General features: G+C 42.2%; 2 protein-coding genes and 1 long non-coding RNA gene across 4 annotated transcripts; all 3 read right to left on the bottom strand.

Annotated features, from left to right (window-relative positions):
• Positions 1-16,108: 16,108 nt before the first annotated feature.
• On the bottom strand, positions 16,109-25,009 carry LOC113013919 (SRSF protein kinase 3). Its single transcript, XM_026155154.2, has 12 exons — positions 24,581-25,009; positions 23,954-24,057; positions 20,734-20,842; positions 20,468-20,555; positions 20,185-20,272; positions 19,905-20,011; positions 18,474-18,636; positions 18,040-18,116; positions 17,359-17,466; positions 17,053-17,122; positions 16,837-16,929; positions 16,109-16,726 (listed from the first exon to the last, which is right to left on the bottom strand). The coding sequence occupies exons 1-12, from the start codon at positions 24,658-24,660 to the stop codon at positions 16,539-16,541; spliced, it is 1,275 nt and encodes a 424-aa protein (XP_026010939.1). The 5' UTR covers positions 24,661-25,009; the 3' UTR covers positions 16,109-16,538.
• Positions 25,010-30,145: 5,136 nt separating this feature from the next.
• plxnb1a (plexin b1a) lies at positions 30,146-117,116 on the bottom strand. 2 transcript variants are annotated; one of them, XM_080294907.1, is made up of 39 exons: positions 116,791-117,116; positions 77,802-77,907; positions 76,319-77,183; positions 75,762-76,001; positions 74,335-74,517; positions 70,641-70,769; positions 68,661-68,761; positions 68,396-68,528; positions 68,067-68,223; positions 67,618-67,726; positions 66,982-67,090; positions 65,921-66,616; positions 64,767-64,865; positions 64,466-64,588; positions 64,016-64,109; positions 63,710-63,879; positions 61,381-61,532; positions 61,191-61,296; positions 47,004-47,140; positions 46,748-46,921; positions 45,855-46,089; positions 45,505-45,747; positions 44,456-44,632; positions 44,186-44,334; positions 43,985-44,085; positions 43,682-43,899; positions 43,221-43,399; positions 43,060-43,126; positions 41,894-42,040; positions 40,762-40,936; positions 39,256-39,359; positions 39,054-39,138; positions 38,521-38,693; positions 36,282-36,442; positions 35,087-35,234; positions 34,134-34,198; positions 33,538-33,613; positions 33,237-33,311; positions 30,146-31,289 (listed from the first exon to the last, which is right to left on the bottom strand). In XM_080294907.1, the coding sequence occupies exons 3-39, from the start codon at positions 77,171-77,173 to the stop codon at positions 31,185-31,187; spliced, it is 6,450 nt and encodes a 2,149-aa protein (XP_080151033.1). In that variant the 5' UTR covers positions 77,174-77,183; positions 77,802-77,907; positions 116,791-117,116; the 3' UTR covers positions 30,146-31,184. The 2 variants fall into 2 exon arrangements, with proteins under 2 accessions (XP_080151033.1, XP_080151035.1); XM_080294909.1 differs by lacking the exon at positions 65,921-66,616.
• A 10,573-nt stretch (positions 117,117-127,689) lies between these two features.
• LOC145423082 (uncharacterized) lies at positions 127,690-129,566 on the bottom strand. Its single transcript, XR_013904196.1, has 2 exons — positions 129,322-129,566; positions 127,690-129,145 (listed from the first exon to the last, which is right to left on the bottom strand). It is a non-coding gene; the product is annotated as an uncharacterized LOC145423082 (long non-coding RNA).
• Between the last annotated feature and the right edge of the window lie 2,486 nt (positions 129,567-132,052).

Below are 132,052 nucleotides of genomic sequence, written 5' to 3'. Positions count from 1 at the left end.
AATAAACAAATGAATAAAAGAAAAAGACTTTAAAGAGTACTAAAACACTTCAGACCATTAAGTCTTAACAGGGCTGTTAGACAGCAAAGATTTAAAACTCTTGTCATTCTGGGAAGGGCTGCATCCAGGATTTTCGTAGTAGAGAGTTTACAATTAAAATCCCACCAAGGCACTTCCTGTTCTTCCATAAAATATTGGCCAAATTCAAACATAACATATGTTTGTCCATGCATCTGAGAAAATATGGAGAGCTTATCTTATGAGAGAAAAAATCATCTACAGTTAAATCTTACTTTGATATGGCAGCAACAATTTAGAACTGGCAAGAAAATCATCAAGATTTCTTAAATAATTCTAATAAATCGTAATTCTGCTAAGCAAAAAAAAGGCTAATTTGTTTTTTTTGAAAAAACAAATATTGAAATTTAAGCATATGTAGGACAGATGTTGCCTTTGCCCTGTTCTCTGAAGTAGAATGATGACTGCTTGAGACAGTAGATCACATTTATAAGATGAAAGCTCCAGTTTTTTGATTTTTTTTATGGATGCTGTGCCCTTCTGTAATAATGGCCCTCACGCAAGGAACTTTTATAGTAGAGTCCCTGTGGTCTCTAAGAAGAATCTGTGCGGGTCCCTGTGGGCAAGTGCAAGACAAGCAAACTAATACCATGTTTGTAAATTTAATAACAAGATGTGTGTTCAGTCTGCTGTCTATAAATGATTCTTGCTGAGGCCCTTTGAGAACAGTCATATTGGGATCAGCAAATTAGTTACAATGTTACAATGATCACTATTCCGAGCTCCACTGTCCAAAAAGAAAGTATTGTCCATGTAACATTGTTACCGTGACGTGTCACCAACCCCACCCTGATTTTGTCCCTCCAACAGAGTAACTTGATGTAGCACTAGACACGCAAGTGTCATTGGTTGTTATCCATGGTGACACATGTATGACAGTGATCATTGCTACACCAGCAACTTAAAAACTATCATGTGTATAGCGATGAATCCTTTGCCAATTTTTGTGATAACCGAGGAAGTCTGTAGTCTCCTGATTTTAAAGACATGAATCTGTTTCATCTGCAAGAGCATTCAGTACTCGGGTTTGAGCTGTTGAGTTGTGACTCACAACTGTACCCGTGTGCGCTGTTATAGCTTCCACAAGCTATAGCCAATTGATTTGTCTGCATCAGTGACACCGATTGTCATGATACCAGCGACAAGTGGGATTCTAGCGTGACAAGCTGCAGTTGCAACGAATGATAAAGCAAGCTGCTGTAATCCAAGGCACCGTGGGGCTCTTATCCCTCTCAGAGCAGCACTTGAGGCTGACATACTGTAAATGAACCTCGTAAAGCCTGGCTCAAGTCACGACAAGAATAGAATTAGCTCTGCACATGGGTAATTGTTTCAGATGAGATATTGGCACGCTTTGCCCTTTTAAGATCATAATGTAAACCCCACGAAGTAACTGATTCTATTTGAGGGAGCAATTCATCCACCACAAGGCCAAAGTACAGCCTAGTGAGGGGCACATTATACTGTATTATAGTTAATTAGAATTCATGTTATGCTCTGTTAGGGATGCATTGCTAACACAATCACTGTGGACCAGTAAAAGAATGCGATTCAAAAATCAGACTATGCCATTACAGCTAAGAATTTTAATTAAACTATCACAATTGTGGAATGAGTTACGGGAAGATGCCCAATATGGGTTTGAGATCAGCTCAATAGGTTATCCTGGGTATGTTATCACTATATAATGAGCAGATAGCTAGACTGTAGTGTTTTTTGTTAGAATGGTAGCTAGCTAACTCTCAGGAAGCTGTGTACACAGTACTGTATTAAAGGCTCAAGTGGAAACGATCAAACACAAGCAAGTCAAATATGCGATTAAAGTCTTTTCATTGATGGACTTAAGATGAGGTCAAAGTTTAAATGACGCATTGCTCAGCTGCATCCCTTGTTAGTAGAGTTTAAAGTAGAATAGTGCCGGTTTTCCAAGCTGGGCCTTTAAGACAATATGACAACAGCCCTTATGCTGATTCTAATGATGCTGTCCACGCAGGCTCTGCACAGACCCTTTGGCCTATATTGATCACCCACCCGGGCTAGAAGTGCTGGGCCCTCATTCAAGAAACGTTTCTTTCACTTTAACCATGAAGTAACTGTACGAGAAAAAGAAAAAAAAAACAATGCAAATGATTGAAAGAGACCTCATTCATTTGGTATAGCAAAACATATATGTTTGCTTTTTATATGTGTGTGATCATTTGAGAGAACCAGAATGCTTTTTTTGTATCTAAAGTTTGCATAAAGCAGGCAGTAATGTCTCTCATGCAGTATATATTGGGATTTAAATATCTCCTATAGCGTGCATCTCTCATTTGGGAATACTTTCACAGGCCCAGGATGTATGTAACGACAAATCTACATAAAGAAAAAGAGCACGGGAAGAAAAAAAAAACCCTGAGGCCTAAATGGTCGAGTCAGGCTTCCAAGCATCATTACCTGCGTGATCAATGGTCTGGTCTCTTCTCCGGATACTCTGTTCCTGAGAACTTGACAATGAACTGAAAATATACCTTAACAAGGAACTGACAATACCTTAACCTTGATGAGCACATATTTGTACCACTTCAGGTGCCTCTAAGAACTCTTGATTTAATTCAGATGTGGTGCAGAACCAGCAAAACAAGTAGTGACACTGTAGTTTTTTCTACTGAAGACTACATACTCAGACTGAGCTCTGAAGTTAGGTGGGTTTTATTGCAGATTTGAGATCAATTCAGTTTCAAGTCAAAGAATTATAGCTAAAATAATATTGGCTAGTTTTCCCCAGTTATTTACCTTGCTTTGGGGAAACATTTTGATATTTAAAAATTTGTTGTTGTTGTTTTTTTGTTTTGTTTGGTTGGTTGGTTTTTTCCAATGTGCGATTGGACTGAATTCACCTCAGTCTTCGATTACATCATCTAAAGACATGAAAAAGAATGAAAAGCTAATAAAAGAGTCAATGACAAGTCATTTCCAATCTCTGGCCACAAATGAAAGCTTTGTGGATTATGTAAATGCCATTTCTATGTCAATGATTTCATTATCTTTTTATCATGTAACATCATGTATAAAGACATCGTGTTTGGGGGTGGGATGGGACAGGGGCAAAGATGAGTAATGTCCAGTGACTTATGTTATGATAATAGTTCTGTTAACTCCTGAAATGCAGATGTTGCCAAAATACCATCAATGATCATGTGTTACCATGAAAATGAAAAAAAAAAAAGAGAAACACTTGATTTTGGTTTTGTATAACAAAAGAATGATATACTGATATTTGTCAAGTATTTCTGAAGAGATCTTTGTTTTATGTGTTAACTACAGACTATTTCCTTTCTGTTATGCTTTACTTTCAGTGTATTTCAGTATGATGTATGATGATTGTTGTTTGGTCACATCAGGCTTAACATCTCAGACTCAGTTTCGTGTTACTAACAGATGACTGCTTGTTGAAATTTCAACACCCAAACATGTACAAAAATCTGTTTATAGGGTTGCTTGATGGTGGCCAAGTGGGCAGACTGTGAAAGAGGCTTGTTGTTTTCTTGGATTATGATGACATGCTGATTTTGATTTAAAAAATTATAATGTTGAATGAATTCCTATTTGTGAATAGTATTCCAACTCACCATGATGACAATTTCTGTTATTGAAACACATTTTGAGAAGGTCGAATAAAAATATTTTACATTCAAAAAATACTGTCCCAGCTGGATCAGTAGACTGTTTTTTAGCGTACGGATGTAAAGCAGAGCAGTAAACACTGTTCTTCCGCATACAGCCTCACACACCTCCCAGACAGAGTCCTGAGGCCTAGATCCATCACTGTGCATAAAGTTCTGGCTGAAATAGGACTATTTATGTAATTAACAGCCACACGCTAGTGCACCCGGCTCTGCTGTAGTGTTCAGGGTGAGTCACACAACCAATAATATCACACAGAGCCACTGCACACAGATGCACACGAAGAGGGTGGCATAGCCTGAGACTGCCTGTGACTGGAGAACCCACAACCTGTCACAGTAAGTACCTGTAATTCATCAGTGGCTTCCTTCTCTGTGTGGTCTGCTTTTAGCAGCTACCACATCGGTCACCCACAGTGTTATGTATTGAATTCTGTGCTGAATGTGTATGCACCCTTGGATACTGCATGGCTCGATCCACTACAATACAGTTATACTTTTAGAAACCTTAAATGTTTCACTGGCATTTAGGACTGCTTGGCTGACTTTTTCAAGAAGATTATTCTCATATGCTCTATAATCTTATACCCCTATATATGTGTGCAGGTGAAAAAAGAAACTAATGTAATGTATCATAGCAAGGTTTTGAACTTCACCATGTCCTGATAAGCTTCAGTCACACAGGCCTAAAGATTGACTTCCTGACAAAATCTGGTTGCTAGGGAGAAATGGGATACACTTTATAATTAAGCTCATGACTAACACCATAATTTGCCTGTAATTAAATTAAATTTCCCTGCAAATACCTTCAGTTAGGTAGAACAATGGGTCTTACTTAAAGTCAGGTTATACTTTAAGTAAATTTAAGTAGTCTGTAAATAATTTTAACTAATGTGCAAGTCATTCATGTCGTGCATGAGTAATTCTAAGCATTCCATAGCTTAGAAACAAGTAGACACAAATTGTTCTGTAAGTAATTTTAATTTAGTTAGTGAGTCAGTGTTTTCCAGACAAAGTTCAGCAGATTCTGGCAACCTGCTAAAGACCAAAGCAATTGCAAGGAGTTTTTTCCTTCCTCTTTGTGTCTAGTTTCACCTGATGACAGAAGGAACTTTCTCCAACCACTCGCCAACCAACCATGGAATTGTTTTTGAGTTCATATAGGTTTAGAAGTGGTGACAAAAACCATGGAACCACACCATTCAGTGACACCTGTGCGTCTTGAAACAGACAACTCACATCAGAATAGAAGTGTTTCCTTATGCTCACTGACAAGAATTGTTTGCAGTAGCTCTTCCTTTTAATTGAATAACTGAACCTGAAAAAATGCTAACATATAGCATATAGCCTCACCTCTGTCAGTGCGCCCCAGGGTGGCTGTGGCTACAATGTAGCTTGCCATCACCAGTGTGTGAATGTGTGCGTGAATGGGTGGATGACTGGATATGTAAAGCGCTTTGGGGTCCTTAGGGACTAGTAAGGCGCTATATAAATGCAGGCCAGGCCATATATACAGTGTAAGCGGGGGGCTCCTCATTATACTAGAAAAACATTTAAGTTTCCTGTAATTTTTCTGTATGATACCATAAACACAGTTTATAGCCACCATGGTAAAGGTAGCATAGCAGCATAGCCTACATGCTCAGCTATCCTAGTTGTGCTAACACTTACAAGCTAAACCGCTGTTTACAACAATGCTAATTTACGCTAAACAAAAGCAAAGTCATTAAAACACGTTGCTCTGGTTGATATTTTTACATTCCATCTGCAAAGCTAAGAAATGGGGATAGCATGTATGTGACTTTAGAACTGCAGTATACATGCTGGGTTCGTTACACACAGACACATACATATATGTATGTATACATACATATATCAAGCTCCCAGGCCTCTGGTAGAGGACCCGAGCTTGAAGGATAAACCGCCCGCAGGGGCGTGCTGGGTTTATATATATATATATATATATATATATATATATATATATATATATATATATATATATATATATATATATATATATATATATATATATATATATATGTTGTACGTATTTTAGGCATTTACGGCTGGAACAGGAGAAAGTAATGAAGAGTGACATGCATCAAAGATGTCAGCCAGACACTATGTAGACAGTGCAGTTCATGGGTGTCATGTTATTCTGTAGGCCAACGAGGTGTCCCATTCTGTGACCCCGAGGTTGCAACTGAATGATGGAGAGCTGGAATACAGATGTTCCTGGAATCCTTTTCAGGAATCGTTAGCTCTTTCACATTGTGTCAACAAAGACCCATCTAACAGAGAGAAATCTCTGAAAACAATTAAGTGATTGATTCAGATGTTGGAAGATTTGTATTGCAGCTAATAGAAAAATTAATATGGCTGTAATCGTGTGTCATTTGGATTTCTGTGTGGTCTTTCTGCCAAGGCTTTGCTTCTGACAGCAGCCTGTGGACTTACCACAGTCCAGATGCAAATACTTCTTCACATACTAGAATCCAACCTACCACAGTCAGCCCCACTTATGCTCAATCTGCTGACCTCAGCCTGCCACACAGTCTGATGGCACGCCAGACACATAAGGAAAAATTATGTCATTCTGAGATCAATGGTTATGTTTCTGCCAAACAATCAGACATCGTGTGCTGTGCATACTGCAGCAAACTGCTCCAAGTTCTTCTAACATTTACTGATCCAATAGTAAATGTACATATAAAGACAACTTACCAATATTTAACTATTACAGTACCATCAAGGATTTAATGCATTGCTTTAAGAAATTATAATAATATTTAATTATTATTATTATATGAATTATAACTATAAATACATAAATATAAAGGTATGTAATTGTTTTTTTTAACAAATCTAATTTGACATTTATAATTATACTGCAAGAAGCCGAGGAACATCAATTAAATGTGTGAATGTGTGTGTGAATGGGTGAATGACTGAATGTAGTGTAAAGCGCTTTGGGGCCCTCAGGGACTAAGTAAAGCGCTTTACAAATGCAGGCCATTTACCATCTAAGATTTAGGGTTTTTGCAGTGTAACCATTTTCCTGACTTCTATCACATTATTATACATTACCAGAAAAGAAAAGTAATAAGAAGAAGAAGTCCAACAGCAATAGTCCAACATAGCTTACACACTCAGTTGTCCTAGTTTGAAATCTTCAATTCTGCACCACTGAAATTGACTGACTGTGATTGGTATTGTTCCTGGTGCCTGCATTGCGCATGCCACCATGCATTGTGCGTGAAACAGAGTTCTTGGTTATTTCACGTGTATTTACTGAATCGTGCTAACATTTGCATCGCCACAGTGATATCTACAGGGAAGAAAATAAAAAGAGCAAACTGCAACCATGCAAAAACTACAGCGCAAAAACATTCAGAGTCAACAAGACACTGAATATGATGAACACAGTAATCAAGAAATGACAGAAGAAACAGGGCAAGGATGTGGAACAGGTTTATGAGTGGGCGGGAAAGATCACCCACTGCAGAGCTAGTGGGTGTGGAAGGGCTGGGCAGAAAAAAAACAACAAGAGCCGAAATCATGACACACAATGACAAATCTGAGTGGCTAAGGTTTGGCTGGTCACATATTTCATGTTTGCCTTCCTATTTGTGATGTAGGAGCATCGTAAAACTTATTGCAATGTTGTCAGTTTTACACATCTTTGGGCATACACAAAATATTGGACATAGTTAAACCTACAGCAGCTGCCATGAAGCTCCTGGCACACAGTTTTGTGCTGATGTTAATGCCTGATGAGGTTTGGAACTGTGCAGTTATGGAGTCAGCAGAGCGTTGGACACTTTTATGTAATACTGTGTGCCTCAGGGCTCTGTGAAACCGCTCTGTAACTGTATGCGGTCTGACATTTTGTGGCTGTGTTGCTTTGGGTTCCTAAACACTTCTGCTTTGTTATAACACCACTTAGAATAGAATAGAATAGAATAGAATAGAATAGAATAGAATAGAATAGAATAGAATTCAACTTTATTGTCATTGCACATGCACAGGTACAGGGCAACGAAATGCAGTTTGCATCCATCCAGAAGTGCTTTAGTGATATAGATATATTACAATATATATTAGCAATAATATAGATATGTAAGTATATTACAGAAATGGGTCTATTATGGTATGTTATAATGTACACGGTATGAAGTATGTTGTGAATATTCTATAACTATAAGTATGTACAGGCTGTAGTGAGTACAAGCTATGTACAGGATATGAACAGGATATAAATATGAAAAACTATACAGAATATGAAATAAATAACTTTACAGAATCTGGGATATACAGCTATACAGAAATGGGAACTATGCAAGTTGTAAACAGTTGTAGGGTTAAAAATTATCGTATGTACAGAATGATTATTTACACAGAACTATACAGTTAAGATAAGTGAGATATGTGGATAATTTCTACAGAGGCTATATACAGTGCTAGTGGTTGCGAGTGGTGGTTCAGTCCATGTTATTATTGTGTGTTTGAGGGTACGGTTGTCCATTGTGTGTGTGTAGGTGGTTGTGGGTGTGTGTATGTCCAGTCCATGAGTTTAGTGTGGGTCAGATGTCAGGAGGCAGAGTCTGACAGCTGTGGGGAAGAAGCTGTTCCGGTACCTGGTGGTCTTAGTCCGGAGACTCCTGTAGCGCCTCCCAGAGGGCAGGAGGGTGAAGAGTCCATGTGATGGGTGACTGGGGTCTTTGATGATTTTCCCAGCCCTTTTCACACACCGCTTCCTGTAGATGTCTTTCATGGCAGGAAGTGGTGCTCCGGCGATGCGCTGGGCAGTTTTCACGACCCTCTGCAACGCCTTCCGGTCCGAGGCAGAGCAGTTCCCGTACCAGACTGTTATACAGTTGGTCTGGATGCTCTCGATGGTGCAGCGATAGAAGTTCACCAGGATGTCTGAGGACAGGTGGTTCTTCCTCAGAGTCCTCAAGAAGAAGAGGCGCTGGTAAGCCTTCTTGACCAGCTTCTAGCAGTTGGTCGTCCAGATGAGATCCTCGGAGATGTGGACTCCCAGGAACTTGAAGCTGCTCACACACGCCACAGCCGTCCCCTTAATGTGGATGGGTGGATGTGGGTCAGCATTCCTCCTGTAGTCCACGATGAGTTCCTTGGTCTTCTCAGTGTTAAGCAGCAGGTTGTTTGTGTCGCACCACTTAGCCAGACGATCCACCTCCTCCCTGTAGGCGGCCTCATCGTTGTCACTGATGAGGCCAATCACCGTGGTGTCATCTGCAAACTTAATGATGGTGTTGGAACCATCAGCCGGTCTGCAGTCGTGGGTGAAGAGGGAGTAGAAGAAAGGGCTCATCACACAGCCTTGTGGTACACCGGTGTTCATCATGATTGTAGATGAACAGTGGTTATCCGGCCGGACATGTTGGGGGCGGTTGGTCAGGAAGTCCAGTAACCATTTGCAGATGAGGGAACTGATGCCCAGGTCTGTCAGTTTCCTGATGAGTTGTGAGGGGTGGATTGTATTGAATGTTGAACTGAAGTCTATAAACAGCATTCTGGCGTAGGTGTTGTTGTTGTCCAGGTGTGAGAGGACAGAGTGCAGTGCGATGGAGACTGCATCCTCTGTGCTCCTGTTCTGACGGTATGCGAATTGGTGGGGGTCCAGGGTAGGGGGGGAGACAGGATTTGAAGTGTGCTAGGACCAGCTGCTCTAAGCACTTAGTGATGATGGGGGTGAGTGCTACTGGGCGGTAGTCATTAAGGCAAGATGGGTTGGAGTTTTTGGGTATCGGGACGATGGAGGTGGATTTGAAGCAGGCCGGTACCACATCGTGGGCCAAGGACAGATTGAATATGTCTGTGAGCACTCCTGCAAGCTCCCCAGAACACGCTCTGAGAACACGCCCGGGGATGCCATCAGGACCTGCAGCCTTGTGGACATTGATCCTGCTTAGCACCGCTCCTACATCGGTGGGGGAGGGAGTCAGAGGTTGGTGGTCTGGCGTCAAGTCTGCTTTGGTTGTGGTTGTGGGGTTCCCTTGCTCAAAACGAGCATAAAGGTTGTTGAGCTCGTTGAGGAAGGAGACATCAGAGGATGCGGGGGAGGGTTTGGTGGTCCTGTAGTCTGTAATGGTCTGGAGTCCTTGCCACATGCGTCGGGGATTGGAGTTGGAGAAGTGTTCTTCTACCTTCTTTTTGTAATGGTGTTTGGCTTTTTTGATGCCCTTCTTTAGATTAGCCCTGGCTGTGCTGTAGGCGTGTGCATCTCCTGACCTAAAGGCAGTGTTGCAGGCCTTCAGGAGGAGACGAGCATCCCGGTTCATCCAAGGCTTCTTGCAGTTTATCGTGGAATACCTAAGGGGGGAGAAATTTTCTCCCGCTGATGCAACAGTGCATCTCATTGCAGTATATCTGGCTAATTGAATGGCACTGGATGAAGAGTGGTGCAGGAGTATTTCAAGAGCTTTTTTAATAGAAATCACCCAGAACTGTCTCCAGTGAAGCAGATAAATTGGTTAGAATGAGGTTGAGCCCTTGTTTACTTCTTCTAAACATTTTTCCGTATAACATATACCTAAAAGCACTGTGTTATCTGTCCAAAAGGATCAAACTGAGTTATGGAGACAGCAAATACAGCTGGACGTGGCTATTTTATACAGAAAAAAAATTACGTACAGGTTCACAGTGATCAAAAGCTTATCCCAGCACCCAGCAATGAACATGTTATTACCCTGAAGTCTGTCCAAAACCAACGTTTTTCTGACTTGTTGCTTTTTTTGCAAATATCTGTGCATGACAAATAGGTCATGGCGAAGGTTAAAGAAATTATGGTTTGGGCAAATTATTTATGGTTCAGGTTTTATGGGAATAAGGCCCAACAAAAAAGTTGGATGTGGTTAGAGAAGTGGTTAAAGTTAAACGCAACACTTTAATTATACATCTGTGGCAGGACTGAAACTATCCTACATGGAATTTAAACAATAAACAATAGTATGTCTATGAGCCAAGCTGACCTCCACTTCAATTTCAACAGTGTATTCAACGCTGGCTATGGACACCAACGAAGATGGACTGTATAATCCAAAATTCATTGGATGCCGCCAACACCTACAACAGGGTTAACATCTCCATTTCACCCTATTGTGGTGTCTCACCAGGCCACAGCTCTCAGAATGTTCCGGTGTGACTAAAGGGGTTTATGTGGAAGCTAGCAGTGGCGCCCTAGGACACCACATGTTCTTTCTAGTCCCTTGATGTTGTAGTTTGTTTTGTTTTTGCCTTCTGTCAGAGCGTGGTGTGTTGACTGGCTATTGGCCCGAGGCTGTCAGGAAGGAAGAAACTGGCCACAAGCTGTCCTTTGGTTGCTCAAACATCCAGCCATATCCATCTGTGTGTGTGTGTGTGTGTCAAATCAACATCAAGGATATGACTCTTTTTCTCTGTTGGTCCATTTTCATACATGACACTCACATATGGCAATTTTCTGATCTTTGCCTTAAATTAAGGGGTCTTTCCCCCAGACATCAGACAGTTTAAGTTATATGTGACATACATTTCTGGCAATACTGCAGTCTTTACATCGCGCTATGTGAACAGCAGCATATGTAAACAATCAAAAGAAGGGGGAAAATGTGCTGTACAAACAATTTGGGGCTACAAACTCATCGTATGGTACTGGCCAGACCTTGGATCCCCAGAGGAAATGCGATTTTTTAAGTCTGTGATTTTTTTTTTTGTCACACGCTTTTTAAAATGTTTCAGAATGCCGTTTTCTCATTATTTGTCCCTTCACACAAGGGGCAACGTCAGCACAAACAGCTGTTTTCTTTTTAATGGTCTCAGCAGGGGTTTTTTTCACTAGTCAGCACCTCCGTGTATCAGGGGGAAAGGAATAAATGGTGAATTGAAATAGATGCTAAATAGGCAGGTTAGGAATGTTTCAGGACCACCGCTGAGCTGATCGACTGTCACGTCAAAACACCGGCCCGTACTTTCACCCATGCAGGCTTAACGCAGCAGCTGATGGCCAAAGGTAATATTTAGGGATGCATGGCTACACAGCCAAACTCTAAACACTCAAACTCTGAAACAAAAGTTGGACAGTGGAAAGAAACCAGGAGACCACAAGATGCTCTTCTTCTCTCTCTCGCTCTCTGTCTCCAGTGGACTTGTGAGACTATAAATATTAGCCAGCATCAACACGGCCACCACAGGGACTTCACTGGACTCCACCAGACAGTCACACAAGATTAAAACGAGTGAAAGCGCCAGTTTAAAACAGGTAATTCTCTTGTTATATTTCACAATGTCACATCCGGTAAATAATGGCTACTCTTCAGTGCTGGTGTTTGCCTTGTGCGTGTCCCTCATCCTTCTGTTGCGCGATGGACGCTCAGAAGCTTCAGTCTACCACAAAAAAGGTAAGAACCACTTCTGTTCCTCCACTGTTCAAGATAATGTATTCACATTACCCTGCGCAGCTCAGGGGCTGCTACTTTCCACATTAATCAACACTTGTGATTTATGGAAGCTGTGGCTGTTAAACCAACACAAACTGGCTGACCGCAAACTCTCTGTCCTTTATAACCCTGACCTTGCATTCATTCCCCTGGGAGCTCTTCACAGTGCATCAGTGCGTTCTTATTGATCCCCTTCTCAAGGTGACAGACAAACCCCATAAGGATAGCTACCCGCAGCCTGCAGGAACGCTGAGGAAACTCACTGCGGATGCCAGATTTAGCCATTAATGTGCCTGACCCCTTGCAGCGGGGCTTTATGTGTTCTGCCCAGAGGACGGACATTTATAGCCTTTGCAAAGTTACGATGTCCTGGGGGGGAAAAAGTGCATTTTTACCCAGCAGTTTCATACCTGCTCACCTAAAGAGAAGAGCTTAGAAATGTAAAGTCAGATGAGATAGATCTGACAGCGTGGCTCTCGTTTCTTTCGCAGGCATCTGCTCCTCCAAAGACAAGAACTACAAAGCAGGAGATTCTTTCCGGAGAGGTTGCGACAAGTGCTTCTGTCACGCGTTTGGTTTCTACTGCTTTGCGTGAGTAGAATTTTTTTTTCCAGTTCAGCTTATTTCAGGCCACTGATTTACAGTGATGGGAATAACAGCGTTACAACTAACCGTGGTACTTTTTCAGTAACGAGTAATCTAACTAATTACTATTCCTATCGTTACAATGCCGTTACCGTTACTAACAAGAAAATGTGGTGCGGTCATGTTACTATTTTTCAACAAACAGACTGTTGAAGCTGTCTTCAGCTTACCGCACCTTATATCAGTTGCATGGAAGTAGCTGTCTATGTAAGTAATCTGGACTAGGGCTGGGTATCGTCACTGATTTCTAGAATTGATTCGATTCCAATTCACAAGGTCCCGAATCAATTCGATCCACGATTTGATTCAATTCAATTCGATTTGAATCTGGGAAATTTTGCTTCAGACAGTCAGAAATATTATAATTCAGATCAGTACATTTACATATTTTTGTATCTATAAAAAGGAAGCTGACACACGCAAGACTTTATCAAAGGTGTGAGCGTCACAGCAGATGCCTTTGTGTCAAAGTAGCTGAAGATAAAACACAGAAAAACATGGAGGTTTTCCTGGCGTGGGATTTTATAAAAATATTCTGCAGTACATCAAAAATGAAAGAAAACCATTAATCAACATATGAACATTACCTCTGAAGTTACAGAGGTTTTATTAGAGACACGGCTAAGCGGTTTGCATTTTGCATAGTTTTAAAAAGTTTACATTTGTTCAGAAGCCTATTGAACAGCAGAAATTAGGTTTTCTTTTCAGAAGTAAGTAAAGGAAAAGGAAAAAAAAAAACCAGCGGCCGACAGCGTCGTAAATAACGGTAGACTTGTGCTTAACAAGCAAGCGAATAATGAAGAAAACAGATTTTTAGACGGGAAACTGTTCTTGAAGTATACAGAGAGAGAGAGGGAGAGAGAGAGAGAGAGAGAGTGTGCATGATTTTATCATGGTAGAAGCAAAACAGCAAAAGTCAGAGGGGATTCATAACTATGTTTATGTGAAGCGTAGTTTGGATCTTCTTTTGCTGCTGGTTCGGTCAATATTGTTCTCCTTTGTAGTGGACAGGAATTATTTTTTTGGAGTGGCACAAATAATTTGTGTGGCATCTTATTGAATGCAGAACACCTGATTATTATCTAAATAGTGTGAAATGGTTATTTAAAAAAGGGGTAAAAGGTAAATGACTGCAAATAACTTTGTTGTTTGCAAAACTTATGCATAGGATTTTAAAATTGACAAATTATATTTGCATTTAAAGTTATGAAATATAATTGAATAAACATGTTTGTGGTTTTTACAGTAAAAAATATCACTTTTTAAACTCGGATTTTATGTTTTTTGTCTGATTTTAGATCAATTGTGTTAATACAGTATGTCAAAATAAAACATAAATTCAGACACGTGAGGTCGTGCTGAAAAGAATGATACTAAACAAGGCAAAGTAAATCGTTTTTAAAGGTAAAATGTGGAGGGAAAATCAAAAGTAGTTAAAAATGGCCAATTATACCCTGGACCCCCGAGGGTTAAACATTTTTTTTAAAGTAACGCAATAGTTACTTTTTGAGTAATTAATTACTTTTAGAATCTTGTAACTCAGTTACTAACTCAGTTACTTTTTTGAAGAAGTAACTAGTAACTATAACTAATTACTTTTTTAAAGTAACTTGCACAACACTGCTGATTTATTAAAATGACTGTAGCCTCATGAAAGCACCTCTCTCTTCCCTGCTTCTCCTTTGCAGCCCGATGAAACCCACCTCGTGGCCCAAGAAGTGTCGCCGGATCAGGATAGAGTGTGGTTATGCGGTCGTTTATAAAGAAAATCCACTGGTGGAGTGTCGAGCCTACAGCTGGATAGGATGAAACACTACAGGAGAACTCACATGAAAAGATAAAATATGTAAAAAACATACACCCTAAAAACGTTGTGCAGTCCTAACACGAGAGTCCTGGTCAGTGCAACTTTGCTGATGTTACTGTGCTTAGTTTTCATGAGGACAAGTCAGATTATTATTTGATGCTCTGGTTACAAGGAATAAGGTCAAGTTATTAGAATGTGTAGCTTTATGTGCCTTTTTTCCCTGTGCTCTCCTTGATGATAATCCAACACTCTGGTTTAGCTTGACAGTCGGATATGATCTTTTCCAGTTATTCCGCTCAACATGAGTGTATTTCAATGACAATCTCTTTCTCTGATCTGTAATTTTCACCCTACAGAGCTTTGCAACAGATGGCATTAACCTTTGACCGTCCCCCAGGTCTGTGTAACCCATCTACTGTCAACTATAGGGTTTGGCTTTCTGAAGGATTTCCATCTATTTTGAACACCAAAAGAGGAAACAAGCTTTTAAGACAAGATTTGAAATCTACCTGAAAATCCACCTGTTTAACATGTGGCAGAAACAAAACCCAGCCCTAACTACAACACTAGATGGGTCACTGATGACCAGGTGAATGCTGAATGAATGCGCCTGTCTCTGAGAACATGTATCGACTCAAAGTGTTTCACATGTGAAGAAGGTCACTAGTGAACTGTACTTGTACTAAATGACTTATTGAAATGGACAGCTGTTTGCAGTGCCAGAAAGTTCTTTTTATACGAAGCTCAACCCCAATAAATGCAGCGTCTGGTACATTAACAGTCACCATCCAAGAAAAATAGCATAGACTGTATATGAAAGATGGGGGCAGCCATGGTGACCTTTTTGGAAGACCCTTTTTTGTGAAGTCCAGCCTCGAAGCGCATCCTGCTTCATTGTTCCTCTGCTCACAAATGCTTGTCATGATTTACAAAATAAATAAGTAAGATGTATTTACTGAGGTCAGGAACCAATGAAGCTGAAGTCGTTTTTTTCTCTCACATATTTCTATAAAACTTTTTTCTTCAGCGAGAGAAACATCCTGCTTCTTTTGAAATACTGTAGAGAGATTCTTTTCTTGAAAATCATTGTCAGGTTAGTCTTTACTTGTCCTTGCTGAAGATTTAAGTATAAGAACCAGTTACGTGTAAACTTTTTACATACGAAAGACAAAATGATCTGACCAAAACTGTCAGATAGCTTGGACTTTTAAATGAACCATACACAGCACTGGTTCTTTTGGCACTTGCACACAGTTCTCAGATTGTTTTGGTTTTGGAATTTTTTTCAGTCTCTTAATGTGATTCTAGGCTGACTCAGTGGTGTGGATGTTGTAATCAGGCTCTGCGGGGGTTATATCTAAACCCATATTTTTCTGGTTTACAAGTCGCTACAGAATTAATTTAGGGTTAATCAGATGATTTGAGCTCATGTAAAACAAACATCAACAACAAAAAAGGCTTGACTTGGATTTGCACTCCTTCTAATGTCACTTTGTTCTTTAAAGTGCTTCACTTTACTGTACAAAACTTAAACTAAACGAGCACATGCACTGTAAAAGATCAACAAATGATTACAGTTTGAGTCATTCTCAGATAGAAAATCATATTCAAAATGACTAAAGAATAAATCCACACTTGGTTGCAGATTGAGAACTTCACACTTATTAGCAGCGTCAGAGCTGAGCTTCTCATGGTTGTTTAAAAAAAAATCACAAGGAAGTTGAAAAAGCTCATTGTGCTTTGCTGGGCTCTTGTAGCGAAGTTCAAATTCTTCTTTTTTGAATGTTGTATAAGAAGCCCATCAGATGCTGTGAAAACACAAAGATGCCCTGAAATCGACAAAGTCTAGCAGCAACTTGAAGCATCTGTCTATAAGGGCTGCAGAGGCCTAACAAGAAGCTAACAGGAAGTCAACCAAGGGTGGCGGAGGCACTGTGCAGCAGTGGCCCTCTTCTCTGGGTGATAATTCAACATGGAAAGTAGGAAGTCAGAGAACCCAGAGGCCTCCTCCAACAGGAAGTGGTATTTCTCCACCAAAACCTCATAGAGGCTCCAGAACCTCAGCAGACCGACACGACGCAGGTCGCCTGGATGAAAACCATAAACTGTTACAACAGACGAGCAGCTCACTGGCAGCAATAACAACACATTAACACAGGAAGAAAGATCTCATCTGGAAGTGAAGGTAGATGCTCACCTCTGCAGCTGAAGTACTCAGCAGAGTATTTACCCGACAAGGCAACAGCGGCCGGGATTTTGCCAAGCAGCTCCGTTATCTGGCCAATATGATCTGAGGTGGATAAACACATACAAGCATGACACAGAATGCATTAGTATCCTAATTACAATGAAGGCATGGTGTAATCTCACTTAATCCCGTGTCAGTGCTCGTCACACAGCCATCTAAACACACCTTCCTCCAGGGAAATGGACTCACTGGCTCTGGGCTCAAACAGTGAGTCTCCAGTGATCAACTCAAAGGCCTGAGAGAATTCAGGAGAACATTTAGTGGTGACACACAGAATAAGTAAGAATGCACAGATAGCTTTTTATCAGAAAGGTTTCACTATAGGTCATTTAGCTACAGGGCAGCATAGCTTTAGCTATGAATTGTGCAAATTACTTTAATTCCCATTTGATGGAATGGTATATAAACATAACATTATGGGATTAAATATTTCAAAGTGTGAACATCACATTAGTTTGGATTGTCTCTCACCATGCATGCGACACTCCAGATGTCAGCAGGTGGGCCATACTCAGATCCCAGTAAAACCTCTAGTGAGCGATACTGTCGGGTCTGGATCTCCTCACAGAAATGTTTGTACTGGTGATGACAGACAGAAGGGTTTAAAGGTGATTTGGTGTGTGTGCGCGTGTGCATGTGACAGAGAGCCAGAAAGATCTATTCCTCTTTATTCCCTTTCTCGTTGTTTTATTTTCTTTGTCACTTGTGTTCTACAGTGTGGCTTCTCAGCAGAGTTGAAGCATCATGTTTACACTTCTTACAATAAACTTAGCCTTTTTCTTCCAAATCTGGCTCGAGTTCTTACTTTGAGTGTGGAGGTACAATACAAAACCTCAGTTCCTCTTTGCTTTGGAGGATTTATAGCGCTTTTTAAGAGAACCTCTTCAATTCTATAGCTATTAAGATAATTAAATGTGATCAAACTACATCCACACAGTACCAAAAGTGAATACAATACTTTTGTCCACTTGGGGGCAGCAGAGAGCATTTTGGAACAGAATGTTGACATATAATATTGTCACCTTTCAGGCTAATGTTGCAAGCTTCTGATGACAAAAACATAAAGTGGCTGACCCTTTATACAATTTAATAATACACTAATAAAATATGTTAAACCAAAAGTTTTATAAGTGTATAAGTGTAAATACTAACCACCCAACAGGAGCTCCCCAAGTCAGCAATCTTCACTGCAATTTCCTTTAAGCTGTACGGGTTTACCCGATTGCTTTCTGGGAGAAAAAAACAAACAAACATTATTATTATTATTATGAATTTGGATTTCCAAGATAAATGTTTTATATTAAAATTAAATAGTACACAGCTGTTTTTGTCCAGCTCTAATAGCTGGGATGGCATGGTTAATGTATTTGCTTGATTATCTGTTGAATTAGTTTCATTATTTTTTTCTTAGCACAAAAACAAACACCACAAATACTGAAGCAAATATTTATTTATGTATTTACAGCTGCATGGTTGCCTATACGGCCCATCAGAAATAAAAAATATCTGGCGCTGAACCTTTTTATTACTGAAACTCTTAAACACTCTCAAGCATCTGTAGCAATGAAGGACAAAATAAAACGTGCCTGGTGAACTGGCTTCCTTCCCAGTCTGTAACGAGGAGGAGCTGCTGCCCCAAGCTGGTGCTTTGTGGGACTGCTCTTCCAGACACACAAGGATGTTTTCTGGCTTGATGTCTGTGTGGATGATTTTACATTGAGAGTGAAGGTAGTCCAGCCCCTGCAGGACCTATAGAAAAATACACAGATCTGATGATGTTTCCTTTCCTTTCCTGCTCCCTCACCGATGATTTTATCAGGAAAAAACATCAGGAATCGGGAATCAGCTCTCGTTGATTCCCCCACCATGTCAGTGTTTTCACAATTTGAGATCTTCCTTTATTAAAGTTTGTTTAAGCAACACTTTTGGGAAAATTCTTTTTATTATTATTATAAATTACTAAGCTATAGCCAGAATGATTAGCCTAGATTAACATTGTGCAGCATGGACTGTTGGTAAATTGCTTAACAATGTAAAATGCCACTAAAATAAATAAAATGCACAACAGTGATACAGTAAAATATAGAAGAGAAAAAAATAAAATCAATAAATCAATAAATTAAATCAGTAATAGTCAATAAAAACAACAACAACAACAACTAAGGCTGTTAAAACCAAAATGTTTAGGTCAACGTGCGTTAAAAGCCAGACCATAAAAATGTGTCTTCAGTAACGATTTAAAAAGTTTGTGCGTTTGTGCAGATCTAACATTAAGACGAAGTCTGGTATAGAGAAGGCTCTGTCACCACGAGATTTAAGTTTAGACCGTGGAATAGTTAAAGTTAGTTTTGACCTGGACCTCGTGGTTCTTTCTGGAGTATAAATAAATAGGAGCTCAGACAGGTGAGAAGGGGCTCGGCCATTTAGTGATTTAAAAAGAAAAAGTAAAATGTTAAGTTGGCTCCTGTAAGGAACAGGAAGCTACTGTAGGGAGGCCAACACTGGGGTGGTATGCTCCTTCTGTTTTGTGCCAGTTAGCAGAAAAGCAGCTGCATTTGGTGACAATAAATAGAGGCCTGGTCCAAACCAAAGTACAGAGAATTACAGAAAACCACTGAAGAGCAGAGCCTTTTAGGCCAGCATAAGATTCCAGCCGTGATAGCAGGATATCATGGTCAGCGTGTCAAAGGCTGCTGTCAGGTCCAACAACAAGAGGGTAGGGCTGCCAGAAACCAAAGTTAAAAGAATATCATTAAAAGCCCCTAAACATGTTGTCTCAGTGCTGTGTAGTGATTAAAACCAGATTGAAACTTTTAGAGATCTCATTAAGATCAAGGTCGCTAACTGTTTGTTCAGAAATGATTACCCCAAATTTCCCCAAATGGGAAACTGTACAAAAACCTATTGGTTAAAAGATTATCCCACAAATTTTGAACAAAGAGGTGAAGTTTAAATTAAACACACCTTATATGAACTTGATTTCTGGTGCCTGGGTTTTCTGGTCTGCTTTGTCTTACCTGGATAAGTATTTGTTTGATCCAAGGCTGCAACAGTCCTGGATTCCCAAAGCAGAGCTGCAAGCATCTCAGGTCAGGCCCCAGCAGCTCCAGCACTAGGCAAATGTCTAACCACCATACATTAAGGTCAGTTTCCCAAACCACTTTGCTGCAAAAACTACATCCACTACAACATGTTCACATTTTAATACTTTGACATTGATTGTTTCAATGATGTAATGGAACAGCTCAAAGGATTCTGGAATATGCGCCCAAGAAATCCCATCTCCAAAAAGGATACGTACCCCATTTACCCCAACCAGCTTAAACTCATCTAGCAGTCGAACGATCCTTTGGCCAAAGGGATGACGGCCCACAGAACCACTGGCCTGTTGAAAGAGAGGAGACGAGAGGATGAAAAAAAGAGGAAGAAGAGCAAGAAGAGATTTTTTTTAAAGAGGGAGGGGATGATTCGTCCTTTATTAAAAGATTGGCAGAGAGTGATGCTCCAAAGATATGACAGAGAAAAATATCTGACAGACAGAGCGCTTAGAGAGGAGATTCACAAGCAGACGGTCACTAACACATCGCAGGAGAGCCAGTTCATCCTCTCCAGCCTGGGTGAAGCCAGCCCCACTCTTCAACACCTTCACAGCAACACGCCGACCTAGCCTGCCAACACAGACACCAGATCAGATGTGCATGCTGGTTACTGGACAAAGTAAAAGACTCAAACTAAATATTTGTTTGATCCAATTTTTAATTATTATAATTATATGATGCCTAATAAGATCAAATTTCTCCACCGCTTCCACCCTGATCATATCACACAGTCTCAAAATGAACCTACTTGAGGTCCTGGCAGAGCCATACAGTGGAGAAATAACCCCAGCCGAGTTTGGACACCACCTGGTATCTTCTGTTGAAGGTGTCCCCTATCTGGATGGGGTGGTACCCACCTTGGGGGGATAAAAGCAGAATGACATGAATGAACAAAGTCCCATTTCTAGTTGAACTGCTTATATGGTTGAATTTATTCTAGGTTTCAGTGATTAGGCACTTCTCTATATGACCTGACATCTGAAACCTTGTTATCATTCGCTAAGGATTTTCCATATGCTGTTTAGAGAGCTTTGAAAGATGACTAAAAATATAGCCGCTAAAGCTATTTCTGGCGTTGCAACTTCCTATAGGCTATAACATGTCTGTTAGTGAGTAATACATTCAGATCTGCTAGTAGGACAGAGAAAAATGGCGAGGCATACGTCTGTATCGCTTCTCTTTCAGCAAGCATGACACACAGTTGTTGGACATTGTCAGCAGTCTTGAAACTGAATTTCTGTGTCTATTAAATTTAAGCATGAGATACACCAGCCTGTGATTTATTACTGTGTCAGGCACCGGTGGTATCACATACGCAGCAGAGGATATATGAGGTACACACAAAGACTTGCACAGCTGGCAGGTAAGAAGCGAGGACCAAGGTCAGACCAGCAAATTGGCAACCAGATACTGCGCATTAAAGCAATGCATAATGAGAGAGGCACACAGGCTTAGTGCAGCTATGAGGCTTATGAGAAGCCACACTTTGGATTTACACAAGCAAAGCACAAGAAAAAATATGCATGGATTCTTATGATCATCTTTGACTTTTTATCCCTCAAAAGCCAAACAGGAGTCCCTCAAAGCTGTTTTCTGAGCTAAGCAGTTTCTGTCATAATTCAGGCTGCTAATAGAATAAAATGACTGTGTTTACATCAGAAGTTACCAAGAGTGGTCAAGAGTGTCTGTTAAATTAGAACTTTATTGTGTCAGAATTTGTCAATAAGGGTACAGTGGAGGTTGTCAAATGTTGTCTTTATGGGGGAAAGGGGTTATATTGGCTCACCTTAAGGTTAAACTTAAATAGATGGTCACGTTATAGTCAACTCACAATACGATAGGTGTGTGATCTTATATTCTCGGTCATTGTGGTTTGCTCTTCTTATACATAGGCTGTCTAGTTCTAATTATGTCTGAACCTGCCTTCTTCTTGACCTGTAAGAAGTTGACCCCAAGTCAAAATCTCCTTTTCAAACTGCTGCATTTCAGTAAATGGAGCCTGAAACGTTAAATCTACACGAAGCACTCCAAGAGCACAAACCTCCACCAAGGCAGCTCTCTCTCCTGGCAGTTTTAAAGCAATAGTGTTTTTGTTGTTGTTGTTGTTGTTGTTGTATATATTCACTTTGCATCAGCTTGGTGGATAAAAGGCACATTTTAATGGATTGTTAACATGACCCCACTATACACCCCTACAAATCTTTTGAGTTGTTGTGTTTGCAGATAGCATTTTCGTGCATGTTCTACCAAAAACAAAACTTCCTTGGTGGAGGTAATTATAGCCGTGACCTTATAAAGATCCAGTGAATATTAGCAAATACAGTACCGGCAACTTCCTGGTCTGAAAATCAAAGCCACTGCTAAACACACTCCAATGTTCACTTGAGACTGACCCAGAAGCAAGTCAATCATAGCAAACCTTCATGTTAAAATATTCAACTGGACGTCATTAAAATGTAGGTTTACTAATACAAAAATGGTTCTTGTGGCCTACCAGGTCTTACCTACACTGCATGAGCTTCAGTCAGTTAGACTTTAGTCTTTTATTAGTCTGTTTCTTAGCACTAATTCACATTTATTTGTGCTTGTATATTGCACCCATGTGGTTTATGAATGAAGCTTAGTGTCTGTGAAGGTTCTCAGTCATCCAGGTCATCGTAGTCTAAGGAGCTGGGTGAGCTCATTGTGGGCCAGGTTTCACAATGAGCTCACCCGAAACCCTGGCTGATTGTGACCCACACCCGCTTTCACACCTTGGCTCATGTGATTAGGTAGAGGATCATCAGGGGGTCCTTTTGTCCCTCTGTGGGGGGTTACTCCCACTAGGTTTAAATCTGGGACTCTCCACCATTTGACCCTTAGAACTGAAGAAGCTTCTCGGATGAGAGGTGAAACGTTTTCAAGCAACTCAAAGAAGTCCAGACGCTTTTCTTTCCAAGCTCCTTAGACAATGAAGCTTAGCTAGCTAGCAATGTTAGCAAAAATGCTAACATTGAGACATCAAACTGAAGAGACCATAATCAAAGGGTTAGGTCTCAGGGGCTATAGCCATCTTTTATATGCATATATCTTTTATATACAGTCATGAATGAGCAATGGAGTGAAGAGAAATGTGCAAGAAGGCCTCAGCTACTTTGGCAAAAGGCCAAATTGTGACGGATTGGTGACTTGGTCAAAAGTATCTGTAAAAGGGCAACTACTGAAGTGAACTGGACTACTGAAGTCGCTGTTTCTTTTATATAATGTGGATGAAGGGTTTGATAGACATGACAGATTACTCAGGGGTTGACTAAGGCTCTCAAATTCCTGAATCTGAGAATCTGTGGGATACATGGAGACCCCACCTCACAATTTAAAAGATGAAAGGATTTGATGATAATGTCCTTGTGTCTGATATCCTTAGGGGATCTTGAGATGTCTCAGAGTGCATGACTCCATGTTCAATGGTGGCACAATGGAGAGTACATGATATCAGGCGTGTGTTTAATATACGAGCGGGTAATATGTGTAGTGAATCTGACAAACCTAAAAGTAGACTTTACTCTGTCCAGTATCTGACATGTTAAGATTTCTTTCAAACAGCTCAGTGTGCAGTTTTGCATTATATTCACAGACTCATCCAATCTTGTTTCCACAAACCAGAATCTGGTAACTGTTTCCTTTTTAAAGCTGTCCAATCCACCGCCCAAGCGCTCCTCTCGTCGTACTTGGACAACTCTTCTGGCAAAAATCCGAAAACTATTTGTAAACTGTAGCAGCAACGCTCAGTGTCTCAAAATGATGCTGCCAACAGGAACTTAGCTTGCAACAGCGGCCCATTCTCATAAACACTGCATCATTTCCAGCTGGAGCGGGCTCTGAATAACAGAGTCAGCATGTTGAAAGAATCTTTAATTACATCCTGGTACAAGCTGCTTTGAGGGTTTCGAGAGGCTCGGGATAAAAGTTAGGATACATGTGTGAGTTACCATAACAGTATTCTTGGGGGTCCTCAGAGACCTGACTGTCCTTGGGATCCAGCTGCTCCTGGCATCCAAGGGCTTTGAAACTGTTAGACACGCCACCCTCACTCCTGCAAACACACACAAACCCAGAAATTCAAACAGTGTATTCATATGTGTGTCAGTTTCTGAGAGCTGAACTACTTTTGGAGATTCCCACAGACTCAGCGTGCCGTGGACGTTTGCCCCACTGCCCAGCTGAGAGTGGACAAGCAGCACCGGAAGTTGCACTATTTCTAACTAGGCTGTAAATCATTTAGAAGCATCTCCGCGCAACCTGATAACTCTGCACGCCAGCTGCTCCCAATACACAGATGGCCCGAGGAGTCGGAGTCACGTCATGTCTGGAAATACTGATCACAGGTCTGTTTTCAGCAGAGGGACATATACAGTAGAGTTTAAGAGCTAGACGCGAATAAATGTGAAAGATTTTAGGGGCAAATTTTAAATAATTATCGATAATGTCAAAAAAAAAGAGTTTAGGAGCTGAGTTGCATTTTCTTGAGGTCACGCAAGAATGCAAGGCTACATAAAAACATGAAAGAAGAAACGAAATAATAATGATGATACTAATGCAGAAAGTTTTATACTCACACACGATGCTGTTCAGCCTCTGTATGAGGCAGGCAGGGGCTCCTCTGCATGGTGCGATTAAGCAGATGTCGCCAGTACATTAAAATTTCCGATTTTTTGGCATAAAGTGAGGAGAGAGTTAGGCGCAGGAAAAAAAGCAAGTAGCCCTGATTACAGTTGCTGCCCTTGAATCTAGTTAAGCAGCTGAGAGGTGGAGGTGGTGGAGGTAGAAGGGGTTGTGGTGGGGGTCTGCTTAGTCTCTCAGGAGGCTGGAATCAGCAGTCAGCAGGGTCTAAACATGGAAATCCCCCCGCAGGGTCTTGGCTCACAGTCTGTCAGGTTTTCACCTGCTCTGCTGCAGGACTTGCATCTTTCAGTCACCAGCCTCAGATTAAACTCTCTCTCTCTGTTCCTCGATGTCTCGTGCATGCTGGGAAAGCTATAAAAGAGAGAAGGCGCCCCTAAAAGATGAGCCGAACGTCACACAAGGCCGAACAGAGTGAGGGAAGAGAGGGAACGACAGCTGCTACAGGGATCACAGACTGCTAAACCTGCCTGCAGCACATTCTTAAGGATTAAAATAAAGTCGTTAGAACAGAGGTTGGCTGAAAGTTCCATTTTTTAAAAACAGATTGCAATTTAAAACCCTCTCTGTATGAGGATTTTACATTTAGATGAGCTCAGCTTTTGAGGAAGAAGTTTAACAGAAGCACCTGGCACAATCTTGACAAATATATTGTACACTTGATCTTACAGCCTCCTTCACATCTCAGTGGCTGAGTCTGCTTTTTCTTGCCAACACCATGCTGTTAACACTCTTACATGGCACCACATTTTATAGTGGATGCCATGGAGCAAAGGAGCTCCTGGCTCGTAAAACAGGGAAGCGTGTTGAAGGCAGAGGAATGAGGGTTGGGTGTGTGTGATGTGAGATATCAAGAGGCCTGTCGACCTCACATGAAGAACTGTTAATAGGCAGATGACACATGATGGCATTGCGTCTCCTTGAAATTTTCCAGCTGCAAAGCACACGAAACTATAGCTGGAGTGTGTTTACTGTACATGACTGCAGACAATCCTAACCTCCAGATGATTTCATCATACTTCAGCCTTTTGTCTCAGCCAGCCTTTCACTGAGACCATTTCTGATGAAGATCTCTCTTTGCTTCTGTCTTTGCTGCATTTTCTTTACTTTTTCTAAAGGGCATAACTTTCAGATACTGTTCATCTGCTGTAGATCATTTTTAGGCCTGCCACTTCTTTGTCCTCCACTTGTCTAGTTTCCTCAATTCTCTTTTTAAGGACAGGCTGCACACGGCAGCACGGTGGTTAGCACTGTTGCCTCACAGTCCTGAGTCCAATTCCACCATCAGGCCAGGGTCTTTCTGTGTGGAGTTTGCATGTTCTCACCATGTACTCTGGATTCCTCCCACAGTCCAAAGACATGCAGTTATTGGGGAAAGGTTAACTGGAAACTCTAAATTATCCATAGGCATGAATGTGAGAGTGAATGGGTGTCTGTGTCTATGTGTTAGCCCTGCGACAGACTGGCAACCTGTCCAGGGTGTACCCTGCCTCTCACCCTAAGACAGCTGGGATAGGCTCCAGCCCCCTCACGACTCTGATAAAGGATAAGCGGAAGCAAATGGATGGAGGCTGCACACCATGCCCATATGGTTTTCAGGTAATAGCTAGTAAGAACAGTTAATGGTATTTTGGGTGCAAAAATCCTATTTTAAGCCTGCCAAGCTGTTATCTTTGGCATTTTTCATAGATTCCAAAGATTGTAACTGAAGAAATGGGAACAAATTATATGTTTTTGCAACAGGCTGCTAGTAAGTGTATAAAGATGTGAATTTAAATGGGGTTTTTTGCTAAGGTGTTTGTTATGTGCTGACACAGTATGTGTCTGTTTAAAAAAATGATGTGAATCAAATGCTAGAGAATAGTAGGTATCACTGTAAAGATTCAAGCCGAAAATCAAAACACGTGTTCGACCAGTTCTGGTCCAAAACAACAAACTCCATCTGCACTGCTTTCCAGCTCAGGCCACCAAACGCTCAGCAGACCATGGAGACCATGTAGAGATTCACAGGTTCAGAATGTAGGATTAAACACAGGCCTTAACCTACTGAGTACTTTTACAAATATAGGCTGTTATACTGATCTCTTGAAAAATATTCCAAGCCTGTTTGGACTGTAGAACAAACAAAGCTCAAGCCAGGGCTTCTTTAAAGTTCTCACTAGGCTGTTTTGTTGCACAGCGTCGGAGCGAGCAGGTGTCCATTCTTGTTTTCCAGCCCATCCTCTCATGTCCTGGTATTACTCTCTAATGTTGGTCCAATCTTAATCCTAAAAGCTTGTGCTGGCTGTTACCATTCTCCAGTTGCACTCAGCTGTAATAACACACTTCCCACAGGAGCAATCGGTGTGTGTGTGTGTGTGTGTGTGTGTGTGTGTGTGTGTGTGTGTGTGTGTGTGTGTGTGTGTTTGTGTGGAGAAATCAAAATAGCACCTGCACAAATTTAGATCATTGGGTTAGTAAGGGATAAATAAATAGATAATGCAACAAACTTCTTCCTTAAAGTATACATGCTAACTCATGCGTTTGATCCCCCCGCCCACTACAGACTGAACTGTGACCTGCACTGTTTTTTGCTATGACCACAGTCAGCCAGCCTGTCTTTGGTTTACAACTTGAAACATATACACAGAACGCACACATTAAATATCTTCAGGGGTGTCTACGTTTCATCGCCCGCCTGCCTCAAGAAAACACATACAAACACCACACTGACTGGCAGCTTATATAGAAATACTTCATATTTTTACTGATAATCTGAGCAGTCATACTTATTGCTGTTATCTCTGTGTGGAGCATGGTGTGGCATTACCAGCTGCATGTGACAGGTGCTCATACTCTTACATTTACAGACGTCTAAATATGGAGTCTCTATCCTGGATTACTGATGACAGGAAGCAGTTAATATACGAGCTGACACTCAGCTACTGCACTAATCGCTATCAAGAACCAGGGACTTGTCACAGTGCTGATGGGATGCTGTTTAAAAACAAACAAAAAACAAAAAACGTGTCCTGCCAATAACACTGGAAATGAAATACATTCTGTATATTGTTGAGTCTATGATAATACTGTGTTTGATACACTCAGCTTCCCAACAAAGGCCTGTGGCTGCCACCTGTTTAACATTTAGACAGAAAAAGTGACCGATCGAACTAATAGCAGTGACAATAACTGGACTGGATCTGTGAGCTGGATCCATCCAGGTTTTAACGCTCTCGTTCTAGAAATAGATCATCTTGCAATGGAAATGGGACTGTGACATGTTGGCTGAGACCTGACTATTTTTTGCTACAATACTGCATGAGTACTAGGGACGGACCCAAGTGTTTACCACAAACTTGGTGAAGACAGTGTGTGGGACTAAAAGTGGAGCTTAACACTGCTAAAACCTGCTGTTTCACCAACAGCCAGTCAGTCCCTGCAGCCTGCTCCATATTAAAATGCCTAACTGGAGTTTACACGTCATAATTGCCAATTAATGTCTTTGTAACAAGTGCATTTCTCTCTATATTTTTCTGTAGCTCATTTCTCTGTATGTTGAGGCTTAGAGGTGTTTGGGGTAGGCCGTTTCATGTAAAAATGCACCAACAGGCGTCTGCAGCATGTATTGCTGACGTTACTTTCACCAAATCAATCTGATAAACTGAACCTGTTGATTGTATTTGTGTTGTTAGTGCCTTTTTTGAGCATTTTATTGGAATTGTCTGATAAATGACAATCCAAGAAGTCAGTGAAATTCTAGTATTTTATTTGTCATGTTAACTAACACTAAACAGCAGATAAAAACTCGTTAACTTCAGCTGTTCTTCAGTAAATATGGCAACTTTTGGTTCCAGAAAAATCAGCATACCTAATGAAGAGTATGTGTTTTAGTGTGATAACCATCTTTTGTCATAGTAAAAAATAAAGAAAAAGAAAAGTGTACCTAGTTAGTTACCCGAGTTACATTTTCCCATTTTTTACCAGTGGCTATATATATATATATATTGTGCTGGCTCACTAGCGTCTGGATAGACGGAGGTGTTCAGTTACAGTGTTTTAATGAGGAGAGAATCACATATATTAAAAAATTTTGAAATGTTTTAGGATCCTTACCTCAAATTATATAAAGGCACTTTGAAGTGAAAATGAACTAGACATGAATTAAACTGAACTGTACAAGTGAACCATATTTGCTCCTGAAAACACATCAAGATCCTCCTTCTTTCAAAAGAAGTCAAAATTAACTCATGTTCCAAAAGATATTTACACACAAATTTAATAATGCAAAAAATGAAACTTCTGTTAACATCTGGACCTGTTTATTGCATCACATTAAACTGTTGTTAGGTTCATCCTATCAGTTGGTTAGAGAATGCTAAAGTCATGATTACTTAGGAAAAGTATGTACAGAACAAACATCAGAACTGAGCTTTGCTTACACAAGCAACACCAATGCGCATGGTAAAAAAAAAAATCCTGTTTGTTTGCTTTTTTAAATTTACAAGATAACTGCCTTGAAACATTTAAAATGGGTCCAAAATGTTCAAAAATAATCAGCATCTGAGAACAACTGGATTTGAGTTTGAAGTTTGAAACTCCTCAAATCCAACTCGATGTACAAAAAAAAAAAAAACAAAAACAAAAAACATCTGAAATTGATGGGAATAAATGTTTCATAGATCTGTAAGGAAAAATCCAACAACATATGCAATAAAATAAATAAACAATAAATTAAACTGGGAAAATAAAAGGATTCTCGCATGAGGCGTGGCAGAGCAACAGGCACCTTTGTTAGGCAATTACAATGTGTGATTATAAGTCTCAGAGATGAGCTTTTCCCCCCTTTTTGTAAAGGAAAAAAAAATTACACATACACTGACACTGCTTCATCAGCGTAACAAGATTCAGCGAAAACATATTTTTCCTGAAACAATGAATTTAAGCAGTGGTCATGTGACCACAGAGAAGAGAAAACAGGTCTTTCTGAAAATATATATAAAGTAGAGCCCGACCAATTTATCAACGGGCTGATGTCATTAGCCAATATTAGCTATTCACAGATCTGTTGGTGTCAGGATTTATAATGGCCAATATATGGAAATTAAAAAGTAAGTAAAACAGAGACGGGAGAAACACCTTTCTACTATTTTATGTGGTGACAGTGTATCGATTGGTGACACGAGGGCACTCTGTAAGGGTTGGCAACGTGTTTGGAACGGCAGACGCAACAATCAGCTGATCTATGCAGGATGGGCCAGAGTGAGAAAGAATACATAAATAATTTTATTTAATTGTGTACTTTAGACAGTGACCCTAGAAAACTTGTGTTAGATTCAACCTGACTTTAAAGGGAAAATGATTTCATCATAGTTCAGTGTACAAATCAAGTATTCATTGAGTTTATTCCACATTTTATTTGTTTTGCTTCTCTAGAACAACCTATGAGACACCTTTAAAATCAAAAGTAAATGTCCCCAGTATTTGACATTTCTAAAAGTGTTCCTCGGTTCTTTTGTGCATTTTATTTTTAATATTTTTGCTAGTTAAGTTCGGGTTTGATCTCGTATGAATTTTGTCTGCATGTAGTTTAACTTGTGTAGAAGATTTGACTTTCGGACGGATTGTTCTTAAGTCAGCTACAAATGTCTTTGTCAAACTGCTTTGCGTCTGCAAATAAAAGCAAAGATTGCAAAATGCAACAAAATTTGTGAAACTTTACTTAAAAAAGAAAATTCCCCAAGCTGTAGGTTATCTTTAAAAAAAAAAAGCAGATTGAGAGCTTTTATAAAACATTAGTCTTGGCTTTAAACTAAATTAGGCAGCAGCTACAAATTATAGTAAAAGAACTGGTAATGACGAGTTTAAAAAATGAAATATACCCAGGGAAACCATCCAATAACAGCTAACTGAACATGACAACAGAGTAAGACTTGGAAGCAGATTCAATACGTGATAACTTAGACCACTGACAGTGTCATTATCAATTTGTAAGACTTTGAGAAAACATGGTAGAAAACTCCAAAGCTGTTGGTGTTTAAGGTCAAATCCTCCTTTTCCCTTTTGTCACTTTATTTTGTCCTCCAGCACAATTAGATTTTCTTTTTTTCTCCAACAAATCTACATTTAAACTCGGGGCAGGAATGTTCTGTGCAGTAACTCTGAAAAATGTCCATCAAGAAAGAGAAACCCCCCCCAAAATGATCTCTTTTGTTTTGTTATTAATTTCCCTTTAGGTGACTTAAACATCAGAAATCCAAGGTTCAGAAGAAATTCTTTTGTTTTGATGTGCATTTTCTCAGTTTTTTTCCCCCTCCTCAGCGATGTGGCGCTCTTTTTGCTCCCAAAATGAGACAAAAGAGGAGTGTAATTGTGCACACCGATTCAGCACAGGAAACACACCTCACTAACAATTAGTCTGTCAAAATGACAGCAGAATCACAGTATGGGACCAAATAGTCCCTTTTCTCAGGGAAAAAAACGTTTTCTTTTTGTTTTGTTTTTTCCAAGGAGATGTCAAAGAAAGTTTCTTTCCACAAATGTCTATCCCAGCCGTGGAAATCATAGGTCTGTAACCTTGTTTTCAACGGCAGCTGCTATCTGTTGGAGCCTGTATCCAAGCTGCATCTTCTGAGCCGTGCAGTCCTCTTCCAGAGCTGTGATAATCTGATAGAAGGCAAAAAGAGTTCAATTAAAATTCTTACTTAACATATTAAAGTTAGAGCAATGAGCTATCTTCCTTGAAATGATTTCACTCCTATAGAAGCTTCTCACGCTTTGGTTGCTAGTAGATTGCTGCAGTCAAGTGTAGTTGAAGACCCCAACTTAAGGATATTCCTGGGTGCACATTTGCAGACAAGATGGCATCTTCCATGCAAACTACAGGCAACTTTGGAAATCTACTAGAATCAAAACAGTTCCAAGCAAGTTTGAATCAACTGGTTGGGAATACACGTTTTCCTTTCAGTGGTTGCCAGATCATTGTGGACTTGTCCCTAAAGCTGTGCGATTTTTGGCCCATTTTGAGCCGATTTTTCAGTCGTGCGACCGTTTTGGTGATCGACCTGATTTTGGCCTTCATCGTGCATCGTGTAGTATATGTGGGGTAACGAGAAGCGATTAACACCTCACGACCAGCTCCTGATCATCAATCGCTTGGTCGGGAGGATTTCAAACCTCCCGTCACCGCAGCTGCTCACACTGCGCACGCGCAAACACATAAACGTCGGTGAAAAAGACGGAGTAGCACGGCAGTACAGTGTGTGATCTGGACACAAGCGATGGAGGCACTTGTAGAACTTTGGAAAGCTCATCCGAGCCTTTTCGATGTGGCATCACAAAATCATCACGACCACAACAACCGTGAAAATAGTTGGATTTACATTGCTGCTCAATCACAGCTGCCTGATCAATGTTTTTCATTAGCAATTTAGCAAAGTTGATGGTGGTGTGCGTGTCTGTGTGAGTGAAAGACAGAGAGGGAGAGCGAGCGACAGATTTTCTGTTATAACCTTCATTTTTATGGACGCACAGTTTGAGCACTCGGGTTGCATCAGAGCATCGGGCCGTATAGTGTGAGACCCTGCATCGTGACCTACCAACTTCTAACCCCTGCAAGTCAATCGTACAGTTTGAGCAGAAGCTGAATAACGCGACTGAAAAAAATCGTACAGTGTCTGCCCAGCTTAAGCCTCTATGACTGGAGCCTTGAGCGTACAGTGTGACACATCTAAAATGGCAGACAAGTTAACAGCACATTGATGCAAAATCTCAGTGAAAGTCTGAGGAAACAGCCATCTGCGCTGACCTTAGTAAACACTTTTCCTGGTGAGTTTATGGGCTCAGTTACTAATTTTGAGCAATACCATATGAAACCTTAAGTCTGCGTTGTGCACTGTGATCATCCTATGTGTCAGGAAAGGAGGACTACATATATATATCAATCTATCCATTCACTTCCGCTTATCCTTCTCAGGGTCGCAGGGGGCGCTGGAGCCTATCCCAGCTGTCATAGGGCGAGAGGCGGGGTACACCCTGGACAGGTTGCCAGTCTGTCGCAGGGCTAACACACAGGGACAGACAACCATTTGCGCTCACATTCACTCCCACATTCACACCTATGGGTAATTTGGATTAATTAATTAACCTATCCCCACAAACTCCACTTTGTGGGGACTATATATATATAAAAAACAAAAACCAGATGACATGACAGATCCTAGTGGTGAACCTGAAATATTGATTTCTGTCTGGAAATAGATTGCAATAAAGAGCGTAAACCCTGCCCACTTCATATTGGCGAATGGGATGTGAGATTCAAATTATAACAAGAACTACAAAAAGCAAATACTGTTTCTGTTGAGTATTTAATGCTGTTTTGTATGAGACAACTGTGGACTTCAGAGATCAGACATCCAAATATTTCAGGGAATTCAATCAGTTTGTCAATCAATAACTTGAGCTACACTCCTGACAGTTCATACATATGCACATAGCCAGCTCTTTAAATAATGATTACATGAAATCCCTGTCAGCTCACAACTAGTAAATCTCTCCCCTGACAGCATACTATGCAATGCAAGCATCATGTTTGCGTAATTTTGTGATACTCACCTGATCGTAGTATTTGTTGATGTACTTGTAAAGTTCATGTAAAGCCACGAGGCAGTTGACCTCAGCAGTGTAATTCTGTTCAGGGAGAGTAAAAAATAGAGAGGCGAAGAAACGTCAGCGGTGGAAAGCTGTTAAAAACTGCATTGGTTGCTATTCATATTTTATTTCAAACTCCACATCCAGCTTGTCATTCTCCCAGCTAAATGGAATCTTCCAGGTCCTAAAAGTATTTATGTGTTCAGCCATTGTGTAAAAAAAAGGTTACTTTGACTAAATGGGAAAACAAGAGTAGGTAACGTACACGGGAGAGTTCTGCTAGGGCCGAGTTCATCTCCTGGTCACTGGCAGAGATGGTCTGACGGATGTCTGCGTAGTACCTGGAGGTACAGGGAATCACAGATTTTTACATTAAATCCACAGAAATTTGAACCCAAATGCAAGAGAGATGTTTACCCCTAAGAGCTCGCCACTCTCTCCACTGATTACTGTCAGTTCATTTTTGACTTGTTTAATTTTAAATAAGAAAATATGACAAATTATGAGTCTCTGGTGTATCAGTGGGGAAAACATGTAGAGAAAGATGAAGTGATCATTTTTAAATGCAGATCAGGCTAATAAGGCTTCGAAAACAAGCACATGTGTTACCTAAAATCTTGTCTAGCAACACTTATTTCAGCAGGGCGACATGCCGAGCTTAATGTGCAGAAGGTAGTAGTAAGTGTAGCAGTCTGCTCTCAGACCATCCATGCATGGAGCCTCGCGGGCTTAGTCTACCCTCTGTCTGGCACTGACAGATCGTCCTGTGCCTCACTGTCTCCTTCCACCCCTCCCTCCTCTCTCTTCCAGAGTGTTTTTTATGCCTGGGGTCAGTGGGACGACCGGCTGCCATATTCTTACCTCTCCACCATCTGCTTGTAGCGGGGGATGTCTCTGGCATACAGCAACTTGTTGATAGGAGAGTCCTGAGTAAGGAAGACAGATGTCACATAAGAGTAACGAGGCATGTAAAACAAGGAGTAATAATGTGCACAAATAATTTTGTTGATGTCAACATGCACTGAGTACAAAACAAGGCTGCAGGGCTCATTAGACTCACATTCCTATTACGCACGAGATGATGTGTAATATCTGATCCTTGCTACATATTATGTGTTAAGTCTTAAGTAGACAAAACCCAGCCCAGACTATTAGATTTGGTTATGTACTGAGGAAAACTATACGATGCTCTTTTATGTTTAATTAGAGTCGGCTGTGAATTAATCAGGTGTGAAACCCTCTGACCTTCACAGTTTGAAAGTGTGGGATTGTATATTGCAGGATTAAGACACAGGATCTTTGGATCTTAGAAAAAAGTATTTTTTACATCTCTAAAGATTTTGAAATGTCCACATTGAGACAGTCTAAGAAAATGCTCCACAGAAAAAGGCGCCCAACAAACAGCACACTAATAACAAGGTGTGTTATCGTCTCTGAGGTAAAAAGAGACCCTGGTTAACTTCTAAGTAATGAAAGGCCTCTCTCACATCTACTATGGGTAGACACTGAAGTGCTATGAAGACAAAAAGTGTGCACAGCAATGCTGCAAGGAGGGTCACAGCAGATGCAATTGCTTCATTCTCTGGAATCTAATTTTGGGACCATCTTAAAATGAAACGTACATAATTAACACAGGGCTCACAAACACAGAAGGACATAAGTTAAAATCTAATTCAAATTCTTTTTTCTTTTTAAAAAAAAGGGACAGTGCATATTAATCTACAAATCAATGTTAATGTGTCAGAATTAGCCAAAAGGCTATTTTTCTTCCCTCTGTAAGTGTCTCATATTTGTCCTTTACAAATGAAGCTCACCCGTCCCAGTTTATGGTCAGCTATGGTGCAAGAATCCATAAAGGTCTGAGCTATGACAGACAGCACAGCATCCACGTGGTCTGATGTCTGCACATCAAAGATGAACTGCGGGTTCTTCAGGATATTGATCCAGAACCGCAGTGGCAAGCTGTTTGGTAAAGCAAGAAAACATTTACACATTTAAGCAGTGATTGTAATGTAAAAGTACAGTTATACATCAGATTTTAAAAAATGCTTCTAATCCCCTCTTATGCAGAAAAAAAGTGCAGGTTCTTTACAGGTGCTTCCATCCCTTTTGTTTGATTCTAACACACTCTGGTGTCCTGGGCCTTTTGGTTTCGTGTATCTGGAATGTGGTGAAAACGCAAAGCTCTCGTGATGTCTAAACGAACTGCTCTGAGGAGGTTTGGTTACGACATGAATCAATGAAGAGCGCCATAACATTTATATGACTGACTAGATAAGCTTTAAAGAAAGAGCACATATAAATAATCACCTCATCCTTGAGTAATCGCATTAACAAGCTTGCACAAAAATACACTTAAAGCCTTTTTAGAGAGTTTAAAATATGAGAAACATGGTAAACACACAGGAATGGTTGTTATCACCAATAAGACAAACATACAAGACACTTCTTTTTGTGTCCTTTGTATATTTATTTGTCATTATTCACAATATGTAAGGTCCACGGTCTGTGAAATCATCACCACTTTTCTGGTGAGCTCTTTACAAGTACATAGAAAACAAATAAGATGCAGCCAAGTGCAGGTGGACCCACTGTCAGTAGCCTAAGTGACAATGGGTTTCCCCGGAAGACCCACATAGCAGTGATGTATACAAAGGTGACAAAATCTAATCTAAGATGTCATATGTTCCTCGTGTATCAACCAAATGCTTCAAAGTAACAAGCAGTTTAATAAGTCTCTGGCAAGGTTCATGAGCCCTGGCAAACCCTGGCAAATCTCTGCTGTTTCCACAAGATCTGCAAGTAAAGTCCTAGTACAGTAACACCATAAAACCAGCTGTTGTCCATATGTTCTGTGTGGGGTGCTTCTTCAATCTCTCGATGGATGAAATTCCCCTCGAAGCATATCTATACTGTGTTTCATATGTCTCACGGCCCATGACCCATTCCTGGCTTCCAACTCTGCCTCTCAACATCCAAACCCAATATAAGCGTCTTTCACCCAGTTACCTGTTGGTTTTCCAGATGTGGATGGTCTCCGGGTCCATGATGTTGTGCTGCTGAGCCTGCTCATCCAACAAGTCGAAAAAGTATTTGACAGCTAGAGGTACAGGACGGCTGGTGCTGAGGATGGCGGTGAATAAATCATCCACAAACTTCTGCAGAGTGCCCTGAGACAGAGCAGAGAAAGTGACAGAGATAAATAAACCATGAAACAAAGAGGGGATGCTCTCTTTGAAGGGGCACTCCACAGATTATGCACATGAAGCTAAGTTAAGGTACATGTGTCATCTAACACAGCGGTCCCCAACCCCCGGGCCTCGGACCGGTACCGGTCCGTGAGTCGTTTGGTACCGGGCCGCGAGAGTTGAGGCTCAGGTGTGAAATGTATGGTTTTCAGGGTTTTTATCGGTTTTCAGCGTTATTTTGTTAGCGTTTTTAGCGTTAACTCGGTTTTCCTGGGTCCTTTCACATGTGTTATGAATAAATCTTCTTTTTTTCGGTACCGGTACTAGTTTTATACTGTTGTATTTATCCGCGACACCTTAAAGGTCGGTCCGTGAAAATATTGTCGGGCATATACCGGTCCGTGGCGCATAAAAGGTTGGGGACCGCTGATCTAACAGTTATGTAGCATTTCCTGAGGCTCTGAACAAGCCCGCGTCTATTTTTTCCCATCCCAATGTCACAGGAGGTTTTCTCAATTTGGATTTAACTCTTTACCCCTTGAAAGCCCAGAGGACTGACCCTTAAGGCACCTGTCTGAACTGAGCGGTTTCTGTCATATTTAATGAATAAGATTCTATATTAATGGTCCATGGGATAATGAACCATGGTGTTTGGTGCAAAAATAAGAAATATGCAAGGCGTTCAATTGATGGAAGTTTCTATTTAATGAAATATGGGGGTTTTTTCACAAAAAAAAAAAAAAAAAGCTACATGCTGTAAACCAGTGAGTTTGATGATGTCACAGGGGCTCTGACCATATTCAGGTTATATTTAATAGTGAAACAGTGAATTGTAGGAAATACAGGAACCCAAGTTTCTTGAGCCTTAAATCTAAAACTGAAAGTGCATCATTTTGACCTCTAATGTACAGAATTTGACAAATAGATTTTTATTTTTGTTTGTTTGGGGACTTTTTAAAGTCTCCCATCATGGATGGGCCAATTTAAATTCTTGAAACAATTCTGCAAGTAAGCAGCACAGGCATACATTGCAACTTATGAAATATACAGTTCATTTATTTTGTCTGGTCATCTTATCCTCACTTAATCATCTATTTTCTTAAACCTTTAATTAGCTCAGGGTCACCAGGAGATCACATGGAGTGAGAGGCGTCAGTCATAAACCCGCGGTGACAGTATCACAGTGATAAGGAAAAAAGAAATCCTTTCTTCTTCCTCTTGTTTTTTGATGCATCAGTGTAGCAGCTCCTCACATGCACATTCAAGGTGTGCAGAGGTCCAAAGCTGGATGCTATTTGTGTAAAAGGGGTGGTTATATGCCAGAGCCGCTGACATGAAACTATGGAAACATGTTCAATTAAATATTAATGTAATAGTAACGGCAAAAACAAGCCAAATATTTATTTGACATTTGTGCATCTTAAATCCACTGTGTTCCCAGTTTATTCATTGTTCATCATTACTACATAACGTCTTGGGTCAACATACATTATAAAGATAAATATTTCATGAGCTCTAAATAATTTAGACTCACGCTGGTTCCTAACTGACAAAGGTTTCTTTGTGAAAACGTGAGCTCAAAATAGCACCACGTCATAGTCACAAAGGCCACCGTGTTCACATACTCAGTGTTGGCTGGCTCATAAGGAAAATATGGAACATGAGCAAATATGTTTTTCAATTATGTAATCTCTAAATGAAAAAACTTGGATTTGTTGGATTGGACCGAGTGTAGCAGGGTTTTGTGGCATCTCTGTTGTGAACATGTATGTCATGTCTCTGCACATCACACCTTCTTGCTGCTGACTCATTTCATATTTGTATATCAACTGTGGAGAATCCACAACAAAACCACTACATTTGGTGTTCCCAGCTGTTTACTCTGCTGCCTGGAGGCAACACAAACCTGAATAACACTCAGTAACACGTTTTGTTTATGAAAAATAAAAAAGAGGTATAAGTACCATCTGATGTCTGTTCAATTTAAATATACAAAACCTATTAAGATATTAGTGAGTGACCACCACCTTGTTTGTCCCCATTCAGACCATGTGTTTTACCTTCATGGAGAGCAGGCGTGTGAGGTAGATCTCGGGGATCGCTTTGGCTCGCTCCCCACCCTTCTCTCTCACACTACCTCTCCTGTGCTTGGGCAGCTCAGACTCCTCGCTGGCTTTTACCAGATGCCACAGTCTCACGCCTCCTTCTTCCCCATCATCCAGCATAGGGGTCTCTGGTAGGAGGGGACAAACAGTTGGATGGGTAGGTGAGAAACAGGTCACTACATTTGAGCTGTTTGTCTTTGTTTCAAGTGTTTGTACGCAGTGAACAACTGATGTTTTTGTTCATTATTACAGCTTTTATTCCCCCCACAAACTCATCTTCACACCTAAGTCACGGCCACTGTAAAATAGGATATGCATAAACAGTCAAACAGCGCCCTCCTCTGGTTATTTAGACTGAGTTCATCTGCTCAGATAAAACGTCTGAATGAAGGTCGCCAACCATTGCCATTAGATGCAGTTGTCTACATACAGACAGCAACGTATAACCATAATACCAACACAGGGGTAACAGATAATAATGAACTTACTCTCTCCTGGCATGTAATCGTGGCTGTCGTGAAGGTGATGTTTGTTGTTTCTGGGAACAAGGGCCACCGTCGCTCCGTCGGGGACCTGATTACACAGTCACATGACAACATTCACAATGTGATTAAAACTGCTTCCAAAACTTTAATGAGTTGAGGTGTGTGTGTGTGTGTGTATCAGTGTTTGTGTGATGTCAGCACTCACCTTGTAGTGCTGCAGTGTATTAAGGCGCTTCCATGAACCTTGCACTACTGATGTCAGGTCTTCATCTGATAGGATTAGGTGACCTGCAACACCTGCACGCCACTCTGAAGGGAGAAATGTTCAGGTAACTTTGAGCTTGTGCTAATAGCTGCAGAATTAAGACAGTAAACTTTGAGGATTGATAAAAACGAAAACCCTCAGGGACCACAGATGTTATTTCCTGGGTTGAATCTGGTAGACCAGCTGGCAGCTTTGCTTGTTTAAAGGTGCACTGTGTAAAATGTCACAACTACACACCAGTGGACTGCAGAATGCAGTCAGCTGAATTTGGCTTTCTTACCCCTCACCAATTCAAATGCATGATCCTACCTACAGTGACTGTAATCTGTCACTGACTGCAGGCAGTGACAGATTACAGATGAACAGCAGACAAACATCTCTGGCCGCCAGTCTCCTGTTTCCCTCAACTGTCAATGTGTCCATGTCTATTTACTCTGGCGCAGGCTGTAAAATTTAAACAGATACGAGTTGATGAGCGAGTGACATTCACCTCTCACTGATGACAGAGATACTGAGAAGTTGCTGAGGGTACCCTGAACGTGTCTGTCAAATGGATCTAACACTGCTGACTTGAGTGTGTGAAAATGACTCAAACTGTTTATCAGATGGAAAGTGTGATTTTCGGGCCACTCGAGCTTAACATTAGCTGGTATAATATTATCCTATAACCAGCTATTGATGCTATTTAGTCGGGTGTCGCAGCTGTTCGGAGACGGGAGGGTCAAATGTCTAATCTGCTGACAATATCAGGAATAAATTAGCATGTTGTTGCACATTTCTGTGTGTTAGAGCCCTGACGTCTGCTCAGGTGATGACATTTTATTAAGATGCCTGTGGCGTTGTCTCTTTCCTTCGGCTTTTCACTCATTTCTCTGATGATGAAACAGGTACGATCCTTCATAGCTTGAGTCCAAAGGTACAAACATTAATGAAAGTGTTTTGACTTCTATGGCACATTAATACCTGCAAGTTCTCTTTTCCTCCACCTTTGATGTACTACGTATGTGGCTGGTCACACGCATGAAATGTGCTCGTTGCAGTGGCGATTTCCATCTCAGCCATTGTATTCAAGTTGGAAGAGCAATACGGCAGCTTCCACTCCTATTCATTTTTATGGATTAATTCTAGGTTCATCACAATGTATGAATTTGTTGGAAGATGTAATTATACACTAGTTTCTATTCTATTTCAGATTTAGAAGTGATATCTTTTCAGCAGATGCGTTTTCACCTTTTACTTTTTCAAACCAGAACCGAGTGTTGTTTAGATGACTGGTGAGGTTGTTTAATGTTTAAATACTGACTCAATGACAGTTGTTTTGTTTTCTCTTATGCACTTCACACAAAAAAAACAAAAACGTCTGCATCTCTATAATTAAAATCCTCACATAAGAGAAGACTGAAACACAAGAAAGAGTTATGCTGTTGTGAAATGAATCTGACTCACCAAGATGTAACGAGTCGATGTGCGGCCGCTGAGAAAAAGATGTTCCCTTCCAGGTTTGTTCCAGAAGTTTCTCTTTTACTTGTGTGATGGTGTCGCAGTCCAGCACCTTAGCGGGAACCGTCTGCGCTGTGGTGCCGCCGCTGGCAGCTGCAGCTGGCATCACCACATTTAGAGTCTGGACACATGTACACAAATGCTGGTTATGGATAAAACACACTGTAACACTGTAGGACACTGTAACACTGATAACACTGTAGGACACACGGCACTTTGGAGGAGTGTTTGAGTGTTCACTTGTGTGCAACCATCCACACTGGTTTGACTTTAAATTGTTTAAGCTTAAATCTTAACAGTTTGACGTTTACATTAATTTTAGTCATCTTTTATTTTAAAGATGTCAAAGTTATGTGAAAAGCACACCCCATTACTCAGTAGCTTGTATAACCACCTTTAGCAACAATAACATAAAATGTCATCAGTTTAAGCATTAAGACACTTTGTCCCACTCTCACATCAGGTCTTTGAGGTTAGTGAACATTTTTCCATGCACCGCTCTCTCTTAAGGCCCCATCACAACTTCAATCAGGTTGATGTCTGGACTTCAACTAGGCTACTGCAACATCTTGATTCTTGTCTTTTTCATCCAATCTGTAGCTGATTTGCTGCTGCGTTTGGGAGCATTGTCCTGTCACATGACCCAATTTGATGTTCTTCTGGCAGGAATTCCAAATAAGCCATACTTATTCATCCTTTTTCTAACTGTACTGTCATCAACTTTAAACTGAGGAGCTCTTGAATTTTGTTCAAGCTTGTCTGACCATTCTTTCCTGATACACCCACTCCTGGTAAGACTGTTGTATTGTTTTTATGCAACCCTGAATGCTCCAGACCAAAGTGACAAAAATCTGCTTTTATAAAGGTTCTCACGTCTTGATGACAAATTAATCATCAACACGTTGATGTGTAGGCATTTGATTAAATCTCTTAATTCCTGTGGAAACAGTAAGGACGTACTTAGCTTATTAGCTTATTCAGTTAAATATCAGCATATGATAATAAACCAAACAGGAAAATATGGGTTTCTCCTTCCAACATTAACAATGCTGCAATCAAAGGATGTGTGAGTTCTAACCAGTGTGCGGTACTCCACGTCCTCTCGCAGGAGTCGGTTGTCGTTAAGTGTGTACTTGGCTTTTCCAGTCACAGCGTCCACAGGTCCCTTATCCACCTGGTGCTTTATTGCTCTGAACAGCATGTAGAAAGATTCCCCTGCTGATTCCTGGCCAGGCATGAAGAATTCATTCATTAAAGTGGTATTCCACTTCTGATCAGTCACACTGTCTTACTGGTGAGCGACATTTGATCTCCACTGACTTTCTGTGAAATGTGCTTTAAATACAGCGCATCTGTTCCTCCTATAATGAAGTGTTTCAATGTTATAATTCAACAACTGACAGCAAATTCATGCAGCGCTGCAGTTAGCACTCCTTCCTGCTTATTTGTAACATTTATTGGAGTATCTAATCATATGAAGATGAGAGTTTTTAGCATCAAGCACTTGTGTGTTCCCATGGTATTATTGGTACTATTTAACGACACTGCTTGTTGAGGAACTGTCAGGCCTCAAACTAGAGATTTAGATGGACTTGTCTTCTTGCTTAGTTTAACACCGGAGCCTCCCATTGCTCTTTAAAAAAAGAAATTAAAGCCAGTTTTAATACTTTAATACTGTGAAGAAAATAGTACACACCATCGTGTGATTTTTTTTTTATTAGTTTATTTTAATCAAATTTTTTGCTTTATTTCTTAGAACAAGAATTATCTTGTCTTTTTTCAGAATCATTTGAACATAAAAGGTTTTCTGATAAAACCCTAACACTGTCTTTTAGAGGAAGAGGAAGGGTAAACTCTACCAACTATACCCCTTAAAGGGTTAAAAAAATTAAGTAAATCAAATTGAATTAATTTTTTTTTTTTTTTTACAAAAAATATAAACTAATGAATGTTTCTGATCATCTTATTGCTAAGACTGTGCTGTGCGTTTCAAAGGGAAGAAATTTTAGCAGTTCTGTACCAAAGTTGTTAAAAATGACCTTGAAAGCACAATTTTAGCAGATTTCCCCCCTTTTCAGGCTCTTAAAACATTTTCCTGACATAAAAACTTCACAGTAAAGAGACAGTAAAAATATTCTTTTTTATAACTTCAAATAACACTATAGTAGTAACTGATGTTCGTCATGTTTCACTGACCGCCAGTGTCTAACCAGCTAATGTCTGGTCAACCTTAAAACAACTTACCCTCAGAAACGTGAAGAGACAAATGGACATCCAGTTTGTCAGCAGCTTCTCAACAACTGATTCAGTTCTGGGGAGGAAAAAAATGAGACACATGTAAATGATCCGTGGATGAAAAACATCTCCTACTCGCCAACTAGGACAGGTTAAAAAAACGGCATCACCTCCTCAGCATCAGTTTGGGGTTCTTGGCCACATACTGTTCCACTAGGTCATTGAGCAACGTCTTCAGGATGTCTGTGAAGTACTCGAGTTTACCGTGCAGAGCTACAGTCAGCAGAGAGGCCACGTAGGCCCGGTCCCTGGGGGAGAAGGTCCGCTGCACCTCAAGAGTGTGAATAAACTAGAAAAACAAAAAAGGTGAGAATATGGAGTTAATTAATCTGTGTGTGAAAAATCCCCCTCGTTTCTGTCGAGACCAGGTAAACCTTGGCAGAATAGCTCTGTATCTCTAGTATGGGAACTCCCCATCCTTCTATTGCATGCACATAAGGCTGACATTGGAGAGTAGTAGCAGCAAAATAGAACCAACAATTCTGTGGGTTGCAAAGGGGCTTGCTTTGCAAATGTAGGCAGCATAAATAAATAAACACAGATTTAATAAAAAGCAGCTGTGGAGGCTTACCTTAGTGAGAAAAAGTTTACTGTTCAGCAGATTGGACAACTGAATCAGCCCTTGCTCAACCGTCTGCCTTCGACTCTCTGGGACATCCAGATCTCGTCTCAGTGGGGACTCCTGGTGCCCCGGGAAGAAAATACGCTCAGCATACGTTCGGTAATCCAGGAAGGGAATCCCAGAGCCCACCAAATCACTGGACATGTCCATCATCTCTGTCATCAAGTCTAAAAAAAAGAATAAAGGTCTTGGTTTAGTCTAACTTTAAGGACATGTATTCTCTAAAAGTCCCGAAGAAAAAGAGGAAGTTACCTGTGAACTCCTTCTTACAGCGGTCTCTGACACTGGTCTCCAGGTTCTCCAGCTGGATCTGGACTTTCTTATAGTCCCTCATGGCCTGTTTGCTCTTTCTCCTGACCCACAAGCCATGATGAAAAGGCAATATTACAGCCAAAACCAACCAATATGTTGATCAAAGGAGAAACTGATGCTCAGTGAATTGAACATGTTTACCTGTATATGAGCACTATGATGAGCACAATGAGAGCCACTATGGATGCTCCAACACCGACTCCCACCTGAGCCTCTAGAGGAAATGTAGACTGTGTCTGGCTGTCGTACTCTACTCTGCCCAGAGAAAAGTTCAGATTTCCCATTTTCACCTGAAAAGCAGGTGAAAAAGAACAAGTTTAACACTACAGCAAGAAATCCTAAGTATTTACTATATGAACTAGAGAGGGTTCACTGAACTCAAATTCACAGTTCTTTGCATCATGTACTCACCGTAAACTCAGGCAGACTGTCCACGCCATCCTGCTTCTTCCTACCTTTCACCGAGGGCTGCTGAGCCGGTGGCTCGCAGTACAAGTGGCTGTGTGTCAGGGTCTTCACCGAACACAGGCCGTCACCTATCCAAGCCTCCACCTCGCGCTTGGACATGGCTCGATCTAGATGTTCTCCCTTGATAAAAAAAAAACAGAGTACGGCTTTTCTAAAGCAGCTCTGACAAAACACAACAGCATTTCATGTGTTTAGTCAGAAGAAACCCAGCCTCTGCGGAAAGAATGTAATTTTGCTCTTCTTCCACTCAGCTACAGCATTCAATAAAATGTTATTATCATTTATATTTTATAGAAGGACATTCATATGATTTATTTCTCAATATGTTCTTTGAAACCTGAACCAGTAAGTGGGAAGACTTACTGAGGATAGGAGGTGGTCCTATGCAGACTTCTTAAAGCCTTTTATGTTATTTAAAGATGTAGTTGCATATTGTGCCCACAAGGAGGCAATGTATGCATACAGCATTTGGTCTGAGTGTGCCTTGAGAATGACTCCACATGAAATAGGAAACACATTATCTGCATTACTTTGTCAATCACGATGATCGTTTTTATGACTATTTTGATAGTGTGCAATTATTAAATGTGGGATTTATATGGGTTTTATCCAATTTCCTTTCCATATTAGGAGCATTCATACAGCTCTTATCATGCCTGCAGCGCAGTGTACTTTACTGCAGTGCAGAGAGGTTGCTTCTCTCAGGTAGGGACCTTACTAAAGAAACTGACTGTTAAAACTTACCACACTGCTGAAAGTAGTACAGAAACAGGAAATGACAGACCTGTCACCAGAGAGTTTTGTCCATCTAACCACAACAACTACTTCTTCCATAAAGTGGCATGTTGTTGCGTTTTCTATTCATTGTTAGCGTTTTATTTTATTTTTTCAGACTGACTTCAACAACACTGTGAGACTGTTTGTTTAACACAGTCTTGAGCAGAAACAAAGTGGTGCCAGTTTATTTCGAGCTCGAGGTTCCCGTAACTCACCTCGACAGAGATGATGCTGCCGGGTTTGTGATGGTACGGCTTGCTGGGATCATTCCGGTTCAGCTTGTAGAGCGTGGGGTTGAGCTCATACCTAAAGGCTTCCTTACCCACGGTGTTGAAGTCAAAATGAAGGCTGTCCAACAGGAAGTGAACTTTGACCCTTGCATTAATGGCCTCCGGGCCCACGGCTGGGGTCGGGCACAAGATGAGGGAGGAGCTGTTCACCGTGCAGCGAGACTCGTACTGGAAGAGAGCACGGGGGAAGTGAAAAAGAAGATAATCCTTGGATGCGTATTTTAAACAAAATCAGTGCAGTAAATAATCATTTCTGTACAATCCCATGAAGACACCTGTTTGACATGGCAGAGCGTCCCCTCAGGGCAGTCCGCCTCTGGAACAATCCTCCTCCATCTCTTCAGCGGACCCTGGTGATCCTGTCCTCGGTTCAGGCTTCCTTCTTTCTTCTTAACCACACTTCTCCGCCTCCTGGGAGGGAGAGTATCACGAGGACTGAGGGTAACCCTCATTTTTGGCTCCTGGACCACATCCAGGTTCTGACCAGAAACTGTGATGATTCTGCCTCCACTGTGGGGGAAAGCAGTAGGAAAGAAAATGAGTTCAGTGGATTTGTGTTAATTTAATATGTCTGTCGTCACTTTTACAATACTGCAATATTTAATACCGAATTGCTTAATACCTTACACATGCACTGATACAAGTGTAATTTGGGGGGCTAACCCAGCCTGTGTTGAGCCCATTCCAGCTGTCATTGGGTGAGAGGAGAGCACACGCCGGCCACACTGACCGTCCATTACAGGGTTAACACAGAGTTACAGTCCTCTACAATCATATTCACCTAAAGCCAGTTTAGAATCACCAAAATCCCTAAGATGTGGGAGGAGAGCCCATGCAGGCAAAGGGAGCACATGCAAACTCCACACAGAAAGGCCCCGGCCGGCCAGCAGATTGCTGTGAGGTGACTGTATTAATCTTGGATTGGGGTTTGTTTTATAAACCGTGTGTGTCCCTTTTCTATAGCTTTCTATAGGTTTGTTTCAATATGGAAAAACTTATGTTTCTCTTTAGACTCTGAAACTAAAGTTTTTAAGCTCATCAAATAGATAATATGGGTGATGATCCATTTTATTGGTGATTTAATAAAAATGGATTTTATAATATTAAAAGCATTTTACTTGACTTCATTAATGGACTAGATGTATACAGTTATATTCCACTAAAGCACCTGAGAAAGCTTTTGGACGGAGCAGCCTTGGTGATGTTTGGGTTGGGGGTGTAATGATACACCGAGCCCTTCAGGTGGCGCTCTGCACCACCAAACCGCACAGTGATGCCGTGTTCTCCCGTCCTGTTGCTGCCTCGGGTCAGACAGCTGATGTGATCCTTCTGGATGTCGCGCCTGAGAAGAGGAACGTCTTTTAGATTTTAACCCACAAATCAAATCCTGCAGCATGAACAGGATTTATTCTGGAAGTGCTTACACATCACACGGTATTCCTCCAATTAAGACGCTGACTTCGTTCAGGTGTCCTGTCCTCAGTGCTTGGCCTGTGATGGTGAGAGAGGAGCCACCTGCTTTGGGCCCTCTGTGGGGGAAGATGCTGCTTAGCACGGGATTCTGGAGAGAGAAGAGAGATCAAGCATGAGACGCAAAGAATAAAAGTGTAATCGATAACTCAATACTAAGATGAAGATTTATAGGGAAGATAAAAAGAAAGGCCAGGGCATTCTGGAAAACACTGGTAGTGTGCCTGATGGCCGTTGAAGGTAGCAATTCATTTGCTTGTCATTTGCAAAGATGGTAGACTTAATTAAGTCTACCATCAGGGCTTCAGTCCTTCTTCTGCTATGTAAATAAGTAGATGCGCTCCTACTGTATTGTATTGCAGTGCCTTTCTTGCATTTCAAACACACTTTGAGGCCTTATTAAGAAAATCCATGTGGGAGCTGAGGTTTCCGTAATTGGCCAGATTTCTGTTGTGAGAAAGCTTCTCTCACAAACAGCAGCAGTTGTGGACGACTCTTCCTAATGCCACACTCGAGTGCTGACACATTGCAGCCTCATCACTTTCTCCAAAGGAGGCGTTTTAAAAAATACCAGGGGAACCCCCCCCCGCTCCCGCCCATCTCGGTCAGGTCTGGGTCCATCTGCTTTGGTCCACACCCCAGGGCGATTAGCGTGTTCTTGCATGTGCAACTGGAGCAAACTCAGGGGGAATCACAGCAGAGTTCAAACTAAATAACTGCTGCCTGTGATCTGGGTGTGAAAATGCCCCTGAGATGGCCTGGTTTTGTTTGGTTTTTTGAAATGCTTGTTTAATTTCTTGTAAATTGCTGCACTGTGCTGCAGCAGTTTCTGCAGATAAGAAGGGTGTTTATGGACACATAAACATTTAACATCACGTATGAATATAACCCAGTTTTCCTCATAAGTGATCTTGGCAGCTAGATTTCACAACAAAGAAAAGCAATGTCTTATCTGATTCTCACATATGCAGACCGTGTGTGTGTGTGTGTGTGTGTGTGTGTGTGTGTGTGTGTGTGTGTGTGTGTGTGTGTGTGTGTGTGTGTGTGTGTGCGTGCGCGCGCGCGCGCATGAGTGCGTGTATCTGTGCGTGTCTGATAAGAGAGACAGAAAATGAACTAGTCTGCTTAGCATTTCACCGTGCGTAACGCCTGAGTAACCCGACTTGTTTGAATTGAAGAACGTGCTGAACTGCTATACCGTTACATCATTACATCAGTACAGGGAGTGCAGAATTATTAGGCAAGTTGTATTTTTGAGGAATAATTTTATTATTGAACAACAACCATGTTCTCAATGAACCCAAAAAACTCATTAATATCAAAGCTGAATGTTTTTGGAAGTAGTTTTTAGTTTGTTTTTAGTTTTAGCTATTTTAGGGGGATATCTGTGTGTGCAGGTGACTATTACTGTGCATAATTATTAGGCAACTTAACAAAAAACAAATATATACCCATTTCAATTATTTATTTTTACCAGTGAAACCAATATAACATCTCCACATTCACAAATATACATTTCTGACATTCAAAAACAAAACAAAAACAAATCAACGACCAATATAGCCACCTTTCTTTGCAAGGACACTCAAAAGCCTGCCATCCATGGATTCTGTCAGTGTTTTGATCTGTTCACCATCAACATTGCGTGCAGCAGCAACCACAGCCTCCCAGACACTGCTCAGAGAGGTGTACTGTTTTCCCTCCTTGTAAATCTCACATTTGATGATGGACCACAGGTTCTCAATGGGGTTCAGATCAGGTGAACAAGGAGGCCATGTCATTAGTTTTTCTTCTTTTATACCCTTTCTTGCCAGCCACGCTGTGGAGTACTTGGACGCGTGTGATGGAGCATTGTCCTGCATGAAAATCATGTTTTTCTTGAAGGATGCAGACTTCTTCCTGTACCACTGCTTGAAGAAGGTGTCTTCCAGAAACTGGCAGTAGGACTGGGAGTTGAGCTTGACTCCATCCTCAACCCGAAAAGGCCCCACAAGCTCATCTTTGATGATACCAGCCCAAACCAGTACTCCACCTCCACCTTGCTGGCGTCTGAGTCGGACTGGAGCTCTCTGCCCTTTACCAATCCAGCCACGGGCCCATCCATCTGGCCCATCAAGACTCACTCTCATTTCATCAGTCCATAAAACCGTAGAAAAATCAGTCTTGAGATATTTCTTGGCCCAGTCTTGACGTTTCAGCTTGTGTGTCTTGTTCAGTGGTGGTCGTCTTTCAGCCTTTCTTACCTTGGCCATGTCTCTGAGTATTGCACACCTTGTGCTTTTGGGCACTCCAGTGATGTTGCAGCTCTGAAATATGGCCAAACTGGTGGCAAGTGGCATCTTGGCAGCTGCACGCTTGACTTTTCTCAGTTCACGGGCAGTTATTTTGCGCCTTGGTTTTTCCACACGCTTCTTGCGACCCTGTTGACTATTTTGAATGAAACGCTTGATTGTTCGATGATCACGCTTCAGAAGCTTTGCAATTTTGAGACTGCTGCATCCCTCTGCAAGATATCTCACTATTTTTGACTTTTCTGTGCCCGTCAAGTCCTTCTTTTGACCCATTTTGCCAAAGGAAAGGAAGTTGCCTAATAATTATGCACACCTGATATAGGGTGTTGATGTCATTAGACCACACCCCTTCTCATTACAGAGATGCACATCACCTAATATGCTTAATTGGTAGTAGGCTTTCGAGCCTATACAGCTTGGAGTAAGACAACATGCATGAAGAGGATGATGTGGACAAAATACTCATTTGCCTAATAATTCTGCACTCCCTGTATGTAGTTACAGCTCTACTGCTATGAATAGAACTGTTACTGCTGTAAACTTCATTTTGATTATAACAGTTCAGCCAGAAAGCTCACATTTAACTGACAGATTAATGGTGCTTATGTTGGCCTAGGACACGCACAGGAAAAAGATTTTTGATCTCAAGATGTTAAAATAGAAAAGAACAGAATTTAGGTGTCTAGCTTCTGAGCCAATCAGAGGACCATGCAAAAGAAAGACATTAGTGAGCGATGCATAAATATTCCCCCTTCCACTGAGGCTGAGGTGGATGCTGAAGGTGATGAAGGGGTTGAAAGAGCAGGTACTGCAGGCATGTCAGAGAGAAAATCTGTAGATAGATAGAAACAGACTGCAAGTGTGTGAGGAAGTGCAGCTGGAAGTGCCTGCCTGAGCTATCTATAAGGGCTTCACACTGTTGTTCATATACATTGACATCATGAGAATATGTAGATGTAACAGTGTTTATGTGGTATTATTCCACTTGCCACAAATGTCAGTGTAATGGGGAAACAGGTTAGGTGAGGCTGGCTGCAGTAATCGCTGCCAGTCTGCCGTAGCCATACGAGAGGTGAGTTGTATTGTTCCGCACACGATATAGCTAAGTAGTACAGACACATAAAACATGTTTGATTAGCTGATGGGCACCGAGTGTAATAAGTGCTTAGTGGACACATGTCCAACACCAATTTTATGTACTTTTCATTTGTTTATTAATGTGTGAAACTATATGCTAAAGCGGAATGCTAATGAGATGTTCTGCCGTAGTGTGCTGTGCAGAGTGGTGTGTGGCGAGCCAGTGCACTGATAATACACCGTTGTTTCCATTCAGGTACATCACTTGTTGTTGCTGTTATTTTATTGTATATTAGAAATTGTAATATGGCTGCAGTAATCGCTGCCAGTCTGCCGTAGCCATACGAGAGTGTGCTGTGCGGAGTGGTGTGTGGCGAGCCTGTGCACTGATAATACACCGTTGTTTCCATTCAGGAAATAAAGTGGCAACGATCGATCAGAGACTCCTTGTCTTCTTAAAAACACAACACAACGCAGAATCAAGGAGTCTGTTTGGGCCGAACTGTTGCAGCGGTATGAAGCAGAAACCGGTTACACTGGTGCCGTGACCCAAGCTCCTGCAATCCTGCGACCGCAACGGGGGGCGTCTACTTCCTGGAAGGTGGAAAAGTCGCGGGAGACTGGCTTTTCTTAGTCCTGCCATTTTCTGCGTTCTTTAGAGACATCGGGGTGGGGCTCTGTGCTTTCTTTTTTTTTTTTGGAGAGGTAGAAAGAAAAAAAAATAAAAACGAAAAAATAAAAAAGGGGAGAAACACATTGCTGAGCCATGGCAGATTTTCCCAGTTTTGGCAGGGGAAGGGGGGCAGTTGGTTTTACCCCTCTGCATTCATTTGGCAGAGGCAGATCAAGGTTGCTGACAGCCCCAGTTTCCTCCACACCTAAGCCTGTCCTTGCTGAGTTAAATGGGAACTGTGATAATCTACAAAATACTAGATCAGAAACCAGTCCCACAAAAGAGAACCTTTATGCAGAGATTGCAACGCAAATTGGGTTTTCTATTGGGGAAAGCATTGCCTCTTGTCTTGAATCTCGGTTGGGCTCTGGAGTGGGAAACAGTGTTGTTGGATCTGCCAATAATGTGTTATCAGAACCCTCACTATTGAATGTGATTGTAAAGTCTGATGTTAAAGAACCTGTGTGTTTTAGAGGGGATGGCTGTGATACATGCAGTGTTCAGGAATGGGAGGAAATGATGACTTTTTTTTAAGAGAAGAGGGGTACCAGTTGCTGAACAAGCTGATGATGTGCTAAGTAAACTGCTGGGGAGGGCACGAGAAATAGTCAAGGTGGGCTTATGTAGTAAGCCATCTGTGTGTCTTGAGAGGGGCCCAGAGCCCATTTTTGAGATCTTAAAGCAGCACTTCAGTGACACTGCCTGTTCAAGCATGCCTTTAGCTGACTTTTATGCAACACTACCCAACTCAGGTGAAACACCGTTTGATTACTGGCTCAGGTTGAACAGAGCCATGGAGGTGAATGAAGACTGTCTGAAGAGACAAAATAAGTCCTTTGCATATCTGACAAAAGAGCTGACTGCTATGTTTATCCGCCACTGTCCAGACTAGGGATGGGTACCGGTGTCCGGTACCATGATGGCACCGGTTCTGACAAACGGTAGTAACCAGACCGAAAAGCAGCGCACATTTCGGTGCTTTATTTCGGTGCTTTTTTTTTCCTGAGCTGTGATACACTTCTAGCCAATCATTTTACGTTTCCGAGGATAGTAGGCGGGTCCAGGTACGTACGTTTTTTTAGAGCAGAGCTACAGATTAAAAATGCCCAAGGCGAAGCGGTCAAAAGTCTGGCTGTACTTCACAGCAAAATATGCAAACTCAGCAGCCTGCAACAAGTGCTTTAAGCTGATACTGTGATACTGTCAAAGGAGGTAACACCTCGAATCCGATGAAACACCTGGCGATGCATAGCGGTTTTTTTTAAAAGCTGAGAAATGCGCCGTATTTGATAGCTTGCTGCGAGACCTCACACCACACCGAGCGCATCTACTCGCCTGTTATCGGACCCGGAGTTAGCAACATCCCCCAAAAACACGAAGAGTAGAGTCCTGGCCCCTAGCCCTGCCAGTGTAGCAGAAATGATGAGGATGATGATGGCAGCAGCAGCCGTTCTTCTCTGCGTGAGTAGCTTAATGTTGTTCGTGTGTAATTTACGTTGAGTAGGCTAACCACGTTATTACATTAATGCAGGTAAGGTAAACTAGCAAACATCATCATAGCTACATGCGGCTGTCTTCTTGTTTGATGGCAGATACTCCCTTCACCCTGGCCAAAAAGGCTAAAATGACCAAAGAAAAAGTGGAAAACAGTTAAACATGAGAGGTTTATGGACAAAGTTTGTGTTTTTTCCATTGTTTAAGCACTGCTTCCAGCCAAGAGTGATACCATATATGCCCCATTGCTGCAGAAAAGGCTAACATTGTTATCTTTTTACAAAAAACCAGCTGAACATGAGAGGTTTTTGGACCAATTTTGTGTTCTCCATTCTTTAAGCACCGGTTTGAGCACAGTTTGAGCACCGGCACCGTTTCAAAAGTACCGATTTGGCACCGGTATCGGATAAAACCTAAACGATACCCATCCCTAGTCCAGACTCAGAACTGTCTCTTATTTTCAAGTGCAAGCCCCTGCAGCAGTGGACGGTTGCTGATGTGCACGAGAAATTGCTGAAGCATGGCAAGGACCGGAAGTGCACCCCTCAGTTTAGTGCAGTCAGTGCCTTGAGTTTTCAGCAACAGGAGGTGAGTCCTAATGTGCAGCAGGCGACAGGCAACAGTAAGTGTACTACACCATCACCAACCTCTGTCTCAGCATCACTTACCGACCTTCATGCAAAACCACCTACTGATCGTCTTGATCATGTGATAGCCCTGTTAGAGAAAATCCTGGAGGGACAGCCTCGACAAGCAAAACTGCCTGCTAAGGATGATGTAAGGGTCCCCCGGAACCAAACACACAAAATTGTGCCTTGCGTGATTTGTGGTGACACTGAACACTCTACGTATCACCACTGTAGAGCCCATCAGCTGTGTTTCATCTGCCATGCTGGGAACCACACACGGGCTCAATGCCCCAGGGCCGTGAATGTCAGAGTGAGGGGGCCTGAATCAGCCACCCAGCAGCTGGGAAACTAGATGGCCTACATGTGGGGGGGCAAGTGTTAGGCCTGAAATTGCCCCCAAAGAGGATGATTTTGATGATTTAGAATCTGTATTACACACTGTTTGTGAGGAGCGCCAGCTAGGCCGGAGACCCGTTCTTCAGAACACACACAGACTAACACAGCATGATGAGCTGTTCTATGAAAATGTGACCCTGGGTGGCAAAGTGTCTGTTAAAGCCATGCTTGACAGTGGCTCTATGGCCTGCACCCTCAGCACCAATATGATGCCCCAACTATTACATCATGCAGTGCTGCAGACCCCCACCTTGCAACCCACGGATGTCGTCCTGATTGGCTGTGGTGGTTCGAGGACCGTTCCATCAGGTGTGTGTGACATTACGGTGGAGATGTATGGCTGTAAAGTTGTTGTGCCAATGTTGGTGATTGCAGGGCAGAGTGAGGACCTCATTTTGGGCAGAAACCTAATGAGGTATCTGGGTAATCGCCTGAGGGAAAAGGGACATTTAGGAGAGGAATGCAGCAAGACCCTGAGTGCTGAAGAACAGCCTAATAAAAATCTGCTGAGTTCAATGTCAGGAGTGGTGGCCCCAGGGCATGTTGGTGATAAGATCGGAACTGTCAAGCTAAAGAGAGCTGTAGCATTAGAGCCCTTGACAGAACACCTTGTTTGGGGCAGGCTGCAGCTAATGAATAATGGGGAAGTGGGCAGTGCTGTAGTTGTAGAGCCCACCGAGTCAAGGTCTGGACCGAGGTCAGTTATGGTTGGGAGAACTGTAGCGCATCTAAACAGTGATGGGTGGCTCCCTGTGAAAGTGCTGAACCCCTTTGACAAGCTGATAACACTGAAACGGAACATGAAGTTGGCTGACATGTCCCCCTGTGCAGCAGTGGAGAACTTCAGCCCCACTGGCTCCTACTTGCAACAGAACATGCAACGGTCTACTGGCTCAGCTTGGTGCCATGATGAGCAGAGTCTAGTCACTGATGTTTCCACTCTGCCAGATGATTTACCCTCACAGGAGGTGACAAGTGGTTGTAGCCCCTTACATGCAGTGCTGCAAAATCTGGGGCTGTCTGATATCGACATTGATTCATGTGCAGTTTCGCCGGCTGGCAAAGAAAAACTGGCCTTATTGCCCAGTTTGAGTCTATCTTCTCGAGAGACAAGCTGGATTGTGGCAAGGCTAACGGCTGCCTACATCGAATTCAAGTTGTGGACGATAAGCCATTCCGGTTGCCATGCCGACGTGTGCCGCCGACTCATTATGAAAAACTAAGAGAGGTTCTGAATGACATGGAGGAACGGGAAATAATTCGGAAGTCTTGCAGTGAGTTTGCATCACCCCTGGTCTTAGTTTGGAAGAAGTCCGGTGAGTTAAGAATCTGTAACGACTTTCGCTGGCTTAATGCTAGAACTGTCAAAGATGCTCACCCACTCCCACATCCGGCTGACGCACTGGCTGCTTTGGGAGGGAACGGATTGTTCTCCACAATGGACTTGACTTCGGGTTATTATAATGTGGAGGTGCATGAGGAGGACCGTAAGTACACGGCATTTACGTCTCCATTTGGGTTGTACGAATATAATCGTATGCCACAAGGACTGTGCAATAGTCCGGCCACCTTCATGAGGATGCTAGGCATTTTTGGGGATCAGAACTTCCTCAGTGTGCTGTGTTATCTTGACGATGTTCTGGTTTTTGCCCCGACAGAAGAATTGGCACTGGAGCGTTTGCATATGGTGTTCCAGAGACTCCAGGTTCACAACCTTAAGTTGGCTCCAAAGAAGTGCCATTTTCTGGGACAGTCTGTGAAATTCCTGGGGCACATTGTAAATGCTGATGGGATACAGTCAGACCCTGACAAAATAGCATCCATTACATCCCTTGCAGAGGCAGACCTTATGGAAGAGGGTTCGAGTGTCCCATCCCAACAGAAGGTCCGCTCATTTTTGGGGATGGTAATATTCTACCAACAATTTATTGAGAACTGCTCATCCATCGCAAAACCTCTGTTTCGGCTGACATCTGGGGATAAAGGCCCTCGTGGTTCACGGCGAAGTGCTGGTGCATACAAAGCTGTGTGAGGAGGACTGGACGGATGAATGCAGGGCAGCTTTCAATGAGCTGAAGCAGGCCTTGTTGGATCGAGTGCTCCTGGCCCATCCTAATTTTGAGGAGCCCTTTTTGCTCTCTGTTGATGCCTCCAGCAGTGGCCTTGGTGCCGTGTTGTCGCAAGTTCCTACTGGGGCTTCTACATCAAGTCCGATCACCTTTGCCAGTAAGACACTCAATCATGCACAGTCCAAGTACCCAGCGCATAGGCTGGAGTTCTTTGCATTGAAGTGGGCGGTGTGCGACAAGTTTCATCACTGGTTGAGGGGTCATCAGTTTACCGTATGGACGGATAATAACCCTCTCACTTACATACTTTCTAAGCCAAGACTGGATGCATGTGAGCAGAGGTGGATCGCAAAGCTAGCGCCTTTCCAGTTTGACATAAAGTACATTCCTGGTCCTAAAAATGTGGTTGCTGACGCGCTGAGCAGGGGGCCCTTCGTGCACCCCAGGGCCTCCCACCGGTTGATAAGGGTTCCATATAAGGAACTTCTGGCAGAAGCAGAGGCAGTCGCCACTGGTGGGGTTCAGGAGGCCTTCAGATGGACTGTTCACTCAGCTGATAAGGCCTCAAGCAATGACCAGCCTGTTGTTTCGCAGTGCACGGCTGTTGCACAGACAGGAATGCTGACATCTTCTGAGGTGGGAGCTGTCTTCCAGGCCCATAGTGAACATGAGTCCAGGGTGTGGCCACATGCTCTCCTTCTGCCCCAGTGCTCTCAGACTGTGCTTACGCCAAACCAGTCTGACTCTCAACCCTTCTCGCGTGATGACCTAGTGGGACACCAGCGGCGTGATGATGTGCTGTGCAGAGTGATCTCCTATGTGGAAAGGGGACAGAGACCCTCGAGGAGGGAGCGGGCAAGTGAACCGGTTGATACGAAGAGATTTCTAAGGGCTTGGGACAAGTTAACTGTGAGAGATGGTGTGCTGTATCGAGTCTCCAAGAATCCAATCTCAAAGACAAAGACTTATCTGTATGTTGTGGGTGGCTGTAGCTCAGGTGGCAGAGCAGGTCAGCCACTAAGCAGAAGGTCGGTGGTTCGATCCCAGGCTGCACCCTGGCTGCATGCCAAATATCCTTGGGCAAGATACTAACCCCGTGTTTGCCTACTGGTGGTGGTCAGAGGGCCCGGTGGCGCCTGTGTCCGGCAGCCTCGCCTCTGTCAGTGCGCCCCAGGGCAACTGTGGCTACAATGTAGCTTGCTATCGCCAGTGTGTGAATGTGTGTGTGAATGGGTGGATGACTGAATGTAGTGTAAAGCGCTTTGGGGTCCTATGGACTAGAAAAGCGCTATACAAATGCAGGCCATTTACCATTTGTTCCGCCAACCTTGCGGCTCGCTGTACTGAAAGGCGTCCATGATGAAGCCGTTCACCAGGGACAACAACGAACACTTAATCTGGCCAGGCATAAATTCTACTGGCCTGGTATGGCCAAACATGTGTCAGAGTATGTACGGTGCTGCAGAACGTGTGTTGTTAGCAAGTCGCCTGAGCCAGAGGCGAGAGCACCTTTGGAGAATATCAGAACATCAGAGCCTCTTGAACTGGTCTGCATAGATTTTTGGTCTGCGGAGGATTCGGCGAACAAATCAGTGGATGTGCTTGTGGTCACAGACCACTTTACTAAGATTGGGGCATAGAAAGGCCTGAGCTATCAGTCTGCTAAGGCGGTGGCACACCAACTCTGGCATAACTACTTCTGCATCTACGGCTTTCCGAAACGCCTTCACTCAGATCAGGGAGCTAATTTTGAGAGTGTGCTCATTGCCGAGCTATTGAATGTGGCAGGTGTCCAGAAGTCTCACACGACCCCATACCATCCGATGGGAAACGGCTCCTGCGAGAGGATGAACCGTACCTTGGGCAACATGATTCGTGCATTACCCCCAAGAGCCAAGCAAAGGTGGCCTGATGCACTGAAAGCTCTCACATTCGCCTATAACTGCACAGTCCATGAGACAACTGGCTATGCGCCATTTCTGCTGATGTTTGGCAGAGTGCCAAGACTGCCGATTGATGTGATCTTTGGCTCTGTTATTGAGCACCAAGACATCATGAACTATGATCGATATGTCCAGACATTGAGGAGGGACCTCAAAGAGGCCATGGATTTGGCGCAGGAGGTGGCACGCAAAAATTTGAAGCGTCACACGGACCTCTACAACCGGAAGGTGCGGGGAGCCCCAGTAGCGATTGGTGATCGCGTCCTTTTGGCCAACAAAAAGGGACGTGGCAAAAGAAAACTTGCTGATCGCTGGGAGAGTGTTGTCTATACAGTTTTTGACAAAAATGATGAGAGTCACACCTTTAAGCTGATGGATGATTCCACAGGGCAAGTGAAAGTTGTGCATCGCAACCTGATAATGCCAGTGAACTTCCTTCTTCTCAGTGGTGCTTCAGTTCAGGATGATGGAGATGAGCTTTCTGAGTCTGGCTCGCTGATGGTTGGATGCGACGGAGAAGCTGTCTGCAACTCATCAGTGGGCACGGCTGAATACAGGACGACAGCTTGGGTGTCTGACTTACCGTCTGCAGTGTCCAGCGACTCGCTGATGACAGAGGTTACTCGACCAGAAGGCAGCATGGTGGATCAAGAGCTTTCCTGTACCAGTGTTCCCCCTGTTGACACTGAGGAGCAGGTAGATGCCACCTCTGGTGGTCAACATTCTGACCTGCTTATGTCTGTGGCCCCAGTTGCAGCCTCCTCTGTTTTGGAGTTTGCAGCCATTACTGACAGCGACCAGGACAATGAAGCTGCTATTGAGGGTCATGTCTCGACCACAGTTGTTCCGCCCAACGCAGACTCGATTGATGTTAACAGGGTGGTGGGGACTCGTGCTAGATCGAGTGGGAGACGGTTACTTAAGCCTGTTTCCAGGTTGATTGAAATGATGCATCAGAGACCTGTTAAAGTTTAAATATTGTTGATGATGGTGAGTTGATTCTATTGTTGTTGAAGTGGGACTTTGATCTTTAGAATTGAAACTGATTATTTGTCGTTGATTTTTCTGTGTCAGAGTGGCGTACAGTTATGATGTGATGAAATATGTAACTGGCATATTTTGTTCTTTTTTTGGAAGGGGTCTGGCCAACTTCTTCTTCTACTTCCTTTGGGGATAGTCCTCTGACTGAATTTTCTTTCTGACTGTACGACCTGGTATTACTGAGCAGATTTATCACATGTTGGTAGCTGTGGATTAGCTATTGGATTTTTTTTTTTTAATCTTGTTCTTTTTTTTTTTTGAGGATTATTGGGTTTTTGTCCTCTGTGTTATGGTGACTGTGGTGTACCTGTTTTTTTTTTAAGGGTGTTTTTTTTGTTTGTGGTGTTTGTTTATTTGAGTGTGCAAGTGGAATTCAGCAGGGGGGAATGTAACAGTGTTTATGTGGTATTATTCCACTTGCCACAAATGTCAGTGTAATGGGGAAACAGCGCCCCCCCTCTCGGTGTGGCTGGTTAGGTGAGGCTGGCTGCAGTAATCGCTGCCAGTCTGCCGTAGCCATACGAGAGGTGAGTTGTATTGTTCCACACACGATATAGCTAAGTAGTACAGACACATAAAACATGTTTGATTAGCTGATGGGCACCGAGTGTAATAAGTGCTTAGTGGACACATGTCCAACACCAATTTTATGTACTTTTCATTTGTTTATTAATGTGTGAAACTATATGCTAAAGCAGAATGCTAATGAGATGTTCTGCCGTAGTGTGCTGTGCAGAGTGGTGTGTGGCGAGCCAGTGCACTGATAATACACCGTTGTTTCCATTCAGGTACATCACTTGTTGTTGCTGTTATTTTATTGTATATTAGAAATTGTAATATGGCTGCAGTAGTCGCTGCCAGTCTGCCGTAGCCATACGAGAATGTGCTGTGCGGAGTGGTGTGTGGCGAGCCTGTGCACTGATAATACACCGTTGTTTCCATTCAGGAAATAAAGTGGCAACGATCGATCAGAGACTCCTTGTCTTCTTAAAAACACAACACAACGCAGAGTCAAGGAGTCTGTTTGGGCCGAACTGTTGCAGCGGTATGAAGCAGAAACCGGTTACACAGACACATAAGTACAATATGTCAGGAAGGTGTACCTGCTGACTGATACAGTGCTTGAGCCACTATAAACCCAACAGTGGTTCTCAGGAAACAACTCCTTTTACTTTGAATCTTTAGGTCCTTTGTTACGTTTGTTACTTTGTTATGTTCCCATTTGAAGTTTAAACTTTTGAAATGTTTCATTTTATTTACATTTTTAGTGCATTATTTCTTTCTTTTTGACCCATTCGTGGTAGCTGGGTAATATGAATTTGGAGCTCTCTGAAGAGTGAACAGGCTTCTTTCTGAACAGTTTGGGGTTGACTCAACACTGTACGAGTAAGTCTAAATAACCGAAATGGACACAAATCAAGATAAATGATAAGAGAAAAAATGTTCAATTCATTAAATACAGAACAAACAGGCTGCTGACTGAGCCAACCTCAGCCTCTTAATTGTGGACCTCATCCTTTGTCATTCTCGACACATATCTTGCAAGGCCTTTCTCCTAAAATCTCTCTTTAGCATTGCTGTTTCTTGAACATGTGTGCATACACACAACCTAATGTATTATTATATTTTGTTTTGCTTTGTTCTCCTTTCGTCCCTCTTTTGCAAATGCTGGATTTTGGACTAAACAATTCAATTACCGTAGTTTTCGGGTCATATGCCGCTACTTTTTTCCCACGCTGTGAACACTGCGGCTTATACTGATGTGCGGCTAATGCATATTTTTTTTCTTGCGGCCAAAAACATTTTGCCTGGTAACAGTAGACCAATAAAATTTCTAAGTAGTATATATACGGTATATATTTTTACTGGTTGTTAAGAGACGTTGTAATGTTGTTTGTGCACTGTTCCGTAAAAAAAACATAAGCAACGTAATTTGTGTGTTACTGATACGTACGTATACTTAAAGGTAGCCGTGTAACAGGCGCTGTTCGAAGAAAAAAAAGCATTTGCAGTATGTGTTTTTGTATGTTACCTTAACATTTATGTTACCATGTTTATGTTACCTTACGGATTCAATTAAACGTTAAAAATCCTCACGTGTAATACCTCTGTGTAAATATCTTATATTACAATTGAAACGCATACGGCTTAAAATCCGGTGCGGCCTGTTCAAGTACAAAATTGATTTTCTTTCTAAAATTAGAGCATGCGGCTTTTAATCAGGTGCGCTCTGTAGTCCGGGATTTACGGTAAATGTTATTTATACAGCACCTAATCACACCAACAGTCGCCTCAAGGTGCTTTACGTTGTAAGGTAGAACCTACAATAATACATACAGAGAAAAAAAACAACTATAATATGACCCCCTATGAGCAAGCACAGCGGGAAGGAAAAACTCCCTTTCAAAAGGAAGAAACCTGCCGCGTCCGGTTGGGATGAAAGAAGGAAGACAGGAAAAACAGATTTGTACACACACATACTTCATTTTACAGTTTAATGTAAACACACTGATGGCTGCTTAATTTACCTGGAAATGGAAACACTGAGCTGACAGCCCGACTCCTCCTCCCATCACTTTGACTGAGGCCTGCTCACTCTTCTCCCCTCCACTGCTTGTAGTTTCACATACTATCCTACACAACAGAGTCACAGAACTGTCACAAAGGGAGTATGGTACATAAAAGAACGGTGTACACACAGGTGTGCCCCTGACTTGCCTTGAGGAGACTTCATATCTGCTGTGGATCACATTGCAAGGAACACCTGCCACTGTGACTGAGCCCTGGATGTCTTCGGCTCTCTGACCAAGGTTGGAGCCTGAAATGGTCACCACTGTCCCTCCCTCGACGGGACCGGATACTGGGTCCAGCTGTAACACAAGAGCAAACTGAATATTGTGCATGATCAAAACTGATATGTCTCAGTGGCCAAGTTAGGAGGATAGAAATGAGGGACCAGCGGGGACATAAGGATGTACTCATGGTATGATTGACCCATATGTACTGGTTCCTCAGCTGGAGTTACTATCATTTACTTCTACATCTGATTAGCTCACAGTGAATCCCTGAGCATAGAAAAAGAACTAATGTCACCATAAAGCAAAACAGAGTGACATTGTAATGAATTAAAACTTCTTTTTTTTATCTCCTTGTAGTCTTTTGTTATTTCCTGAAGCAAGAATTGTTGCTGGGGGTGGCAGGGCAAAGATAGGGGAAACACGCTCTAAACTTTACCAGTATGCCAGCATGAACTGTGTGAACAGCAGAAGGTGAGCATGCACATATTCGCATGAGCAACATAACAACAACAATAAAAGTGGGGCTCATCAGACTGTTGGATATATGTGGGGGGTTTTAACGTCAGTTGTTATCTTGTATATTATTTTGAATGTAAATGGAAGAAATGAAATGATGAGGGTTTGGAGTCCGCTTTAATGCACAGGTGTTGTGAGCAAGCACCTCTCAACATACTGTGAGGAACGTAGATATTTGCCTTTAATGGCATAAAATGATAAGATTATGACACAGTAAATTTGTTTCTCTAGGCATCTGCTGAAGGTGGACATTATCTGTGTGCTCACCTTAAATCTGATTTCAACTTTGATTGTATGATAAAAAATCAAAACATATGAGACACATGTTATTATTCCCCCTCAGCAAATCACAATTTTTCAGTAGTGGAGAGGTCTGCATTTCCGTGTGATCCTGGGAGCCATTGTTTCTGGGGCATTAGCCACTCTTATGGTCTCCCACTGGCAAAACGAGCGATTCGGAAAACACAAATGAAGAGGAAGATTTGCAGCTCAACCACCTTGCCCGGAAGCAAGAAAATGGGAACCTTTCCTGGAACCCAGCTTGGGAAGGGGAACTTGAAGGCAAGTGTCTGCTGATCAGGCCTGTGTCCATAGGGCTTAATCAGGCATGCTTGAAAATATAACATAGATCATGCACCTTCCACATCAGGTGGAGGTTCATATATAAGTCATATTTCATGGTGATGAAATATAGGTAATGACTGAAAGAGTGCGGTCATGAATACAAGCAGATAAAATGAGATCAAATGGGCTAAGCGTGAGGAGTTGGAGTAGAGCCATTGCTCCTCCATATCGAAAGCAGCCAGTTTGGGTGGTTTCAGCATCTGGTTTGCATGCCAATGGTCTGGTTCTTCTACAGCGCTTTTCTACTCTCCCCGAGCACTCAAAGCTCTTTATATAACTAATTCATTCATCCAATCACTTTTTCTAAGCTGTTAAGTGCTTATTCAGTGGTTACTCTTTTGTGATACACAGTCATATTTACATTATTTGTAAAGTACGAATGATTTGCTTTGGTACCTGGTCAAATTTAAGCTCTCCTCTGTCTGCAGCAAAACTCGCAGGCAGCAGCTTCTCCCCCCTCGCTCACATGCATGCGCAAGTGCTGTGCTCAGTCACCTAGTGCCTGAGCTCAGATCATACCAAAATTAGGGGGAATTTATGACTGTGCACTATTTGTTTTGAATATTGTGTGTAGTTTTTGTTTTATACAGTTGTCAATAAGGCATCTAACTATGAAACAAATTACACTCCAAAAGACTCCGGGCTTCTGAAAAAATGACCCAGGCTTAAGCCCAGTAAGCCACCCCCCCGCGCTCCGCCGATGGTTGACTCCAAATCTCCGAACACTATGTCGATCTGAGAAAGCAAGACCAAGACAGCGAGACAAAGACAAGACCAAGACCAAAGTCCGTCGAGACCAAGACAAGACCAAGACCACGTAAAAGTGGTCTCGAGACATCCAACTCTAGAACTGTGTCCATAGAACAGTTCATTCTAAGATCCCCCAGGAAGAACTGGAAAGTGTGGCTGGAAGCCTGGTTAGCCTGCTGCCATCACAATCCAGCTTCAGATAAGTAGAAAACAATGAATTTACATTGTCAGTTATGTTAGTTTTATGTTAAATGAGAGTTAACAATGCCCCATGTGTGACGAAAAACTTTTTGGTTTTCCTTTCAGCCCTACTTAATGAAAGTGAGTAAAGTATTGGAAAGAAGGTAGAAATATCTTACAAAGTGGATGACTGGTGCTGGGCAGGTGTGCTTGATCTCATCGGTGCAGGAGTCTTGGTACACACAGTGAGAACTGCTGGCCCCACCACACCAAACGCAGCCATACTTGGGGTCAGCTGTGCGACACCGGCTGCAGTCTGACCGCCCCACCGAACAATTGAACAGAGTCACTGAAGCAAGAGAGGGTATAAAGTAAACAGAGAGCACTATAGTAGTAAATATGAAATGAATGCACTATACACAAAACTATTGTACTCTAAACAACAGTTGTCTATAGTGCAACTATGCACAGCTATGCAAACCCACCATACAGATCCTCAGCGCTGTCAATGAGGAAGTTGTTTTTTCTCCTCACATTGATTGTGGTTGGGTACTCCTCCAGCGAGACCGAGTACACATACTGAAACAAGACGAGCAGTCAAAAAGAATAATGTGTACAAGGTCGTGTGATGCAAACCATGTGTACAGCTGTTACAGCGTACGTCCAGTTATCTGGTTGAGAGCTAATGAAGCTCACTGATGCAAAAACAGGCTTCGTTCAGCACATGTCCCTCGTTTATTGGTGTAACATAGGACTAGTTGTAATGTTGGCTGTGCTAAACAGGTTATCATTAATAAATAAGTATTTATAAATCATCATTTAAAGGCAGCTTTTTATTGAAACTGGTGTACAAACACACACAGGACGTTTACTCAGTTACACTGAGACAGACAATCAGAGTAGTTATCAGTCTTTCAGACTTGCAGTAATCTGACCTGATGCGGTTGGCAGGTGATAAAGAAGACTGATGGCTTTGCAGTATCCGGCTGCACTGAGGCATCCACTACCACTGACTTATTCTCAATGTCCAGTACACACTCGTAGTTTAAATCTTCATCCTGAATGTACAGAGTGGACCCACAAATACATTCCAAAATAAACACATTATTAACTTATGTGTCCTGGTATCAACACAAAAGAGTTTCTAAAAGTGTTTTTGACTGACAAAGTGAAACAAATCTCAATTTTAAAATATGTAACAGAGAATATATGTTGAGATTTAAGGATGAGACAAACCTGAAACAGGTTTAGGTATTGTCCCACCAGAGTGATCTTCCGCTCAACATTGACAGGGAGAAGAGGAGAATCCTGAACTTTCTCGACACACGGGCATTCCTGAGGACATGGCAAAATCATTTACACATACAGACAATACAGCCATTTATAGACCTGCACATGCATCCTGCCCTCAACGTTTAATGTTACGCAGGCACCTGCTCATTTCTTTTTTCTTTCACTGAACATCTATAAGAACTAAAATCTTCAGGGTTAATAAAATCCTAATTAATTCTCCAGCTCTGGACATTTTTGTTTGTTTGTTTATTTTTTAAAGTTCATATTTTTACTCTGATTTGGACAAATTTGATATAGGCAATGGGTAAAAGGTAGTTTGGGACAAGCCACATTCTACTTCCATCCACCAAACTAAGAACAACCCCACTAAACTGTCCATTTAAAAAATAAGATGGTGCCCTTACTATAGATAATGATGTATATTATGGATAAGAATTCTTCTGTTCATCTTTGAAATACAAGCTGTCAAAGAAAAGTAAATCCCATAAAAAACGTTGCTGTCCTAGAAAAAATGCAAACAAAATATAAAACTAAGAGAAACAAAAAGACGATAACCAACACAAAGACATGTCCAACAATGTAGCATAAGATGTATGAGTAAAGCACAGGGACGGACGCTTAGCTTGTAGCACTGTAATATCATGCTAGTGCTCAACAAGTTAACAGCTATGATATGATGATAGACAATCCACTGAACCTCAAAAAAATTCCAGTAATGTCAGTCATTGCTGGTTTGGCACCTTTTGCAAACCACCTAGAGTAAAGCTTTAAACCTAAACTTGGGGTGGCTGTAGCTCAGGCGGTAGAGCAGGTCACCTACTAACTGGAAGGTTGGTAGTTCGATCCTAGTCTGTTAGGAAGAACTTAGAAAAAAGTGCTTGTGCGAATGGGTGAATGCACAAGTTGCGTACTCAAGATAGAGTAGAAAAGCACTATATAAGAACTATTTGCTTACCTAGCCTTATTAAAGGGTATTTTTTGTAGATGCAATTTGAGGAGACAAATAAGCCTATTCCCCTAAATGTATATTTAGGGGATTTAAGTGGTTCCTCTTGGTGACTTGTGACAGTAGTTCTTTTTCTGGCTTTGGCACTCACCAGAAAATAAGAGTCAATTGTAGAATCAGATTGGGAGTTCTCTCCAGAATCAAAGCTGAGGTCAATATCTGTTTCAGGTGATTGTGTCAATACAAATGTCGGAATGACAGATGAACTTGTTGAGACCACCTCACTCTCTGGGTTCGTCGACCTGTTCAGCCACAGTGGTGAGTCATTCTCTTGAGTTTTGGAATCTCTTGGGTCTGATAAAAGGGTTACTTCGCTGGAAGCGCTCATGCTCATTTCAGAGGAAGATCCACCAGATGGTTCAAAAGAATGAGAGTCTGTTTGGTGACTAGTGCTGCTGGGTAATGGAGTGACTGTGTGTCTTTGTGTGATATTTAAGCTATCAGTGAGCTGATCCTTTGAAAAACCTCTGGTAGGTTCATCAGTACCCTTTGTTGTTCTTCCCACATCGAAGAAGCCAATGGTGGTGACCTCAGTGTGCTCCGTAGAGGTCCTGACAAAGGGAGAAGTTGTAGGGAGGCCAATAGGTGTGATGGATTCAGCATTGGGGGTTGTTGGTGGCATTACTTTGATTGTAGTGGTGGGGACAGCTGTAGTGGTGGGAGCAGATGTCTTTGTGGGTGGTGGCTGTGTTGTTGCAGTAGTTGTTGTTGTAGCAGTCGGGACAGTAGGAGGTGGAGGGGTCAGTTTTCTGCTGGGTGTTGGTGTGGTGGGGGTTGGAGGTTTGAACTTGACGATGAGGAAACACAAGTGAATAAGCAAAGGGGGGAGGGGGAGGGGAAGGGAAAAGAAGCATGGGGAAGACAAATTAGGATAAAACAGAAGGTGAAAGCAAAAAAACATTAAGGAGTAACTTATGAGTAACATAAAAACATTCATGGTAAACCAAAAAATAGAACAGGGACAGTAAATAAAAAAATAAACAGAACTACAACAAACAACAGAAAATGCATGCAAAAATTGGTATGTGTGGTGCGAAAAGCAGTATGATAAATGCTCATAAAACAAACAACACTCTTAGGCTATCCGTTTCCCCTTATAGAATCTATATGCACAGCACAGTTAAAAGCCCTCTCTGTGTCGTGCAGACTCACATTTTGGTTGTAGATAGTCACTCCTTCGGTGCAGACATGTTTATGTGTGCAGACATGCTGGTGGATACACCAGTTACACCCCCAACGACTGCTGATACACCCTTGGCATCTGGGAGAGAACACAGCAATGTTAAAAAAACATGATCGCAATCTCTGAAAGGGCTGTTATGACAACAATCAGACTCTTTCACACAACCCAACGCTACATTACACTTACTATACAAACAAAGAAAATAATCATTGTAACTGAAACATATAAAAATTATTATGAATTTTTCCAAGCAATTCCTATGGAAATATCGGGTTAGGGCTATTTCTGTGCCCGTGCAGACTTCACTGAAAAATTTCTGTTACAATGCACCAACTAAACAAGTGGCCCAGGTGGTGGACTTCAAAGAAGTATACCAGGAATAGCTACTTAGCCATAGTGTGTCCAGTTGTCCATGTCCGTATCCACAACAGGGTTAATTAAGCCAAAGTGCTAACAATTGAGACTCAGACACCTAATGTGCAAACAGGCATTCTTACTGCAGTAACAAGCTGGAAACACCTTACTAGCATCTAATGCATTTCGCCAAATTAGATTTAATAATGTGAGTGTGTGTACGCATGTGTCTTGGTTAGAGAGGTACTCACGGCCTGCGTCCAGACAGCTGCTGCACCAAGCTGCAGTTGTAGAAGGTGAATTCTGTCTCTGCTACCGTGACATTTATGAAGCGCAGCGATAAGGTAACCATTACAAACTCTGCAACAAGTAAGCCAGGACACATTAGCTTCAAGTTGACTGATCAATAAATCAAAAATGTGCACGGAGTAACTACATACAAATTCTTTGAAATTCTCAGTGAGCGACTGGAGGACACTATTTGAGGGCAGCCTCAACTTTGCTTTTACAAAGAGAATAGTAAGTAAAACCTGAATATATGTCATGTATCTTTGTCATCTGACACTAGCTATTGTTTGCACTTTAGAAGGAAGTAGCTTTCACATTGCCACTTAGAAACAAATACATGCAAGTTGTGAATCAGTCCAAAAACACTCCAGCCACTATTTACAACAGTTACATGAGTGGATGCAACACCCACCATCTCCATGGCTAATGGGGGGCAGACTGCTGGCATCAGGGGTGGAACATATCACACCAGCAGTAGTGAGCAAAGCCGGTGTTTCTGTATACTGGAAGAAGCAAGAATAGGCCTCGCCTTGTTTTAGACTGGGTAGGCCTTCTACTGACACTGTAATCTACATAGGAAAGGACAGTATGAAGAAAGAAAGGAGGAAAAGAGACAAAGAGGGCATTTCATTAAAGTAAATGGTTACTTTTTAACTCTACCCACTGAGGGTTTAATTCAAGAACTGGAAACAACAACGTAATCTTGTGCTTCGATCTGCTGCCCCTTTCCCCCTGTATTACATCAGTTTCCTCTCCACGGCTGATATTGTAGAGGCTGAGGTGTTGGATACTGAGACACTGCTGTGTCTGGTTGAAACTCCACAACCAGTGACCCTGCTCAGATCCTCGCTGGCACTCCCACCGCTGACCACAGCTGAATAATGTTACATGTAAGAAAATCGAATAAGATCAGAAAAGGGAATCATGGCCACAGTAAAGATGCATTTACATCTCCCTATATCTTAAAGGAAAATTAATATGATAATAATAATAATACATTTCTTACCGTCCCTCCAGGACACACCAGCCACAATAGGGGTCTCTGGCAGACAGACAGGACTGACAGTCTAAGTGATCCCCACATTCTGCCACTGGACGTTTCTCTACCTGAAATGAAGAAAGAAAGAAGAAGTAAGGCTAAACTAGTGAGGTGATTAAAGTAGATAACAATGGCACTAATGTCCTATGAATCCTATGAAGTCTTTAAAGTGAACCAATCTTTTTTTATATATAAAATCTTCAGCTTCAAATAAAGCAAAAATTGTTCATATGTGAACATGGATAATCATGAGTAAGTCAATAATCTTGTGGTAAAATGTGAATGCTTTTTATAGGCATATGGCTTTACAAAGATTTTAACTTGCATCAGAGTCCCTGGGAACTCATCAAACTGGCAACCACAATGTAATAACTTGGACTTGATAATTGGTTTATTGCATTACTGTGGCAAATACTGAAGAGGTTGTCTTTGGTTTTTAATGTGATAATTGCTTTGCTTTAGTGAAAATGGAAATAAAGACAAATTATGGCAAAATGACATAAAAACAATTCTTAAATATTTAGTTAGCTATACATGTAATCTTTAGCTAGCTAGTTTGAATGTTATACTCAATATTTGTTTCAGCTTGTAATGACAGTTTTATTGTGTTTATATTTCCTTTTTATTCACATCAGACTACTAAAGATGGCTAAGTTGCTCATTACAAAATAAATCTGCCATACTTACCGACACGTACGAAGCGAGATATTTAATCTCTAGCTCTCTAATCTTAGCTTCACATTTAACTATGTTTGTCTCAGTAACTATAATAACAGTGTTATGGCCCTTTGTGTGTCCTGTTTCTTCAAGCCAGACCAATATGAGTCAGTAGCTAGCTCGGCTGACTAGCTAACAAATATTTACACTGGCTGCTCGCCTACAAACATCTACTGGACATTTAATTGAGTTCAATCCACTTTCAGTTTTATTTATATAGCAACAAATCACAACAACAGCTGCCTCAAAGCACTTTATATTGTAAGTTAATGACCCTACAATAATACAGCTAAACTTAATCTAACTAGAAATTCAAGCACTAAAGATAGGTAACAAAAAGTAATACTATTTATTGACGCAAGGCTGATGCTGTACTGTGTGTTTTTATTTATGTACTTTTTTAACTTAATGCAGAAAAAGAAGCTTGATTTAGGAATGCTAATGCTATCTTTGTCACACATTACTATGAAAAAGAAACTTTAGGAAGTAGGAGCTCTCCTATTTACATATTGTCTTTTATCCCTTTTATTGTTGGCATTGGTTAACCACATAATTTTTTTTCTAACTACCATAAACTGAACTTCACTTTTCGCATGCAAATATACCAGCAGTCTCTTGACAAATGCAATGTATATGAGGAAACTGGAACTGCCTCACATGTGTATGCTAAATGTAACTTCTGCTGCGCTACATTCAGGTGCTCCGTGGTGTCGGACTGACACAATCAATTTTGTGTATAGACTTGCAGTTTCCCCAAGTCCATTTATCAGCATCTATAGCTACCCACACACACTCTGTAGGGAGTGTGCCAACACAATGGAGGCCACTTTCTCTGATCAATACCATTGTTAAAAGCGACTTTACACCTCCTGCAGACTGTTGTACAACTCACAGTGGGGTTAGTGACTTTTGACCTCAACAGCCAGCTGGCCTCAGTGTTTTCTTTTACTCTTTGGCTTATATTCTGTTATCCTCTTTTATTAGTGAGAGAGAAACAGCTTGAGGAAGACGCAAAGCCTGAAAAACTCTGACAAACAATAAATAGTGTTGACGATGGATTACAATCCATGTTCAGTCTTGTGTATGGAGACATCTGGTTGAGTGGTTGAATGGGGATACTCAGTCAAAAAAAAACCAAAAAAACAAACCCTGCAGCTGTTGAATATTTGGACTTAAAATATGGGAAACCTAAAACTATCCTAAAGTGTTTATAATTCATTGTAAACTTACCGTGGTTTTGGTCATGATGTAGATATGTCCTCCATTCTGATCCAACAAAAGGTCACTGTTAATGGGAGAGTTGGGGTGGATCGTTGTGTTCTCGTATACCTCCACAGTGCCATCTCGGCCAAGATAAACCTGGACGTTTATAGCAGAAAAGCACAAGACATAGAATTCGTGGTATACATGACGTAGCAAATATCAGTCCAACTCAATTTGAATTTCCAGGACAGAAAGGATGAGCGTGATCTATTCCCCTGACTGCAGGACTAAACTGAGACAGGCAAAAAAATAAAAGACAAACGAATACCTTCTTCAGCGTACAACTCAAACACAAATCAAATCAGACTTGCAAAGGAGCGCAGTAGAAGTGGGCATGAATGTGATTATCACACAGTCAAATCTAATATGAAGTACAGGAAGACACCTCTGGCTTAAGCAATTCCCAGGCATTCAAACTCTCATGTTACTTCATGTTAATGAGATCACTGTGGACAGAATGGAGAATCAGTTATCCCATTAAGAGGATGCACTCAACACATAATGGCATGGGAAGCTGCTTTGTAATGCTCTGTGACTTTGGAACATTAAAGAGATGTGTCCATCATAGAAACTTTTTTTAAGCTGAAAATGGCAGGCCATCTCCTGGAAACAGCTAGCTATGAGCAACAACCTGACTCTAGCCTACTGCTCCTTAACAGTAAATCAATGTTCCTCCATTATTTGTCATTTTACTATTGCTGGGATTAAAAAAACCCACTTCCAGGATAGCGACCAACACCATCCCGTTTTGACTTTTATTTTGAAACTTCTGACATAAACCAATTCAGGAACACCACTGCTCTTCCACTTGCTCATTCAAAACAAGGAAGTTAACCATCAAGACGTCCAGGTGACTTGTATCTCCACCACGCTAATGCTTCTTTAAGGTATTAAGTGGCAATCATCAGGCCTGAAAAACAAAGCCAATACTTAATTGCCCAGAGCAGCATCTAATGCGCACTGAAGGCTGTCTCTGAAAGCAAGTCAATCTCCAAAGAGCTCCATGTCAAAATATCCAACATCCATCTTTAAAGTGTCTATACCTAATTTTCCCCCTTCTGACACCAATAAGGGAGATGTTTTTTCGTAATCACTCACCCATTTGTTAATACTTAAAATTAGGGCTGTGTAGCCAACACCTGTCTGATGGGACTCACTTATCTCAGCTATTTCGTTCACTGAACTGGACCTTTTGACCGTGTTTGTGGTGGATCGTTATTAATGGAATTATCTGACAAATATCACGGCCCTCTGTGTGATGCAACCTTTCCAAGATGCTTTGGCTCCACTTTAGTGAAATTCTAGTCTTTTAGCACCAATTAATAGGTGTCTGTGTCTGTCTATTGCAGTAGACAGCTGTAGTCAGCCCTCAAAAATATGTTCACTTGTGGCTCTAAAAACCAAGCCAGCAAAGAAATCACAGACACTGTTTCTTAAAAATGTCATTATTCATTCAGAATTATACATCCACTAGCCCATCGTCTTCATAAGATAGTTTGTACAGTGAGTCCTTTCCTAATTCTGCGACAAGTTTTCATACCCTGAGACTGTTATTTACTCATTCAGCAACACAATCCTTATAAATTGTCTGAAAGGAGAGACTATAAGCCAAATTAAGCACCAACTGTCAGCAGAATTTAAAGAATTCTGAATCTACAGTCATGAAAAAAAATGTACCCACTCTTCACACACCTATAACTTAATAACAAATAATCTAGTCTTAAAATTAAATGAACAACCCCAAAGAAGCCTTAGGTGAGAGGTGAAATCTATTCAAGAAATTGATACAAGTCCATTGACCTTTTTTACACGCTCCTTAGACAATCTGTTTGGACAACAACACGTATTATTATTTTTAAAAAGTGTTGTTTGACAACCTAAGCACACCTTTACTCCTTCTGTAGGAAATAAGAGGGTAAGTAGCACCTAATCAAATGCACATTAATGAATCATTAGCAAGTGTGAGCATCTCTATAAAAGCAGAGGTTTCAGCAGTTTGCCTGTCTGAAGAATTTATGTGTGTGGGTAACACACTGCTAAGGAGAAAAGACATTGACGATGATCTTAGAGAAGCAATTGTTGCTCCCATCAATGTGGGAAGGGTCATAAGGTCCTTTACAGACAAGGTCAGATTGTTCATTGCTCAGGCAAACTGCAAGGAGCCAGAGAGCTTCATCTCAGACTATACAGGTAAATGTTGAAGTTCTTAACAGCATAATTAAAAAACTGAACAAATATGGCTTATTTGGAAGAATTGCCGCAACAAAGCCTCTTCTCTCTAAAAAGAACACGATAGCACGGCGTAGATTAGATTTGCAAAGTTGCAAATTTTATAAACAGAATAAATATAATTACAACCTGCGTGGATGAAAAGTACTGTACTTCCTGCACTCGAGTTCCTACATGTTCAGTATGGTTTTTGTACCAGTTAAACAAGGAAGCAGTAAGATGGTCGTTGTTATGTTTTCCATTTTATGCTTCCATCCATAATGCTCGCGTAAGCCAAACAACCTCCAGCTCTAGCTCCACAGTTAATGTACCAATGTAAGAGCAGTATCGATTGTTTTATTGAAACCTTGGTGTGAAAACAAATATGCGCAGTTAGGCAAATGCAGAAATGGTCTTTTAATTCCAACAAAGCAACGCAGGTAAAGCCTGCTGACTACAACCACAAAAATCAAGTCAGTTACACCAATTACAGACCATCAACATATTACTGCAGTATTACATTTAAAGTGGGTCACCAGTTGTCAACCTCTTTCCTCTGAAACACAAACACGCGCTCAAATGGAGTCCCATATCTGGATGCTGTGGAATTTGTCCTGCTGTGATACGCTAATCCTGTTACAATAGCTTTTTTCAGATGACTACGTTGAGTGCAGCTTTGATCTGCTACCTAAAAGTACTAAGTCTGGCTCTGTGTCTCACTCTCTCTAGTTGACACAAGAACACACACACACAAACAGAGCAAAACAGGTTGTGTCTACAATCCTCTTATCTTGATCCCTTCATGTAACTATCACATCTATGCAGATGTTGTTCAGAAGGTAGAAGCGTTCTCTTTTCTTGTTTTGTTTTGTACAGAAGAGCTGAAAACATCACTTAGACTTTGATAAAAAGTCTAAGTGATGTTAGAAATCTACTCTGGACGAAACTTTCCAACAAAAACCCCCCCAAAATAAGACCCTGTCTCCAACATGTTGCAGTGTGCAGAAGAAAAAGCAAACCCGTTAAGCGTGGGATCACAAAGGTATGCTAGCCTGTGTTTGTTGGAACACTGTGAATGCTGGAATGATAGGAATCTTCCAGGCCGGAGTCACACAGTGATGTAGAAGTATATGGGAACTGGCGTGGACTTGGATTAAATATCTTTGAAATTGGATTTGTGTGTTTCAGGGTGTTTTATGTGGTGTAAGGTGTGTTTTGCTGAGATGTGAATCATAGACAAGTTAGAGCACAAAGGCAGGCCTGCGTGGACACAGATCCAGTTAATCCCTGACACTTATGTGAACGCGATGAATGAAAAATTAGACCACCGGGTTAATAAGAAACTGGTAGAAATATTTCCATGAGTCAGGGGTTTCTCCCTGCCTCCCACTCTGCGCACCAGGGGAGGCTCTCCCAAGGTCACACAGAAACAAAAACTAAAAGTCTGAGCTACCTTATGAAGGGTCCCTTTGGAGTCTCCCAGGAATGCGATGCTATGTCCATCCCTGACACTGACTGCCACGGCGGTGAGACGGGCAGATGAGGTGTGCCATGCAGGTTTAGCTTTCAGCGGTTCCCTGTTTGCCATTGGACTTGGGGTGTGGTCGGAGCCGCAGGGATATGCCTTCAGGGTATTCTAAAACATGTGACGGGATAGAGAGTTTGTCTTGCTGGTTCATCTTCAAATAAACACAACAGAGACTTTTATTGCTACAATTTCAAGCTACATTTAAATTTTTATATCACATTTCAAATACAGCTATTATTTTTCCCTTGTTGTTTTAAGTCATGCCAAACATCTAAAGCTTTAGAGCAAATAAGTTTATATTCCCACTGTTGCCTCAGAGCCTCTGAATCCTCTTAATACATCGTAAGAGGATTGCACCATAGATTAAAGCAGACTCATTCAGAGACATGGTCTCTCCTTTCCTTTGGCTTTGCAAAGCAACCACTCCAAATTCCGCTTTTCCACTAAGTCTCCAAGCTCTGCTTCTAGATAATTGGCCCTGGAGGAGGAGGAGGAGGAGGAGGAGGAGTGGGTAGAATGAGAGATCTTTTTTTAGTTTGCTCAGTTTGTTTATTAAGAAAATAATGATAACGTTTCATCATTGCTAGGAGGGGAACTTCATGATTTAATACAACTTTATCTTCCCCATTCATCTATTTCCTTACTTTCATTTCCTCCTCTTTTGCACTATATTCCACAGGCTTTCTCTTCACGTCTCTGTTTCTTCCCCTCTCTCCCTTTCTATTTTCTTCTGCCCGTGGCTTTCAAAAGAAGACTCGTCCTTCCTTGTCAGAGCTCATTAAGCAGTTTCACATATGATTCAGGGGTAGTTTGGTTTATTGATCCCTAACGATCCCATTAAATGCTTCTGTGGGCTGGCAGGACCTGAGCAGTTTGCAGGGCAGTGGAGAGGGTCTCTGAATGGCTGCAGCTGGGCAGAGCTACTCCTGGGGCTTTAGAGACCTTAGGGTTTTTTTTAACAAGGACCTCATTACTTCACTTTCATCCATCCATTATATGTAGTCACTACTTCTTCTTGTTACTACACTTAATCTTACCAGTCCTGTCATTCTTCGTTACATGGTTGTATCTGTTTTGGCTTCCGCTGAACACTTACATCAAATTAGTCGATATAGCTGAGGTATGGGTCGACATCAGGGAATAAGTCCTTATGATAGAGAGTTTTAATGTATCTACTGTGAGGCTTTCCTGCTATAACTAGCACAAAGCATTAAGGATGTTCTCTCTCAGCAATCTGAAAGGTTCACATGAGCATGCAAAGGCTCAAAAAAAATATTTGTTTTCACGGGAAAGATCGACATCAAAAGCAGGTCAGCGCTTAATCCCCAAAACATTTACTCCTGTATTCTTACCACGGGCAGGTTGGCACAGCTGGACTTGACCTCATATTCTATGTAGGCCTCTCCTGTTCCCTCCCCCCGCCCATCTTTGGTGTAGCAGAGGTCACGGGTTGAGTTGATGTATCTGTCCAGCTCGTGTAGAGAGAAAATGCACAGAGCTGACTCATGTGAGGGATTGTCGTTTGTGGGGCTGGTGCTGGTGGAAAAGACTCCTAGCAGATCCTCACCCTGCAGACCCGGCCCGTGTCCCACCTGTTCCAACAAAGGCACAGAAAAAGGGTCAGCGTAACCCTGATGAACACTTATTCTTCAGCATACTTGTCACACTTACATGTTTCAGATCATCAAAATAATTGTAATATTAGACAAAGTTAACTGAAGGAAATACAAAGCACAATTTTAAATGTTGATTCTAGTTATTTAAGGGAAATAAATGGGGGCCACCAAAAATATTGGGGTGGCAATTCTATCACTAATAAATAAAATGGTTAAAATAAAATGGTTGTGATGCAATGTGAAGAACCAACAAGATATCAGGCACAAGTGTTCATAATGTTTTGACTCAATACCTGGGCTGCCTGGAGCAGATTGTAACTCCTAGGTGAATGGGACTGTGATAGGCAGACAAGAGGAATTTCCACATACGAATAGTAGGAAGTGTCTTCCATGCACACTCTGGCGACATATGTCCGGTAGTCCCTTGATGGTGACTTGATGTCACGGCGGTAAAATAAGAAGTACACGTACGTGCCCCGTGTGAACGCTGTCACAAAATGATGATCATACTCCGAAAGACGCCCAGCCACAGCTAGTTTAGCTGTCTCTTCATAGGAAAAGATGGGTTTTAATGAAAGGTGGCGTGTGGAGATGGGTGGGTGGCTGGCGGTATAGCCCCGACCAACATACATCACAGTTCTATCTCCGCCACTTGGCCGCACTACCAAACCAACTGTTGACACTGATGGATCATTGGCTGCAACATACTGGGTATCCACAGGCCTCTCGGTAGAGAACAAAACCTCTCTGACTGACCTCAGGCTACGTTTCTGGCAGGTGCCCTGGTGCACACTGCCACATGTGATCAACTCCAATGCTTTAGGATCCACCAGCAGTAATTTGTTGTGATTACTGGTTCTTCTGGCTTGGGGACAATTTGTGTCAGTGACTGGGGGCAGGCATTCTTTGCTGTCGATTACAGGTCCAGTGCTCTCCTCTTGCTCCAACCGCAGTCCATCTAAGCCATCCAGTTGGAAAAGGTGGTCCCTGGCCCCCACGTACACAGTCCCCGCAGAGGGGTCGGGGTGGAGCACCAGGTGCTGGAACTCAGTGTCATTACGGGAAAAACGGGGGTAGGAATGACCATAGACAGTGGCAAAAATGGTGAGGATGAACAGTAAGACCAGGGTGGAGTTCCCATGTAGCATGGCAAACACTCTGAGGATGGGAAAAAAGGGTTAAAGGCTTGCACTAGCGTATATTTAAGATTGAACATCAGCATTTAATAAGGCTAAAAGCTGCTTCCATATAGCTAAGGAAAGTGCAACTTAAGAGTTTTATAGAGCTTAGGTTTAACATCAGAAATATTACGTGTTGAAAACCTCTTAAGAATTTAAGCTAGCAAGAAAATGCTCTTTTTTCTAACTAATGCTGATTATTCCAAGCATGCACACAGTTTAACTAAATGCCTTCAAGTAATATCCTGTACCTTTCTTATGACAGTTGCCGAACATGACCAAAGCCAACACCAAACGGACCCACTAGCAGGTATTATGTCTGAAACAGGATATTCCTCTTTGCCACACTAACAGAAATGGGCTCTGTATTATTATGTGTCATTCCCCCTATTTATACCATTACCTGTATACATTAATATAAAGCTAGAACAGCAAATGAACTATTTATTTATCTTTGAGTGATATCTGCCCAACTGAAATTTGTATGAACAAATTGATTTGGGTCCACTGGGTGCAGACAGGTTATTAACATCTGACAGCACATTTTTGGTTTTAGCCTTTTTAAAATGGTGCTTTGTTCAGAAAAATGGGATCTCACCATTTATGTTCTCTGTTCAGCTGAAGAAATTCTTCACCTTATCATCCAGAATTATATCCCCATCCTTTCATCTGTCTGGACAGCAGCAACACATGGGATATCCAATCTGCACACAAAGCAGGAAAAGAATGGCAAATTCATGACATACAGAAGCAAGATTTAAGGTGACTCTTATTCCCCCTCTTGAAAATGTCATAGCACCAGCGTGTAAGATTACTTGCATAGCGTTTAACTCTGTCGCTGTGCAGAGTGCATTTAATGGAATCGAAACGCCAGCAGCCACAGTATCCCTTACCATTGGAAACATTCAAAACAACTCCTATCATTTCCCATTTCCACAGCCATCACTCAACACCTCTGAGGAAAGTGGTGTATGGACACTGAGAGCTTTCACATTACAGATAAAACTCCTTCAATTATTGAACAGGTTCCCCAGACCTTTCACTGACCCTGGAAAGGGTCATATAGAATTAAACAACTCCTCTGTACAATAGTGCCTCTTTCCACCTTTTTTTTTTTTTTTATCCTAAAGGGAGAGTTTATGTTCATGATAGCTACTATAAACACATCTAGTCTTAACAAAACATCAATAATTTGAAGCCTCGTAACAAAAAAAAAATTTAAACACTAAAAATGTATAGATTCTAATACACAAGTATAAGCCCTAAACCAGGGATATGAAGAATACTGAAACTGAGCACTGGCAAGTATTACTTCTGGCCAAACACACAGCATAATGACAGACTCTGAAAAATACGAGTATGGTATTAAAAAAAATGCAATTTTGTGCAGCATTACCTTGAAGTGCAAATAGATTTCTAAGAGATTAGACATGCAGTGCCATCTCACCTAACTGTCTACCCCCTGGGGCTGCAATCAGGACAAAGACAAGGGAGGTGGGAGGGGAGGGGAATCTCTGGGAATGGGTGTGGATCTGTGCGCATCTCTGCATAACCAGAGGCCATCCAGGAGCAGGTGCGTGTGTGTGGTAAGTGAGTGAGTGTGTCTCAAGGCCTCCTCTTTACTTATTCATGAGCAGAATAAGAAGTATTATAAGGAATAACCTCCACGCCCACTGTCAAAGGATTTGCGTCCGGTTTATGATGCACTATACACTAATACTATACACTGTGTGTGAGAAGCCAACGAGTACACTCTATTAAACAGGGCTCAAAATCGTACAGACATGGGAGGAATAGTCTTCATGAAATATGCATATAAAACAAACAAATTCTCATGTTTTATTGATTCACACTGCCTACAGCCCTCACATCCATGTTGTTTTCAATCAGGTAAGCAGCAATCCTAAAAGTAAAAGGCAATGTGACCAATGGGCGACGTCAGGAGTCCAACAGTTTTTGGCTACTGAATGAATGGTTCTCAAATAGAACTGTCCAGTATGACCAGTGTCACTGTTTGGTGTTCATGCATGTGACGGATTTTCTCAAACATCTGAAACAGAAACTACAAGAAACTGTGGATCATTTTCCCAAATCATCTGTGTTGTCATAACCTCACACACATCTTGCAAAATGAAATACCGCACTTGAAACTATGATCGCGTCCACTGAAACAACACGCATTGCTATCATATGCTTACATAAACACTGACGTGATGCATTCAAAACACTTCCATCAAAAGTGTTCATGTATGTTTTGGCTTCGTGAGACCATGTTACAAATGAAAGCGCATTTCCTTTTTTAATTTAATGGTGAAGTGTAATGTTTTTTTTTGTCCTGAAATAACATTAACAACACTACATGTATACTACTCAAGAAAAAGAAAATTGAAAGGAACACTTTTAAATCAGAATATACAGGGTGGGCCATTTATATGGATACACCGTAATAAAATGGGAATGGTTGGTGATATTGAAGTCCTGTTTGTGGCACATTAGTATATGTGAGGGGCCAAACTCCTCAAGATGGGTGGTGACCATGGTGGCCATTTAGAAGTCAGCCGTTTTTTGTTTTTTTGGGGGGGGGGGGTTTTCTTTCTTCTTCTCTGTTTGGTTGTGTTGTTTTATGCTATTTTTGATAAACGAATAAAAATTGTATATCAAAAAAAAAAAAAAAAAAAAGAAGTCAGCCATCTTGGATACAACTTTTTCAATAGGAAGAGGGCCATGTGACACATCAAACTTATTGGTAATGTCACAAGAAAAACAATGGTGGGCTTGGTTTCAACTTAACTTTATTCTTTCATGAGTTATTTACAAGTTTCTCTTTGTTCACAGCCATTGACATGTCGAAGAGGTTAACACGTAAGGAGCGGATCGAAATTGTGTTGATATCTGGTGATACCGGGTCATTGCAGCAGATTTCAATGCAAAACACCCTACGGGACCACCCATCTCCCATGCTACAGTTAACAAACTGCTTGCTAAGTTTCGTGAAACTGGTTCAGTGTTGGATTTGCCAAAATGTGGACGCAAGAAAACTGTCACTAATGAAGAAACATCAGTGGGTGTCCTAGCTTCATTCAGCAAGAGCCCACAGCGTAGCACTCACCGCATGTCACTGGAGAGTGGCATTAGTCGAACATCTCTTCGGTAAATATATTAGCTACTCACAAATGGCACCCTTACAAACTCCAGCTACTGCAGCACAGAATTTGCAGAATGGGCAAAACAAAAATTGGAACAGGACCCTCAGTTCACGCAGAATATTTTGTTCAGTGATGAGGCAAACTTTTATGTGAATGGTGAAGAAAAACAAACAAAACCACCGCTATTGGTCTGACATTAACCCACATTGGATGGATCCCTCCAAGACTGTTGGAACAACAAAAGTGATGGTTTGGTGTGGTATATGGGGTACAACGATAGTGGGTCCATTCTTCATGGAAACCTCAAGGTCATTGGACATTTGAAATTGCTACACGATGATGTGTTTCCCTCTTTATGCACTGAAGCTGGCACATTCCAGCAAGATGGTGCACCACCACATTATGGGTGCCAGGTCCGAGCATTCCTAGATGAACAGTTACCTGGAAAGTGGATTGGTCGTCGTGGGTCCATTGAATGGCCCCCAAGGTCTCCCAATCTGACACCCTTAGACTTTTATCTTTGTGGTCATCTGAAGGCAATTGTCTATGGTTTGAAGATACGAGATGTGCAGCACCTGAAACTACGGATACTGGATGCCTGTGCTGGCATTTCTCCTGCAGTGTTATCAGTGTGTGAAGAGTGGGAGAAGAGGGTTGCATTGACAATCCAACACAATGGGCAGCACATTGAACACATTTTATAAGTGGTCAGAAACTTGTAAATAACTCATGAAAGAATAAAGTTATGTTGAAACCAAGCACACCATTGTTTTTCTTGTGACATTACCAATAAGTCTGATGTGTCACATGGCCCTCTTCCTATTGAAAAAATAAAAGTTGTATCCAAGATGGCCGACTTCTAAATGGCCACCATGGTCACCACCCATCTTGAGGAGTTTACCCCCTCACATATACTAATGTGCCACAAACAGGACTTCAATATCACCAACCATTCCCATTTTATTACGGTGTATCCATATAAATGGCCCACCCTGTAGATTTAAGTCAGCTAAACTTGTGAGATACTGATCTGGTCAGGTAAGTAGCAGAGGGGGTTGTTTCAGCTGCTTTGGTGTTATTGAAATTAACAAGAAATGCACTAGAGGGGCAACAATGAGACAATCCCCAAAACAGAAATGCTTTTACACATGGATGCCTCTGATATTTTATTGACTGTTTTCTCACTACCAGCAGCATGAGGCAATACCTGGACCCTACAGAGGTTGCACAGGTAGTCCAACTCCTCCAGGATGGCACATCAATAAACATGTCATTGCCATAAGGTTTGCTATGTCTCAGTGTCAAAAGCATGGAGGAGATTCCAGGAGACATGCAGTTACTCTAGGAGAGCTGGACAGGGTTGTAGAAGATCTTTAACGCATCAACAAGAATGGTATCTGGTCCTTTGTGCAAGGAGGAACAGGATGAGCACTGCCAAGGATGTAAAAATGACCTCCAGCAGGACACTGAGGGTGGCCTGAGACCCCGACCTCCTCTAGTGGGTGCTGTGCTCAGTGTGAACGGCTATGCCTGGCTTCATGAGCATGAACTTAATACATGCTCAATGGTCGCATAAAGCATAAGTCATAAAGAGTCATAGCACAGTAATAAAGTTGACTTTAAGACTTCTCCTTATAACTTCATAGGTAAGGTTTGCCAACATTGGCTAACACTAGCTGTCTTTTGCTATTGCCTGTACTAAATCAGCTATAACATAAAAAATTACTTTGAGGAAGCTTCGAAATTTAGTTTTTTGGGGGGGTTTATATTTGTTTACGTATGAATGGGATTTCATCTGTAAGAGAACGGTTGTTGTCACTGAAAGTCTCGCATTAGGATCATAGAAACACTGCGGTGCTCAGACTAAAAGGGGTTTGTTTTTATTTTACAGGTTAACGTAATAATGAAGCTAGCTACTATAATTCAGTGGATCCAGTAAAGTACAGTGTACCATACTGTGAAATATATTCTGGTCTAGTTGTGATACAGCATGCTGCATTTGATTGCACTTGGATGGAACTATGCCAGCCGTTTCCCAGAACAATTTTTTTTCTTAAGAGGGACAATAAAGACTAATTGAATCTACTCCAATCTAAAACTAACTTAAAACAATTACTGTGTCAGGGCTAATAACTTGTTAAGCTGGATATTTTAGGCCTATCCAGCCTCTGTAATGGAGAGCCTGGGAACTATTCTACACAAATTCTCACTGCCACTCTTAACAGGCGTCCTCACCTGCTCTTTGACCGGACAACATGACGAGGTCAACATATTTATAGCCAACTGTGACCCCATTGCCATGGGAACTTCCTCTTGCTAGTCATCAGTGATGTCTTCCTACAAGCTACCATGAGATCAGACTGAATGACTGTGGTGTGGGGCAGAGTAGAGAGGGATGGGAAGGAACAGAGACGTGAGAAATAGAGTCGTAGTCAATGTAAAAGTCAAAGAGGGGAAGTCCGATCTGGGATATTTCTGTCAGTGTATAAGACCTTTTAAAGATAAGCAACATTTTCGCTTCATCCATCAATGAAATGAGCAATCATTAAATTTGGATTGCTTCTTCTAAAAAAATCATTTAACTCCATGTCTTTTACTTCATCCAACAACTTTCATTTCATAACTTTTAAACGTTTCCTGTCCTTGAGCTCTGCTTTATTCACGACATCTGGTCTGTAGAAGTGCTTGGTAGTCAAACAAATACCAGTGACACCCTTTAGAGCTGCAAAGGGGCGGCCTCTCTCATGCCTTTCATCAACAATCTCCAGTGTTCATCAGTTGTGTCTGGTATGCAGCATATTCAGCCATGGGACGCAGTCCAGCAACCTATAAATAACCTCTTGTTGGCCCATTTCAGCTGAAAAGGGGAGGGGAAAGGGTCGTCATATAGAAACTATGAAGTAAACTGTGACATGTAAACAAAGCAAAAGCAAAAGTTTATCTGGGATTTTCTCACAAATGTTGTATTTTCATGTTTCTTTTTGGATGATTGGCTACTGATAATTAGTTTAACCCAATAAACTGTAAGAGAAATGGTGATTTACTGTACTGTGTTTGTGCTACCCAGCATATTTAATGACCTCTATAAATGTCTCAGAATGCGGTCTCATCTGTGAACTTTCACCCTACCCATTCCTGTCGCTCTCTCTCTGTCCATGTTTATTAATCACTGCGAGAGTCTGCTGTGCAAGATCATTTCTAAAGCTCCTAATGAGCCGCGACAGCCCACTGACCACCAAAGACCCCATAAAATATGTGAGTTCAACAGCGCAGAGACAGTGGGGGGACACTGGGCCCGGAGCCATGGAGCACTGCCTTGCATTGTTATGTAGTGGTGGGTTGGCTGGCGTCTCGCCCCAGGCCCCGGGCTCTGCAACAGTAGCATCTGTGGATCCCTTCCAGAGAATACAGTAGAGGAAGTGGCAAAGGATCTGTTAGAGATCAGCAGGGCTTTCAGTGGCCACACGCAAATAGGATGCAAGTGAGAATATACAGAACAGGAACATGTATTTATCAGGAAATGCTTGAAATCGATTTATGACAAAAAAAACTGCAGAGAGCTTTGTGAGACTGACTCACTACAAACAAAGTCTATGAGAACACTTGCAGTGTTTGTGAGGTTTCTAATGATGGTGGAGAAGAACTGAATTTTTTCAGTTGCAGACATCCAGATAAAGATAAACAACAAACAGCAAATTCAGCAGCATCCTGATCAGAAGCAGAGAGTAGCTGGAAGTAGCTTCAGTTCTTTGACAATGTGTGTGGTAGCGTACACTAGTTTCCCTGACCCAGGGGTGGCCAACTCCAGGCCTCGAGAGCCGGTGTCCTGCAGGTTTTAAATATCACCCTTATTAGTTCATTACCAGGCCTCTGGTGAACTTCAAGAAATGTTGAGGAGGTAATTTAGCCATTTAAATCAGCTGTGATGGATCAAGGACACATCTAAAACCTGCAGGACACTGGCTCTCGAGGTCTAGAGTAGGACACCCCTGCCCTGATATAAAGGTAGAAGCAACAACAAGAAGAAGAAAAGAACAAGGGTAAATTAATAATTTTAAAAAATCTGCATCAACAGAGGTGTTCAAGTGTGAAATATCTGTAATGAGAATTAGCACTCACTGACTTTCTCAGTCTAAAAAGAGTGGGTTCCTATTACCAAGTGGATGACTTGAAGTATCTCAGGATCACGTTCACCAGTAGGGGAAGAGTTGAGCAGAAAGTCTCCACACAGTTGTGGTCAAGTGCAATCTGAGAATGAATGTATGACTGTGGACATAATGTTCTACAGTCCTACGCTCACCAATGACCATGAACAGGGGGTAGATCACAGATACAATCAGGGGACATTAGTTATCTTACGAGGGTATCTGCGCTCAGACTTAGAGACAGGTTCTCCGGACAGGAGCTCAGCTATTCAGTCGAGATGGTTGAAGGATCTCATTGAAATGCTTTCTGGACCCAGGACGGAAGAAGGGAGGTCTGGTCATTTTTGCTTAGATTCCTGCCCCCACAACATGGATGCAGATGTGAAAATACCCATGAGTCAACATTAAACTATTCATTTGCAGCAAGTTCTGGATCGTGTTTTGGTTGTGTGAGTGCTTGGAAGCATGATGCTCATATTTTCATACAAATGATGATTAGATTGTCAAAGAAGAGAACAAAGATTTGACAGCTGGAGTCTTCCAATCAACCATCAACATGAACAACAGCGGAGCATATCCCTGATAGACAAGATGCCATTGTCTAGTGTTGTGTGTCCTGCAAGCATAGCATACTAGAACTACTGGAACAACAGTGTGGTTGCTGGTTGTGTCTCTCCACTTAGATAGTTAGATCAGTATGTTTAGATCACTAATATTATGAGAGGCAGATGCACACATGCTTGGCCTTTTTCCATATCCGTTGCCCTCTTTAGGGTCAATGGCCATTTCTCCCCCCGCAGTTCACATGCAGACACAGAGGGTCTCTCTCTCTGTCCCTCCGGTGTGCTGAAGGAGCTCTCTGTCTGCTGCAGCAGGGAATAGTGTCCCTTTCACAGCTCTCTGACCAAGTGGCTACAGTTAACGGACACGGGATAAAAGCCACTTCCCTTAAAAAGAGAGTCTACCCACACATGCACTTACTTAGCCCGTTTTATGACAGGATCCTTTCACCCTGGAGGCAGTAGTGCTCTGCCCGGAAGAAGCAGGTGTTGAGCCTAGCTGCTTGGTCCAGCGTGTCCCCCTCAACCTGAGATGCATTGTAAGCGCCACTGGCTTTCATCTGCCAAATCTAATACTAATTATCTCCTGCTACCTCTGCACCAGTGTGCTAACAAAACTGGTCTATGAGTAAAAAAGACTATTCATGTCAATATAGCAGGTTGATGCCACTATGAAAGAAAGAAAATCAAATTTTATCTTTATTTTATCAGATCACCAAAGTGTTAAAAAAAACAATTAAACTTGCATTAACAGAAGATATAACAACACATCACAGTAAAAAATAAAGCAATGCAGGCTGAATTCTATTTACTGGTTCACACTGTGTAAGATTAAAACAGCAAAATATAAGAGCCATTAACACTACAGCAGCTTTTCCTGCTACAAAATGTTAACATGTCTTTTGTGCATGAGGCAATACTGAAATAAAAATACCTTTAAATAGTATACATCATTAAAAAAACAATTACTTGGTGCAGTAAATTAAAGTATAAAAGCACAACTCAGCATTAGAAGTTTAAAAGTTCAACAACCTGCATTTGCTGCTGAACTGGTAGCAGATATTTAGGAAAGGAAAAATGTTGTTTAATATAATCCAACATGGATTTTGTTTTCTTTTAACATGAGACACAAAAAGATAAAGGCTCATTTAAAGATGTGTCATTAGTTAATTGAGATGAATTATATTGTATTGACATCAGCACCTACGATTCAGTGGCAGTCAAGCTCTGATATTTTAGCCAGCTAAGCCTTCATTAGAGATTCATATGCATCAGGTAGCTGCTATTTATCTTAACGGTCTTTACTTGCCAATTTGCTGTGCTACCTAGTGTTAAACTGAGAGCCACAGCTTAAGCAGCATCCAGCTATTTAATTCACTCACTCATGAGAGACAGGATGCTTTAAAAAAAAAACATGCATGACGTAGCAAAAAAATATATTCCTGTTTTGGTTTGTACAGCCAACATAAGCTAGATTGTTAGCTGGATATTTTTGTTGCTAAGAGTAGTCCTAGCAGAAAAAATGAATGTGTTAAGGACAATCCAATGCCTTTAAATATGACATTAATTAAATGCATTAAAAAAGCCAACTCATTCACCTAATGACACAGTCACACACACAGAAAAAAAAAAAAAAAGCATGGCAATCACTTTTTCCTGTCAACGATTGATTGAGAATAGTTGTGGCGACCACTTTTGATTGGTGGGAGGCAACCTGCCTCCAAACTATCCCTCTCAGACTGACTACAATCACTCTTAGACTGTTGGAGGTTTGTAAACACCTGTCTTCTAATACATAAGGTTCAAGGTTCAAGGTTCTTTATTTGTCACATGCATAGTTATACAAGTATAACACACAGTGAAATGTAGCCTGACACGCTCCTCGACATGTGCAAAAATGGGGGGGGGGGGTGTAGAGGAAGAACGTTATATATATATACACATATAGTATATACACTGGGTGAATGTGCAGTAGTAGCAGCAAGCAGGTGAATTCTGTGCATTAATATGAATAGACATCTGACTATTTTACAGGATAGACAATATAAACATATTTAAAATTAAAGGAATTGAAATGTACATTGTGCCTTGGTTTAGAGTGTCTGGAAGAGTCCTGTCTCAGTCAATTATAGATGATGTGAGCGGGCGGGTGTGTGTGTTTAGGGCACGGATGGCTTGGGGATAGAAGCTCCTCTTGAGTCTCTCTGTCCTTGCCCGGAAGATGCGGAACCTTCTACCAGATTGCAGAAGTTGGAACAGTTTGTTGCCAGGATGGGACGGGTCCTTCAGTATCTGCGCTGCTCTAGTCTGGCGTCTCCTGGTGTAGGTGTCCTGAAGCGGGGGGAGAGCAATCCTGCAGCAGCGTTCTGCTGTACGGATCACTCTCTGGAGAGCTTTTTGGTCCTTCACACAGCTGTTCCCAAACCACGATGTCATGTTCTGTGTGAGGATGCTCTCCACAGCACCTGTATAGAAAATCCTGAGGATCTTTGGAGAGACCCTGAACTTCCTCAGTTGTCGTAGGTGATACAGGCGCTGCCTAGCCTTTTTGGTCTGGACCTGAATGTGGGCAGCCCATGTCAGGTCTGAGGAGATGTGGACACCATAATACTTGAAGGACTGCACCCTCTCCACTGGAGCTCCATTGATGATGATGGGCTTGTAGTCTCTGTGCTGACCCCTTCTGAAGTCCACCACCAGCTCCTTGGTCTTGCTGACGTTCAGCTGGAGGTGGTTGTCCTGGCACCACGATGCCAGATTCTTCACTTGATGAATGTGGGCCGCCTCATCGTTGTTGGAGATGGCACCCAACACCACTGTGTCGTCAGCAAACTTCACAATGGTGTTGGAGCCGTGGGTGGCCACACAGTCTGAAGTGTAGAGGGAGTAGAGCAGTGGCGAGAGGACACATCCCTGAGGTGCTCCTGTGTTGATGGTGATGCTGTTGGAGAAGCACCTGCCCACCCTCACCACCTGAGTTCTGCCAGTGAGGAAGTCCAACACCCATGCACACAGACGGCTGTTAAGTCCCAGATCCCTCAGCTTTGTGAACAGTCTGCAGGGCACTATTGTGTTAAACGCTGAACTGTAATCAACAAACAGCATTCGCACATAGTTACCCTGTTTCTTGTCCACGTGGCTGAGAGTGGTGTGTAGGACGTGGGCGATGGCATCCTCTGTGGATCTGTTGGATCTGTAGGCGAAATGCAGCGGATCTGTGGTGTCTGGGATGGAGGAGGAGATGATGTTCTTCAGCAGCCTCTCAAACACCTTCATTACTACCGAGGTCAGTGCAACTGGCCGGTAATCGTTCAGGGATGAGGGTTTGCTGTTCTTGGGCACAGGGATGATGGTGGATCTTTTGAAGCATGTGGGGACCACAGACTTCGCCAGGGACTCGTTGAAGATGTAAGTGAACACACCTGCTAGCTGGTCAGCACAGCAGCGCAGCAGACGGCCGGTGATGCCGTCTGGCCCCGCCGCTTTCCTTGTGTTCACTCTCCTCAGTGCCGCTCGGACGTCATGCTCCGCGATGCTGGTCACCGGTCTCTCGCTGATGACGTCACTGTCCTCGGTAGTCAGGCGGTAGATAGCATTAGCCGCCTGGCTAACCTCGAAACATTATTGTACATTATTATTGTACTTTATTGAGCCCCGTGGGGAAATTGCTCTCTGCATTTAACCCATTCACTCAGTGAAGCAGTGGGCAGCCATTGGGCGCCCGGGGAGCAGTGTGTAGGGACGGTACCTTGCTCAGGGGTACCTCAGGGTAGCTGTTAAGGGGAATCGAACCCCCGACCTTCCGATCATGGGGCAACCACTCTACCTACTGAGCTATCCCTGCCCTCTACGGGCGTAGAACCGATTCAGCTCGTTGGTGAATGCAGAGTCGGCGTTGATCGGCGCAGTGTCCCTGGCTTTGTAGTCCGTAATGGTGCGTAGTCCGTGCCACATACTCCGTGTGTCGCCCTGGTGGAAGCGGGACTCCACACGTTCCCGGTACCGGCGTTTGGCATCTCTCACTGCGCGCCGCACGCCGTATGAGGCCGCTTTGTAGGCGCTCATATCGCCAGTGGCGAGACCCGCGTTGTAGGAGGCGGTCCTGGCGTTTACTGCAGTGCGGATCGATCTGTCCATCCACGGTTTCTGGTTTGGGAATGTGGTGACTCTCGCAGTGGGGATAATCTCCTCCGCTAGCATATTGACGAAGCATACTGCTACTTCCGTAAACTCGTTGATGTCGACTGCGCATGCTCTGAACATGTCCCAGTCTACGTCGTTGAGTGCGTCCTGTAGCGTAGCTTCTGATTGGGCAGTCCACCGTTTTACCTCCCTCTTGGTCACGTCTTCCCTCCGTATGCTTTGTTTATACTGGGGAATGAGGAAGATGGCGTTGTGGTCAGACTTCCCAAAAGCCGGGTGTGAGACAGCTTTGTAGCCCTGCTTGTATGGCGTGTAGCAGTGGTCCAAAATTCGATCCCCTCTCGTTGGACATGAGACATGCTGGTAAAAGTTTGGCATGACTTGTCTGAGGTTCGCTTTGTTAAAGTCTCCTGCTACAATGAGGGCTGCGCCCGGGTCCTTGTTTTGAAGAGAGCTCAGCACATCATGTAATTCGGACAAAGCCATACCTGTGTCCGCTTGGGGTGGGATGTAGACCGCCGTGGCGATGACTGAGGTGAACTCACGGGGCAGATAGAAAGGGCGGCACTTAATGCTCAGGAACTCCAGATGTGGCGAGCAGCCGCTGGAGAGAGTAGAAATGCTCCTGGCATCACACCACTTTCTGTTTATCATGAAACACACTCCCCCACCTTTGGTTTTGTTCGACTCTGCCGTTCTGTCCGCGCGGAGCACAAAGAATGAATCCGACGGAGTTACGGCCTGGTCCGGCACGGTGGGGGTCAGCCATGTCTCCGTGAAGCACAGAATGTTGCAGTCCCTCATGTCACGTTGGAAGGTGACCCTTGCTCTTAGGTCATCGAGCTTGTTCTCCATGGATTGTACATTGGCCAGTAGGATACTGGGCAGTGGTGCGTGATGCGCCTGCTGTCTCAGTCTGTTCCTAATACCAGCGCGTTTTCCCCGGCGCTTCTTTGTTCTGTGCCTTTGTTGTTCTCCGCGCCGCGTAGAATCTCAATAAATAAATACAGAATAAATACAGATGATTGTCGACAGGTTGCAATCAATCTCAGTCACTCTGTGCCAGTGAGTCCATGTCATCTGCAATGGAGAACCAATGTTGTCAAGCACCTTTATCATTTTACAGTTAAATTGTAACAATGCAAAGCAGCTATGTTTTTGTGCAAAATTCTGGACTCTGAGGGCAATTAGATTTTTTACGATTTATCACAACTATTCACCACATTTTAGTTTTAATTTAAATGCCAACTTGACCCCATTCAGTCACAAACTCATGGCACAGTGATGCCGTCTTCTTGTCTTTTGGAAGTCATTTTAAAGATGCCAAGCATAGATGTAATGCAGCAATTACAAATGTTTGGGTTGCTTTTATTAGCATACATTTTGTTAGTAATGACATGTAAAAGGTCTTTTGACTGACAGTTGTGGTGGTGGTAGCAATCATGATGATAATATTTGTTTAAATATTGATTTCACCATGCCCATGATGAAATAAATTTGACTTTTCTCATGAGGAAAATATAAGAGAGGAAACTGACAGCGCCTCAAATATCTCCTGAATCGCAAGAAAGAGAAAATGAGTCTATCAGTTATTTTTAACACTTTGATGTATCATTGATCTTCATCCATTTTATATACCCTGCTCATTGGAAATTCTTATAAATAGTTCTAGTGTCACACACTGTGCAAAAGGTTTACATGTCAGCTTCTGACGAGAGAGAGTGACATTTCCATTGTACGGTGCAACTGGTTCCTCTGTGCATAACACAAAGTCTTTGACCTTTTGACGTAGACTAGGTGGGAGAGAGGGGCAACTTATGCTGTCACAGACATATGACAGACTGGAACCGATGGTGCTGCAATTCTTCAATTCAACATTCAACAGGCAGAAGGATCAAAGAACAGTCAAAAGGAAGCAGGGGGTGGACGGGCTCAGCGAGAGGGAGGGAGAGAAAGAGAGACAGGACAGAGAGTGATTGACAATTGCAGCTGAGACTCAATTTTAACTTTAATCGGGGAGGAGCAAACGGCTGTGGGACCTAACTGGCTCTGGAGGGCAGTAAAATATGGCTTCTTAATAACTATGTCTGCTATAAATCTCAAAGTGGATATTTGATTATAGTTTTTGATGAAATACACAGCCTCCACAATCCCGTCTATCTCAAGAGGTACACTTTGAACTAAAACTGAAACTGGACCATATAGTTAAATGAAGATAATAATAGTGAGAAGTGTGTGCTTTCATTGTCCCGTGTGTGAGAGAGAGTGTGTTAAGTGGCCCGTGGTCAGATCCTTAGAAGGAGCTTCTGCTGAAAGGGCTGTACCACAACAGCATGGAAAGCAGCCAACAAATGCTGCCACAATTACAGACCTCAAGTCTCTGGCCTCCATAGGAGAGTAAGTCAGTCAGCCTTACCGGGAATGACAACATGAGAAAAAAAATCAGGAAAGGATGATAAAACAAAAACTGCCCTAAAGCCCATCTTCAGTTAGGCCGACCACCTGTCATCTGCAGCTTATATATAACGAAGGACAGATATTATTAAGTGGTATTACATTTTTGTTTAGCTTTCCAAGTACTGAACTAGTCCTTAAAACTCAAGACAATCTAAAGTGAATACCAGAACTCAAGCAGTGTATGAAACTGCTGAAACGGGCTAACGAAATGACGTTGCGTTCCAGATTGAGTCAGAAGCTGGAATTTTCAACTGTAAGGCCACCTAAACTCGGATTTCCAACTAACAATAACAATCCAAGACTACTTCTTAGAGTAGGATGTAAACAGTAGTCTAAGGAGCTTGGAAAGAAAAGCGTCTGAACTTCTTTAAGTTGCTTGAAGTCGTTTCACCTCTCATCCCAGAAGCTTCTTCAGTTCAGTTCTCATCCTTCTCAGATGAGAGGTGAAACGTCTTCAAGCAACTTAAAGAAGTCCAGATGCTTTTCTTTCCAAGCTCCTTAGACTACGATGACCTGGATGACTGAGAATCTTCACAGACATATAACATAAACAGTAGTTAAACTTTAAGGATTTAAATCTGTCTAACAATGTTATGTATCTGTGACTCTGACCAGGCTCTACCAATCAATGTGCCACAGCTTTTAAGTGACAAATGCATGAATGGCTCTACCTTGCTCAGAAGCAAAACAAGTCCTGTGTTTTTCATGCTTTTCCAACTTTCCAACTAGAACACACTGACTGACATCATGGCTGACGTCACTCCCGAGTTCCAAGGTATGAATTTTGAGTCAGCTGGAACATTGCACTATTATTGTAGGATGTTTTGTATTATTGGGACTTGCCCCTTGCAAGGAGGAAGTGTTTCTGTACGGGCCACTTCAGGCTGGCTCTGAAAGTACATTAAAGCCCATACACTCCATTGTTAAAATGCATAACCTGATAGCTTTAAAAAGCATTTCTACAGTATGGTACAAAGCACAGTTTGAGCCTCTATTAATATTTTTCTCATTCATAACAACTGCAAAGTGTATGCAAATTTTCATAACGCATCTTTTTGAACACTGTTCAGGCTGAAAAGTTAGTAAAAAGTTTTTGGTGGACAGATGTGCTGAGAGGAGCAGCTGTAGACAGTCACAGTCAACTAGGCCTGTTTTAATACATTTTAATACAATTATCTAACAAATAATATGACATGTGAGGTACAGCCAAGTCAAGAAGTTACTAGAAATTTGCTCATCGTAATGTATTTTTTGTGAAGTGTGCCATTTATTGTTATTAGAAAGTACACCATATGGACAAAGTACCAGACTAACCACAAATATGAAGCTCCCAGCACATAGGTTTTGAGCTGATGTTAACCCCAGAAAAAGTTTGGAACTCCAGTTACAGAGTGTAACTTTGATGTATTGTGTGCATACTGCTGCAATGGTTCATTGAACACTTTGGAACTCTTTGAGGAAAGGGCAGAATTTTCAGAGACTGGCTTATTGGAACGGTAAAGTACCATTAAAGTACCACACTGGAATTCAGTGAGCTTTTTAGAACAACCCATCCTTTCACCAATGTTTGTCTAAGTAGCATGATTTTTAATGCCTGTAGTAATGGCAACACCTGAATTCAAAGATGCGTATGGCCCAATATGGTTGTCTAAAAAGTGTATGTATGTAACGCAGTTTATGCCCTGCTAACTTTTTCACCCATGTGTGGTCATTCTTAAAAATGTAATTAAATGAAAAATCTAAAAAAATTAAATATGAAAAAATAAACACACAAACACCCAAAACCTAACACTGAGGCTTCAAAATTCAAAATCCAGAACTGAGTAGATCTGTTATACAGTCTCAGGGTACAGTAGATGTCTCTAAAGCTTAAAGAGTAACAAGACCTTTGCTAGGCTGAGCTGCTACTCCTTAATGACGAGAGAAAGAAGAATTGATTCTATAGCAGAGTTGCATTAATATTTTATAATAAACACACAGGCTCTATTCCATTTGTTTCATAAGGTTTTATCATACTAAAGACTGAAAATTATGGCAAAAACTGACCCAAAAGGCCATTTGCATTCTGTCAACAAACAGACAAAGGAAGTTTAAATAGCATCCCTGTGCCAGCTGAGGGTCTCATTTCAGACCGGCCATATGCTCGGATGAAGCATCACGTCATCAAGGACACACTAGTACGCTCATTGTGTGGCAGAATTCTAAGGAGGCAGCAATGGGACGTGCATGTGTATTCATTTGTTTGCGGATGGCCTGCATACATTACCACCTACAACTTGTACAACCACATCGCTACTCAAAGTTGCGCGCACACACACACACACACAACTGCCTCTTCTTTCATGGCACTCAATAGCCTGAGAAAAAGTCCTTTGTCGTCCTTCGTTGTCGTGACGACGTGCCTGGATCCAGTGAATAGAGAGTGGAGGTCCAGCTCTCCCAGTCTGTGGGCATTTTAATCAGCTTGTCACACTGTCTGTGGACTAAGAACACTTGAGCTCTCCTCTGCCCTTCTTTAAGCCAGAGTTGCTTCTTATTAGTTTTTTTTTTTCTACCATTATTTTATGATTCAGAGGCTCTGGTCAACATCAGCCCTGATTTTCAGCTGGATTATTGAATTACAGAGCTGACAATGACAGAAGAAAGTGCCACATGTAACCACGAGACCAATAACCGTTAATATGCCTGGCCTGAAACCAGAAAATCTGCTCTGCTTTGTGCCAAACCTTCAGTTTAATAAGCTTTATGGTTATGAAACACGCAGTGTGTCTTCTCAGATGCGACCCAGAAGAAGCTGAAAGTAACCCTCTTCTATTCCCAGAGGAACTTATTGCTGGATGTTTGAGTTTGAAAGAAAGACCCATGAACATGATCTGTTTTATTCATGCAGCTCATGACCCCTAGCCAACCCTTGACTCATAACATGCTAAGTGGAGCCAGTCCTGCATCCCCTCCTGTCTCACCCATCTCAATATATACTCACGCCTGTGTCTTTCCCTCTCTCTCTCCCTCTCTCTCTCACCATAGCCCCCCCGCCACCAATGCTGGTATCTCAGGCGCCTATCTGAATGCCGCACATTTTCTGAATGCTTGGTGAGGGATTCTTTGCTGCTGTTGTCCTGCACCATTAAATCATTATATCAGTTCTTAAAAACAACAGAAATCATTTCCAGAGGTTAGACAGGCCCATTTTAAACTTTACTTGAAAACATGGTCAAACCAGTTGGAAATATGAAACTACTGGCAGACTGATAAATGAGCTGGGTCACTTCTGCTTTCACACTGACTCTTCTGTATGTTTGCACAAATCAAATATCAGCAAGAGAATAGGCTACTTTAGGCTACTTGTGTTAGCCCTCACGCAAAGGATTCTGATGAAGGATGTCAAATTATGGTGACTATAAACATTCCTCCATTAATTTCTCCCAGCCTTGGGAAGACGAGGAAAAACTTGTTTGGATTGGTTGCTGCTACTTGGTTGTTAGGAACCACCTGACATGTCATTGCCTGTCCCTAATAAGTCACTAGAAAGTCAGTAACCTTGCATGCATGCAAAGGCAGTCTACTTTCATGTAAGATGTGTTTCATCTGCAGCCAGGGCACCCATGCTGACATAATCCCCCTGAAGCCTCTAAAAGGGACTAGTGACAGGCGTTCCTAATTCACATTTCATTCTGGATCATGCTCTACAGTCCAGCAGGGGTTTTTTTGTCCATTACTGGTGGGCACTTCCTGGTCCTGGTGAGGTCTTTACAGAAGGTAGAAATGGTTGGTTAAACAGCTTTAATATCAAAACGTTGTCATGAACACTAACAAAAGATAGTTGGGCAATTATCCAAGTAGAAACAAAATCTATGTAATTGATTGAGCAATGTTGACCAAGTAAGGCGTAACTAGGTATTGGTGGTTACGAGTGGAGTAAAGGTCTTACTCAGCAAACCCTGACGTCATGCCACATTGAAGGTCATTATTGACATTGATGAAAAAGAACATTCAATTCAATTCAATTCAATTTTATTTATATAGCGCCAAATCACAACATAAGTCGCCTCAAGGCGCTTCATAGATACAGAGAAAAACCCAACAATCATATGACCCCCTATGAGCAAGCACTTTGGCAACAGTGGGAAGGAAAAACTCCCTTTTAACAGGAAGAAACCTCTGGCAGAACCAGGCTCAGGGAGGGGCGGCCATCTGCTGCGACCGGTTGGGGTGAGAGAAGGAAGACAAGATAAAAGACATGCTGTGGAAGAGAGACAGAGGTTAATAACAGATATGATTCAATGCAGAGAGGTCTGTTAATACATAGTGAGCGAGAAAGGTGACTGGAAAGGAAAAACTCAATGCATCATGGGAATCCCCCGGCAGCCTATGTCTATTGCAGCATAACTAAGGGAGGATTCAGGGTCACCTGGTCCAGCCCTAACTATATGCTTTAGCAAAAAGGAAAGTTTTAAGCCTAATCTTAAAAGTAGAGATAGTGTCTGTCTCCTGAATCCAAACTGGAAGCTGGTTCCACAGAAGAGGGGCCTGAAAACTGAAGGCTCTCCCTCCCATTCTACTTTTAAATACTCTAGGAACAACAAGTAGGCCTGCATGATAAAGCAAATATTTTTTTTAAATGGAGCATTAAAAAAAACAGATGCACATTATAAAATATTACACCAGTATGCTTTGTCAGAACAACTGGTCTAATATTCTCATTTAAGCTCTATTTTTTTCTTTGCACTTGAAACACCTATTCTTTCAAAGAAATACCTATTAAATATGTATGTGTATGTATGTATGCTATGTAAAAACCATCAGATTACCAGATTACTGTGGAGTTAACTGACTTTGCAAAGCTTGTAGCAGGATTTAGCAACTGCTGTAGAAAATGCCCACTGGTGAGGAACAATTGAAAGAGTACATTTAATGAGGGAGCTAAATACTGAAGACTTCAGTCATAATATTTTGACAGTTTACCATTTCCTGTTGGTTCCTTTATGTTCAAAAACGTCTTCGGCTCATTTAGCTTCAAAAGTGGTATTGGAGTGTAGACAGGTGGAAGGAACATCCTTGCCTTCTGTCAACAAGCCGTGTGAAGGACAGCTTCATTAGAAAGAAAATGGACGCCCCACACCCCCGCACCACCAATTCGTGGACACGCCTATGCCACCCCCACCCCCACCCCCCAGCTTCCTGGGATAGGGCGAGGGAACAATCTGAGCAGGTCTTTTAGAGTGGGAGGTCTTCAATTGTCAAATGCTTAATAGACTGTGCTCTCTCCATCTTCCTCAGGAATATGCAAATACACACACACACACACACACACACACACACACACACACACACACACACACACACACACACACACACACAGAGTGTCCATACTTGCAGACATTACCCTGCTATCTAAATAGGTGGCAGAAAATCAAAGATGATTGATGAGTGGAGTCTGGTTGTGTTGAAGCTCTAAGGTGTGTGATTGTGATCTGGGGACAAAGGAATTATTGCCAAAGGTTAAGCATATGACGAAACTCTCAGGAAGGCAAGAGGAGGCTCCTAGATATCATTAATCACACAAGAACTGCTGTTTATATTCAAATGTCATCTATTTCAGTCAATAACCAACAGTGTCACTGACATTTTGTGGTAATCAGCTGCAGTAACATCGACTGTGGTAAAGTCCAGCCCTCGAGCCCTGGTTTAGAGTGTGATCCAATCAATGCTTTCTTTAACATGTGTTAAAGCATAATTGAATATGTAGGGAGCCACAAAGACAATGTGCTCCATAATGAGATGGCCAAACCACAACCACCTCCGACTGGGTCGTCAAGAGGGTACGTGGCTGCAAATCAGTGAATCCAAACAAATGCCAACCAACCTACTCCAGGAAGCATTCAGAGGTCTTTGTTCAAGAAGGGGCGCGGGCAAGGACCCAACACTAATATGGCTAATGGCTTAAGGAACCCCACTGCTTCTTTAATTGAAGCTGGCTCTCTGACATCGAGTGGGGTACAGAGAGGAGAGGGTGAGATAAGAAAGAGCAAAGGCGAGACCCAGAGAGAGACTGGAGAAGGTTAGGATAAGATTTAACTCAAATCTTGAAACAGCAAGGAGGGTGTGTGTGTTTGTGTGTGTGAGTGTGCGCACACGCATATTTGGGCCTTGCAGGTCTGTGTGTGTGGTGGGGAGTCTGCATAGGGACTGTGTAGCCAATCAGGATTTCCCCAGAGGTCTTAGGACACCTGGGATCATCAATGATTGATCAAACTAGATGCTTTAACCAAGGGAGAGATGGGTTTGGAAAAGGGGGGGGGGGGGGGGGGAGTGAAGAGGCAAGAAATACAAAGAAAGCTGTTTTATGTGTGAGTGCCTATATGTGTGATAATAAAAGAGAAAGAGAGAGAGCAAATTCTAACAAGACAAAAGACAGAAAAGACCAGAAAAAAACAACCAAAGTGGGCAAAAAGAAAAAAAAAAACCCCCAGAACAAAAGAGGATAAAGGAAAGCCAGATTCAGTTCATTGTATGTGAATCTAAGAGAGGCCGCTGTGGAAGCAAACATCCCCATCAAAGCCAAACCGCTGCAGCCCCAAAGAGATCCCGCTGCCTGCCCACATGGTTTTGGCTGGGCTCAGACCAGTGAAAGGAAAACAGAATCTTAGACTGATCTGTATGGGCTAGAAGATAATGCTAGGCACACACACACACACACACACACACACACACACACACACACACACACACACACACACACACACACACACACACACACACACACACAGAGAGAGAGAGGGAGTAACTTATATAGATATAAACTACATCATTGGACAGGTCAGACTAGACCAACAACAAAAACTGAATGTCTTTTACTTTCACCAGCTTTAAAAAAGGCCCCAGCGGTAGAAAGTAGGTTAAGTCCATTTACACAAATAGAGTACTACGTTTCGATTTCAAAGGCTACCATGCAAAATCTGCTATAATAAGGCTAAAGTGGTTTTCCTTTGTGCCCATTGTCATGTTCAGATGTCTATGGGTAATGAGCAACTCCCAACAACTACTCTAAAACTGCAAAACAAGAGGGTTCTTTCTATAATAAAGTTGGCATTGTTTTTATATATTTCAAGTTGATTAATACATTTGTTCAAAATAAAACTAAATTAAGTAACATTATTTGACCTTTCTTAGCTTTTAATGAGTGAAACTAGATATTTATTTCTAATATTTTACATTTTGAATGTAAAGTACATATAAAATGTATTTACATTTTTTATTTTGCACTAGTTCAACATAAACACTACCAGTCACACGTTTTAGAACACCCCAGTTTTTCCATTTTTTATTGCCAATTATGCAGTTTAATGTCTCATTGCACTCTGAAATGAAAGCATAGTACAAAGAAGCATTTGGAGTTTAAAAAGAAATCATCAAATCAATTTATAGATCAAAATTTATCCTAAAACCTTTGATACAGCCAACTTTGACAGATATAACAGATATTGTAGGTTGCTTAGCTTTCACTCTTCTGTCCAGTTCATCCCAAACCAGCATGGTGGGGTTTAAGTCTGGAGACTGTGCTGCCACTCCATGTTTTCAAGCTTACAGTCTTGTTCTTTTTTCCTCACGTAGTTCTGACATAGTTTGGACTTGTGTTTTTGGTCATTATCTTGCTGTAGAGGATAAACTCCTGACCAACTACGCGCATACCAGAGGGTATTGCATAGTGCTGCAGAATGCTGTGGTAGCAGTTTTGGTTCAGGGCGCCTCTCACTCTGTGCAAGTCACTGACCCTGGATGTAGTAAAACAGCCCCACACTTCCTCCTCCACGTTTGACAGTTGATGCCACACACTGTGGAACCATCCTTTCGCCTACTCAGCGACCTACAAAGATCCTATATGATGGACCAAAGATTTCAAATTTTGATTCATCAATCCATAAAACCTTCTTCCAGTCTTCTGTAGTCCAGTGATGGTGTTTCATGGCCCAGGCAAGCCTCTTTGTCTTATTCTGATGTCTTAGCGATGGCTTTCTTGCTGCAACTCGTCCTGTCAAACCTGCAGCTTGAAGACTTCTCTTCACAGTTGAAATGGAGACTTGCTTACTGTGACCACTACAAAGCTGGGAGAGCAAAGGAAATGTCTACCAATGCTACACTTGGTCAATTGTAGTCAGCATTAGTGTTTATTTGTTATTTCGGCATATGTATATGCCAGTTTTCACTGACATATACATATACTGGCTGGCACAGTGATGCATCAGTATCAAGAATCCAGTGATGTGTACTCGAGTCAAAGGCTCCCCTTCATGTAGATGGAGCATTTTTAAATATGCTTTATTTGATGAAGCCGTTTAAAGGATCTTGAGTACCTCAAACCACTGCTAAAGACCCCTGCATAGCAGCTTACATTGGCTACTTGGCTGCTCTGCTTGGTACTATGTTCAAACTAGACATGTGACTCAAATATCTATTAAAATCCAAATGCAGATAGTCTTGTACTCTTGAGTTCAGTGAAATGTATATAGTATTTGAGTCTGATTACACAAAACTAAGAGTAAAACTGGGGCTGAATGTATTATTGGATAAAGTCCTGCAAACTGAACCTTTAACACATTAGGTGGTTTAAGTACAGAAAAGGGAAGTAGAAAAAAGTGCACACATTTTTTTTTTAATACATTGAATCTAGAAGGGTGGTGTGTTTTTATTTAGAAGACAGATTATGGGACTGTTGTTGTTGAGCTCCACGTGTATTGTAATCGTCATTGTTTGGAAACGTAGGGCACGGCTGAGCAGTGAAACCTGCTTCTCTCGGCGGCTGGCTTTCGAGTAAAGCAGATTGGCTCCGAGGGTTGCCTGGCATTGTTGCTGAATGTCTGAATAAAGACTCAAATCCACTCCCTGTGTCAGCACTGCTGCTAAGAAATGCATTATTAATGAGAATAGTCTGACTGATGCTTGGGATTAATTACAGTAGCTATGAAAGGACCCCCCCCCCCCCTTTCCCTTTTTTTGTCAGAACAATGAACCCAGCAATATTTTTTGTCTTTTCATTCAAGATGAAAATTAAACAGTGCAAGTGGTTTACAAGAGTCTTGATAGTGAAAACATTACCGTGTGGTTAGATAATTTGCACTCCACACTCTAAAGCATGCCATACGCCTCGTATTTTTCTACACTTTGCAGAGCAACAGTTGCACTGGCTGCGTTTTTGTCACCTGCTTGGTCACATGGTCAAGAGCTAAAAAGCTGAGAGCCTTTTCCCTTTAGACCACTTGTAACCTCTTCTGTTAATAGGCTCCCTGATAATGCAGCTGGGTGAGACATCACAATAGCACAGCCAACATGTGTTTAAGCTCTTTTAGTGAGACTTTGCTTTTATAAGTGCTTTATGAATCATTTCATTTAAGGCAATAAATGCTCCAAATGAACGACATGAGGCAATAAATCATTCTCATATCAGTCCGAGTTCCTCTTTGGAATTTTTACAGTTATTTGAGGTAGGTTAGATCACTACCTTTATATCCTGCACTTTTATTTGGCTCCCTATGTCCAGATTATTTCTCCCTCTGAAATGAAAATAACAACAACAAAAAAAAAGAAAAGAAAAAGAAACAACAACACAAAAATAGGACTATACTTATATAACTAAAATAAAATAATATATATAAGTTTATAACTAAAGGTAATTGCAGCTGTCACACTTTATAATCATTTATTGTAATCAAATAAAACGCCTTTTTCTTTTTTACTCTTAGCTCTGTGTGATCTCACAGAGAGCAGATATTAACATTGTTATCTCGAGCCCGCAGCTGTTGGTGTGAGCACAAAGGCACCACCTACCTGCTGGTCAAATCTTTCGGTTGAGAGCAGCAGTCAATCAGAAGAAGCCTAGTTTAAAGGGAGAGGGAAGGAAGGTAAAATTCCTTGTTTGAGCCAAAGCAATTCTCATCCATCAATCCATTTTCTACCACTTATCCAGGTTCAGGTCGTAGTATATCTAAACAGACAAGCAAACTTCCCTATTCCTGTCCACCTCTTGCAGCTCATCCGGGGTAACGCTGAGATTTTTCCAAGCCGGCCAAGAAATATAAAGCCTGCCCCGGGCCCCAAAACACCTCGACTAGGAGGCGTTTCAGCAGCCATCCTAGTAAGACGGTCGAACCACCTCAACCGGCTCTACTCTGAGTCCCTCTCAAATGACCAAGCTCCTCACCCTACCTCTAAGGGAGAACCCAGCCAGCCTTCAAAGGAAACTCATTTCTGACGCTTGTATCGGTGACCTCATTCTTTGGGTCACTACCCAGATCTTGTGACCATAGGTGATAGGGAAGTATAACACTGGTAAATTGATAGCTTTGCTTTTACACTGTGTACAATTGAATGTCATTACATTCCAAGAAAAATCAAAAACTACCAATAAGCGTGATGCACGTCTGTCGTGTCACGCCAAAAAGTTCCACTGTTTGCTGAAAAACTAGTAAAATTAGTAAAAACAACTAAAAATGCACTGTTCATGATGGCAAACAATAACACAGCTGATTATTTAAAATTATCAATACCAAAATCACTTTCATGGCATTCTACACTATAAGCAGTGTGTATCAAAGCACAGCTCCAAGCTGGCATCAACAATTCCTCCACTTTCTCTTTAAGCTTTTCATTTTGTGCCCAGCTGTTATACAGAGGTGTAAAGCAGTGGTGTTTTTAAGGTATTTTTGAAAACAAGAAGAATACAGAATAGTGCCAGCCTCAGCCTGCAAGTGAGAGTGCTGCTGCTACCTTAAAACCACAATTCTCGAGCCACATTTGTCTGGCTGTCATACAGCTGACATGACTGGGGTACAATTTTTCTCACTAATCTTGCAAAAATGAAGGTCCTGACAATAGCTGATGACTGGGTGATCACCATGTGAATGTGGCAGCTCCTCCATCCTCCTCATTCATCATCTCAACACACAGGCAAAAATGCTCATTCGTGCTCACTACGGGTTGTTGTTGGTTTCAATTAGCGGAGCCAACATCTGACACCGGGACACTGGAGTCTCTATTGATTGGCTGAAGCTTTAGAAGTGCATGTGTCAAGGGCAACTGGGGTCAAACTGTGGACCCCCAGGATAAGAAAAGATTCAAAGAATGACAGAAGGGAGGGACAGAGGGAGGAGAGAGAGGCAGGCAGACATGGCCTGTATAGATATGGCTCTGTAAGAAGAGGGGGTAGAGGAAGATCCATTTAAATGGAACACAAAGCCAGAAGGCCAAGGTGTGTATGCGTATGTGTGTGTGTGTGTGTGTGTGTGTGTGGTCGTGATGCTGATGGGATAAGGATAATCTGGTCTGTAAAAAGCAGTTCAATATTGAAGGCAAAAAGATTTTTATAAATGCATACTAAATGTTAAAAAAAAAATCAGCTTTGGTTAGTCAAGGGTTAAAGTTAGTTTAGGATTGGGAATGACTGTAGCCAGTGCAAACGTGTGCAAGTGTGTGCGTGTGTGTGGATGTGGATGTGTGAGTGTATGAGTTAGAGTCTGGTGGGGTGGGGGGGGACCTTCAGCAGCTGGACAAACAGACTTGGTCTGACTACTGTTCAACTAATGGAGACCACATACACACACAGGCTCAATAACAACAACTTGTGGGCCGTTTCTCATAATGCCAGCACCCTCTTTTATGTGAAAGCTTGATCTTAGAATAATAAGCAGGTTGCATAGCCTGTGGGCTGAGCCTGTTGGGAGGTATCATTGGTGTAAACTCAGAACAATAAAAGGGGGCAAGGACCCCACCTGGAGATAGATGCCGTGTAGCAGCTACCTTCTGTCTACAACCATGTAGTCAAGCTCCATATATTAAATATCGCTGTGTCAATGAACTTGGGAAAAACAGCTAGCCTGATGTCATCCAAAGGGAAGGTGCAAAGGTAGGTGAGGTGCAAAAATAAGGGTGCTGGTATGTTTCTGTCAACTCCAGTATGTACATCTACTGTTACACCGACATGTAACTTTGCTGCAGTATTTTCTTTTATGTATTATATTATGTCTGTTATGTTGTATTTGTTATGTTATGTTTCTGCCTGTAATAAATTCAAATTGTTTTATGTCAATACTTTGGTACATTGTTGTGTTGCTGTGTACTTAAACCTCCAACACACAGACATGAGATTCAAAAGCAGCTTCCTTTTTCCAAGACTCATACTGTACACGATGGACACAGTCACCCGCTGGTATTCTGTGTATTCTGAACCCTCAACATTAATGTTTTACCACCATGTTAGTTTTTTGGAACTACAAGTTACTATATTTGGGAAAGAGGCTGGAGTTATCAGGTAATGCTAGCGACCTTGGTTAGCAAGCAACATTTAAGTTGCAAATTCATTCACGTTAAATAACTTGGCCAAGAAAAAGAAAAGAAAAAAACCCACTATGTGCAGGTGAAGCTCTTTTTTTTTTTTTTTTTAAATCTCTAAGGTTAGCCTATCCTCTTATCTTTCAAATAATAACTTTTTGCTTTAGTGACTCCCTTGTTTAGAGTTACTAAGTTATGTGAATCCTCAGATATCACAAACACACCTATTAATTGTTAAATTAATTGACTATTTTTATATAAAAAGAAGTCTTCTTAAACTATTACCTATTCTCATTCTATATTTTCCGGTGTGGTAAGAATCTTTATATAAAAATGCGTCACTACTTCAATCTACTGCTGAACATGAAATTCATTTTTCTGAAGTGAAAACAGTCCCACAATAGAGACACTTGCTTTCGGTTGAATTGCTGTGCAAAAATCTTTATATCAGTTTCACTTCCTTCGCACCAACAGCCTGTGAATCGTACAACAAAACAGATTTACTCGTTCATGTTGGGAAAATAAGTCATTTTCTTACACTGTGCTATTTTCCAAATACCTAGTTTGCTGTGACCAACAGAGCAGGTGAGCCCGGAGTGTGACAGAACTACAGAGGTGCACATCAAGCTGTCAAACATTCAGGTGTCTATAAAGATCCAGTTACTGTGTTTGGATCATTTCCTCCTGTTCACTTACTGTGTGGTCGACTATGCTGTAACCACTATGAAAATCTATACTCCCCGACTACACCCAGACACACTGTGCTCACTTTGGTTAGCCTCCCCACTGCCACATCACTTGTTCTGTTACATACATATTAAGTAAACATAGCCGAGAGCATCCATATACTTGTTTCCTGCAACAGGAAATTACACTTCCACACTCCATGCCAATAAATAAATAAATAACCCAATGTATATTTTATCCATTATACATACAAGAGTTATTGTTGATCACCATCTATTAATGAACCATGACTCAAGAACCCACTGAGATCTTAACCGTGCAGAAGTGACTGATAGGAAAATAACACTGATACTGTTTTATCCTGCTACAAATAATTTATTTTTTGGTACTTAAATTGTGTATGACTGCTATATGATTAATGCACTTATCATCCTCTTTTCTTCTGTGCAAGAAGAGAAGAAAACATAATTCTGACAAACATCAAAACAATTCACAAACTTCCCAAACAAAGTCTGCGGCTAGGCTATGGTTACGGTTAGAGTTGGCTTAGACCTCAAAGGGTTTACTATCACAAGACAAGAAAAAAAATAATCATGCAAAATCAGCCAATGCAAGTTGGAAAGTTTGGGGCTTTTGATCACGTAAATGAAGCAAATTATAAAGTTTGCTTTGGCAGGCATTATTCACTATGCTGTGACGTGTCGTGGAGCAAATTATGACTCAACTAAAGCTTAATCACAAGTGCTTGCCACAGCAGGTAGCTCCATGTATTTGATTTGGCGGTTTTTAATGCCAGATGCCCTTCCTGACACAACCCCAAAGAGATCTGTGTTTCCTTCTGATATCAAACCAGGGTTCTTTTACTTTTTAGGTGAATGTGTAAACCACTACACCTTGCAGCCACTGTTAACCAGAAATGTATAACAGCAGCCACATGTCAAATTTAATTCAGTTTTATTTATATAGTGCTAAATAACCTACATGCGATTTATATAGTAAAGACCCTACAATCAGCTGACCCCCTTTGAATCCTTGCTTATAGGAGGACATCTGATTATTAGGGTTTTCTCAGACAGTGGAAAGGAAGAACTCCCTTTTAACAGGAAGAAACCTCGGGCAGAAACAGGCACAGCGAGGGGCAGCCATCTGCTGCGGCCGGTTGGGGGTGAGGAGAGGGACAAATGTTAACTAAGTGAAGCAGTATAGCAGTAGGAGCTTTACTCCCTAAGCAGACCATTTCTCACTTTACTTTATAGTCCTTGCGTGACATATGGGCCCTTCCTTTTAGGGCCTATATTTTCTAAAACCTGCACAAAGGGGTTCAGGAGTTTAGTTTCTTTAGTTCTTTTTCAAACATAAAATAAAATTGGTTAAAAAAAAATGTATTATGACTTTTTAAATTCAGTGATTCTAAAAACCAGCTGCGTTTTTAAAGTGAAACGTAGCATCTACCATAGCAGGGGGGAAAGGAGACAAAAATCTCAGCCAATTCAAAATGGATTTGACTATAGGATTATTACAGTGCATAACTTCAGCACTGACCTAGACATGAACATACACAAATCAAGGAAAAAATACAATTTCCACTAGGGTTCTAGCTTCCTTATATCAACAGCCTTGGCTTTATGTTAATAAGAAGGCATGTTTTGATTATGGCTGACTGCCAACTGGATCATAGAAATGCGGCAGACTAGTAGTGGACTGCCACGGTCGAACCGGTCAAACAAACCATCTAAATGATTTCCTCCTCTTTCTGCTGCAGCTGCTGCATTTGGAGTAAGCACACACCAAATCCCAGTTTTTCTCTGCTACACTCCGCCCACAAGGCCAAGATCCTTTACTAAATTATACCATTCTGCTCGTCTCCTCATCTAATATAACATTGAGTGAGCAGCCACTCAAACGCTCGGAACAGTCTGGCAGAAAAGCATCTATCTGTCAGTTCCCATGAGCTAGAGAACAGGGTAATTTAAAGCCACTTTTCAGGTTCAATACCAGCCTTCCAGAGAAATCTCACATAGAATGAGATCAGCATTTCCTGCTGAGTTACTGTTTAAGCATAATTGGAAGGCCAGCATTTATTGCACAACTAAATAAAACATACAACCAACGCAAAGAAACTAAGTTAATTGATTGTAGAACATAGCTTTCTGAATTTACTCGTCAGACAGATTAAAAAATTCTAGCCAGAATTTGCAGATTAGCTGTCAGGTCAGTTGTGCATGTAACTGTTGAATCCGTGCTGCACAGGAAATCAAGTAACTTCTGTACAAAAAAGCAATGGCAATCACAGAAGTAGGCTACCCAGATGTTTGCATTCATTAGAAAAGCAGAAGTGAAGCCAATTACTTCCAACAGACTATTGAGAAAAAAATATAACTTGGAAAACAATATATTCAACAGGGTTCAAGTCCTGCATTGTTTGGTTTATGAAGGATGGGACTGTGAGGTACATCAACACGATAATACCAAGACAACTAGCTATGGTTGCTAACCTAATGTTTGCAGGAACATTATTGCAAGTTTTAAGTTATTTCAGACCACAGACCGCAGCCCTTCCATATCCTTGACTTTTCTGACATCCTGTTAGCATACATGTAATCTGGAAGGCTCATTGTCACATGCGACTGTCCAAACATCAATCAAAACTTTCATGTGGTTTGTGATTTGTTTTTAAATTAGCAAAGGCCAGCTTTATCTTCCCTACGCTCCGTTTGAAGTGGACTTCATGCTGATCGTTCCTTGAGGTTTTATGGTTTACTCTTCAACTTTTTATAACTTTCCCCCAGTTTCTCATTAATCAGGAGGAAGCATAAGAGGATTTTAGTTTTATCCACCATGAAAAGTGCCAAGTGAGCTGATTTGAAAGTGAAAGAATAATCGAGAGCAGCAAATGTAAATATTATCCAATTAAGGAAGCAGTTAAGTAGCGAGTTGCATTTTCAGTAGGGTCTAAACTAAATTCAACTTTTTCAAATCCAAAGAGCTATTGCTCAAATAACCTCATTAATACCAGTGACTGTTTAACACGGACAAAGTAAATGGCAGCAGTATGGTTTACTGATGATCAATAGCCTTGGACAGTTACAGCTCTGCCCTCATCCCCTCTCTTGAGTAGCCTAAGGGGATTGAATCCATCTACTGTCTGTTGACATCTAGACTGACACTCTAAAAATCCCTTTCACTGCTGATAAACCTGAGGATTAGACAAACAGCCGAGTAACAGCGGACCCCTGCAGACAATGAAGAAAGCAAAGCTGACTAAGCCTCTGGACCTTACTTTTCAAATATACAAACAAGTAATCCATTAGCTCAACTGACAGCAGAGTGAAGCAGCTGAGTTGGGTGTGTTTGATCAGCCAATTCTCACAATGTTATCTTGACATTTGTGCAAATTATATTGATCATTCATTGACCACTGGTGATTTTCAATTGTTACTAGCAGTCATTAATTCAAGCCTGATCTTGAGAACTAACTGTGAAACACTGATAACACCCATGGCATTAAATGGCAGTTGCCAGTATACCAAAGAGCTCAAGCAGCTTAGGCATGTCTTATAAAAAAGGAATGCTCCACCTGTGAGTCAGCCACATCACTAGCATAACTCTACTGGGTCCAAAGGCAACTGCCCAGATGCCTAGGGCTGGATTTCAGGGACAACAGTTTAGTGGGAAGAGGGTTTATGTTTCCAGCTTTGCAGCAACTGGACATACATGTAACTGTCTAAAAGTTTAGGCAGCATGGACTCAAATATGTACACAACTCTCTTTAGTGCCACCAAGGACTAGGCTCAGCAATCAGTCAGACCCCTGATTACCATCAGCAGATCCAACGTCATCAGTGATGTCTCAGACACAAGCCTCTACAAAGAACTGGAAAAGAGCGGAAAGTCAAATCTGAAATCCAATAAAAATGGTTGCATTATGTACAGCAAACAGATGCTGTTTGAACAGTCCCTAAAATGGCATTTGAGGGGGATGCAGATCGAGTTCTTACAGCAGAGTCATTTCAACCTTCAACGCAGAATATAAATTATGCTTATTAGTGACATTTCTTCTGAAGGCTTCTGGGTTTTGACATGAACAAGATCAAGATGTCATTTCCTTTTAGCTGTTGTAATTAATTAACCCAATTCAGCAAGAGTGCCTTATATGTATTGTAACTCTGTAGTGAAGAGGGAGAGTTAGGGGCCTAAAGCAGTAATACAGAATGGGGCAGCTGGGGGTTTAGGGTTTTGTCTAGAGCATGAGCTGCAGCCAGAGCTGAGGCTCTCCAGGGAGCTTGGTAAAGGGACCAGGGATGTGGCTGAGGCAGGGCACTGGTGGATAGTGGCACATGCACAACTGTCCTACGGCTGAGGGCTGCTTCAGAACAATAAAAGCCACACCCTCTGGGTTTAATAAGGCATGCCTTCTTTGGACCTATTGTAAGAAGATTACCTTTTCAAAAAGGATTACATGAATGAGGATTAATGTTGACCTTATTGTTGTATTAGCTAGGGATTCTATGCTATTCCGGATATTGAATTTTTTTTAATCCAAATTTTGATACTTCATTCTGAACATCGTCTTCTCAGACGAAGCTGCCCGGCAGAAAGGGAGAGCAATATTAAAGTTACAATTCAGCCACGGTACACAAACACCTACAGGCCAAAATTACGGAAATATCAACCCCCCCAAGAAAACATCAGTACAATATTCAAGCTTTCCAGCTTCATGTGCAAGTGTGATAAGCAATCCAAAGAACAAAGGGAGAAGATGAATAATTTAGTTATGGAAAATAAAAAACCCAATTAAAAGTTGATAAGAAAAAAGAAAAAAAGGGCGGACAGCAAGATAAAAACTACTAATGTGTTCATAAAATATCAGCTAGGAAAGAGCTGCTAACACAACAAAGAGAACAAGAGGCACTCCTTTATCCGCCAGCATTATTCTGCGATGAGGTAAGTAGCTTGCTCAATGGAAAGTTTTGTAAAATAAACATTATTAGTAATAGAAGTTACTGTCACATCTACACTCATTGTGAGATTATTTTATTTGTATAAAAAATGCCGTTTCCTGTCCATGAACAAAAAGGTAAGTGTGGTAAATATTCTTAACACCTGGGCAGTAACACATCTTCAATCAAATTAAGGGGCAACCACATAGGACGCATTATGCTTTCTTCTAAACTCAAATGAAATACCAGGTATTGTACACCACACTGCAGAAACATTTTTAGGACACTGTCAGTCAAGCACTACAAAACAAGAAGTCTGCCTTTGAAATTTCTCTAAATTATTCTAGAATATTACTACTTTTCTTTGTGGAGTTCCTCAGAACAAAAGTACAATGAAATTGTACTTTTTGAGTCAATCTAATTCAAATTTCTACAAACCTGTCAGATTTCCCACTAAAAAAATATCTTTCCTACAATTTCCAAGGGGCATGTTCTAAATCATAGGAGATAAATTGTTAGATAAGGTGTTGTAGACAATGAGTAACGAGCTTTCCACTTCCTAACACCGCCAAGAAAAGAAACCTTATCTGTGGATTGGTGGTTATCTGGGCACCCCCATCCATCTGCTTAGTTAACTGATTCTACCAAGAAGAGTTCAGGCTGAATTATATTGCACCCTTCCAGCGGAACCAAAGATATGAATCAAGATTCAGTATGTGACACGTGTGTGTGTGTGTGTGTGTGTGTGCGTGCGTGCGTGCGTGCGTGCGTGTGTTCGCGCGCTTTTCTTGACAAACGCCCTGCGCCTCTATTGTAAATCCTGTATGGTCAATAGGATGGGGGAATTGAAAGGGGGTTTCCATTTAAGTACAGTGAATGAAAGCTTGCTCCTAATGAAAAGGAGTATTTATTAGGCTGCCAATCTGACTGTCAGCCAACTCCCGCGAGGGCTTACTGAGGCCTAAGATCCAATCTAGCCAGGAGATAGCAAGCGTATCTGAAGCAGGGTCAACCAAATGTGAGTTGTCTTAACTAAGCTTGGAAAACCGATAAAAGAAGCAGCTTGGAGTTAGAGGAGAGAAGAAAATACAGGCCGAGAGCTTGAACAATGCCTTTTAGTTTCCTTTATCTTCCTAGGGATGCCTGTGGCCACAGTGGTGCCCCAGCAAGTGTTCTCTGCAGAGTCTCCACTCCCACACCCTACTACCACAAACACACACACACTCAGAAGAATGTACCATAAGGGACCACCAGCTGTTGCAGTGACCGATATGGGGAACGCCCTAATACTTCTATCATCAGAATCTGGTGTGCACATTGTCCCCCTCTCAAACACTGATGCACCTACTTGGATAGGCTGTTTGCTCTCTCATTTCTTTCCATGCCAGTTCATGTTTCTGATTATGATTAAGCAAACAAGTGCCTTGAAATCACCTAACAACTTAACAACACAGTTACTCATTAACAAGCGCTCATCAAAACTCAGCAAGGGATCACATCCTTTCCTGTTTTTATGATTAGCAACCGATGCCTGTGTTACTAAAAATGCTGCTAAAAATATATCTCACATCCTACTACGGTATGTGACACCCGAGAAGGTTATGGATGAGACGGCCTGCTGGGGAGGCTTCTGATTTCAAAAGGAAAAAGCACTCCGTTTACTGTTCCCACTCATTTCCACTTTTCTCACTGTTTAAAGGCAAACTACTTAACCTACAGTGCAGTCAACACTTGATACCTATAAATCAAAAAGCCCTGTCCTTGCTGCATGCGTGCTGAGCAGTCCTGCTTCTGTGACTCACAGAAAGGGCTAGAAAGCGGTGGTTTGAGCAGCATCACTTTTTCAATGACCAGCTGCAGCTGAAGTGGCCTTCGACCCATTCCTCTCCGTGTGTCTGAGAGGTTTGGGCTCCGGAAGAAACCTAAATGCTAGCTGTATGCCACATATAATGAGCATAATGAGCCACAGTTTGATTTCAAAAGCTCTCCATGTAGAAATGGCAGCCGCCCTGCGATACTGTTTTGGGTGTGACCCAGAAGATTTCTTGCTGTATGGAGTCTGAAGCCTAACAAAATTTAACAAAAGGTTGTAAGTGATAAACAGAACTAAATTAATGTGTGTTAGTTGAAAGCATATAAATCCTTAAATGTTATTTTAACCATTCTGGCTTTCTATTATCATTCACTTTTTACTATAATTTTTAAACTCCCATATTTTTGAATGTCCACTGTATGTATTTCTTTTTTTTTTACTTTTGGATCTCTCTGTGTGTGTAATAGATAGACAATAGATTCACTATCTATAGATTCAGCCTTCCAGATAGATTCACTATCTATTGTCAGTCATACATCAGAAACACTTGAAACAGTAAAGTAAAATAGACTAATATTTAAAGCTAACAAAAAACATGAGCTAATGTCGATTCCAACTTTTAAGTTAGTTCAGAAAATTACAATACATTAAACAGACTGAATACACAACTTATTACTACTGTGGACCTTGATAAAGACAAGAAAGATGTCGCTAAAAATGAAGACAATATATGAATATATGCAAGTTCTCATTAGCTAATTCAAGCTAAAATGTTTGCTAGGTTATACTAGCTACAGCTCAAGGCAGTACAGCAGTATACGGATCATGGATGCACTGACTGTTAAAGTTTGGCTACCAGTATTTAGAAAAACCTATGAACAACAACGCCATTTTCTTTTGGTTGTTTTTATTCCACTTTTAGTGTTAGGTAAAACCAAAATCCATCCATCCATCCATCTTCATCCGCTTTATCCGAGGCCGGGTCGCAGGGGCAGCAACCTAAGCAGAGAAGCCCAGACCTCCCTCTCCCCAGCCACCTCCTCCAGCTTATCCGGGGGAACACCAAGGCATTCCCAGGCCAGCCGAGAGATATAATCTCTCCAGTGTGTCCTGGGTCTGCCCCGGGGCCTCCTCCCAGTGGGACATGCCCGGAACACCTCACCCAGGAGGCGCCCAGGAGGCATCCTTGTCAGATGCCCGAACCACCTCAGCTGGCTCCTTTCCATGCGGAGGAGCAGCAGCTCTACTCTGAGCCCCTCCCGGATGGCCGAACTTCTCACCCTATCTCTAAGGGAGAGGCCAGCCACCGTTCAGAGGAAGCTTATTTCTGCCGCTTGTATCCGCGATCTCGTTCTTTCGGTCTCTACCCACAGCTCGTGGCCATAGGTGAGGGTAGGGACGTAGATTGACCGGTAAATTGAGAGCTTCGCTTTTACACTCAGCTCCCTCTTCACCACGACGGACCGGTGCAGCGTCCGCATCACTGCAGCCGCAGCCCCAATCCGTCTGTCGATCTCCGGCTCCCTTCTCCCATCACTCGCGAACAAGACCCCGAGATACTTGAACTCCTCCACTTGGGGCAGGAACTCATCCCCGACCCGGAGTGGGCACTCCACCCTTTTCCGGCTGAGAACCATGGCCTCAAATTTGGAGGTGCTGATCCTCATTCCCGCTGCTTCACACTCGGCTGCGAACCGTTCCAGTGCGAGCTGGAGGCCTTCACCCGATGAAGCCAACAGAACATCATCCGCAAAAATCAGAGATGAGATTCTGAGGCCACCAAAGCGAAAGCCCTCCGCCACTTGGCTGCGACCAGGACGAAAACCGCATTGTTCCTCCTGTATCCGAGGTTCGACTAGCGGACGAACTCTCCTTTCCAGCACCCTGGCATAGACTTTCCCAGGGAGGCTGAGGAGTGTGATCCCCTTGTAGTTGGAACACACCCTCCGGTCTCCCTTCTTAAAGATGGGGACCACCACCCCGGTCTGCCAGTCCAGGGGTACTGCCCCTGATCTCCACGCAACATTGTAGAGGCGTGTCAACCAGGACAGCCCTACAACATCCAGAGCTTTCAGGAACTCGGGGCGGACCTCATGAACACCAGGGGCTCTGCCACCAAGGGGTTGTTTAACTGCCTCAGTGACCTCGCCCCCGGAAATTGGTGGGTCATTCCCCTCATCCCCAGACTCTGCTTCCTCCTCGGAAGACATGTCAGTGGGATTCAGGAGGTCCTCGAAGTATTCCTTCCACCGCCTGACAATTTTCTCAGTCAACGTCAGCAGCGCTCCGCCAGCACTATACACAGTGCAGGTAAAGCACCGCTTTCCCCTCCTGAGACGCCTGACGGTTTGCCAGAATCTCTTCGAGGCAGTCCGAAAGTCTTTTTCCATAGCCTCTCCGAACTCCTCCCACACCGAGTTTTAGCTTCAGCCACTGCCCGAGCCGCATTCCGCTTGGCCTGTCGATACCTGTCGGCTGACTCCAGAGTCCCACAGGCTAACCAAGCCCGATAGGACTCCTTCTTCAGCCTGGTGGCTCCCTTCACCTCTGGTGTCCACCATTTGGTTTGGGGATTACCAACCACCTTGCGGCCGCAGCTCAATGCAGCAGCTTCGGCAATGGAGACGCTGAACATGGTCCATTCGGACTCAATGTCCCCAGTCTCCCTCGGAATGCTGTTGAAGCTCTGCTGGAGGTGTGCGCTGAAGATCTCGTGGACTGGGGCCTCTGCTAGACGTTCCCAGCACACCCTCACTACGCGTTTAGGTGTACCGGGTCTGTCCAGCGTCCTCCCCCGCCACCTGACCCAACTCACCACCAGGTGGTGATCAGTTGACAGCTCAGCCCCTCTCTTTACCCGAGTGTCCAGAACATATGGTCGCAGGTCTGGTGATACAATTACAAAATCGATCTCGATCATCGACCTGCGGCCTAGAGCGTCCTGGTGCCACGTGCACTTATGGACACTCTTATGTTCAAACAAGGTGTTCGCTATGGCCAAACTGTGATTTGCACAGAAGTCCAATAACAAAACACCGCTTGGGTTCAGATCAGGGAGGCCATTCCTCCCAAGCACGCTCCTCCAGGTCTCGCTGTCGTTACCCACGTGAGCATTGAAGTCTCCCAGCAGGACAACAGAGTCTCCAGGTGGAGCACCTTCCAGCGCACCCCCCCCGGGACTCTAAGAAGGCTGGGTACTCTGAACTGCCAATCGGCGCATAAGCACAGATGACAGTCAGGAACCGTTCCCCGACCCTAAGGCGCAGGGAACAAACCTTGTCATCCACCGGGAAAAACCCCAACATACCGGCAGCAAGCCGAGGGGATATTAAAATACCCACCCCAGCTCGCCGCCTCTCACCAGGGGCAAGTCCAGACTGAGACTGAGACAGAGTCCAGCCCCTCTCCAGGAGACTGGTTCCAAACCAAAATGATTCATTAAAACTCTACCAATTTACTTACAGACTAATGTTATCAGGTGATATTAGGTATATGATGATTTACCAATATCATCATTTTTAATAGCCAATAAATAAAGATTTTAAAAGCAAAGAAGAGACAGGGAAAATCATCATTCAGCCATGATATGAGTATTGATGCTGCATAGTTTGTCCACCAGAAGTTACTCTGCAACTCCCTAATAAGGACAACAGTTAGTTGGAATGCCACACATGCATAAACAAGTGAATAAATAACACATTTTAGATTTTAAAACAAAATGCTAAGGAAATTAGCTTAAAAATAAACTATCGGTTGATATATTGATAAGTGTCCAAATATCGATATTGTCCTCAAATGTCTATAGCAGTTTGGCTCTAATATTCATTACAAAAAGAAACAGATTTACAATCTTTCAGGTCTTCAACACCTTATTTTGTGACACTGTGACAAAAACCTTAGCCACCATAATTGGTAATATATTGTTTGCCAATAGGCAATCCAATCAGTGTGTCTGATATCACGCAAAAATGTTGATACCAACAAATACTGGCAACCATAAGCTATATTGGTATATTTCTTCAAAGAACATTTACATTTGTTTTATTCTATTTATATGGTCCCAATTCACAACAGTAATCACATCAAGGCACTTTATATTGTAAGATAAAAACCCTCAAAGAAACAAAGTTTTATATTCCCTTTTACAAACTTTTCATTCAAGCATCTCTACAGTCAGCTTACATCGCACAACTGACAAACTGGCTTTAAATCTATGAACAGTGTAACTTTTCTACAAAGTGATAAAGCAATAAAAAGCACTTTCTTTCATCCCCCACAGTCCATCGTGGGTAATGCGATATCGTGCTTTGGAACAGACCATCAGCAAGCAGATGGCCAGCTATTCCAAAAGTGTCTGGATGACAGGACCTACATAAGCAAGGTTCAAGACCGGGCTATGCAGCCATTAAAAATGCATATGAATTGTCCTATCAAAACATTTGACCCCTTTAAAAAAATGGGAAGAAAACCTGCTTTCCATCACTGACCTCTCACGATACTTAGAGGAGAGTTTTTCTGGAGGCTCTGATTTGATTTAATCAATCTCTAAGCTGTTTCTCATGTTGCTGGATTAAATCTGACAGCTGTTTTAAAACAGGAGAACCAGCTGTTGAGCTAAAGTCAAGCTTCCCTTTTTTAGCCATTTCAACCAAACCATGCATTCACCCCGCACTCAAGAACATCAATCTATGAGAGAAACGTCTTTGTCTTAGGGTGAGCTTCCTCATTGTCTAAAGGCTGGTGAGATGTTTCTCGTCACCACACGCGACATAAACAACATCCACAATCATTACCCAACAGTGAGAGCGAGCCCATGTTCACGCCTCTAAACGCCAGTGAACTCCGTCCAAGTTCAGTGAACACAAAGTGCATGATTTCTGTTTTCTAAACGAGGCAGTAAAGAGGCAGCCGCGTATGTCCAGGAGAATGTTAGCAGGTGAGCAAGGCATTTGACATGGGCTCGCACAGCTCATGGACATTCCTACATCAGCTGACAAAGAGAGTGCGCACGGTGGCCCCGCTCTATGTCCATTGTAAAGCAGTCTGGTCTGAGTGTGCTGGGTAAGCTGGCACGGAGACTGTGCGTTACGCTGACAAATTCTGTTATATCCAAACAAACTGTGAGCACAATATTGCAAAATTACAAAGCAGGCCCACCTTCCATGTCAAACAAGTATCTAATATGAATTAAACTTACATTACATTATGCGCATTATGCCACCAAGCAGGTTTCTGTCTTTAACAAAGAAAAACTGAATGAGAATAACAGGCTATCATTCTTAATTTTACAAGAGGTTCTTTTGCCACAACTCCTGCTTGTTTTTTGTTGTTGTTTTTTTAATCAATTTTAATCAAGGACGGCCTTGAACTTACCTGTTAGGTGTAAAGCTGGTGAATCAGCCGTCCATAGTGCTGACTGCAGTGAAACGGAGACTCACATCCACGCTAACAAGCAGAAAGTATCTGATGGGGTTAACCTCTACTTCGCGATTCAGACGGGGAGGAAAAAAGAGAAAGAAAGGATTTCTCAGCGCAGTTTAGAAAAAAACAACTGAACGTAGAAAGAAAGTCCCAGTCCTGTCCGGTGGGTTTTGTGGGTGTGGGTGGGTGTTCCCCTCAGAACCAGGAGCGGTCTGTTGTTTGGCCGCAGGACGGGGACCTCTACTCAGCTGAGCGGGTTCAACAGCTTTGCGTGAGGCTGAGTGAGCGTCAATCTCCGAGTCTGTACCCCGAGACCGGATGATAGTCTAGCCTACAAAATAAAAGCCTCGACTGTAGTATTAGTAGAAAATATCTCTACTTCTGTCGAAATTTAACAAATCCCTCAATTAGTTGTCAGAAGAGTCCATCAAGTCAATTCATTTGAATTCAGTTTTATTTATACAGCACCAAATCACAACAACTGTCGCCTCAAGGCGTTTTATATTCTAAGGTAGAAACTACAATGATACATACAGAGAAAAACCCCATCATATGACCCTCTTAAGGCCTGGAGCCTAACTAATAATAATTGCTGTTATTATAAGAAGTAATAGTTGTCAGTAAAAGGTGTGTAAGTCTTGAGGATCACAGATATTTGTATTTACATTCACCATGGTGAATGCTTTCTGCAGTCGGCTGTGAATAACATAATGTTATTCGTTCGTGGAATATGGAAATGGAATATGGAAATGATTCAAAAGTGCCCCAGTAAGTTCAATTAACATTATCCAAAACTCTTGCTCTCTCTCTCTCACGCGCGCGCGCGCGCACACACACACACACACTTTATCTTGCTTATTTTCTCTGTCTCCATCTTAACTTCATCCATACTTCCGTGTTCTATATCAAGGCTCTATAACATGAGAGGATTATTTTGAAAATCCACATCAGACGTATTGCTCTTCTCCTGCCGCTTGACAGCAGGGTGTAAGTTCATGGAGCGTGGTGACAGATTTCACGCAGAAGCACGGATGTAATTCAAACCTGCTCAGACCACATACAGAGAGAAAAGTTTATATTCTCTGACAGTTCCACATTATCTGGATTCCCTGTGCTTATTAGTTTAGATAACAGTATGTGACCATACAAGGGTTCACTAAGGTGCAGCTGATCATGATGAAGAAAGCTGTCGTCACGGATCTTTGAGGAAGTTTTGTGGTTGTTTTTGTTTGTTTAAATCTCCAGTGAAGTCTAGTTTGGAAGTCCTTCAGAATGAAAATGAAGTGACGTCAAAAGCCGGGACTCTCCTCCTTGTCTGCACCAACCACAACGATGCGTGACTGCCCTCTGCTGGCAGAGGGTCAGCTTTACTTCCCAAGTGTGACGTGTGCCTGAATGTTTCTGGTGCTGAGATATTTTCATAAAAGAACAAATTCCATTCTGAACATTTTTTTTTATTGACACGTCTTAAAAAAAAAGCAGTAAAAGTGTGAGGTCAAATCTGGAGCTGTCCTACGGAAGCGTAGAGCTGCCACCCAGGCAAAAGAAAAATACAAGTGTATCACGTTATAACGTGAAAGGTTTATTGTTCTAACAAGATACTTTTCCTGTTTGTACAATATACTATCATGTTTGTACAATATACTTTTCACGTTTGAACAACATAATATCACGTTATTACAATATACATAATTATCACGTTCGTACAATATAGGATCACGTTCGGACAATATAGGATCACGTTCGGACAATATAATATTTATATTGTACGAACACTGCTGGAGGGGGTGATTTTTGGACATTTCATTGCATTTTGCATCAGGAGGCATTATGCTGCAAGTCCTTAAAAATGGATCACGTCATGGAGGTGGTTGTCCGAACTGTTAATTTCATCCGAGCCAGAGGTCTCAATCATCGTCAGTTTGACAGCCTTCTCAGTGACTGTAACATTACCCATGGTCTGCCAGACCACACTGAGGTAAGGTGGTTAAGCAGAGGTGCTGTGCGCTTCTTTGATCTACGTGGGGAAATCGGACAATTTATGGAGAAAAAAGGAAAACCTGTTAAGGAATTACAGTTCCCACTTTGGCTGCAGGACCTTGCATTTATGGTTGATATTACAGAGCACTTGAATAATCTGAACAGAATGTTGCAGGGACGCAAAAAAATTGTAACACAGTATTATGACAGCATACATGCATTCAAGTTAAAGCTCACGTTATGGGAGACGCAGATAGCAAGCGGAGACCCTGCTCCGAGATGTGTGCGCAGCAAGTGTTAATCCTGACGTGAAACAGTACAAAGACAAGATTTCAGGGTTGCTGAGTGAATTTGAGAAACGATTTCAGGTCTTTAGCGAACTCGAGACAGAATTCGCAGTTTTTCGCTCACCATTCACAGTCAGAGCTTCTGATGTGCCTGTTGACATGCAACTTGAAATCATTGATTTGCAGTGTGATGTAGAATTGAAGGACAAATTTGCCTCTGTGGGCTTGGACACATTTTACAAGTATCTCCTACCACGCTATCCTAAATTGACAGCACTGGCTGCAAAAATGTTGTCCATGTTTGGGACTACCTACCTTTGTGAGCAAGTTTTCTCACTCATGACCATTAATAAAATAAAGCTACGCTCAAAGCTCACACATAAGCACTTAAATGAGATTCTGAAACTGGCTGCTACTCAGGATACGATGCCTGATATTGATGCACTAGTGCAGGCTAAAAGATGCCAAGTTTCAGGGGCAAATGCTGAGCAAGACTAAATTCTATGGAATGCTGTTTTGAACGTTGCACTATAAAATAAACAAATGTGAATATTTGCTCTAGTAATTGCTGTGAAAGTCAGTGGTAGTCAGAAACAGATTTACAAGAGAAGACTATTGTTAAGTAAAATATTATGTCTTATGCATGCCACATATGTTATCTATGTGAGTTTTTTATTTTTTTTTTTACATTTTATGCATTAAAAAGGAAGGGGCCAAATTTACTTCATCAAATGTCTGTTTAAAACAGCTACCACTTAAGATTTCAAGTGTGTGGCCTCAATTTATGTGTTCAGAATTGCTTCCTAGATGTGGAAAATGTATTTTAAATTCATTCATTTCTAAATTTAGATGTGTTTGATGTATTTTAACATGCAGGGCAGTGTTTTTAAGTTCCACAAAACTGTTTGTTGACTAAATGTTTTAAAACCTTGTACAATCACTGTGATCAGATTTTTATGTATAATGCACTTAAATAAATGTTAAACAAAAAAACTCACTCACTCACCCCTCCCTCCTGGCTCACAGCTTCTTCTTCTTCTTGGTTGGCAACCAATGTTAAGGCGCATTACCGCCCCCTGGCGCACAGCTCAGTGGACATTTAGATGAGAAAATATACATTTAACACATTTAAGGAAAATACTAATAAAATAAAAATAAACAAAATAAATGTTTATTAACCAATTTTTATAGGAAATTGCTTAATTTTAGAAATGTTTTTGCTCTATAAAATAGTTGGATTTTTTTTTTAGAATCATTCATCTTAGCAGTAGGATTTACATGAAAAGAGAAACAAATTAAGTTTGAGTGAAAATGTACATTTTTTTTGCACTCTCTGGTCAACTGACTCAGTGAATCAAATGACTCAAAAAACCTGATTCACTTTGGTGAGTGACTCATTAAAACTCGATTCAGTAAAAAGAATCAAATTTACCATCACTAATTTTCACTGCAGACTGGCCCACCAGGTATTAAAGCCATAAAGCCTTTGAATGAAAACAAACGCTGTTGTGACAGTGATGTACACTGTCTTTTTGGTATATGTATGATTTCTATAAATTTTACGTCAGATAAAAACTTTGTTCGCAAGATTCAGATAATTATTTAATAAAAGCTAGATATTTTAAATGAGAATAAGAAAGAAAAGTATTTCTTTGTGCCCCCCTTTCCCTGTTAATACCCTACCTGGCCCCCCTGGCAAAACTTTGCTAGATCCGCCCCTGCACAGTTACCAGCTGTCAGCTACATAGAAAAGGATCCTGGTGTTATTTGTCTCTCAGAAACAGTTCATAACTTCCCTTCAACTCATTCATGTCACCTAAAAGGTAAACCTGTTTCTCCATCACCTGTTCAGCTCTGATGATTCAGTAAGGACATCTCCTGGTTTCATCTTCATGTTTCCCTCTCACCAGATATACAAACCATCATGACCAGCAGCTTTTACAGCTGTGGCTCCAGCAAACATCAGCTGATACTAGAAATTAATATTAAATAAATTCTAACAACAGCTGATCAAGCTTAAAGGTGCTGCTGTTGTTTACCGCGACATCCGCTGGTTTCCTCTTTCTGGCGCGAAGTGGGCGATAAACAAACAAGAGAGAAAAGCCGATCAGCTGATCATTGATCAGTTTCATGATTGAAGTAGAAACAGGAGAGGGAGGGGGAGCGGATGAGAGAAGAAGAGGCAGCTGTGCAGCAAAGACAGAATAACTCCAGCTTTGTGTCTTTTTCATTGTAGCTGAAGTCCGGGACAAACTGCGTCTCTTCTCAGCTCAATACAAAACGCATAATATTTTCTCTGAATACGAGACCATTCCATTTTTTAAGGAGCCATTGGCAACTCTACTAACTAACCTTATGAATAAAATAAAGTTCACTATCAGTAACATAGCACCCACCCAGCTGTATAGAAACTCTGTCATGCTAGCTAGCACGCAGTACGAGTTATTGTAACTGACTGTAAAAAGTCAGCACAACAAAAATAAACGACACCTAAACTTGGTTTATAGTTGACCCAGATAGACTGCAGGTCATAACTTCTTACCTGAAGTTCAGTTCACCTGACACTCAGACTGGCGGCTGCCTCGTGTCTCTCCTCCTCCTGCCTCCCCTTCCCTCATCCACCTGCTGGCCTCTGTGGAAGCTCCGCCATAGCCACCACCAAACAACTGACTTATTTTTACACATCGGCCAGCATCTGGCCAATCCACCACCTCTCATTGTTTATACTGTTACAAAAAATAAGTCATCAGCCCACCGGGCAAATGCCCGGTATACCCGATGGCCAGTCCAGCTATGTTAAACTGTTAATCTTTCCCCGAAAAACTGTTTTCTGCGGTGCCGTCTTTCGTGCTTGGCTCTCCTACCTTTGCTAACATGATGCTCATAGTGCAGAAGCCGATGCTGTATTCACTTACACTCGGATATCTGAGCTTCACTGTGAAAACATAATCGTACATTTGATATTTCATTGAATTTTATTGTTTTAGCTTTGGGGTGGCACCTGGGGTGGTCAGTCTGGTTGGGGGGGTGGCCTGTGCCCCCCCCAGGCCACCCCGCTGGACACGCCACTGTCTGTTCATCTGGACGTAGCGTTTTCAGTGGGAGAAACGTTTCATCACTCATCCAAGTGACTGCTTCAGTCTCAGCTGACTGCAGGTTTCCCTAGCTTCATAAACAGTACAGTTCAGTAATGACTGAAACTAGCACCACTGAAGGGCTGGGAGGTCAGTTCCTCGATCATTAATATGCAAATTCTCATGACCATTGATCAACAACCACTGATGAAAGCCCCTGAGTACCATTCACAGAGAGTTGGGTAATGGTTGCAATCACAGCACTGTAAGGCTACATCCACACATCGTTTTTTCTCCATTTCGGCCTCCCGTGCACACTGGGACGGCCTTTTCGCTGAAGGAAAACGCTCTCAAAAAAAATACATTTGAAATCGCAGGGCAGTGTGGACAGCAAAAACTTTTTGAAAATGACGACACATTTTAGTCATGTGTTGCAGTCATGTGACCAATTAAACTAAGATAGCGGAGGGCATTATACAGCAGTTAATTTGTTTGCTCTCAATTTTGACAGTCCTATTTAAGATTAATATCAGTCTGTAGATGCTCCAGATAGCTTTTCTTCAAATTCTTTAATTCTCACTCGCTTTTGCAACTTTTTCCTTTTGTGTTACTCGCAGCAGCAACTCCACCTCATTGTTAGTCCATTTCAAAAACTCGGTGCTTTTCCTCGACATTTTGCCGCGACGTTTCAAAGAGCCGGAAAGTAAATAAACCGCAGGCAGAAATGAGGCAGGTGGAATTGTCTTGCGTTTCAGGCATGCGCAGTACTGGAACGTAAGGGTTTTCGGTCGTTTCAATGTGGGCGAACAACTCTGTGAAAACGAATGAAAACGATAGTGTGGACGCGGAGCATTTTCAGATGAAAACGCAGTTTTCAAATCTATCTGGGCTAGTGTGGACGTAGCCTTAGATGGCGAAAGATGTACCCTTAGGCCCCCTCCTCGATTTAGAGATGGTCTTTCCCTTTTCACGTAAATTGCCTCCTTGACTCCACGCTCAAACCACCATTCCTCCATGTCCAGGATTTGTATGCCGTTATTTTTGTGCCACTATTCTGAGCGAACGTAAAAAAAAAATTGCAGTTGCAAGTGTTGCATTTTGAGGAGAAATTTATTTTGAGCAAAGAAAAGCTAAATTTGAATGAACAAATTCATTGCTGCATGCAAAAAATGTATTTCAGTGTTTTCTATTATCCATACAGACACACAAAAGCAGCCCCTCTCGCTCAGTTTTTGTATTTGCACTCGCTCGCAATGTGTTGCTCGCGCTCTCAACATTTCTGCCCGTGCGTGCTCAACTCTTTCTATACACCGTTATATTTGTGCCACAAAACCAGCCAATCACAAACAGCACGTTTGACTTCAAATAGATTTTAAATGGCCATGGAGTTGAAACTTTGTATTATCTGTTTACATTTTTATACCTTATAAAAAATTTTAGTTTTATTATACAGTGTATTTTTTCTGTGTTAAATTGAAATCACCTCAACTATTTACTTTTGCATGGAGGAAAATACTTGTTTAGCCAGAGTTTTCTAAAGCTGTTACAGTTCGGCTCATTTAATTTGCACTACATTGCTTAAAAAGCATAATTTAATTTAATGCTTATTTGACAGCCAGTTGCAGCCTGTTTATGTGCAATAAATATCAAAGGTTCTGACACATCTGTTGTGTTTTATTGTATTAATTATGACAAATTTAAAAAATACTTCTCTCTACAATTATAAAATATTATCTGATTGGTGTTTTGTCATATTATCACAGTAACATTTGAATAGTTTGTATACATATATATTAATGTTTACTGTTAGTTCCTTCTGTTGCATATATGTTTTAGTATGTTCAAGTATGTTTAGTAATTTATTTTTTATTATTTTAGTAACTTTGATTAAGACTGGATCCAAGTTGTTTTACATATTTAAACATTTTTTTAAAGTAACGCAATAGTTACTTTTCCTAGTAATTAAATACTTTTATAATATTGTAACTCAGTTACTAACTGAGTTACTTTTTTGAAGAAGTAACTAGTTACTCTAACTAATTACTTTTTCAAAGTAACTTGCCCAACACTGCTGTCCACTGAGCACTTTACGGTCCACCCCTGGTGATATTCGGAAGGGTATTTCCAGTCTCTTTTAAGAGCTGCCTTCTAAAAACAGTGGCCACGTCCTTAGCAAGCTTTCCTTCTTCCAGTGGTTGCGTGAAAATACTAAGTAACATAGCTAAGCTAAGCTCTGGTTATATAACCCACTGCCCATCATCCCACATTAGCACCTTCAACAAATCTCTCCCACTTCCTCCAGTTTTTATGAAATTGGTCCATTTTGAGAAGCGCACAGACCAGAGGACAACATGTCCCTCTTTTTGTCCTACGAGAACTGTCAGTTTATTAGTTACACTGACCTGATATCAGTAATGGAAAGAATCCTCACTGAAAAAGGTTCAGATTTTCAGCTTGTGTTAAAGATGTCAGAACATTTTGATGGATAGATTCAACAGCTCTGTGAAACACTTCCAAGGTATTTGCTAATTACTGCTTCCAAATACATAAAATAGAATTACACGTACAACAACCTTTGATAAGCCATTAGTATAACCAACTGCACTGCTGCACCAAACGCAGGACCTGAAGAGGTCCAGATCAGTGAGTATAATGAGATAAACTGAAGTTGTTTTGTTGCTTTAATTAATTTATTATTAACAACAATATAAAATTATGCACGAAAGGAATTACTGATGTAAAAAAACCCTGTGGTTTTATTTATATATGTTTATATATAAATATATACGGTGGCACCTAGAGACAAAGCACGTACAAACTCCAAAAAGCACAAGAAATTCCAAAGCATGTACAAACTCCAAAGCACATTTCTAGCGTTAACTGAACTTCCAAAACAGAGCTACCTAGATCACTTAAATTACACAAATGAAAGCATATGTGTATTGTTTGTGTATTTATACACAGGCACTCATATATATTCAAATAATTTAAAAAAAATTCATTTACCTGTTACTACCACACACCAAATCTGGGCGTTGGTACTTCCTGGCTTGTGTAGCCAACTAGGTAACAAAAGCTCGACACTGCCTCTAGCATCCTGGAGCACTTCTGTTATGTTTTGTACGTGTCTTGGAGTTTGTATGTGCTTCGGGGTTTGTACGTGCTATGGAGCTTTTACGTGTTTTGGAGTTTGTACGCGTCTTGGAGTTTGTATGTGCTTCGGGATTTGTACGTGCTATACAGTTTTTACGTGTTTTGGAGTTTGTACATGCTTTGTCTCTAGGGGCCACCGTAAATATACTTTTATTTATTCACTCCAAATAAAATGTAACAAATATGTCATATAATACAAAAAACAACTATTTACATTTCAACTTTTAACTATTTAAATTTTCAGCTTTTTCCTTTTAAACAAATTTAAAGTGAAACAACACAAAACACTGCAAACCACAACACAATTAAATATAAATATAAACAAATGTGAAAACAAAAAGAAGATGCACATTCTCTGTCATATGGGTCTGCATGAATAAATCTTTTATCATACGCAACTGAAAATAGTTGTGGATAATTACTATACCTTTCTAATGTGACGTTGTTGTCCCTGGCTCTCTTTCCCTCTCTCTTTAGCTCCGGCTCTGTGCTACTGCGAGTGTACCACCCCTCCCCCCGCTTCCCAGCGCAAAGCACAAGGCTCGCGCGCGGAGTGAAGCAAAAAAAGTGCGAGACAGAGGGTGAGAGAAAGAAAAAAAACCCCACGGCTCCCAATAAGGAGCTGGCTCATGTCGTTCACTTCAAAGAGTCGGCTCTAAGGCTGCGTTCACACTGCAGGTCTTAATGCTCAATTCCGATTTTTTGATCAAATCTGATGTTTTTGTCTGCTTGTTCACACTAGAAATAAAATGCGACAGCAAACGCGCTCTAGTGTGAACCCTCAAAGCGGCCCACATGCGCAAAAGAAGACGTCACACACAATGCGCTCTGTTCAGACCCAGAGCAAACAATATTGTTTGACTGATGGCCCTTAATATAAAGACTTCGGACTTTACGTTTCCCAATCTTTGCTTTAAATTATTTTGTTTATTATTTGCATAATAATGTAAATAACCTAATAATTATCCTTATTGCTGTTTTAGAGAGTAGCCGTGCTTCAAAGGATAGTTGCAGATTTCTGTCAGAATCTGCAGATTATACAGTACAAATAATATGTTCACGTTGTCTTCCCAACAGTTTCACTAACATCTACACTGGATGGCCAGGAAGCGTTCGCGATGTCTTATCAGGCGCTTCTCTGGCGCTGATAATTGGCGTCTGTCTTGTGTCAGTGACATAAAAGACGGACTTGATGCGACCTGACCATTCACACAGCAGTCATTTTCTGAAACATCGGATATGTATCGGATTCAGTACCACATACGAAAGTGACCCAGATCGGATTTGAAAATGTCGGATTTGTGCCGTTCACACTGTCATACCATGATCGGATATGGGTCGCATAGGGTCAAAAAAAATCTAATTTGATGCGCTTTCGCCTGCAGTGTGAACGTAGCCTAAGAGCCATTTCGTTTGCGACCAACACATCACTACAGTGCAGCTGTTAAACAGCTGTTTCCATGAAGTTTCCATCACAGTGTATACATCAATACATAACTGAGGGTTGAAGGAAAACCTAATGAGAACCCCCCGGCTAGCTATCGAGCTGGTGGGTAACAGCCGTCTCTGAAAATGTCAGTGCACTTTTGCAAATATGTGATATCTTGATAAACTGAGCAGATATTTGTTTACACAGCTACATTCTCTTGTAAGATTGAAAACATCTTCATCCTTCAAATCTGACGCATTTGTCGGCTGCATTTAGAGGAGTCCACGAATTTGGACAGCCTTCGTTGCATCGCTGTGACGTAATCGGCCTACAAATGTGGCCTCAGGAGGATGCAGCCTCTGAATTTGGACACCCCCATAGTTTATTTTTACTTATATAAACACTGAGTTGTATTAACCCTTGTGCTCCCCTTTGGGGCAGCTCCGGACCCCGGGGGTCCCAGAGTACCCCTGGGTCGCATTTCACAGGCCGCGCATCAGGGTTGGCTCCTGCCCCGTACACCCATGTTTCCCTCCCTGAATGCCACTCCCGTTTCAATTTTTCTCCTAGTTTCAGGCAGGCTCTATCATGTTCGTCCATGGGAGGCCGCTGTTAACCCTTGTGCTCCCCTTCGGGGCAGCCCCAGACCCCGGGGGTCCCAAAGTACCCCACCCTCAGTAGAGACAGGTGAATGAAAATGAAAAAAACAGAACGATCATTTGGGGTCGAAGAGTGCCCCAGAGCGATTCTAATAGGTTCGTCAGGGGATCGGGAAACAAAACGTAGCACTTGGGGGCCACGCACAGAATCTGCTGTGGCAGCGTGGGGGTCATTGATACCCCAGTACATAAAAATGAAGCATAATCACAATAATGATGATAATAAGAAGAAGAAGAAGAAAAAGAAGAATACAACACACAGACGCTTCTGAGTTTTATTTCATTTTATTTGAAATTACACTCACGATACAACTGAGGCAATCTGGAAGGCCATACTTTTAAGGGACATGCGCAATAGGGAGGGTGCGTTTTTAAAATGCCCCCCCGGGGCTGTATTTTTGATTACAATATCAACAAACTGTCCGTGTTTCAGGTGCTCGGTGCTGTACAGCGCCTTCGGTGGCTGTGAATACATGATCAGGAGACGTTGAATGGAAGGAATGAAACGCGGCGTGAGGAGTCTTTTCCTGATGCTGTAATAATGTTCAGCGTAAAAGTCATCCTCCAAGTGTCACAGCGGGATAGAACGGACACACGCGCAGGCTCTGAGTTGGGAAACACAAGAATCTTTATTACAGCACACCAGGTGATCTATTTACAGAGGTGAGGGGGAAGCCAGGCTCCGGGGGTCCACACACAAAGGGAAAAGACGCTGAAAGTCCACACGCACTCCGTCCACTCCTCACGCTCCTCTCCACACTCCACAGAAAACACGATGACGTACTCCACTCCTCGCACACTCAATCACTCAGGAAACACAAGGGTTGGTCCAGGGAATGCGGGTCGGCAACGGTCCAGCGACGAGAAACACAGAGCTGCCGTCTTACAAAGGAGCTGGAACACTCTCATAACGAGCCACAGGTACGTGATGGCGACCAGGTGCGTGGACCAAGGGCAGAAGCCCACAGGTGAGCTCCGCCCTGGCAGAGGGAGGAGGGAAAGAGAGGAAGGGAGAGAGCAGGAACAAAATGAAAAACATATGTAGCCATACTGAGCCGACCGGGTAGGCACAGGGACCCTGACACCAAGACTCGCAGACACTCGTGTTGTCTCTAGCTGGGGTGATTGGTCTTGCACCCGTTGCATGCTTCGGTGCGGTACTCGTTGATCACTAGGTCGAGTAGGTGATACACCTACGCAGTTTTCACGGTATCGACGAGTAAAGAAGATGCCCAACCGTCAAGTTTGGCGTCTTTAACTGAGAATATCCAAAGGCTCCACTGAGCCCCATGAGAACATAAGATGTAAAGTACGCTCCTGTGCCAAATAATCCCAGGGAAGCGAGGCGGAAGAATTTACACCGCTCCTTCAATTCGATCCTCTCTTCTTCTTCCCTTTTTCTTTGTTCTTTCTCCTCTTCAGCCTTTCTCCTTCGAGTTTCTTCTGGGCCGCCTTATACATCTCGTTGGTGTAGTGGTTTCCTCCATTGAAATCCACCATTTCATCTATTTCATCCAAAAGACAGCCCCAGAGTGTCGATCACAGCGATATTTCTACCGTCTTCGCCCTCTGCCTCTTTTCTGAGACAGCCGTCGGTGAAAGACTCAGGCAAAACGTCTTCTTTGAAAGCGTTCGCATCCCCCAGGATGGTATTTCCGGATGCACTCTTTCCCGATCCTGTTTTACCGACCAGAAGGAGTCTCAGTTCTTCACGGGTCGCAGAGCCTGCGGGGTTGGGGAAATGATGGTAACATTTGAATCATTCTAGAAAAAAAAAACATAAAACACTACGTTACACTAGGCTATTCTTTTGTTATCTTTGTATTGATGTTGACAGAAAGAAGTTTGTCCACATAAAGCGAGTACCACAAGCAGCACACAACCCTGGGATTGCACTTTACCTTTGTATCGATGTTGACAGCGAGCAGTTTGCCCACATAACGCCAGTAGCACAAGCAGCACACATCCCTGGATCCGGCCTTTGGTCGCCAACATTTTCAGTAAGCTAAGAATAGAAGAAAGAAAAAAGAGGTGAAATTAAGGCACATTCAAGGAAAGTATTTCAGATCAGATTAGCAAGTTAAACCACACTGAAAATACACGTTGAATAAACCATGGCCCCAAACTGGTCGGTTGTCCCATGTGTTTCCCCCGTAGCTGCTCCGGGCGCACACACAATGAGCCCTGGTGCCGCGACGCAGGCGTAGCAACAACCTCCTTCTACTCCTCACTGCCTCCTGTATGTGTGTGTGTGTAGGAGGTACTGGATTCCTCACAGACGGTGGTGTTCGCGAAACCCACCCTCCCCAAAGCTAAGGGCTCGCCAGCGAGGCGCGTGAGAGCGAGGAAAATGTTTTTAAAAAGGGAAAGGAGGATGAGGAGACACTGAGGGTCCGAGGTCTAAACGGAGGCTGTGTTCAGGTAACCCGCCCTCCGCAGACCTAAGCGTACACTAGCGAGGCTCTTGAGAATGATGTAGAGGGAGCAAGGATGAGGAGGAGGCAAGGAGTGTCTGAAGTCCAAACGGAGGGCGGTGTTCGCGTAATAGGCAGGCCACATAGCTGGTCTTTCACTAGCGAGGCAGATGAGAACGAAGGCGAGGGCGCAAGAAGGACGAGGGGCATGGAGAGCCCCAGGTCCAACTGGAGGGTGGTGTTCACATAATAGGCAGGCCAAGCAGCTGCTCTTTCACTAGCGAGGCGCTTGAGAACGATGTAGAGGGAGTAAGGAGTACGAGGAGCAACGGAGAGCCTGAGGTCCAACTAGAGGGCGGTGTTCGCGAAACCAGCCATTCGCACACCTAAGCGTACGCTCGCGAAGAGCATAAACGGAGGGCCATGTTCACATAATGGGCAGGCCAAACGGCTGCTCTTTCACTAGCGAGGCACTTGAGAACGATGAAGAGGGAGCAAGGAGGACAAGGAGGCATGGAGAGCCCCAGGTCCAACTGGAGGGTGGTGTCCGCATAATAGGCAGGCCACACAGCTGTTTTTTCACTAGCGAGGCGCATGAAAACGAAGGAGAAGGAGCAAGGAGGACGAGGAGCAACGGAGAGCCCGAGGTCCTCACCAAAGGGGGTGTTCACGAAACCGGCCCTCTGCAGACCTAAGCGTACGCTAGCGAGGAGCATAAACGGAGGGCGGTGTTCACGTAATAGGAAGGCCAAACAGCTTCTCTTTCACTAGCGAGGGGCATGACAACGGTAGAGAAGGAGCAACGAGGACAAGGAGCAATGGAGAGCCCGAGGTCCTCACCGAAGGGGGTGTTCGTGAAACCGGCCCTCCGCAGACCTAAGCGTACGCAAGCGAGGAGCATGAGAACGATGTAGAGGGAGCAAGGATGAGGAGGAGGCAAGGAGTTTCTGAAGTCTAAACGGAGGGCGGTGTTCGCGTAATAGACAGGCCAAGCAGCTGCTCTTTCACTAGCGAGGCACTTGAGATCAATGTAGAGGGGGCAAGGAAGACAGGGAGCAACGGAGATCCCAAGGTCCTCACCGAAGGGGGTGTTCGCGAAACCCGCCCTCCGCAGACCTATGTGTACGCTAGCGAGGAGCATCAGAACGATGTAAAGGGAGCATAGATGAGGAGGAGGCAAGGAGTGTCTGAAGTCCAAACAGAGAGTGGTGTTCGTGTAATAGGCAGGCCAAGCAGCTGCTCTTTCACTAGCGAGGCCCAGGAGAACGATGGAGAAGGAGCAAGGAGGACGAGGAGCAACGGAGAGCTCGATGTCCTCACCGACGGCGGTTTTCGCAAAACCCACCCTCTGCAAACCTAAGCGAGGAGCGTGACAAGGATGTAGAGGGAGCAAGGAGGACGAGGAGGCTCAGAGAGCCTGAGGTCCAACTGGAGGGCGGTGTTTGCGTAATAGGCAGGCCAAGCAGCTGCTCTTTCACTAGCGAGGCGCAGGAGAACGATGGAGAAGGAGCAAGGAAGACGAGGAGCAACGGAGAACCCGTGGTCCTCACTTAGGCCCATTTACGCGTTACCTAAGGCCCATCCGTCAAAGCGCTCACCTGCGAGGAGCAGGAGAACGTAGCAGAAGGAGGTCGCGGGACGAGGAGGCAGGGAGAGTCTGAAGTCCTCACTTAGGCCAGTTTATGTGAACACTGCCGAGAAGGAGACATTGATGATGATGATGATGTGAAGTTGAGAGTTGTTTGCTCTGGTGGTTTAGGGTCCCTCCAGACCCCAGTGTTTGCCATCGTAACTTACGAATGTGCATTGGGGTTGCGAAATACCCCATCGCGATTACAAAAGGGTCACAGTGTACCCACGGAGCAGAGAGCACCCCCGATCTTCATGAAGGCCGGTTTACGTGTAACTTGGGGCCCATTCGGCTAAGCGCTCGCATGCGAGGAGCAGGAGAACGGAGCAGAAGGAGGAAGGGGACTCAGGGAGAGTCCGAGGTCCTCACTTAGGCTGGTTTACGCGAACACTCTCGAGAAGGAGACGATGATGATGATGATGATGTGAAGTTAAGAGTTGTTTCCTCCGGCGGTTCGGGGTCCCTCCAGACCCCAGTGTTTGCAATCGTAACTTACGAATGTGCATTGGGGTTGCGAAATACCCCATCGTGGGTACACTTTGACCCCATAGTAATCATGGAGTAGAGAGCATCCCCGGTCCTCACGAA

The sequence above is a fragment of the Astatotilapia calliptera genome, chromosome 20, assembly GCF_964374335.1.
Source record: "Astatotilapia calliptera chromosome 20, fAstCal68.1, whole genome shotgun sequence".
Taxonomy (NCBI): domain Eukaryota; kingdom Metazoa; phylum Chordata; class Actinopteri; order Cichliformes; family Cichlidae; genus Astatotilapia; species Astatotilapia calliptera.
This window is presented reverse-complemented; position numbering and strand designations above follow the sequence as displayed.

Excerpts from the sequence above, each read along its gene's own strand:
- LOC113013919 (XM_026155154.2), bottom strand. The coding sequence starts at position 24,660 with ATGTACTGGCGACATCTGCTTAATCGCACCATGCAGAGGAGCCCCTGC. Across the intron at positions 20,556-20,733 it reads TGGCTCTGCCAGGACCTCAA|GCTAGGTCGGCGTGTTGCTG; the intron begins GTAGGTTCATTT and ends CTGTGTTGGCAG. Across the intron at positions 16,727-16,836 it reads TGAGTACTTCAGCTGCAGAG|GCGACCTGCGTCGTGTCGGT; the intron begins GTGAGCATCTAC and ends GTTTTCATCCAG.
- plxnb1a (XM_080294907.1), bottom strand. The coding sequence starts at position 77,173 with ATGCTACATGGGAACTCCACCCTGGTCTTACTGTTCATCCTCACCATT. Across the intron at positions 42,041-43,059 it reads GTCTCTTCACGTTTCTGAGG|GAATCAGCAGGGGAATCTTT; the intron begins GTAAGTTGTTTT and ends ATGCCTGGCCAG. Across the intron at positions 34,199-35,086 it reads CTGACCATAAACTGGGACGG|GACTCTCCTATCAACAAGTT; the intron begins GTGAGCTTCATT and ends TTCCTTACTCAG.